Source organism: Anomaloglossus baeobatrachus, chromosome 2 (genome assembly GCF_048569485.1).
Source record: "Anomaloglossus baeobatrachus isolate aAnoBae1 chromosome 2, aAnoBae1.hap1, whole genome shotgun sequence".
Taxonomy (NCBI): domain Eukaryota; kingdom Metazoa; phylum Chordata; class Amphibia; order Anura; family Aromobatidae; genus Anomaloglossus; species Anomaloglossus baeobatrachus.
In genome coordinates, this window is record NC_134354.1 from 434,934,971 (window position 1) to 435,079,149 (window position 144,179).

The following is a 144,179-nucleotide window of genomic DNA, read 5'->3' on the forward strand; positions in this document are numbered from 1 at the left end:
AAACTCAAAAACATATAAAAACATTTAAAAAGCCTCCAACGCATACAGGCTAACACGCTAACTCCAAACAGATATCTTAGTGTGACGCCCTGGCCAGGCCAGGTAGTCACTAAATAGCGCCCTGCATTACACCCTTGCCTCACAGGTGACAGCAGCCAACCCTTATAACCCTAGTCACCCCCCTAGGTTTTGATAGACACACTAGGGGGTGGCACCAGGCGGTCGGAAGACCACCGAGGAGTTTAGACAGCCCGGGGCGGGGAAAAGTCAGACAAGTTGAGAGTTCAAGTTGGAGAGGAGTGTGGGCTGGAGCTGTGTCCAGCTCCAGCAGAGGCGAATATCCCAAATTGGACACGTACCAGGGTAGGAGCCCTGGTGCCTTTGGCTAGGAGGCAGACGGCGGTCTCCATCTGCAGGAGCTGGGAAGACGGCTCGGTGGAACCGAGGTGGACCGGGACAGGGTAGTGGCCCGCCGGTACCGACCCGGGGAACTGACTCGGAAACCGGATCACACAAGGGGGTACTCAGACCCTGAAGCTAGGTCCAGAAGCGACTGGAACTAGTTAATTAACTGATTGCTGCCAGTACTAGAGGTCCTGTCCCATCCAAAGTCCCGAATGAAGGCAACAGCCCACCGAGGGGGATAACAGGCCACCGCCAAGGCTCAGAGATCCCACGGGCCAGCGTCTGCGGGCAAGGGCTCCTTAGGCCACAACCAGCCAAGAGAGGACTCCTGAAGTTGCAAGCACAGGCAGTCCACCATTCCAAAACAGGTGCAGGAGAAAGACAGAGACCACCAGACAGGTGGGGGAACCCGAACGCAGCCGGCTGTCGGCACCGACCACCATCGCCTTGGTTTACCAGAGACTCGTGTGTTTTTCTAATAGTGAGTACATCAGCACTCTGCGGTCGCCCATCTCCCTGCACCACCAAACCCCAACGGGTCCCGGGGCCACCATTTCTGCCCACGGAGGGGTTAACAACTTGCTGCGCAACATCTCCCCCGGATGCCTCGTATTTGCAGCGGTGGTGTCCAATATCACCACATACCGTGGGTGGCGTCACGAACCCCGTACGGCTCAGCCCGTACATATACGTCCTACATCCACCATCCCATCGCTCCCCTTTTCATTTGAAGTGACCGCGAGACCCCCGGGTCCGGAGACCCTCAAGCCACCCACAGAAGGTCCGGATCCAAGCAGCTCGGCTGCCGAGAGCAGGGTGGTACATTAGCACAATCTATAATGCATTACAAAGCCACACTTTGTATCATGGTTATTAAATTATCCCATACTACAGGCACTGTATATAAATGTGTGGCATACCTCAATCAATTTATTCAAAAGTACTTGGTGCCGGGCCAAGGCTTGGAGTTCTCAGGGAATTCTGGGTAATGATCCGGATCTGGCAACTCGGGTAATAGGAAAAATAAAGAAAAAAAAAATAAAACAAGCACGCTATACTTATTGAGTCTATGGTGTGGCTGTAACATTGATCCAGGTCACTCATTCTACTTCAGGGCCACTTATTAACCTCATGCATATGCACTGCTTTCCCCACCCACCGTCAGTCCTGGCATCTGTTATTGGTTGCAGACAACCATTGCCCCCACCCTAAGTGGCATTGTGTCTGAATGCTTGCAATCACAGATCCTGTCTGCGGGTCACTGAAGATTGCTGTAAAAATAAATAAATAAAAAATTGGCATAGGCTCCCCCATATTATGATACCTAGCACAAATAAAGCATACTGCTACAGGCTGTAGCCCCCAGCCATGCGCCTCCTCTCTGAGTGGCAGTGTGTCTGACTGTTTTCAATCACAGATCTTGTGTGCGGGTCACTGTAGATTGGTGCAAAAGTAAATAAATAATTAAAAAACAAAATGTCAGCACCAGATTTAAGCACCTAATTTGCACCTCCTGGCAGAAAGCCGCATCAAAACAGTGACAAAAAAACGTTTTTGTGCTTTTTTTGCCAAGAGATGTAGATTTCGTGCTGAAATTTTTACACCATGTTCCTGCAACAAATCTACACCTCCTGGCAAAAAAAAAAAAGTATCACTATCGCATGCTGTATGATGGATGCATTTTATTTTATTTTTTTTGCCAGTAGGTATAGAGTGGGTGCAGGAATATACTGTAAAAATTTCAGCAGCAAATCTGCATCTTTTGGCAAAAAAAAGTGGTCTTCTGCTAGGCGATGAAGGTCTGTAAACCCAGTGACCTCACACTGAGTTTAATGAAGTCACCTGAGGTCATATTACCTGCGATCACAGGTGGAGGACCGTCGGAACCTCCAACTGTGACCGCAAATAACCTGAGTGATGTCACCGTTCATCGTGCGACTCAGTCTCTGACTGAAGCTCACAGCGGGCGGTCATGTTCTATGCCTGTATGCTGTCACTTCAGATGTAAGAGTGCTGGGATCGTCTTGGGACCTCTTGTCGATTACTTTGGACATGGATATTTTGGAGTTAAAAAAGCATGAAAGAGGGGTTTTTTGTATTTTATTTCAAATAAAGGATTGGTGTTTGTGTACTCCATTTTTTAAAAATTGTTTATTTATATAATTTTTTTAAAACAATTGCATGTGGTCCCTCTTATTTTGATACAGAGCCAAGATAAGCACATGACTGGGGGCTGCAGCCTGTAGGCATATGTTTTATCTGTGCTAGGTATTATAACATGGGGGACCTTATGCCAATTTTTTAAAATTATTTATTTTTACATCAATTTAAAGCCACAGACAGGGTCTGTGATTGAAAGCAGTCAGACATGCTGCCACTCAGGGTGGGGACGCTCTCTGACTGTAATCAATAACAGATGCCAAGACTGCCGATGGGCGGGGGAAGCACTGAATAAGTCTGAGCAATGAGTGGCCCTGCAAGTAGAGTTACAGCCTCACAGGAGACTTGGTAAGTATAATGCATCTGCTTCAATCCCCCTATCCCTTCCACCACTATTTTTAAGTGACAGATTTTTGTCCGCATAGACATATCTGGGCACAGGCATCAATTCCTGGCCTGAACTTTTTTTTTTTAAACCAGGTTAGAGCTGGCGATTCCTGGGTCTCTACAAGTCCGTCCTCACTACTAGAAAGGCAAATCAGAACTCCTGCCTGACTGCAAAAGACCTTCAGGAAGATTTAGAGACTCTGGAGTTGTGGTACATTGTTCTACTGTGCAGAGACACCTTCATGGAAAAGTCACCAGAAGAAACCCTTTTCTGCTTACTCACCATAAAATTCTGCGTAAGAAGTATACAAAATAACATCTACACAAGCTTGATGCATTATGGACTCAAGTCATGTGGACCAATGAGATCATAATAAAACTCTTTCATCACAATGATCAAAGGTGTATGTGGAGAAAAAAAGGGCACAAAATTTCAGGAAAAGAACAAGTCCCCAACCGTTAAGCATGGGGGTGGATCAGCCATGCTTTGAGGTTGTGTAGCAACCAATTACATGGGGACATATCATGGATAGAGAGAAGAAAGGATTCAATAAAATTGCAACAAATTCTTGATGCACACATAACACCATTTCTAAAAAAGCTGAACTTGACAAGAGGATGGCTTCTACAAATTGATAATGATCCCAAACACGTCAAAATTCACAATAGACTACCTCAAAAGGCGGAAGCTGAAAGTTTTACAGTTTTACAATGGCCCTCACAGTTCCCTGATCTGAACATCATTGAAAATCTGTGGCTAGACCTCAAAAAAGCAGTGCATGCAAGACGACCCAGGAATCCAACAGAACTGGAAGATTTTTCCAAGGAACAATGGAGGAAAATCCCTCAAACAAGAATTGAAAAACCCTTGGCTGGCTACAAAAAGTGTTTACAAGCCGTGATACTTGCCAAAAGGGCTGCTACTAGGAACTAATCAGGTAGGATGGCCACACTTTTGCATTGGCCTATTGTCCTTTTTGTTAATTTTAAAATCCAAAAGATAAAAATACATTGTTTTGTCTAAAATACAAAGGAAATGTGTAACCTTTAACTTTGTCTTTTAGAGATCGTTTCATCGTCAACTTGCTTAACTGGTTATTTTAAAATAGGAATTTTGCTTTGGGGTCGAATGAATTGTATGTTTGCACTTGATGTTTATGAAAACATATCTTATTGTTACACATAGGAAGAAAAGAACAGTTTGTGAACCCATTCACAATTGAAAGTTAATTTGAAAGAGGGTTTTTTTTCCAGTGTTTTTTTTAAGCCATTAGCAGGATTAAAGCCTACAGAGAGCAGAAAACAATAGCTGGATTGACAATCGTCCAGAGAAATTTCAGGACAGTTTTTAAAAACCATGTACAATATGCAACAGAAATGCATGCAAATACATGGTTTTAATTGATCCTTTAGCATTCTTAGGGCTAACCATATAATTGTCACTTGCTTCTAACCGTGTCCTTGTAATATCATGACAATCTAATATATAAAGCTGAGTGTATGTATGTGTGTATGTGTGTATGTGTATATGTGTCCGCTAAAGGAATCTGCACCGTTGCATTTACAATCACGAAATTTTGTACAGACACCCTATGTGACACAGGGAACGTCATAGACAATGTTTTGAGGGGAAAATTTAACCTCGCGCTTTACAGATACTCTCCAAAAAACCTGCCTCCATTAAGGTCAATGCAGCTGCGAGTTTAGGTTATTAATAGAAGCTGTAATTGGTTGTTATAGCAATAAATTGTTAGTATAAGAAGCTTATGTGTGAGATAATAAGATGTCAGTGGGGAGACGGATAGAGAGAGACAGAAAGAGACAGACAGACATAGGCACGGACAGAGTAAGAGGCAGACAGGGAAAGAGACAGACAGACAGAGACAGACAGGGAAAGAGAATGAGACAGACAGTCAAAGAGACAGAGGCAGACAGGGAACGAGACAGACAGAGACAGACAGGGAAAGAGACAAAAACAGGGAAAGAGACAAAGAAAGAGACAGGGAAAGAGACAGAGATAGGGAAAGAGACAGAGACAAGGAAAGAGACAGGGAAAGAGACAGAGACAGACGGGCAAAGAGACAGATGGGCAAAGAGACAGACGGGCAAAGAGACAGACGGGCAAAGAGACAGACGGGCAAAGTGACAGACGAGCAAAGTGACAGATCGGCAAAGTGACAGATGGGCAAAGAGACTGACAGACAGACACAGAGATAGAGAGAGTCAGACAGACACAGAGATAAAGAGAGTCAGACAGACACAGAGATAGAGAGAGACAGAGAGACTGATACAGAGACAGACAGAGAGATAGACACAGACAGAGAGAGATATACACAGACAGACAGACATGGATAGAGACCGAGACACAGAAAAACACAGACACACAGACAGACAGAGACAGACAGGGAAAGAGACAGACAAACAAATAGAGACAGACAGAAACAGACAGAGAGACAGGCAAAGATAGACAGAGACAGACAGACAGAGACTGGGAGAGAGACAGAGACAGTTACTATCCCGGGCAATGCCTGGGTACTACAGCTAGTATGCTATAAAATTAGAAGATTAAAATTGGACATAGCTGCAGTATAATACTACATTAAAGAAAAATAAGAAAAGTTGCATACGGTACATTGGTTGAGCATTCCTTTTCTTAAAGAAGACAAGAAATGTTCATGTTTTACAACTGTTTATAAATCAGTGGAATCATTTTTTACGAAAAAATACATTTTTCAGAGATTTTTAGTAGTAAAGGCTTTTGAATGCCTAATTAGTCCTTACACTTTTTATACGAAAAATGACAGAAATGACCGTATGCCTCCTATTTGTTGAGTGTGGATGTTATTAATATCAGAAGATACGCACCCCACAACAGGACTTTCATACTCTTCCACCCTTCCGCAGTTGTTTGGTTAAATATTAAACAATAAAAAGATAAATATACGATTTATAATTACCACCCAGCAGTATAATGCAAACACTGTATATCCAGGATGGATTGTGAGATACATTTGCAGGTCAGATAAACATTTCTTAGAGCAATTTAGTGTACATTTGTATCAATATAAATGTGATATTCTGACCCCTCATCTAACTTATGAAGTGCTAATGCAATTCTACATACCTGGGAGATTAGATGACTTCTGGTTCTCCTCTTCCTGGCAGCTTTAGCTTTTCAATATTTTCATCTGATCAACTGGAATACTGTAAATTCTTTAATAATAGCATATTTTAACCCATTAAGAATGCAGCATGTCATCGGCCAAAGCAACAACTTTTTGTTCATCCCTACATTTCAAAAGCCATAGCTTTTTTCAATATTCCTGTTGATGCAGCCTAGAGGGGGCTTGTTTTTGCTTGATGAGGCACCATTTGGGAGTACATACAATATAACTAATGAATAACTTTTCTAAATTGTATTGAGGGTCAAGGAGGGTAGAAAAAAATCACTCATTGTTTTTAGGGTACTCACCACTGATGCATTATTTTGTGCTTTTTTTTTTTCCTGAGGGCAAGATGAAGCGCAATTATGAGCAAAACAGCTGTAGCCCAGTTTGTGTGTCTTTACTCTGTATTCCTATGTGATCTTTTTCATAAAAAAGCACAAAATAATGCCAGTGGTGAGTGCCACTTAGTTTCTCCTCACAATTTTTGAAAATTGTATTGCTGTACAGTTGAGCACTACCACATATGGCGTTTCCTTTGAACCAGCATAGCACACCCCAGTGGTCTATACAGGTGCATCTCAATCAATTAGAATATCATTAAAAAGTTAATTTATTTCAGTTATTCAATACAAAAAAGAAAACGCATAGTTATGCGCTGCGGTTCTTCTTCACGCGGACCTGATCCCGGGTGCCCCTTGACTCCCGTTCAAGTTCGGCTGCTGTAGCTGATGCCCAGCCTAGACACCAATCTCAGCGCCTAGCCACGGCAATTGCATGGGCAGTATGTTCTCTGCCTGAGACTGTGTGGTGAATGCGCTAGTGCGCATGCGCGTGACGTGGCGGCGTCTCTTTGGTGGTCTGACGTCAACAGGTCCGATGACTTGGCATCAGCTCATTGGCGGTCTGACGTCAGCAGGTCTAATGATGTGGCATGAGCAGATTGGCCCACGGGCGATGCCCATGCCAACAGGGTGGGAATTGTTTGGGGTAGTGCTAAGCTTATTTAAACCTCCTGCCGGAGCACATGGGTGCGTGTAACGCCCTTGAACCCTTCGGGGCACTACTAGGTCCTGTAGCCTGTCACAGATGCAGGGCCTATACCCAGGAACCTGGAAGCTCAGTGCCGGTACCAATCAAAACATATAACACCCTTAGTTTCCTCACCCAGACATGGATGACTGACTAGTTGGGGACCCAATGGATGGCCACCTAGGAGTGGAGCCGATCCAGTCCACTAGCCAACAACCCGGGGAGAGGAGAGAGACACTAGTGAGTAGGAGAGTTGGTGGTGACAAGTTGAGGAGACGGACATGTCTCCAGACAGGGTCGTGTAACGGTGGCCTGACTGCTACAGGAGAGTGGTTGCCAGAGAGGGTACGATGAGGTACCCCTGGAACCAAAGCACCAACGGGGAACAGGGCCCTAGGTTAGGTGAATGCTTCAAGCTGCCTGACAAATACCTGCACAGTGAGGGGACCTTCACGGACCTCAAAGACCCAAGAATCAAGGGGCACCAGCAGTAACGATTGAGCCAGGGACCGGAAGAGAACACCGACCCTACAGGGTTCACACTGCCTGCCGTACGGACCAGAGCCTGACGACTAACAGGAGGGGACTCCCAGACGCTCCAAGCTACGGGGTTCCACAAAACGACAGAGAGGTGCGGGGAAAAGAAGCCATCAGGGTACCACACCGGCATTGGGAGTACAGGGACAGGAGGTCTGTACCAGCCGTCCAGCATCACCATCTGCTGTGAGTAAAACCAGAGTTGCACTGCATTCCCATTGTGTGGTCTCCGTTTTTTCCACGTCACACCCCACCATCTACACCCTGGGGCTCAGCCCTACTTGCAGAGGACCCAACATCCCAGCTGCTTTCACCACCAGCCCCAGTGGACATAAACTGTGCAGCGGTGGCTCCAACTACTTAGCCGCAACCCGCAAGTGGCGTCACGACATAAACTCTTTCATCCCCCCTGTATATATCCCCCTTTGAAAACCTACCCCAAAGGTCACGGAACTGGGCAACAGCCATAGCACACTCGTGACACAGCATCCCCGTACATATACGGCTCGGGACTGAGTACCACATAGCCCTGGGGTGCCACATGTGCACTTGTCATGTCACCTCAGGTCTGGTGGAGAGCCATTGCTATGACCTGGTTCTGTGAGATGATACTCCCCACCTTAGTCAGGTCACCTAGGCAGGTGCTGCTCATACCGTGATCTAGTTCTGTGAGAGGTTTACTCCACACCTTGGACAGGTTGCCTAGGCAGGTACTGCTCATACGTTGACCTGATTCTGTGAGAGCACTACTCCACGCCTTAGACAGGTTGCCTAGGCAGGTACTGCTCATACCGTGACCCGGTTCTGTGTGAGGGTTACTCCACACCTTAGGTGGGTCACCTAGGCCGGTATCCAAAGGACACAGTCTGTTATATGCACTACATGCATAAAATTGTTATTTGCTCCATGTCCACACGTTTCTACTTTTAGTTGTTAATTTGCATAACCTCTGTGAGGTCAATATGACGCCCTGGACTACCCAGGGGGTCACAGGTAGTCCCATGCACCACACCCCACCCTAATAAGGTACTAACAGCCACCCTTTAAAACCCTGAGTCACCCCTCCCAGTGGGGCGGAGTCAGGCAGTTGGCCACGCCCACCAAGGAGTTCAGATAGCCTGGGGCGGGAACACAAGACAGTAGAGAGTTGAGTTCGAGTAGTGGAAAGGAGAGGAGGTGTAGAGGAGGTGTAGAGAAGTGTGGAGAAGTAAAAGGCAGGGACCTGGGTAGGAGCCCAGGTAATCTTTTGGCCAGGAGGCAAGCGGTGGTGGCCGCCTGCAGGAGACCGGGAAGATGACTGGTGGAACCGTAAGGGTCTGGGACCAGGTTGTGGCCCGCCGGAACCGAACCAGGGAGCCAAACGGATACCGGAGCACCAGCCAGGGTACTCAGACGCCGAACTGGTCCAGAAGCCACTGGACCAAGTCAAATCAACTGATTTGAACGGACTCCCGATTGAAGGCAACCGCCCAAAGCTAGGGATAGAAAACCACCGCCCAGGCATCGAGATCCCACGGGCCAGCGTCTGCGGGATAATGGGCTCCTCCGGCATACACAAGTCGGGGAACGGACTACTGTTGCCTAGGCATAGGAGTCAAAACTACAACACTGAAGTGCAGGAGAGAGGCGGGCATCATCAACCTTATTGGGGCAACATGCAGCCGGCTGCGGGCACCAATCATCACCAAACTTGGTTTACCAGAGACTCCGGTGTAGTTCATAATAGTGAGTACAACAGTGCCCTCGGGCAGCACAGCATCCCACAATGCACCGCTCCGCCCGGCGCTCGCCCTGCGCCTCCAGCAGACCCCATATTCTCCCCCCACCGGGCCCTGGGACCAGCCATACCCCTACCCACGGAGGGGTCAACACCTAGCTGCACCCCGCCATCGCTCCCGGGAATCCCATCATCAGCAGCGATGGTGTCAACCATCACCACAACCCGTGGGTGGCGTCACGAACTTACCAACCAACAACACGGCCTCCCCCGGCCGTAACCCTGTCCACCAACCCCCTGCCACGTAGCGCCAGCAAATCCCCTTTTCAGAAGCGACGTGACCTCCGGGTCCGGGAGGAGCTCGAGCCACCACCCACCGACGAGCACGGATCCGAGCAGCTAGGCGGGCTGGTCGAGCCGCGGAGCGGTACATCAACACTGGTTACAACAATTACCTCCTATTCATTTGCATAATCTCTGTGAGGTCAACATAGGTTATTGCAACTCATTCTATACTCCTATGTGACATAAATACAGTCTATAGCAACTATCTCCAAATCATTTGCATAACCTTTGGGAGGTCAACATAGGCTATTGTGAATCGCTCTATACTTCTGTGTGACATAAACATGGTCTATTGGGTGATCATTTATATTTACCTATTGATGTTATGTCTGCCTTGTCCTCTGGACTTCTAGCTGCAGTATTCCATTTCTGCATGGTGGACCCCGGGGTGCGATTGAATTATTATTTCCTTTCAATCAGCTAACCCTGTAACACGCATATATTATATAGAGTCATTACAAACAGATTGATCTATTTCAAGTGTTTATTTCTGTTAATGTTGATGATTATAAAGCAAAATAATCACTAATCTCGGGGATACCAGCCAGAGAAAACACTGCCGGCAGCCAACGAGGGCGCTCAATACAGTGAAATCCTAGGTGCATTGCCCCCTGGGAAATATGCAACTCAAAAGAGTCCGTGGAGCCTCTGTTAGGAGTCTCGACACAGAAACTAGCTAGATATCCCTCCGGGAAGGACCTAGCCAAGGAGTGGCTCTTTTTAGGAGACCACCATATTAAGTGGCCCTTTTAGTCAATATCCAACTTTTTGACAAGTTTAAAGATATGACAAGGGAATTACCAAGGCCAGGTATCCATCCACAGACAGCTGTTTCGTGGTATTGCCCCTCATCAATGTGGAGTAGGATTCTGGCCAGGTGGGAGCAATGCCTAGTAGATCAACAAGACAAAAAAAATCACTGATCTCGGGGAGACCAGCCAGAGAAAACACTGCCGGCAGCTAACGAGGGCGCTCAATACAGTGAAATCCTAGGTGTACTGCCCCCTGGGAAATATGCAAATCAAAAGAGTCCATGGAGCCTCTGTTAGGAGTCTCGACACAGAAACTAGCCAGATATCCCTTCAGGAAGGACCTAGCCAAGGAGTTGCTCTTTTTAGGAGACTACCATAACCACCATATTAAGTGGCCCTTTTAGTCAATATCCAACTTTTTGACAAGTTTAAAGATATGACAAGGGAATTACCAAGGCCAGATATCCATCCACAGACAGGCCAGATGGCAATGCCTAGTAGACCAACAAGACAAAAAAATCACTGTGGAGATAGCACTAGTGATAGTGATTTTTTAACGTCCGAAAACAGCGACGGCGATACCGCACCAGGAGGGGTCAGAAGAAGCCCAAAAAGACCAGGAATGGGTTACAGGAATGCGGTCTGGAGGGATGCCAACAAGGGGCCATCTCGACGCAAATAAGTGTTTCCCCCTCACCAGATGCAACATTGGACTTGGCAACAACTACATCATCCAGTACAATGCGGACTCTACAGGTAATCAATCTTTCTGATCATGTCCTTACCATCGAACAACAGAGAGTTTTGGAAAGGGGACTTACTTTCTCTCCTACCAACACTGTGGATAAGTTTACACTCATTAAGGATGTATATTTATTTTGTAGGAGACTCCTCTTTCGTGCCATTCATAGGAGACCCGCTATGTTTGACTCCCTCAACGACACTGATCGACAGGTGTTCCAGGACCTCCTTGATTTATTAAATGAATCTGAATCTACTGCAGGTAGGCCTGTGTGTCCGCTCAGGAACAAGTCAGTTGCCGCACCCCCCCTCTCTATGATTCCATCTGTCAACCTCTTTTTTGAATTAACCAAGGCAGACATCATGCGACTCCCTGATAAACCTTGCTTTGGTGATAATCTAAGCGCAGGAGAAAAACGGGCTATCAGGGAGTTGAGAGATAATAAAACGTTTGTGATCAAAGAGGCTGACAAAGGGGGGAATGTCGTGCTTTGGCCCATTGATATGTACATTAGTGAGGCTAAACGACAACTCCTGAACCCACATTTCTACTCTAGGCTGTCTTCGGATCCTACATCCATCTTTTTGAGCAAATTGGACCGTCTACTTGGATCTGCCTTGGACTTGAACATTATAACCAAAAAGGAGAAGGATTTCATCTGGGTGCCTAAGCCTATTGTGGCAACGTTTTATCTATTGCCCAAAGTCCATAAGAACTTGCACCAGCCGCCGGGCCGCCCCATTGTCTCAGGTATGGGTAGTTTGTGTGAGAAGGCATGCTCCTATCTAGAATTCTTTTTACAACCCCTGGTACAGTCTCTTCCTTCCTATATAAGGGATTCCACTCACTTCATTACAAACATCAAGGAGATTGTTCTCCCTGAGGACACTCTGATTGTTACTTGTGATGTGGAATCCCTTTATTCTAATATTTCTCATCAAGACTGTCTTAAGGCGGTGGGTTACTTTCTACATCAAAAGGAATTCACAGATAGGTTCCATGATTCTTTTCTTATTGACCTCCTACAGTTTCTGCTCTCACACAACTACTTTACCTTTGATGGGGCCTTCTTTCGACAAGTGTCCGGCGTGGCAATGGGTGCTCGCTGTGCACCTTCAGTGGCTAATCTTTTTCTTGGGTGGTGGGAGGATACGATTGTATATCCGTCTGACTTCTTCACCACTCATGTCCTTGGATGGTTTAGATTCATTGATGACATTATGTTCCTTTGGAGGGGTTCTGAATTGGATTGCAGAAGCTTTATTGCATCTTTGAATAACAATTCCATGAATATTTTTTTGACCTCTTGTATTTCCATCACACGCTGTATTTTCCTGGATTTGTCTCTTTCTGTGGTGGACCAACATCTACATACCAACCTTTACCGTAAGCCCACTGCAACAAATGGGCTTCTGCAATTTTCCAGTTTTCATCCCCATCACCTTAAACTTGGAATACCTGTCGGTCAGTACCTGAGGGTCAGGAGGAATTGCACGAATGATGGTGATTTTCGGACACAGGCAGAAGACCTTACAACACGGTTTACACAAAGGGGATATCCTAAAAAACCTTTATCCAAAGCATTAAAGCGAGCTAGTCTACAGACCCAAGACTCTCTTTTGACACGCAGATTGCGATCTGAAGATCATCAAATTCGACTGACCACCAATTTCCACAACCAGTGGGAGGGATTTGGCAGGATAATATCAGGCCATTGGAGGATCTTAAAAATTGATCCAAGGATCTCCGATCTGATCGGAGATAAACCTCTAATCACAGCCAAAAGGGCGCCAAGTCTCAGCGATAAATTGGTGAGTAGCCATTTTGTTAGGCCTACTCACCGTTTGGGACACGGCTCTATTGGCACCGGCTCCTACCCCTGTGGGGATTGCAATATATGCCCTTTTATGCGGCCTGTACGGGATAGTTTTGTACACCCCACGGTGGGTAGCCAGCATAGATTGAAAGGGTTTATCAATTGCAAGACCTCCTATGTCATTTATGTAATCATTTGCACTTGTAATAGGCTTTATGTAGGAGAGACCACCCAGGAACTCAGAAAAAGAATACAGAAGCATGTGTCAACTATTAATCTGGCGGCTGGCGACCAACGGAAGGGTAAGAAACTCACTTCGGTGGCGTCCCATTTTTTGTCCAATCATGGGGGTAACCCCAGAGGCCTACGGGTAGTGGGCTTGGAACGTCTTAAACCCAATATTAGGGGTGGGGATCTCACCAAGCGGCTTCTACAAGTGGAATCCCGTTGGATTTGGTGCCTTAACTCAGTTTCCCCGGCAGGCCTCAATGAGGAGTTGCTTTTTACTGGGTTCCTTGGGTGAGCATGGGACCTCCTTCCTCCATCCCTTTGGCCATCTTTTTGCTGTTCGTATGTTGTTTATCTCATTTAAACCATCGTTTTTTTTCAGGTTCTTGGATTTTATCCTCACCTTTTCTGAGTTCCTTGGTTTCTCATGTGAGAAGAAGAAAGGAAGAATCCCGTGTCCACGGTCCCTTCTGGCCCCGTTTGAACACATGGAAGTATCGTTCACTGGTGGACCCCGTCTCTTCTGGATTATTTTATTGATCTTCCTTAGGATTTCTAATTGGACTTTTTTCTGTAATACAGAGATCTGTTTCAGCCCTCTTGACTATTGTGTCATGCAATAGACCTTGTATACTCATACATATTCCATGCTCTTTTGAGCCGTATTTTGTGCAACATTATCTGTTTATACATCAGATGTATGTCTGTAATATTCTATATTAACATCTATATTTCTATTGTTGGGCATTCTTAATTATTGGTGGGTCTCTGTGCTTCATTTTGGGTACCACCCTGTCTGTGCACCTTCCCAGGGGAGGGTAGTGACTTTTTGGTCATCATTTCATCCATACCTATTGCATTACCTTTTCCCCTCTGTATATAGATCATTGATGTTTTGATAAGCTGTCGCCTCTCCCTTGTCAATTAATGTTAATGTTCTTATTTACCATCTACCCTGTCGCCTAATGATAGCACTTTATATTGTTTTAACATCATCATAGTGTTTATAACACTTATGTTCCATTACTGATGCATGTCTATAAGTGTCCTATATGTACACCAGGGTATTAATGGGATATGGCTTTGTTATAGCCATCTAAATAAGTAATACTCTATACCTATGACAACAATAATTGCGCTCCGTTATATTGGTGTTTCCCCAGCATTATATTAATGTCCAGACGTTTTGTGTGAATGGTTGCGCTGTGAATACTTTGGACGTCTGCGCAGTATGATATTCCGTTTTTTGCATGGTGGCCTCCGCGCATGCGCATATGCGTCTGTTATCCCTGTATTGCTGGGGGAAACCTTTTGCAGTTGCGCCTTTACTTGCCGATATTCGCGCATGCGCAGCTGCGCCTAAGGTCTCTGCGTTCTGGGAAAGCCCTTTATGGGTGTACAACTGCCTACTTCCTGGTCTCCTTCATTTCCGCACGCTGAAAGCATACGGTCTGAACTACTGCCACACCGGTATTTAATTTATATTGATTTGACTTTGTATTTATATGTGTGCTGTTTTTCCACCTCACTACCCTCCCCTGATGAAGCTCCTTTGAGCGACACGCATCGGGTCGGTGTCTACTCCCTGACACTCACACATGGTTCCCTGACTTGGGTGTTATCTCCCTGGACCCTCTGGGTGACTATTTCCTTATTGGTATCGTGCCTGTATTTTATCTCTTCTCTAGGTTACCTAGATTAACCTCTCTGGGTTCCTTGCAGGCTTGTCTTGCTGTTATCAGTGCTCATTCTTTCCCTTGCACTGTTTTATCTGCATTGGTGTATTAGTACTTTATTATTGGGGCCATTACAATTGTTGGTTCTATTTAGACTGACAATTTTGGTTTTCATACTGACGTACATTGTCTTAGTCAGTTTCTATGTTTGGTTCCTGTATTGATATACCTGCATTGTGATATATACTGCATCATCACTTTATTTGTGGTCCATGGGACGAGTGTCTTGCTTCTTTTATGTGTTTTTATGGTGTTTGCACTGTATTTTCCTTCAATAAATTCTATGTTATATTTTGTATATTTATCTAGTGAGTTGAGTGCTTCTTGCCTACTTCTTTTCCTCTTCTATACATACAGTTTGGTAGGCCTTGCACCCTCACTTTTTGTATTTTTGATATATTTTCCCTATGATCACAGCTGTGCAGCTCTGTCTCTTGCTTAGTACCAAGTTTAAAGACAAGGGAATTACCAGGGCCAGGTATCCAGCCACAGACAGCTGTTTCGGGGTATTGCCCCTCATCAGTGTGAAGTAGGATTCTGGCTTCAGCCAAAGAAAATCCAAAAGTCATTATCTCAGAAAATTAGAATAAGTACCATAAAACACCTGCAAAGGTTTCCTAAGTGTTTAAAATGGTCCCTTAGTTTGGTTCAGTAGGCTGCACAATCATGGGGAAGACTGTGCTGACTTGACAGATGTCCAGAAGGTAGTCATTGACACACTCCACAAGGAGGGTAAGCCACTAAAGGTCATTGCTAAAGAAACTGGCAGTTCACAGAGAGCTGTATCCAAGCATATTAATGGTAAGTTGAGTGGCGGGAAAAAATGTGGTAGAAAAATGGGCACAAGCAATCGGGATAACTGTAGCTTTGATAGGATTGTTAAGAAAAGGACATTCAAAAATTTGGGGAAGCTCACAAGGAATGGACTGCTGCTGGAGTCAGTGCTTCAAGAGCCACCACACACAGATGTATCCAGGACATGGGCTACAAGTGTCGCATTCCTTGTGTCAAGCCACTCATGACCTATAGACAACGCCAGAAGCGTCTTACCTGGGTCAAGGAGAAAATGAACTGGACTGTTGCTCAGTGTTCCAAAATGTTGTTTTCAGATGAAAGTAAATTTTGCATTTAATTTGGAAATTAAAGTCCCAGAGTCTGGAGGAAGAGTGGAGAGGCCACAATCCAAGCTGCTTGAGGTCTAGTGTGAAGTTTCAATCAGTGATGGTTTGGGGAGCCATGTCATCTGCTGGTATAGGTCCACTGTGTTTTATCAAGACCAAAGTCAGCACAGCCACTACCAGGAAATTTTCGAGCACTTCATGCTTCCTTCTGCCAGCAAGCTTTTTGGAAATGGAAATTTTATTTTCCAGCAGGAGTTGGCACCTGTCCACACTGCCAAAAGTACCAATACCTGGTTTAATAACCGCAGTATCACTGTGCTTGATTGGCCAGCAAACTCAACTGACCTAAACCCCATAGAGAAACTATGGGTTATTGTCAAGAGGAAGATGAGAGACACCAAACCCAACAATGCAGATCAGCTGAAGCAACCTGAGCTTCCTTAACACCTCAGCAGTGCCACAAGCTGTTCTCCTCCATGCCACGCCGCATTGATGCAGTCAATCATGCAAACGTAGCCACAACCAAATATTGAGTGCATTTACTGTACATACTTTTCAGTAGGCCAACATTTCTGAGTTTAAAATCATTATTTCAGTTGGTCTTATATAACATTCTAATATTCTGAGATAATGAATAATGACTTTTTGGTTTTCATTCGCTGTAAGCCATAATCATCAACATTAACAGAAATAAACACTTCAAATAAATCACTCTATTTCTAATGATTCTATATAATATATGTGTTTCCCTTTTTGTATTGAATTACTGAAATAAATTCACTTTTTGATGATATTCTAATTTATTGAGGTGCACCTGTACTTGCAGCAGTGCCAGGCTTCTGATCTTTTAAAATTAATGCAAAATAAAGATGTTCTTTTCAAACGGTTTTATTTTTTCATTGTTCCAATTTTTTTAGAGGTTTTTTATTGTTTCCATTTCTGTGTACATAAGTTGTTTTGATTTGCTTTTTTAATTCCTGTTATTTTCTGAACAAAAATAGCCATTTTGACATGGTTTTTATATTTTTATAGCGTTCATGGTGCAGGATAAAAAACATGTTTTATTTTAAGTGTCAGTTGCATCAATAGTATTTTATTTTTTTTATGATACAGCAGACAAAAGCTTCTTTTTATATTTTTACATAGGATTTGTCTTTCACTTTTCCTGTAAACTTTTTATTTTTAATCCCAAAAGGGGACTTGAACCTGAGATTGTTTAATTAGTGATATATTACACAGAAAAGGTGGAAATGTTTGTTAATCTTTAGGCCTTGGTTCCACTTGTGCAGAGTAGAGATGAGCGATGCTCGAATCGAACCATTTGCCAATTTCAAATTAGAGTTGTTTTGGGCAATGTTCAAGTCGTTCCACGAACTCTAACAATTTTCTTCACGTTCGACAGTTTGAGTTAACGTTCGATAACGGTTTGATCACCAAAAGCGTGGCTTTTCACAGTAAAGGGTGCTTTACGCTCTGCGATATCGCTAATGATTTATCGTTGGGGTTATGGTATTTGTGACGCACATCCGGCATCGTTAGCAACATCGCAGCGTGTGACAGGCACGAGCATCCTTAAATGATCGCAAAAGTGGCAACAATCGTTGGTTTTGGAGAGGTTGTCCAAACACCAAATATCGTTGTCTGCTTAGTAGCGATGTTGTTCCTCGTTCCTGCGGCATCACACACCGCTATGTGTGACACCGCAGGAGCGACGAACATCTCCTTTCCCGGAAATGCTGAAGGAAGGTGGTGGGCGGGATGTTATGTCCCGCTCATCTCCGCCCCTCCGTTTCTATTGGGCGGCCGCTTAGTGACGCCACAGTGACATCGCTATGACGCCGAATGGACCTCCCCCTTGAAGGAAGGATTGTTCGACGGTCACAGCGACGTCGCTGCACAGGTATGTGCGAGTGACGCTGCCGTAGTGATAATGTTCGCTACGGCAGCGATTACACAATATCGCATGTACGACGGGGGCGGGTGCTATCGCGCTCGACATCGCTAACAATCACTAGCGATGTCGCAGCATGTAAAGCACTAAAGGCTATGTGCGCACGTTGTGTATTTGCATGCGTCCAGCTTCCCCAGCACAATCCCTCTCTCTTTCCTACTCACCGATCAGCTGCACGGCTGTCATAAAGCTTCGGCGGCTTTTCCTCTTTTGAAAATGGCTGCTGCTCATTATTTAATCTCGTATTTCCTGCTTTCCTCGCCCACCAGCGCCCATGATTGGTTGCAGTCAGACACGCCCCCACGCTGCGTGACAGCTGTCTCACTGCAACCAATCACAGCCGCCGGTGGGCGGGCCTATATCGTGCAGTAAAATAAATAAATAAATAATTTAAAAAAAAAAAAAAACTGCGGTCCCCCTCAATTTTGATACCAGCCAAGATAAATCCACATGGCTTGAGGCTGGTATTGTCAGGATGGGGAGCGCCACATTATGGGGAGCCCACCACCCTTACAATATCAGCCAGCAGCCGCCCGGAATTGCCGCATCCAGTAGATGTGACAGTCCCGGGACTCTACCCGGCTCATCCCGAATTGCCCTGGTGCGGTGGCAATCGGGGTAATAAGGAGTTAAATGGCAGCTTATAGCTGCCACTAAGTCCTAGGTTAATCATGGTAGGCGTCTCCCCGAGATACCTTCCATGATTAACCTGTAAGTGAAAGTAAATAAACACACACAATGAAAAATCCTTTATTTGGAATAAAAGACAAAAACCAGCCCTCATTTTCCACTTTATTAATCCCCAAACACCCATCCATGTCCGAAGTAATCCACACAACGCTTTCAGCTCTGCTACATGAAGCTGACAGGGAGCGCCGTAGAACACGACCGCTCTGTGTCAGCTCCATGCAGCAACTGAAGTGAGCCACGCTGTCACCGGCGACTTCACTCAGGTAGTGCATGCGTGTGTGCGGGGATGATGATAGGGCGGTAGTGCTTGCATGTGTGCGGTGATGATGGGGGCGGTAGGGTCGGGGGTGTGTGTAGTGATGATGATGGGGGTGGTAGTGCCGGGGTGTGTGCGGGGATGATGATGGGGCGATAGTGCTGGGGTGTGTGCGGTGATGATGATGGGGGCGGTAGTGCCGGGTATGTGTGGGGATGATAATGCGGGCAGTAGTGCCTGCATGTGTGCGGGGATGATGATGGGGGTGGTAATGCTTGCGTGTGAGCGGTGATGATGAGTGCGGTAGTGCCGGTTGTGTGGTGATTATGGGGGCTTGCTCTCTCTCTCTCGGCTTAACGCAATGCGTTATTTCACCAGAATCCGTTGCCTTTATATCACAGTATTTACAACGCATCAGTCACATGCGTCACACAACGCATTGTGATGGATGCCGTTCAATGCAAGTGTGAAAGTACCTTCTGCTGTCAGTGGGCATGGATCCGAGCTGAATGGCAGAGCAAGCATTCAGCGCGCATACATTCTGCATCAATTCTGCAGTCACAATACATTCACATGTGCTGCTAAATCACTGCAGAATTATACTCATGGACACTACGTAATGTGCGCAATGTTAATAATAATAATATCCAAATTCAGTGTATAGTGTGCAGGGAGGGGGGTTCCTGACGTAATGGCGATCTCCATTTTTTTTTCTCCTAACCGCGCGTACAGTGGGGCAGTGCAGGCTGTCAGCCAATCACACACACACACACACACACACAGCAAAGTGCTTTTTTTTCACACAAGCAAAGGCATGTGTCATTGGCTGTGTATGTCACATGTCCTTGCCCAATAAGGACTTCAGAGTAGTTTCACTTTTGGACACCATAGAAGGAGTTTACTCTGTGTATACGTACTTCATACCAGGACTGGATTTTCTATGTGTTTATATGTGTTTGCCTGCCATTGTTTTCAATGGGGTTCGAAGATCAATGCTATGCTTGGAGGCAGCGTGGGGACCGCTTCTTGTCAGGAACATCACATACAACATCTCCTACTCCAGGCCAGCAGGGGGAGCTCATAACCTGTTTTGAAGGGAGTCTCTCTGTACATGCTGACCTGAGGGAAGGGTTAGAGTGAACAGGAAGGAAGTGAGGCAGAACAGTGTTGGCGAGGAGAAAGAGCGATTGCTGTTTGAGAGCTTCTGTGTGAGGTCTCTAGGACCGAGCGCTAGGACAGGACACCGGGGTCCTCGGTTACTGGGTGCTAACGGCCAAGTAGTAAAACCCGGAGGGCAAGAGATTCTACATTCCTGCCCACCTTAGTTCCAAAATGCAGCTTCAATATAGAACCCGGGATCGTAGTAATACAAGCGGGTCCCATAACCGGTTCACGTTGCCTGTCACAGGGGAAAGTCATCTTCAAGTAAAGAGGGAGCGAAGGTAATGCTGTGCAGCTCCAGGCCGCATCAGCTCCCACCAAGAGCGCATTAAGTAAGGCCTCCAACCTGCCAGGCAAGGAGAGATCCACGCTGCTTCTGGGCTGACCGGACCACTGTAAACCTGGACCATAACACATGACCAGTGAAGATAAAGAGGAAACTACCAACTTGTGTCGTCCAGTTACTATTGGTGTCCCAGCCCAGCACCCCACTGCACCACTACAACCCTCACCATCCTCCTGGGGCCCGCTCCGCCTGTGGGGAGTGATCATACCCAAGCTGCACTACTACCCGCCCCAGCAATGAACCCTGCAGCGGTGTCTACTCTCTGGTCGCATACCACAGGTGGCATCATGATAATCTTTCCCAATATTCCCCTGTGACAGGTAATTTTCCCCTGTGACAGGCAACGTGAACCGGTTATGGGACCCGCTTGTATTACTACGATCCTTTCTGTTGACTGTGATCTTGCAAAAAAAGACGATCAAGATCACGGTCAACAGAAAGGCGCAGACATTCCCCCATTGGATTGTCTCATTCTGGCTCTCGATCTGCGAGTTACAAAAAGAAATAGATATTTAGGAATTCCCACATGATGAGAATAAAAAAAAAAAAAAAAACACAAAAAATGGAGCAGTTACAAGGCTTCATGACAGCAGGCACGCTCCCTGCTACAAGCAAACAACCTAACCCAACTTTAGCATTTTAAGACATAAGCCCCAAAGCGCACTCCCTCTACCTCTCATCATAGGAAGTGGGACTCTCTAGATGGCAATAATATCGCTTAGACTTTCTGTAACGCATCCTTTTGGCCGTGTACCTGTATTTTGTACTACTACAAACCCCCCCAACTTGATGATGAGTGCGGTAGTGCTTGTGTGTGCGGTGATGATGATGAGTGCAGTACTGCCGGGGTGTGTGCGAGAATGATGATGGGGGCGGTAGTGCCTGCGAGTGTGCGAGGATGATGATGAGTGCGGTAGTGCTTGTGTGTGCGGTGATGATGATGAGTGCGATAGTGCTGGGGTGTGTGCTGGGATAATGATGAGTGCAGTACTGCAGGGGTGTGTGCGGGGATGATGATGAGTGCGGTAATGTCGGGGTGTGTGCTGGGATGATGATGTGTGCGGTAGTGTTGAGGTGTGTGCGGGGATGATGATGGGGGCGGTACTGATGATGATGAGTGCGAGGATGCCGGGGTGTGTCCGGGGATGATGATGGGGGTGGTAGTGCCTGCGTGTCTCTCTCTCTCTCCTCTCTCTTCTTTCCCCTCTCTCCCCTCTCTCTTCTCTCTCTCCTCTCTCTCTCCTCTCTCTCTCTTCTCTCTCTCTGCTCTCCCTCTCCTCTCTCTCTCCTCTCTCTCCTCTCTGCTCTCTCTTCTCTCTCTGCTCTCTCTTCTCTCTTTTCTCTCTCTCTCCTCTCTCTTCTCTCTCTCCTCTCTCTCTTCTCTCTCCTCTCTCTCTCTTTTCTCTCTCTTCGCTCTCTTCTATCTCTCTCTTCCCTCTCCCTTCTCTCTCTTCCTCTCTCTTTCTCTCTCTTTCTCTCTTTCTTTCTCTCTTCTCTCTCTCCTTTCTGCCCTCCCTCTTCTCTCTCTCCTCTCTCTCTTCTCTCTCCTCTCTCTCCCCTCTCTCTCTCCTCTGTCTCTCTCTCTTCTCTCTCTCCTCTCTCTCCTATCTCTCTCTCCTCTCTCTCTCTTCTCTCTCTCCTCTCCCTCCCCTCTCTCTTCTCTCTCTCTCCTCTCTCTTCTCCTCTCTCTTTCCTCTCTCTCTCCTCTCTCTTCTCTCCCTCTTCTCTCTCTTCTCTCTCTCCTCTCTCTCTCTTTTCTCTCTCTCCTCTTTCTCCTCTCTCCTCTCTCTCTTCTTTTCTCTTCTCTCTCTTCTCTCTATCTCCTCGCTTCTTCTCTCTCTTCTCTCTCTTCTCTCTCTCCTCTCTCTTCTCTCTCCTCTCTCTCCTCGCTCTCCTCTCTCTTCTCTCTCTTCTCTTTCTCTTCTCTCTTCTCTCTCTCCTCTCTCTCTCTCCTCTATCTCCACTCTCTCCTCTCTCCTTCTCTCCTCTCTTCTCCCTCTCTTCTCTCTCTCCTCTCTCTCTCTCAGACCTAGCAATGATCAGCTGATCCGGTCACCTGACGGAATCATCTGACAGTATAAGTCGAGCGGTGAGGCCGGCTTTTTACCGCCCGGCCGACTAAACTATTAGCTGATACTGTCGGACAGGAGTCTGCACTGAAGTGTGTAGTTTTTTTTGCACTGATGCATCAGCTGATTGTATAAGAGCCGTTTATACAATCAGCTGCTGTGTAATGTGATTCAGGCCCTTGAACCTGACACATCATCTGATCGCTTTGCCTTCCAGCAAACCAATCAGATGATATCGAATCCGGATTGGACGGTGCGGGACCCTTGACTCAGGATTACTGCGGAGGGGGGTTCTTTATTTCAATAAAGATGGAGTCACTAATTGTGTTGTGTTTTATTTATAATAAAAATAATTTTTTTGTGTGTTGTGTTTTTTTTTATCTGTAATAGAAATTCATGGTAGCCATGTCTAATATTGGCATGACATCATGAATTTCGGGCTTAGGGCAAGATGATAATATACAGCTAGCCCTAACCCTGTTATTACCCAGCGAGTCACCCGTCACCAGGGCAGCTGGAAGAGTTGGATACAGCGCCAGAAGATGGCGCTTCTATGAAAGCGCCATTTTCTGCGGCGGCTGCAGATTGCAATTCGCAGCAGGGGTGCCCAGAAAGCTTGGGCACCCTGCGCTGCGGATTCCAATCACCAGCTGCCTAGTTGTACCTGGCTGGACACAAAAATTGGGCGACGCCCACATCATTTTTTTTTAATTATTTCATGAAATTCGTGAAATAATTAAAAGAAAAAGGGCTTCCCTATATTTTTGGTTCCCAGCCGCGTACAAATAGGCAGCTAGGGGTTGGCGGCAACCCGTTTCTGCCTGCTGTACCTGGCTAGCATACAAAAATATGGCGAAGCCCCTGTAATTTTTTGGGGGGGGCAAAAAACTCCTGCATACAGTCCTGGATGGAGTATGCTGAGCCTTGTAGTTCTGCAGCTGCTGTCTGTCTGTATGGAGGAGAGCAGACAGCAGCTGCAGAACTACAAGGTTCAGCATCCTCCATCCAGGACTGTATGCTGGAGGGAGAGACAGGGGGAGCAGATCTACAAGGCTTAGCATGCTCCATTCACTAGTGTATGCAGGAGAGCAGACAGTAGCTGCAGAACTATAAGGCTCAGTATACTCCATCCAGGACTGTATGCAGGAGCTTTTTGCCCACCAAAAGAATGACGTGGGCTTCGCCATATTTTTGTATGCTAGCCAGGTACAGCAGGCAGGTACGGCTGCCCCCAACCCCCAGCTGCCTATTTGTACCCGGCTGGGAACTAAAAATATAGGCAAACCCCTTTTTTTAATTATTTCATGAATTTCATGAAATAATTAAAAAAAAAATGACATGAGCTTCGCCCCATTTTTGTGTCCAGCCAGGTACAACTAGGCATCTGGGGATTGGAATCCGCAGCACAGGTTGGCCCGAGTTTTCTGGGCCCCTCTGCTGTGAATTGCAGTCCGCAGCCACCCCAGAAAATGGCATTTTCATAGAAGCGCCATCATCTGGCGCTGTATCCAACTCTTCCAGCTGCCCTGGTGACGAATGGCTCGCTGGGTAATAAAGTTTTAATACTAGCTTTGTTTTACTAGCTAGTATTAAGCCAGAGATTCTTAATGTCAGGCAAGTTTGACCTGGCCATTAAGACTCTCCAATAAAGGGTTAAAAAAAAGACACCACAAAGAGAAAAAATACTTTAATAAAAATAAATACACAGACACACTTAGAGACTCCATGTTTATTACTCTCTCTCACCCCTCCACGATCCTGGTCTTCTGTCTTCTTTCTCCTTCAACCCATGCAGCTCTGCTACATCAGAGAGCACTGCATGGGAAATAAACTGTGGAAAAAGAAGTGCAATAGGGTCTTACCCCGGTAGACAAGGGGGGATGAAGAGGGGTGGTATTACTCACCTACAGGGGTTGTGAAAGTCACAACTCCTATAACAGCATGTAAGTTACTCCGAGCCACGGCAGCAGTCCCCAAAATGGCAGATAACAGAGAGTGGTAGAATAGGGTGTCCAAGCCGCACCAATGACTAGCCGATCATGAAGAATGTAGATTAATGTTGCTTTATTCATTGAATAAAGCAACATTAATCTACATGATCGGCTAGTCATTGGCGCAGCTTGGACACCCTATTCTACCACTCTCTAGCACTGCATGTGAGGAAGATGCTGCTGCTCCCATGAAGTCTAATCACTCAGTGAGTGAGCAGAGGCTGCGGGTTGTAAGCAGTGACATCACCGCTGCCACCGTTGCAATAGTAATCTGACAGGTGGGTTACTATAGCAACGGTGATCTCCAATCACCTGATTCCCGGCGTCGCTATTCACCGGCTGTGGCATCCAGTCCCTGCATGTGGGCTGACTCTGTAAAGAGCGCCGACATACAGGAACGGGGAGCCGACCATGTGCCAGAGCATCTCGCCGGTACACAGAGATGCTCAAACGAGCACCGCGTACCGGAGTGATGCACTGACAGGACCTAGCATGACGTCTAGCCATATGACCAGCCTGTAGCCAATGAGATAATACACACGTGACTGGTCACATGCTATGACGACGTCACAGAAGGTCCTATCATCAGTGCTGATTACCGGGAGGGCACAGTGATGATCGGAAGGAGAGCGGCGGGAGACAGCGTCTGCAGGATGCGTCGCAGGGACCTGTAAGTATAATGGCAATGTTTATTAACTGTATGTGTATATGTATAATGTGTTTGTATGTGTTTGTGTTTGCCTGCCTTTGTTTTCAATGGGGTTTGAAGGTGTTCATCAAACGTTCGTCGAACGTCGCCGAACACACCTGCCGTTCGACTAACTGAACCGAACTCGAACACTAGGGGGGTGGCTCATCTCTAGTCAAGAACCCGGGACCTCCATTTGATTAGTAGGCCAACCAACATGAAGAGGCCTTTATCCAGTTGAAGCGGGCTCTTACCGGAGAAGAGATCGTGGCCTACCCGGACTATGGGCAGCCTTTCATCCTCTATACCAATGCCAGTAATGTGGGACTGGGAGCCGTGCTGTCCCAGGTTCAACAGGGCAAGGAGAAGATGATAGCCTATGCTAGCAGGAAGCTGCGGCCTACTGAAGGAAATACAGAGAACTACAGCTCCTTCAAGCTAGAGTTCCTTGCCGTGGTCACATAAAAACACATTATAAATGTACACATACAGTTAATAAACATTGCCATAACACTTACCTGTCCCCGCGATGCGTCCTGCACTGTCTCCCGCCGCATTTCCTTTCGATAATCGCTGCATCCTGCCGGTAACCAGCAGTGATGATAGGACCTATCATGACGTCAAAATAGCATGTGACCAGTCACGTGTCTATTATCTCATTGGCCACACACTAGTCACACGGCTTTGACGTCATGCTAGGTCCTGTCATTCCATCTCTCCGGTACACGGTGCACGTTTGTGTATCTCTGTGTACCGGCGACATGCTCTGGCACATGGTCGACTCCCCGTTCTGCTTCCCGTTCCGTTATTCACCGGCTGCCACAGCCGGTCAATAACGGAGCTCACCGTTGCTATAGCAACGCGCCTGTCAGTGGTGACGTCACCAGTTACAGCACGCAGCGGCACCGGGAATCACGTGATCGGAGCACCGTTGCTATGGTAACCTGTCTGTGAGCGGTGACGTCACCGCTAACAGCCAGCAGCACTGATCACTCACGGAGTGAAAAACCTGCACGAGGAGCAGCGTCTTTCTCCCATGAAGTGCTGCTGATGTAGCAGAGCTGCATGGGTTGAATGAAAAAGAAGACAGAAGACCATGGATCGTTGAGGGATAAGAGGGAGTAATAAACATGGAGTCTCTAAGTGTCTCTGTGTATTTATTTCTATTAAAGTATTTTTTCTCTGTGTGGTGTCTTTTTTTTTAACCCTTTATTGAAGATTCTTAATGGCCGGGTCAAACTTGCCTGACATTAAGAATCTCTGACTTAATTCTAGCTAGTAAAACAAAGCTAGTATTAACTCATTATTACCCAGCGAGCCACCGGCATCAGGGCAGCTGGAAGAGTTGGATACAGCGCCAGATGATGGCACTTCTATGAAAGCGCCATTTTCTGGGGCGTCTGCGGATTGCAATTTGCAGCAGAGGGGCCCAAAAAGCTCGGGCTAACCTGTGCTGCGGATCCAATCCCCAGCTGCCTAGTTGTACCTGGCTGGACACAAAAATGGGGCGAAGCCCACGTCATTTGTTTTTTAATTATTTCATGAAATTTGTGAAATAATTAAAAAAATGGGCTTCCCTATATTTTTGGTTCCCAGCTGGGTACAAATAGGCAGCTGGGGGTTGGGGGCAGCCTGTAGGTGCCTGCTGTACCTGGCTAGCATACAAAAATATGGCGAAGCCCACGTCATTTTTTTGGTGGGAAAAAAACTCCTGCATACAGTCCTGGATGGAGTATGCTGAGCAGCTGAGTAGTTCTGCAGCTGCTGTCTGCTCTCCTGCATACACTAGTGAATGGAGCATGCTGAGCCTTGTCGTTCTGCAGCTGCTGTCTGCTCTTCTCCATACAGACAGACAACAGCTACAGAACTACAAGGCTCAGCATACTCTATCCAGGACTGTATGCAGGAGTTTTTTGCCCAACAGAAAAATTATGTGGGCTTCGCCATATTTTTGTATGCTAGCCAGGTACAGCAGGCAGCTACAGGCTGCCCCCAACCCCCAGCTGCCTATTTGTACCCGGCTGGGAACCAAAAATATAGGGAAGCCCTTTTTTATTATTATTTCATGAATTTCAAAAAAAACAATGACGTGGGCTTCACACAATTTTTGTGTACAGCTGGGTACAACTAGGCAGCTAGGGATTGGAATCTGCAACTCAGGGTGCCCAAGCTTTCTGGGCACTTATGCTGTGAATTGCAGTCCGCAGCTACCCCAGAATATGGCGCTTTCATAGAAGCGCCATCTTCTGGCGCTGTATCCAACTCTTCTAGCTGCCCTGAAGGCGGGTGGCTCGCTGGGTAATAATGGGGTTAGGGATAGCTGTATATTGTCAGCTGGCCCTAAGCCCGAAATTCATGGTGTCATGCCAATATTAGACATGGCCACCATGAATTTCTAGTAACGATAAAAAGAACCACAACACACAGAAAAATATTTTTATTATAAATAAAACACAACACAATTAGTGACTCCATCTTTATTGAAATAAAGAACCCCCCTCCGCAGTAATCCTGGGTCAAGGGTCTCGTGCCGTCCAATCCGGATCCAATATCATCTGATCGGTTTGCTGGAAGGCAAAGCGATTAGATGATGTGTCAGGTTCAAGGGCCTGAATCACACGACACAGCAGCTGATTGTATAAATGTCTTTTATACAATCAGCTGAGGCATCAGTGCAAAAAAAAACTACACACTTCAGTGCAGACTCCTGTCCAACAGCATCAACTGATAGTTTAGCCGACCGGGCGGTAAAAAGCCGGCCTCACCGCCTGACTTATAGTGTCAGCTGATTCCGTCAAGTGACCGCATCAGCTGACCATCCCCAGTTCTGAGAAAGAGAGAGCGAAAGAAGAGAGAGAGAGAAAGAGAGAGAGAAAGAAGAGATAGAGAAAGAAGAGAGAGAACGAGAGAGAAAAAAGAGAGAGAGAGAAAGAGAGAAAGAAGACAGAGAGAAAAAGAAGACAGAGAGAGAAAGAGAGAAAGAAGAGAGAGAAAGAGAGAGAGAGAAAGAAGAGAAAGAGAGAAAGAAGAGAGAAAGAGAGAAAAAAGAGAGAAAGAGAGAGAGAGAAAGAAGAGAAAGAGAGAAAGAAGAAAGAGAGAAAGAAGAGAGAGAGAAAGAGAAAAAGAGAGAAAGAAGAGAAAGAGAGAAGGAAGACAAAGAGAAAGAGAGAAAGAAGAGACATAGAAAGCAGATAGAAAGAAGAGAGAGAAGAGAAAGATGAGAAAGAAGAGAAAGAAAGGAGAGAGAGAAAGGAGAGAAAGAAAGGAGAGAAAGGAGAGAGAGGAGAGAAATAGAAAGAGAGAAAGAAAGGAGAGAGAGAAAAGAGAGAGCGGGGATAGAGAGAGAGAGAGCTCATAGCTGATGTCCTGCTCCTCCCCTCAGTGCAAAATTAAATTATAATTATAAATATATTATAAATATATTATAAATATAATTACAATTAAAAAAAAAAATTAAATTCTTTACTGGGACCGGGAATAGAACTCGCAATCTCATGCTTCATATGTGAGCACCCAATCCACTGAGCTATTACCTCTAGTGATAAACATAGGCAGATTTTGTAATCTTGACTTCTGCAGTGCTGACTGAAGTCTATGCTGACAGCGCGATTCACTTCATTGCTACGTGGACCTGATCCAGCGCGATGGTGTTCTACGGTGCTGCTACATCTTCAGGGACAGAGCTGACAGTGTCGTGTGGATTACGTCGGACCTGGAGGGGTATTTGGGGTTTAATAAAGGGGTGAAAGAGGGTGATTTTTTTGTCTTTTATTCCAAATAAAGGATTTTTCGCTGTGTGTGTTTCTTTACTTTCATTTTAAGTCTAATCATGGATGGGATCTCGGGGAGACGCCTGGCATGATTAAACTGGATTGTTGTTTGGGGATTAATAAAGAGGTAAATGAGGGGTTTTTTTTGTTTTTTATTCCAAATAAAGGATTTTTTGCTGTGTGTGTTTATTTACTTTCACTTACAGGTTAATCATGGAAGGTGTCTCGGGGAGACGCTTGTCATGATTAACCCCATTATTACCTCGATTGCCACCGCACCAGGGCAATTCGGGATGAGCTGGGTAGAGTCCCCTGGTACAGTCGCATCTAATGGATGCAGCTATTCCGGGCGGCTGCTGGGTGATATTGTTAGGGTGGTGGGCTCCCGATAACGTGGTGCTCTCCATCCTGACAATACCAGCCTCCAGCCATGTGGCTTTATCCTGGCTGGTATCAAATATGGGGAGAACCGCATTTTTTTTTTTTTATTATTATTATTATTATTTATTTATTTACTGCACGATATAGACCCGCCCGCCGATGCGGCTGGGATTGATTGCACTGACAAAGCTGTCACTCAGTTTGGGGGCGTGTCTGACTGCAACCAATCATAGGCGCCGGTGGGCAGGGAAAGCACGGAATAACTAATTGAATAGTGAAGCAGCAGCCATTTTCTAAAGAGGAAAAGACAATGGAGGTTTGTGACAGACGTGGAGCGAGACGCCCGTGATCGGTGAGTAGGAAAGGGAGAGGGATTGTGCTGGGGATGCAGGACGCATGCAGAGTTCGAGTTCGATCTCGAGCACCCCCCAAAATCACTCGAACATGAAATTGGCGAACCTCGAACATCGCTCATCTCTACTGGGCAGTCACCGAATGCTTCAAACACTACCTGGCTTCGGCAAAATTTACCATATACACTCAGGGTCGGACTGGGGTGCCAGGGGGCCTACCAGGGAAATTGCCTCTAGGGGCCCACACTATAGCTACCATAAACGAAACGTTTTTATTACTTGATCATTTTCGGCTTCTCTCAGTATGACATGCGCCTTTTAGAAAACTCTACAGTGCGCAGAAGACAACAGTACTGTGCCTGCATATATCACAGGATTTCTCGTAGCCTCTTATTTATTGTAGTTAATAATGGAATCTGTTATTTTCAACCAGTCGCAGTTTTTCTTACACACAGACATTCCTTGTCCTAGGAAAGCCACCGAGTCCATCAGCCAAACAATAATCAAACAGAAGCAAAATGTTATCCAGCATCTTCACATGGAAAAGTTTACTAAAATTAATCCACCTCTGCCCCGATCTATTCCCCCCATATAGGGAAATCCCCTATAGAGTCAGTATGTGGAGGTGTGCAGCATTACCACCCAACACTCTTCCATTTGGAGACTAGTGAATTCTCTTCTCTTTCCACCTTCACACATTACATAATTATCAGGTAATGATCGGCCCCCAGTGTCTGTACTGGATGTGATCAGTCATTCTGTGGGGACAGAGGCCTAGAAAAGCCGCACTATGGTTTCCACATTAGTGTTACATGTTGGATAAACCCTTTACTAGTCCTGTGTATTCTGACAACACTGCTCAATAGGCAGATCATGTATTTTTTTTTTTTTACATACACAGTATTTATACTGAGGCCCCCCTGTACTATCATCACATATAGCGGCCCCCTGAAGAGTAATTACATATAAATAGCCTAATATACTGACACTGACACTGGGGTGCAGAATAATGGCACTGACACTGGGGATACAGGATAATGACACTGACACTGGAGGTAGAGGATAATGACACTGACACTGGGGGTACAGGATAATGACAATGACACTGGGGGTACAAAATAATGACACTGACACTGGGGTTACAGGATAATGACACTGACACTGGGGTACAGGATAATGACACTGACACTGGGGGTACAGGATAATGACAATGACACTGGAGGTACAGGATAATGACACTGACACTCTGGGTACAGGATAATGACTCTGACACTGGGAGTACAGGATAATGACACTGAGGGTAAGGGGATAATGACACTGGGAGTACAGGATTATGATGCTTAATACTTGGTACAGGATAAGACACTTGGGATACAGGATAATTACTCTGTTCTTTTACTCCTCACCCAGCTTTTCTATGTTCTGATCGCCATCTTGTGTTCAGCACCCAGCTTTCCCATGATATCAGAGAATGGGAAAGCTGGGAACTGTAGAGCTGAGGACAAGATGGATATCAAAACATGGGAAAGCTGAGTGATGAGAAAAAGAGCTTCTTTCTCTCAGCTCAGCACCCAGCTTTCCCAATCCCATCCCATGCTCTGACTGCTGTCCCTCTTTCCCTAATCCCTACTGATATATGGTTACTGTGTGGACTTCACCCACGTCATGCAGCAGGGACTGGTGCACACACCCTGCACCCCCAAATCACACACACCCAGCACCCCCAAATCACACACACCCTGCATCGCCAAATCCCACACACCCAGCACCCCCCAAATCACACATACCCTGCACCCCCAAATCACACACACCCTGCACCCCCAAATCACACACACCCAGCACCCTCAAATCACACACACCCAGCACCCCCAAATCACACACATCCAGCAACCCCCAAATCACACACCATGCATCCCCCAAATCACACACCCAACACCCTCAAATCACACACACCCAGCACCCCCAAATCACACACACACTCAGCACCCCAAAATCACACAGGCATGTTCCAGCTGGAATTGGGATACTGCCTTCTGCTGCTCATGGATCGTGGCCAACATATGATAGGTTGAATTCCATCTCGTAGGGAGGTTACATATTAGTCTGTGACGAGGCAAGTGTAAGCGCTCCTGCAGCTCTGCCAGGCCATCAAAAGAAGGAGATGACTTGGGGCAATATGCGCTAATACATTGTACCTTGGTAAATAGGTCTGGTATCCCAGGGTATTTCTTCAGAAAGTGCTGAACTACTAAATTTACAATGTGGGCCATACAAGCAACGTGTACAAGCTTTCCAAGCTTTAAAGCCGGCACCAGATTACGACCATTATCGCACACGACCATCCCTGGACGTAGGTCCAACGGCTCAAGCCACTCATCTGTCTGCTCAGCTACTGCTTTCAAAAGAGCTCAGGTGCCGTGTGCGATTTGTCCCCGATACAGATGAGCTTCAGTACAGCCTGTTGCCGCTTAGCCGAGACAGTGATGCAGAGATCCCAGCTGGGGAATGATGTTGACGGTTGACACTGGCGGATGTTGAGGAGGATGCACAGGAGCCAGATGAAGAGTAGGAGGAGGGAGTTGTTGCTGTGTAGGAGGCTACTAAAACTGTGATTCAAGTGGGCCCCGCTATTCTGGGTGTGGACATTATATGGTATGTTGCTGGCTCAGACTCTTTACCAGCCACCAGGTTCACCAAATGTGCCGTCAGTGAGATGTAGCGTCCCTGTACACTTCCGCTTGTCCACGTGTCTGTGGTTAAGTGGACCTTCCCTGTTAAGGCGTTGCTGAGAGCCCGTTTGATGTTTGTTGTTTGTCCATTTTAATGAATACCTATTAAAAATTGATTATTTTATCAAGTCTGGAAGTGCTGCAGCAACGCTTGCAAGTGACAGCTCACCGACCAGTGTTCTATGTGACCACGCACTGGAACACCACATTACATGTGTTTGCAAGGCTTTGTGAGCAGCAGAAGGCAGTAGTTGAATACCAGCTACAACATGCCCATTGGTATTTGGGAAATCTGTGAGGTTCAACAAAACTTTAAGGAATCAACCAAGAAGGTGAGCGGCAATGACACCATAATCAGCATTACCAACCCGCTTCTGTATCTACTCAAACGCTCGCTGCTCACAATTAAAGAGGAAGCTTTGCATGTGGACCAGGTGGAGATGAAGAACGTACATAGGGTGCTACATGTTTCTATATCCTGACAGCTTGCCCCGGAAATGTTGCCAGTTAGGGTTGTGGATTCTGAGGCTGTCAACAACCTTATGGCGGCAGCCATCCCACAATTCTCGATCCCCAGCCAGCACTGTATTTCCTAACTAACACAGTTAGGTTGCAGTAGCAGTATACCTATAGAAGGATTGTAAAGTAATATACCCTGCCTATATGCCCCTAATCCAAAACTATCCCTCTACTGGCAGCTGTCCGTACACTGAATGCAGCAAACAATGATATTAATAGGGAATAGAATCGATGTAGACCTGAAAAGGACTTTTGGTTTTAGGTTGCCACAGCAAAAGACTGTAAAGCTTTAATCCCTGCATACATGACTCTAATATCTTTTCCCTTCTCTAACAGATAGCCCTACACTAATTGCAGCTAAGAGCGTTATTATTATAGAATAAAATAGATTTGAATTAGCCCTGAAAATGACTTTCTGTTTTAAAGTAGCAGCAGCAAGGTCTATAAGACTAGAATCCCTGCTTATATGCCTCTAATTCATTATCTTCTCTAGCAGATAGTCCTACACTAATTGCAGCTAAGAGCGATATTATTATAGAATAAAATAGATTTGAATTAGCCCTGAAAAGGACTTTCAGTTTTAAAGTAGCAGCCGCAAGGTCAATAAGACTAGAATCCCTGCTTACATGCCTCTAATACATTATCTCTTCTCCAGCAGTTAGCCCTACACTAATTGCAGCTAAGAGCAGTATTATTAGAGAATAGAATATATTTTTTACATAGCAGTAGCAAAGTCTGTAAGGCTAGAATCCCTTTCTTTATGCCTTTAATACAGTATCCCTTCTCAGCAGTTTGCCCTACACTAAATGCCGATATGAGAAGCATTATTATAGAATAGAATAGATTTTTAACATAGCAGCAGCAACGTCTGTAAGGCTAGAATACCTGCCTACATGCCTTTACTACAGTATCCCTTCTCCAGCAGCTTACCCCACACTAAATGCAGATAAGAGCAGTATTATTATAGAATAGAATCTACTTGAATTAGTGATGAAAAGGACTGTTGGTTTAATGTTGCAACAGCAGGTTATGTAATATTATAACACAGTCCCTTCTCCAGCAGAAACTCTCCCTACACTATTTCTGGGTACAGTGGGCCGAGCATGGTGTCACCAGGTCTTATATAGACCCGATGACGTGATACGGTTGGCCAATCATAGTAATACCAGTAGCCAACATGGCTACGGCAATACCATGATTAGCAAGCAATCCTCTCATGTTTAGTGGCTAAAAATCAGCCACGAAACATGCAGGGCAGGAACTCAAGCATGGCACCAGAGTACCAAGTTACTTGATCAAGTAGTGAGCATCTCGAGCACCCCAATGGTTGATTGAGTGACGAGAATGCTCTCCCTTCATTAGATGTCTTCCATAAATATTAAGCTGAAGATACCATCAAAGGTGGGTCCTAAATTTATTAACATATATGAGATTCTGGAGGTTGTCAATCTGGTTGCCCTTAGATACAAACTTCCTTAGTCTTTTCGGATCTTTAACCTTCTCCACAAGTTTCTGTTAAAGGAATTTGTTCCTCCAGTGTTATTGCCCTTGTCTCCGTACCCTCATGTTTCCATTGATGGAGGTTTAGAGTACAAGGTTCAAATGATCATGGATTTTCGGAAGGTCCTGAATTTCCTTGAATATCTGGTTTATTGGAGGGGATATATGGACCCAAGGAGAGATCCTGAGTTCTGTATCATTCTGTACACGCCGATCATTTGATTAGTGCCATCCAATAGCGGTGTATTAGGAAGCCCGGGGTCCAGGGGCCCCCCTTAGAAGATGGGATACTGTCACGGTTCCTTTCTTCAGTGCTCAGGGCGTGCTGAGCTTTCTGTTGCGTGAGTGACAGCACGGTGATCCAACCTGGAGCTGGAGCATGCTGAGCTGTCATTGTTTTGAGTGACAGCTCAGTCATCCAATCTAATACTGGGAAGTGCTGGGTTTCTGCAGGTGTTCCCTGTTCCTGATAAATGCCTAGCTAGATAGCTGAGCAGTTTATCCCAGACCACTGAAAGTCTTAGCCTTATGTTTAGTGATGCTTGTTGGCCTCAGTAATCTATGCTCTGTGGACTGATCTTTTGCTGCCAGACTTCTGACTTTGTTTGACCGTCCCTTTGCTTTGTCCCTTTGCACTGATCCACTACCCGCCTGGTATTCCTGACTTTGGACTGTGACCTGACTATGCCTCTGTTACCTGACTATGCCTTTTTCTAATATTTACGTGCTCTACTGGAATCTGACCCCTGAACATTCGACTATCCTGCCTCTCGACTTGTCTTTGTTGTGACTAGTATAAAAATATGCCAGGTCACACAAGTCTTATTGCCAGAGCCTACTGTATTATTTCAAGTGAAGGGGGGAAGCTGTACTGTGTGTCATCACATACACCACTCTGCATCTATCCCAAGCATCAGGGAAGAATACCCCCTTACCTGAGCTAGATGCATAATGGTGCTGTCATATCACTATAAGTTGAGAGCTGCGGCATATGTCATACATCACTCTACATCTATCCCAGGTACAGAAATATTTTTTCATAATGCCTGGGATAGATGCAGAGTGGTATATGTGATGACACACAGTGCAGCTTTCCTCCCCCTGTATGTGTTATCAAAATACTGTAGGTATCGGCAGTGAGATCTGTGTGACCATGTTATACACATCAGCCTTACCACATCACACTCAGAGATCTGACTTCTCTGGAGGCATTTTCATTTTTATACTCATCAAGGTGCTGTCTGCTTTTAATTTTTTTCTGCTTATAATTGGGCAATGTCATGCAAAGGAAACAGTAAATACCCTCAAAGAAGAATTTCTGCTAGTGCTCCCTTGGTGGAAAGGGAACTTAGCAGATAAGCCTTTCAAGCTAATATATCAGAAACAAAGATGAGAAAAATAAAAAATTAAAAAAAACAGATTTTAAACCTTTTCATCGTGATGTGGCCATTTTAACATATAAAAAAAAATATAAAATATCATCTTTAATGTAGCCTAAACTGGTGTACACTTTTAGGATAATTCTGTAGCTACTTCCAAATTCACAATAACGTATATAAAATCTGACCGGAGCAAATCTAGCAAATTATGTTACAGGTGGCCTTTCAATACCATCATAAAAGTAACTGAGCTCCTTAATATGACCCATTACATGGTCAGGTATAGACTTGATATAATAGAAAATACCCCAAAAAAACTTTGATTTCTTCAAGAAAATGTTTTTGTTTATTGCAATAGTTTTAGATACAGCATTTTATTTTACAAAATAATGACAGAATTTCTCAGTAAAGTTCATATGAAAAAAAGAAAAAGAACACAGGAGTGAGATGAGTTTCTGACTGCATCCAATTCAATATTAATTTCTTTTAGTTAGACAGTGCATGTCTTGTTTATCGCAACTAGAAATGCAGATGATGTAACTAGACATAGGTATAACGTTTATTAATATCAGACCTTATATAGTGCATACAAATAATTTAGTTTTGCTTAGTCACAGTTTTCTCGCTCATCTGAGTTTACAATCTTAACTTTAGTGGGATACAAAGTAATTTTTTCAAATGATATATTGAAATGGTATCATTAATATTAAGGTACTCTATGAAAAAATGTACGATATATTAACCTGAGATTTTATTTGTATTTGTTTTTAAAACTACTTAATAACCTTAAAAAGAGACATTTCATAATTTTATTACGGACTGTTTTTTTCCCAATGTATTTTATTTATACTATTAAATAATTTACAGCCATAGTATTGAAATGTAAAAATAACTTACAAGATATTCATATATTCTACACACTTTAATATATAATTATTGCTTTATGGTTATTTTAGGTAACTTTAATTATTACATTGTGATTGTCTATATAGTTATAATACAACGTTGAAGTTGATGAGGGTCTTTTGAAAGGCTAATCCTGCTCCAGTTGGTTCTGTATCAGGAGGTGAATTGGACAGGTGATATCATGCCTACTGATATGCATCCATGATTGATATCCCGGTAGGTATCAGTAAATGGGAAATCCTCTACCCACGCACCTCCCAATGTGAAAGTGACCCAAACAGGACTAACTCTCCAATGGTATGATGTCTAAGGTGTGTTCTGCAATAAATTTAGTGCAAAGATAGGAAGAAGCCAAATGGTATATGCAGTGGGCAAGGCTCAGGATATATTTTTTTCTAATGCCCATGTGTACATCCAATCTGTTCATCAGTATTTCTAGACAACTCAACATGAGTTTAAGGTGGAGTCTTAACCCCTTTAGAATACTAATGTAAAGTAAAACACGAACAATGAGATCAGAAAATATCTAGTTTGAGGCAATATAACATCTATGCCTGAAGTAGTAATTTTTCTTTCATTCAAGTCTTGAACAGGCCTGAAATTCTCACCCATGTTTTTACCATCACTGTATTTTAAGTTTCCATAGAAAGCCGCAATCTGTAAAGCAAAAATAATGAAACCATAAGTTTGTCTTATATATACATATTCATGCTAGGGTATTTAATATTCTTATTTACGGAAAATATATAATATATTAATTAGAGTAGGAGTTTCCATTGCTGTTAAGATGGGAAGAGAGCCCTAATTAAAGTCATTAATGATGAACGAGTTTCGAAATACTCGGATTCACAATACTCAGATCGAGTACTATCTAATACTCGCGTATGCATTCCGAATAGTGTGTGCAATGCAAGTCAATGGGGAATACTCGCAATGTAATGAGTAACCTGAATGCCGCACTATTCGTGCGAGCAGCAATTAGTACAGCATTCGGATTACTCATTACCTTCCAAGTATTCCCCATTGACTTGCATTGCACACACTATTCGGAAGGCATACGCGAGTATTAGACAGTACTCGTTACGAGTATCGCAAATCCGAGTATTTTGAAACTCGCTCATCATTAAGGTATCCAAACCAGACCTTTCATTGTTAATGATCATCTGCATAGTTCCCCAAAGCTACATATGTTAGGTTTTCAAATAATTCATATTTATGTGGAAATTGATTTGCAATAATTTTAAAACATTTTACCTGACTTTTATCCAGCTTAATTGGTTTAGAAAACAATGTCCAAGTTACAGTCTCAGCACATGAAGGAGTAGTAAGCGAGCCTTGATATCTGTAAAAAACTTCCAGATCTTTTGAAACCGGAATCAAGTCTTGTAGCGTGACTTTAGAAACAGTAGTAGTGGTGCCTGAAATGCAAGCAAAAAATGAGGTTATTTTGTTTTCTACATAAATAAATATTTGTTGTAAAAAAATTAGAATTAGCTTTTATTAAAGAGGAACTGTCACAGCAGAAGCCATGCAACCAGGGCCTTTGTAGTTCACTATATAAGGTCTGCTCTTGCTAAGCAGATGGGTGATGGTAAGTATTTACGACTATCACCTTTATAAACAGTAAACATATTGATGGTTGCCCTGCTCCATTCACACAGAAGACTTTAGGACCCAACTTATCGTAATTGGTTAAGGTCCCAAAGGAAGGACCCTCCAGTAATCTCCTGTATTTTGTTAATGAAAATTCCCCTTTAAGCGCTAGACCCTAGGTAAATCTCATACCTATAGTGGTAAAGTATATATTTGTACCGTGTTAGCCATTAGATAGAAAAAAAATTGTTTAAAAGAACTGAGAGTCCTCAGTGGTTGATACCTTTTAATAGTTAACTGATAAGATGGTAATAGCAAGCTTTCCAGACTACTCAGGTCTCGTCATCTCTTAGGGGTACTTTGCATGCTGTGACATCGCTAGCCGATGCTAACGATGCCGAGCGCGATAGTACCCGCCCCCGTCGCAGATGCGATATCTTGTGATAGCTGTCATAGCGAACATTATCACTACGGCAGCTTCACATGCACTTACCTGCCCTGCGGCGTCGCTATAGCCGGCGACCCGCTTCCTTCCTAAGGGGGCGAGTCATGCGGCGTCATAGCGACGTCACACGGCAGGCGGCCAATAGAAGCGGAGGGGCAGAGATGAGCGGGACGTAAACATCCCACCCACCTCCTTCCTTCCGCATAGCCGGTGGAGGCAGGTAAGGAAATGTTCCTCGCTCCTGCGGCTTCACACACAGCGATGTGTGCTGCCGCAGGAAAGAGGAACAACATCGTATCTCCTATTGGTGTGACATTATGAAAATGTCCGACGCTACACAGAAAGCCAATTTACGACAGTTTTGCGATCGTTTATCGGCACATCTAGGCTTTACATGTTGCGACGTCGTTACCGGTGCCGGATGTGCGTCACTTTCGATTTGACCACGACGATATCACAGTAGCGATGTCACAACATGTAAAGTACCCCTAACTCGGCCTGATGAAGAGACCTGAGTACACTGTGTGCAGAATTATTAGGCAAGTTGTATATTAGAGGATTTTGTTTTATTATTGATCAACAACTATGTTCTCAATCAACCCAAAAGACCCAAAAGCTTAATATTTTTGGAAATTGGAGTAGCTATTTTTTAGATTTGGCTATCTTAGGAGGATATCTGTTTCTGCAGGTAACTATTACTGTGCAGAATTATTAGGCAACTTAATAAAAACCAAATATATTCCCATCTCACTTGTTTATTTTTACCAGGTAAAACAATATAACGCACAAAATTTAGAAATAAACATTTATGACATGCAAAAACAAACCCCCCAAAAATTAGTGACCAATATAGCCACCTTTCTTTATGATGACACTCAACAGCCTACCATCCATAGATTCTGTCAGTTGCTTGATCTGTTTACGATCAACATTGCATGCAGCAGCCACCACAGCCTCCCAGACACTGTTCCAAGAGGTGTACTGTTTTTCCTCCCTGTATATCTTACATTTTATGAAGGACCATAGGTTCTCTATGGGGTTCAGATCAGGTGAACAAGGGGGCCATGTCATTATTTTTCCATCTTTTAGACCTTTACTGGCCAGCCACGCTGTGGAGTAGTTAAATGCATGTGATGGAGCATTGTCCTGCATGAAAATCATGTTTTTCTTGAACGATACCGACTTCTTCCTGTACCACTGCTTGAAGAAGTTGTCTTCCAGAAACTGGCAGTAGGTCTGGGAGTTGAGCTTCACTCCATCCTCAACCCAAAAAGGTCCCATAAGTTCATCCTTGATGATACCAGCACATACCAGTACCCCACCTTCACCTTGCTGGCAACTGAGTCGGAGTGGAGCTCTCTGCCCCTCACTGATCAAGCCTCTGGCCCATCCATCTGGCCCATCAAGAGGCACTCTTATTTTATCAGTCCATAAAACCGAAAAGTCTTAAGATATTTCTTGGCCCAGTCTTGATGTTTTATGTTATGTTTCTTGTTCAAAGGTGGTCGTTTTTCAGCCTTCCATACCTTGGCCATGTCCCTGAGTATGGCACATCTTGTGCTTTTTGATACTCCAGTAATGTTGCAGCTCTGAAATATGGCCAAACCGGTGGCAAATGGCATCTTGGCAGCTTCACGCTTGATTTTCCTCAATTCATGGGCAGTTATTTTGCGCCTTTTTTGCCCAAGATGCTTCTTGTGACCCTGTTGGCTATATGCAATGAAACGCTTGATTGTTTGGTGATCACGCTTCAAAAGTTTGGCAATTTCAAGACTGCTGCATCCCTCTGCAAGACATCTCACAATTTTGGACTTTTCAGAGCCCATCAAATCTCTCTTCTGACCCATTTGCCAAAGGAAAGGAAGTTGCCTAATAATTAAGCACACCTTATATAGGGTGTTGATGTCATTACACCACACCTCTCCTCATTACAGAGATGCACATCACCTGATTTACTTAATTGGTAGTTGGCTCACAAGCCTATATAGCTTGGAGTAGGACAACATGTATAAAAAGTATGTGATCAAAATACTCATTTGCCTAATAATTCTGCACACAGTGTAGCCTTGAAAGCTTGCTATGTTTTTTTAAACATTTATTTTCTTATACCTCTAGAGGGAACTCACTTTCCTCATGCAGTGCCTTTGAAATGTGCAATACGTTGTATAATCAAAGCTTTAGGAACACTTTCATTGAACTGATATCTGTGGGCCCTTATGAGCATTGAGAAACTGTTCTTGACATTTTCACTTTATTTAAGTGGCTGGATCATTGTAGAGGTGATATTATATTGTTGCTGCAAAGCAATATTGTTACTTCTGCGCACAAACACACATACATATCATGGCACCTTTACGTGCAAAAATAGTTAAAGGTAACCTGTCACCAGATTTTTTAGGTATGTGGATGACACAGCACATGTTATCCACATTCCTGGGCAAAATCTCGCACCTGCGCAAAGACCTTGCCGGTTCACATATGCCTGCAGTAGGATAGAGCGAAGTGCGCCTGTGAAAGACATCAATGACTCTGCACAGGGGCAAGTTTATGGCTTCTGACGTGAATGGCACAAGAGGCGTCGTCCATGTCAATAACCACAAGAGCACAGTGATCAGCATGGAGAGGAGGGACAGAAGCCGCAATCAAGAGCACCCATCAGACTTGACCTAATGATTTACACAGAGCGTGGAAGTATATAAAAAGGTATTTGTGGCTTGTACAGGGGGAGTCAGGGGATAATATGCACCTTTATGGAATGCAGCAGAGGCGCTGTATAAGGTGAAAGTTTTGGTTTATACCTCAAAAATCTGATGACAGGATCCCTTTAAAGCCTAAAGCCCCGATCACTTACTTATTAATGAACATTGCAGTGTGAACCATCTTAACAAATTCTCTGTAACCCTTATTCAAATACTATTTTATTACAAGTATTGTGCGGGTGGGGAGGGATTTAAACCCAAATATATAGCAACAATGTATTATGCACCATAAGGAAAATCACTAAGTTTAATTAGAAAGCTACATTCCAATTTTGGGTCATTAATTTTTTCACTATATCTTGTGAATGTAAGGTGGAAGAGGTCACAAAACACAATTTCCGGTGACAGTGATTTCTTGGATTCTTGGATGGTTAATAAATATGAGAAAAGGCATGCTTCAAATTTCAGAGGTCTATTAAGTGAATGTACTGAACACTTGGCTTGCACAAGTTATAGAACATATGTGTCTTCCGATATCTTCCCACGCATAATTTCCGGTTCTCCCAAGACTTCCTGCTCTCCTCTACACTTGTACATTCCTTATCCAATTGCCTCCAAGACTTCTCCCAAGAATCCCCCATCCTCTAGAATTCTGAGACCCAACACGTCCGATAATTCACCAAATTCTGAACTTTCAGGCAGAAATTGAAAACCCATCACCTCAAGAAAGCTCACAGCCTGCAATGACCCCGCTGACACCTCAGGACCACCGAAGGTGCCACAACCCCCCAACCTATGGTCTCTATCCCCATTATCCTATAAACTGTAAGTCAGTATATAGGATAATATACCAGTCTGTCATTGTTAGTTTGTTCATTGTAATTTGTATTTTGTATGTAACTCCTTATCATGAACCCCCCCTCTAATCAATGGTGTCCTATAAAAGGAATTGACGAGTAATCCTATTATTTGAACAGGAGAAACAAAAGTAAAGAAAATTTCTCCAATAGATAATAATATCTTGTAACAGGTTGTAGAATAATTATGCAATCATAGAAATTACGTCTTCTCATTTAAATGGATTTCAATGCTGCATTTAAACAAATAACTTCATACAATCACATTAAATATAATTTTGACTGGTTTCTTATTGAACATATAATGTAAATATATCCCTGAAAATATGTATAGTAATACATTTTGCAATACCTGGGCTGCCGATTTTGCTTAAGCCACTAATTAAATTAGCGTAATGACTATTGGTTGCACCTTCCTGCAAAGAGAATAGAAAATAACAAACACATATGCGTTATATTGCAGTACAATATACTGAAAACATATTTGAATTGATATTTTATTCCCTAACACTCAACTTAATTTACTATCTATGAGGTGCAGAGGTAGTATCTGCCACAAAAGAACCCACCTATATATTAAAAATGGCTCATGACAGTTGTCCTGTTAAAACATTTTTCCATCGGGGCCAATGAGCTTCAAATGTATCTAATGAAGCTAATGTATTCAAAAGTAATAAATTAGCTTCAAAAGCTAATGTATTACTTTTCATCTTACAATGGCACTACACAAGCTGGGATTTAATCCTAGGTCACACGTAGCGACGCAGCAGCGATCACGACGACGATCTGACCTTATCAGGATAGCTGTTGTGTCGTTACATGTTCACCGGTGAGCTGTCAAATAGGCAGATCTCACCAGCGACCAGTGACCAGCCCCCAGCCAGCAGCGACGCGTGGAAGCGATGCTGCGCTTGGTAACTAAGGTAAATATCGGGTAACCAAGCAAAGTGCTTCGCTTGGTTACCCGATATTTACCTTGGTTACCAGTGCACACCGCTTAGCGCTGGCTCCCTGCACTCGTAGCCAGATTACACCTCAGGTTAATAAGCAAACGGCTTTGCTTATAGTTACCCGATGTGTACCTTGGCTACGTGTGCAGGGAGCAGGGAGCCGGCTTCAAGAAGCTGTGGACGCTGGTAATGAAGGTAAATATCGGGTAACCAAGCAAAGCCTTTGCTTGGTTACCCGATATTTACCTTGGTTACCAGCGTCCGCAGAAGCCGGCTCCCTGCTCCCTGCACATTCAGTTCGTTGTTCTCTCGCTGTCACACGCAGCGATGTGTGCTTCACAGCGGGAGAGCAACGACGAAAAAATGGTCCAGGACATTCAGCAACAACCGGCGACCTCACAGCAGGGGCCAGGTTGTTGCTGGATGTCACACACAGCCACATCGCTAGCAAGGTCGCTGCTACGTCACAGAAAATGGTGACTTAGCAGCGACGTCGTCGTCGCTGTCGTTGTGTGTGACATGAGCATTACTACCAGATGTAAAGCAAGTATTTTCCTCTTTAGGATATTAAATCATGATTCTCTTGAATTAAAGGCTTATTCCCCCCAAAACATTCCCTATTCATTGAATGAGGTATAACCTGCTAATCTCTGGGACCTCATCATTCCCGTGAATGGGGCTTCAAAGGGACTCTGTCAGCAGGTTTTTGCTATGTAAGCTGAAGCCAGCATGCTGCAAGAGTTAACACAGAGAATTCAAGCATGCCTGTCTTGTTACAGTCCAATATGTTGTTTATATTATCTGTTTGTTTAAGCAACAGGACCCTTCTCATTGCTTGGACTACAAAGCCAGGCACAGGACAGTACGGCATGCCACCTCCAGTGATTGACACCTCACTGTCAATGTGCAATCTCTATTGAGAGGCTGGTGTGGGCGGGACAGCACTGTCAGCTCTGCTACAAGACAACAGCTAAAAATTCTGATTGTATAAGAATGGCTGCATGCAGTAATCTAAGTGATATATTGTTGGATTCAGAATTTCCTTGCCTGCATCATGCTGCTTTCAGATGAGATGGCAAAAATGTGCTGACAGATTCCCTGTAAAGGCTCATAGATAAGGCACTGCAGCGTCATCTTAATTGGAGTAGAGGTGATTAAGTTCAGTTTCCACTCTATAAATTGTTTTTAAGATTTCCAGAAATAGCAAGAGCTGCATTCAGCAGTCTCCCAGACATTGACTGGAATAGATTGCATACCTTTTACTAAATTCAGTACAAGACTGCGGAGCCTTCTTCACAGGCTTCCAAAGTGCCAATGATGGGTTTTATTGGGGGTTTCAGCAGTTGAACCCCCTAAACCCCCCTGTAATCATCAAAATATACCCTATCCTGATTGTTTATTTTTTTGGGGGTAATAACTCTTTAAAGGTTTTCCCCATAATAAACACTGTCACCTATTCACAGGATTTTTGACAAATGTCTACTCTGCTAGGAACCTCATAATCAGGAGAATGGGAATTAAATGTCCCCAATATAAAAGAAGCTGTGGTAATCCATGCTTCTCAGAATAATCTCCAACAGTCCTTTGAGGAGGTGTACTGCACCCGTGCCAGCAGCCAGGCTGCTCGGATCCGGATCCGCGGTGGCTCGAGGGGTCTCCGGACCCGGGGGTCATGCGGCCACTCGAATTAAAGGGGGGAATATTTACAGGAGACAGTGTCTATAGTTCGTGATGCTACCCGTGGTGTGTGGTAAGGTGAAATACCACTGCTGCAGCTGGGAGTACCCGGTGGCGATGAAGTGGGCAGCCAGGTGTTTAACCCCTCCATGGGTAGGGGGAATGCCCCGGGACTCGGTAAAGGTGACAGGGAAGTGTCGTTGGGGAGGTAAGGGTCACTTGCGTTCTCACTCAGTCCAATAACTCTGACACCGACAACCTTAGTAAACCAAAGTTCTGGACACCGCTGCCGCTAAGGGGGAGCACGCCTGGGTCCCGTTGCCGTTGGTGTTGCCTGTTGATCTGTGACCTTTCCCTTGGCACTCTGTTTATTACTGGCTGGTCCCTGTAGCCTGAAACTAGTTGGGTCCTGCTCCCCAGTAAGGCTAACTGAGGGAGCTTGCTCTCAGGGTTCACGCTTGGGATTTCTTTGACCGTATTTGTGGAAAGTCCTATCCCTCTTGTTGCGCTAGTACCCCGATTTTGGAGCGGGTGGGGAGCGGATCTTGAAGACTCCGTTCTCGTCAAGTACATTGTCAGGTTGCCTGAAGCTACTCCCTGACCTAGGGTCCATGTACCCCGTCGTGCCCTGGTCCCAGCCCGGTGATGGTACAAGGCCGCCGGCTGTCCTCCACGACAATGCCGTGCCCCTTGTCACAATCCCCTGCGACTGGGGGTCCAGCTCCTACCAGGCCCAGACCAACATCTGCTACCTAGTAACTTCAAGGAGCCCAGCTCCTGACCTCCTTTCACTTTCACCTCCAACTTCAACTGAACTGCTCCTGATACTTCTGACCTCCCCTTTACCAACCCCCCAAGTGGGCGACCCTATTCCACTCAGGCCGTCCACTGGTGTGTCTGGTGGGTGTGGTGCAGAGTGTTCTTAGGATTTCGATTAGCTGGTCTTGGCAACACCATTTGGTTAGGGACCCGTAACCAAGGAAGAGGTGGATATTGCGCAGAAGGGCAGATTGCATAATACCCTGTGACTACCTGATAGGCCAGGGCATCACATAGACATCAGAGTAGAGGAACCAGGTGTATGCCGCGCTGTCACCAGAAAGTTCAGATGTTGATTATTTAAATTTTTTTTTTATTCAGGTTGACGAATTATAGAGAACTCAGTCTCCTTCACCAGGACATTAAAGAAAATATTTAATGTCCTGACGAAGGAGACTGAATTCTCTGAAATATGTCAACCTGAATAAAAGAAATTTGAAATAATCAACATCTGGACTTTCTGGTGACAGCGTGGCATACACTCCGTTCCTCTACTCTGACGTTTTCTCACATTCCCGGGGCTGTGGCGGTCGCCATCTCTGATGCGTATTTAGGAGTTGGGAGTGGCACAATCCTAATAGGTGAGTGCATTCGCCTTGCTTTATCTGCTACCTTACTTGGTAAGACTCTATTCTGTGCTTTCATCCGCAGTTGTTGTAAGTCCTTTGAGTAGCGTGAATGAATCTTGACAGAGCATTTGCTCGACTGCCACTCGGAGGACTCAGTACACCTGTTCCTAAGATTGGTGGCGACCTTCAGTGATCATTCATCACCTAGACATAGGATATGCTGTAATTGTGGGATAACCTTTTTCACTTTTACTAAAATGTATAGTTACTCCTGTTTATTAGATGCACTACTAAATATTCAGGAATTCTAATATCATCTTCTGAGACAGCTTGTTCTCCTTACTGAGTTAATGATTGAAGTAAATCCCTTAAATGAAGATCACACAGTTTATTTAATGATCAATAGTCTATTATTCATGTGTAATATCAGCTATATCCCATAGTTCAAATATTAGGAGATTACGGTTTAAATCTCCACTGTTATATTTGCGCATGAGCATTTCTTTCGTATTTGCCAATATTCATGCACTTGATGAATTTTAGCTTTATCTGTCTAAAGCCAGAATATATAACAAAGTCATCAAATTAATTTAGTTTATGATGAATCATAGTTTATTGATTATTTCCAAAAACATTAAGAACCAATGGAAAACTGGAAATGGCTGCACAGAAAAAGAGAGGGGTGGCCACTTTCCCCAATCCCAAACACAGGTGGTGTTAGAAACACTATCAGTTGAGTACTGATAGCCTTATAATTTAATGATATTAACTTACTTCAAAGAAGAATCCAAGAACTGCATTACTTCCACTTGTGGTGCTCCCGCCACTAGGCTCTGATCGTGTTGTCTTTTTCGCGTGTACTATATGAAGCTATATGAGAGACATGAGTTACTGAAAGTGACATCATATACAGTGCCTACAAGTAGTATTCAACCCCCTGCAGATTTAGCAGGTTTACACATTCGGAATTAACTTGGCATTGTGACATTTGGACTGTAGATCAGCCTGGAAGTGTAAAATGCACTGCAGCAAAAAAGAATGTTATTTCTTTTTTCTTTTTTTTTTTAAATTGGGAAAAGTTTATTCAGAGGGTCATTTATTATTCAACCCCTCAAACCACCAGAATTCTGTTTGGTTCCCCTAAAGTATTAAGAAGTATTTCAGGCACAAAGAACAATAAGCTTCACATGTTTGGATTAATTATCTCTTTTTCCAGTCTTTTCTGACTAATTAAGACCCTCCCCAAACTTGTGAACAGCACTCATACATGGTCAACATGGGAAAGACAAAGGAGCATTCCAAGGCCATCAGAGACAAGATCGTGGAGGGTCACAAGGCTGGCAAGGGGTACAAAACCCTTTCCAAGGAGTTGGGCCTACCTGTCTCCCCTGTTGGGAGCATCATCCGGAAGTGGAAGGCTTATGGAACTACTGTTAGTCTTCCACGGCCTGGACAGCCTTTGAAAGTTTCCTCCCGTGCCGAGGCCAGGCTTGTCCGAAGAGTCAAGGCTAACCCAAGGACAACAAGGAAGGAGCTCCGGGAAGATCTCATGGCAGTGGGGACATTGGTTTCAGTCAATACCATAAGTAACGTACTCCACCGCAATGGTCTCCGTTCCAGACGAGCCCGTAAGGTACCTTTACTTTCAAAGCGTCATGTCAAGGCTCGTCTACAGTTTGCTCATGATCACTTGGAGGACTCTGAGACAGACTGGTTCAAGGGTCTCTGGTCTGATGAGACCAAGATCGAGATCTTTGGTGCCAACCACACACGTGACGTTTGGAGACTGGATGGCACTGCATACGACCCCAAGAATACCATCCCTACAGTCAAGCATGGTGGTGGCAGCATCATGCTGTGGGGCTGCTTCTCAGCCAAGGGGCCAGCCATCTGGTCCGCATCCATGGGAAGATGGATAGCACGGCCTACCTGGAGATTTTGGCCAAGAACCTCCGCTCTTCCATCAAGGATCTTAAGATGGGTCATCATTTCATCTTCCAACAAGACAACGACCCAAAGCACACAGCCAAGAAAACCAAGGCCTAGTCAAGAGGGAAAAAATCAAGGTGTTGCAGTGGCCTAGTCAGTCTCCTGACCTTAACCCAATTGAAAACTTGTGGAAGGAGCTCAAGATTAAAGTCCACATGAGACACCCAAAGAACCTAGATAACTTGGAGAAGATCTGCATGGAGGAGTGGGCCAAGATAACTCCAGAGACCTGTGCAGGCCTGATCAGGTCTTATAAAAGACGATTATTAGCTGTAATTGCAAACAAGGGTTATTCTACAAAATATTAAACCTAGGGGTTGAATAATAATTGACCCACACTTTTATGTTGAAAATTTATTAAAATTTAACTGAGCAACATAACTTGTTGGTTTGTAAGATTTATGCATCTGTTAACAAATCCTGCTCTTGTTTGAAGTTTGCAGGCTCTAACTTATTTGCATCTTATCAAACCTGCTAAATCTGCAGGGGGTTGAATACTACTTGTAGGCACTGTAACTGAAAGAACAACAGTCTATCCTTACTGATTACAGGGCCTAAAGGGGCCAAAATATCAGTTCCCATAAGGATGCAGAAATAATGATAAACAGGGGAGTAAGCTCATTTGCGTAATACTGATGACATCCAAGAGCTACAGGTAAAATATATCTTTGTACCGTGTTAGCCAGTAGAGATAAAAAAATGTTTAAAAGAACTGAAGTCCTCAGTGATTGATACCTTTTAATGGCTAACTGAAAAGATGGTAATAATAGCAAGCTTTCGAGACTACTCAGGTCTCTACTTCAGGCTCAATATAACACAAAATCTGAAGAGTCACATATTTATACACAACAGGACATAGAATGGGGCAGTAAATAAAACAAGTTATGTGAAGCAGAACTATCACTATGGCAAGAGGACAAACTGTTGTGGCCACCATAAGGTTGTTTGACAACCATGATTAAGGCATCAGCTGAGACACGTAGTTTTCTAGGGGTATCTTTTTTTATACCACATTTTTAAAGTCTTTGACTGTTTTTTTATATTTTGGAGTCATTAAAAGCTTTTTCACGTCAATAATACAAGCTTCCTCCATATAGTCGGATTTTTCTCTTTTTTGTTATTGGATTTCCAGTACAGACCGGGGCCTGTCCATGCTGATTGGGGAGCGATCTTAAGAGGGTATCCGGTGAGCTGACTTTTTCCTTTATCCTACCTTACATGAAGGCTTATGACTTTTATTGAAAAGAAGGGGGCTATATCAGTCATTAATATTTTTGTGAAATGTCAGAATGTATTTTTGTACATTCTGAGTTGTTTAGTTATTATTCTCACTTTAATAGATGAAAATAAACAATAAAAATGAGAAAATTTAAATGTTTTCATTTACTTGCATAATAATTCTGCACACTAATAGTTGCCCAATAATTATACATACAGAGATATTCTCCTAAGAAAGACAAAACCTCACTTTTAAGGCGGCGTCACACGCTACGATATATCTAACGATATATCGTCGGGTCACGGAATTCGTGACACACATCCGGCATCGTTAGAGATATCGTAGCATGTGACAGCTACGAACGACTGTTAACGAGCAAAAATATTCACCTTATCGTTGCTCGTTGACACGTCGTTCATTTTCATAATGTCGTTCCTCCTTCTGCACGCCAGTTGTTCATCGTTCCTGAGGCAGCACACATCGCTACGTGTGATATCCCGGGAACGACGAACACAGCTTACCTGCGTCCCGCCGGCAATGAGGAAGGAAGGAGGTGGGCGGGATGTTTTGGCTGATCATCTCCGCCCCTCTGCTTCTATTTGGCGGGCGCTGTGTGACATCGCTGTGACGCCAAACATCCCTCCCCCTTCAGGAAGAGTATGTTCGCCGCCCACAGCGACGTGGTTATGGAGGTAAATACGTGTGACGGGGGTTACCGACTTTGTGCGACACGGGCAACGATTTGTCCGTGACGCACAAACGAGGAAGGCGGGTGCGATCGCTTATGCGATCGCACGATATGTCGCCCTGTGTAACACCGCCTTTACTCTTAAATATTCAGATATATTATCGTGTGGTTTGATTGACAACAATGTAGTTGTTCAGTAATAAAATTGATCTAAAATACAAATTGCCTAATAATACTAAGCACTGTGTATTAGAACATCTTACCTCCATTGGATATCTTACTCCATTTAGAGTATGCTCTGATCCTTTGATTCCTTCATTGCCCCAGTGAAAGTGAAGCTGTGCAATGCTGTATGTACCTGAGAGGCCTCCTGCAGAAATTTCTATTGTTTCTGTTCCAACTGGAGTCAGCACAGCTAAGAATAAAATATGGACAAAACTGATCAGCGTGAACATGAATAATAGTATAGTTTTCATTGCATACCAAAATTATATACAGAACATGTTGCAGTTTCATACATTCTTATTATTAATGCAATATAACTAGAGGTTGCCTAGATTATTTTACAAATCAAACAGTTAAATGTTAGAAATGTTTCACAAATTAAAAAAAAGGAAAAAAAAAACCAAAAGAAAATAGTAAATTAAAGATAGATATGACAGTCTGATTAACAAATACATAACAGAAATTATACCCTTGCAGTGAGTATAGAAAGGTGTCAGTTTTGAACATTTCTATACATGTAATGCAACATTTTTTTTTTGCAATTTTTTTGCATTTATGCATGCAGATCACATTTGGTTACAGCACTTACATAGGACTTAAAGGGAATTTGTCACCAGCTTTTTGCCATTTAATCTGAGAGCAGCATAATGTAGGTAAAGAGAACCTGATTCCAACGATTTTTCATTTACTGGGGTGTTTAGTGTAGATTTTATATAATCACTGTTTAGTCAGCAGGAGATTATCTTTAGTGGACTACTTGGCCTACTGCCAGTTAGTCAAGCATGAGCTCTTTATAACCCCTCCCCACCACTGCTTGGCAGTTTTCTGTGTACAGTGTACATGGGTAGAAAGCTGCCAATCAGTGGTGTGGGTGGGGTTATAGAGGACCACATTCAAATACCTTTCAAATATACTGGAGATCAAATTTAGAGAGCAACACACAATTTCCTAAATGTTAAGGTCATTGTGTTGTTCTTTGTGTATATACTAACATGATTAAACCTGCAGTATTTTAAGTTTATTTCATAAATTTAATTTATTGTAAAGCACATAATAAAAATGTAAATGATTTAAATGTAAAAAAAATAAATAAATAAAATTAGAGAACACTTTCAGATATTGCTGTTAATCTGGCACCAGATGCTAATTTCTTTAATTATCTGACAAGCCCTATTTAACAGGTAGCCTAACTTTCCATTTAGCACTAATTTTTAAAAAAATGGTGTGCTATGCCAAAGTGGCTGAAACCCTCCGGCAGCAGGTTATCCAAATGAAGGCCAAAGGGGGGACCCTATCAGCCATAACAAGAGAAGTTGGTCGTTCCAAGTCTGTGATTTTGAGAATATTGCATCTTTAAAACATCACAAACCCTTTCCAGATCCCCCAAAAAGGCTGGTCACCCTCGAAAGACAAATGCAAAAGAGGACAGGATAATGCAGAGAATCTCCATGGGTAATTGTTTCAACACTGCAGCTGGAATTGATCGCCAGTTCAGAACTTAACAGGGTACGGATCTGTCTCGTCATACAGTGTCACAACGTTTAAGAGCATTTGGACTGAAAGCCCACTCTGCAGTGACCACACCTCTCATTAGCAGAAAGACTCAAAAGGCTAGACTCACCTTTGGTGAGGAGCGTGTTGTATGGACAGAGGAGAAGCGGTCGACAGTTCATTTTAGTGATGAAAGCAAGTTTAATTTATTTGAGTCTGATGGGAAACATTATGTTCATCTACAAACTGGTGAAAGACTGAACCCAAAGTATGTTAAGAAGTCAGTGAAAGGTGGTGGAGAAAGTGTCATGGCTTAGGGAAAGTTTTCTGCAGCATGATTTGGACCTCTCATACAGGTACATGGCAGAAAGAATTCAAGGGTATATCAGAACCTTATTCAACAACATGTGGTTCTTTACTTGTGTTCATCACTCAATCAGCCAGCAATTCTCATGCAGGACAATGTCCCCTGTCACACAGAAAAATGGGTAAAACAGTTCCTTGAAACAGGAAATATTGACAAAATGAAATGGCAGCCCAGAGTCCTGATCTAAACCCAATAGAAAACCTCTAGAACATCCTTGGTGACAAAATCACAATAGAAACTCACAATAGTTAAAGAACTTTGGAAGAGACTAGAAGAAGAGTGGACAAAAATCACACCAGAGCAGTGTGAGAGACTAGAGATGTCCTGTGGCCACAGATATGCTGAAGTCATTCAAAGCAAAGGCCTGTACACTTCCTACTGATTGGTGAGAAAATAAAGGTTTTATGTTGATAAACTTTGGATCTTTTGTACAACACTGTTCTAGTGGCATGGTATACCCCTTACAAAAAGCCCTTCAAATGTTGATCAATGTAGATACCATTATTTCTGAAAAAAGCAAGTGAGTGATCCATTGTTCTCTAATTTTCTCAAATAGAAAAAAAGTGATTACCGTATTTTTCAGATTATAAAACGCACTTTTCCTCCCAAAAATTTGGGATGAAAATGAGAGGTGTGTCTTAAATACGAATGCAGTTTACCGGGAGGTTGTGAATGGGCTCTGTGCTGGCTGTGTCGCGGGCGGAGGAGGGGACGCCGCACTCTCCCTCTGCTCGGGTCCGGCTGCCGCGGCTGCTGCGGCCTGCTGCTGCTGCTCGGTGGCTCGAGTGATGGGCCGGATCCCGGGGACTCGAGCGGCGCTCCTCGCCCGTGAGTGAAAGGGGGTTTTTGGGTGTGGGGATTGTTTATTGTCCGTGACGCCACCCACGGTTGTGGTGATTTGTTGACACCACCGCTGCTCTGTATGGGGATCCCGGGAAGGATGGTATGGAGCAGCCAGTTGTTGTGTTGCCCCTACGTGGGTTGGTGATCCCAGGGCCCAGTGATGAGGTGGGTGATGCAGGGCTTGGTGGGCGCAGGGACTCGGGGGCAGCGCTGTGCCTTGCGGCACTGTGGTACTCACTCAGCCTGAGACGATGACACAGTTCTCGGTAAAACACACGGCTGGAAGGACGGTTCCCACAGACGGCTGCACTTGCTTTCCCCAGTAGGTGACGGTGACGGTCCCTCTGTCCTGCACCTATGATGATAATGGTTGCGATGGGTTCCCACCGGTAACCCGCTCCCCGGCTTGGATATGGGCCGGAGGAGCCCTACTTTGCCCGCAGGCACTGGCCCTGAGAAACTGGTGCCCTGGCGGTGGCGGTGTCTCTCCGTTGCGGTTGGACTGTTGATTTCAATCGGGACTTGGTTGTTAGGAGACAGACGTCCCCTTCACTGACGGATTTAGCAAATTATGGCAACTCCTAGCCTTGCCGGGATCCGAAAGGCCCCTGCCCTGGTGCTGACTGTTCTTCGTATACTGCTCCAGACCGCCGGGTCACCACCCGTCCGCGGTCCTTCCAGCAACCTCCGAACAGTCCCTCTGCAGACTATCACCGCCGTCTGCTGACCTTGCTGTCACTGTCCGGGGCACACACCCGGACCAACTTCAGGCTTTCTTAACTGTTGCTTTTTTACTTCTTCACTCAAGCTCCTCTACTACTTCACTGTTTACTCCTTCACTTCCCTAGCTTGACTTGCCTGGTTCTCCCGCCTCCAGGGCTGTGTACTCCTCGGTGGGCGGAGCCAACCGCCTGGCCCACCCCCTGGTGTGAACATCAGCCCCTGGAGGAAGGCAACAAGGATTTTGGTTTAGCTTTGGTGTTCCTAACTGGGGTGTAGGGTGTGGTGGTGGTGTGACCTGTGACCCCTGGCTTGCCCAGGGCGTCACATTCCCCCTTAGCAAAATGCAGACCGTCCGCGGGCTGCCCGTCCAACACCGGTTTTATTTTCTGAAAAATATATGAAAAGGTAAATGGTAAACATTACAACTTATGACGTCATCCCACATCGGGAGGTTCAGTTCTTAAACGTTGCAAACGGTTTACAGTTACGGTCTCCGCTCTCTCCCACCCAAGCAACCTGGCCCTGATGCTGCCCCTTAAACCCAGGCAGCACCCCTTGACCCCAGTCCAGCACAAGTTACCCGAGCGGGATCTGTCCTTCCCCTCCAGAGGGTAGCCACCGGTTCCTGTGGTGGCTGGGCCCCAGCCTGCTCTGCTGAGGGCCCTCCCTCCAACCTGCCTCTCCGGAGGCGGTAACTGCGGAAACGGTAACGGTAAAACAACTTATTTACATGCCACTAATGTTTGTGGTTGCCCTGCAAGTTCACGGGCTTGTCCATGGAAAGTTCTCCATGCTAAACTTTTTAAACGGTCCCCACGGGGACAACGGTGCCGGCAACGGCCGTTTTTCTCACAATCTCGGTGAATCAGGTGACTCCATCAGTTGATCACTTTCATTGCAACTTTTTTCAAACTTTCAAACACAAAACTCAGTGGGGGTCCCAACGGGTACTGGACAATGGTGCTCCGCTGCCTTTACTCAGGTTCTTCTGTCGAGGCGGCCCCATCCTCCGCCACCAGCATATCAAACATGCACTGACATGCTTGCTGTGGCAGGGGTACCCGGTACCCATTTCCACCGGTACGCGGGGTATGGACAACCACGGGGTCTCCTACATAGCGGGAACGCTCACTTGCCTCTTCAAACTCAACAGCGGACCCGAGGCTGGGGCAGGAGTCGTCATCTCTTGTTCCTGCGTCAGGCGGATTGCCGCCAGCTGTCGCAGCTTCCTGGCCTCCAGCATCCAGCACTTCAGACCCTTCCGCGGTAGCACGGAGCAGCATATTAGGCGAGCTTACACTGAGGCGCCCCATAAGTAACGGCAAGGGAGATGCATAGGCCAAGACTAGGCCGGGCCCTTCAGCCGCAGCGGCCAGTCCGGGTAGGACATAGGGACGTGGGTCACCAGTCGACTCTGCTACATCCATTTCCCCTCCGTACATCGGGACAGTTGTAATCAGCTCCTCCACCTCGTTGGTCCACTGCTCCATCATCCGGAAGATCTGATCCTGCTGACGCTGGTGGAATTGCATCACCCGAGCCTTCATCCAGGCCACGGTTCCAGGCTCAGGGTCTGGCACGGTCACTGCCGGGACTTCTGGCACCATGCTGTTAAGGGGCCGCGGTCCTAGCGGTTCCCCCTGGTGCACTTCAGGGACGTCCTGGACATCTGCAGCCGGCTCGCCCGCCAAGGCGGCTTGGCAGGGTATCGCTACCGGGTGGACAGGTAGCGGGCCTAATGGCGGGGCGGCAGCAGCTATCACGGGTAGCGGGGAGAGAGGCAGGATGAGCGGAAGCCGGCCGGGCCCCTCAGCTCCAATGGCCGATCCCTCCGGAATACAGGGGCGTGGGTCGCTTACCCGCTCCTCCAAATCCTCTTCTGCTTCGCGTCTCCACATAGCAGCCACCACGTCCGCCATGTCGGTCTCCCACTCCTCCAAGAGGAGTTGCATATGGGCCTGCAGACGATTACTCAGCGGGACGGTCCGGTCCCTCAACCACGTCGCCGTGCCGGGCGTGGGGGTCTTGCTGTTATTGATTGGAGCGGACATCTCGGCAGTCATGCTTTCCAGGAACAGGGTGACTGCAGAGTCCTGGCGTCCCTGCTTTTATAGCTGCGCTCACATGCAGCCAGCCACCATCGCGTCCCCCTTAGCTTCTTTTCCGGCCCCTCCTCTATTGGGGCGGGGTTTTGGCCTTCGCGCCTCTGCTACTCGAGAAGACGCTCGAGCGGGAACTTTTCGCGCCAAAGATGGCGACTTCCGAAATTTTTCAGCCGGATACCTCCGGCGGTTACAAGTCGCACCTCTACCCAACGGCAGAGCGGTAAGATCCTGTTCGTGACGCCAAGTTGTCGCGGGCGGAGGAGGGGACGCCGCGCTCTCCCTCTGCTCGGGTCCGGCTGCCGCGGCTGCTGCGGCCTGCTGCTGTTCGGTGGCTCGAGCGATGGACCGGATCCCGGGGACTCGAGCGGCGCTCCTCGCCCGTGAGTGAAAGGGGGTTTTTGGGTGTGGGGATTGTTTATTGTCCGTGACGCCACCCACGGTTGTGGTGATTTGTTGACACCACCGCTGCTCTGTATGGGGATCCCGGGAAGGATGGTATGGAGCAGCCAGTTGTTGTGTTGCCCCTACGTGGGTAGGGGTTGGTGATCCCGGGGCCCAGTGATGAGGTGGGTGATGCAGGGCTTGGTGGGCGCAGGGACGCGGGGGCAGCGCTGTGCCTTGCGGCACTGTGATACTCACTCAGCCTGAGACGATGACACAGTTCTCGGTAAAACACACGGCTGGAAGGACGGTTCCCACAGACGGCTGCACTTGCTTTCCCCAGTAGGTGACGGTGACGGTCCCTCTGTCCTGCACCTATGATGATAATGGTTGCGATGGGTTCCCACCGGTAACCCGCTCCCCGGCTTGGATATGGGCCGGAGGAGCCCTACTTTGCCCGCAGGCACTGGCCCTGAGAAACTGGTGCCCTGGCGGTGGCGGTGTCTCTCCGTTGCGGTTGGACTGTTGCCTTCAATTGGGACTTGGTTGTTAGGAGACAGACGTCCCCTTCACTGACGGATTTGGCAAATTATGGCGACTCCTAGCCTTGCCGGGATCCGAAAGGCCCCTGCCCTGGTGCTGACTGTTCTTCGTATACTGCTCCAGACCGCCGGGTCACCACCCATCCGCGGTCCTTCCAGCAACCTCCGAACAGTCCCTCTGCAGACTATCACCGCCGTCTGCTGACCTTGCTGTCACTGTCCGGGGCACACACCCGGACCAACTTCAGGCTTTCTTAACTGTTGCTTTTTTACTTCTTCACTCAAGCTCCTCTACTACTTCACTGTTTACTCCTTCACTTCCCTAGCTTGACTTGCCTGGTTCTCCCGCCTCCAGGGCTGTGTACTCCTTGGTGGGCAGAGCCAACCGCCTGGCCCACCCCCTGGTGTGAACATCAGCCCCTGGAGGAAGGCAACAAGGATTTTGGTTTAGCTTTGGTGTTCCTAACTGGGGTGTAGGGTGTGGTGGTGGTGTGACCTGTGACCCCTGGCTTGCCCAGGGCATCACAGCTGCAGTGGTGTCTGTGCTGGCGGCTGTGCTGGCTGTAGTGGGGGCTGTGCTGGCTGTGGTGGGGACTGTGCCGAAGGCTGTGCTGTCTGCTGTGCAGGCTGTGTTGGCGGCTGTGAGGGGCAGCTGTGCAGGCTGCTGTGGAGCAGGGCGGTATGGCAGGTGTCCCAGATGCTCTGTCGGTGGTGTGGGTTTCATATAATGGTGCTTGAGTCTGCGCACGTGCCGCCTCTGGCACATTGATCTTCCAGCAGCGGACTTAAGGAAAATGGTGCCCGGAGGTGGCACGTGCGCAGATGTGATCTCAGCTTGTCATTGAGCCGAGAGCTCAATCTGCGCATGTGCAGACTTCGGGCGCCATTTCTTTGAAGCCCGCACTACTGACAGAGCATCTGGGATGCCCAGCACACCACCCTGCTCCACCCAGCCAGCACAGCCCTCACCGCTGCCAGCACAGCCCCCACCGATGCCAGCATAGCCCCCACCGCAGCGCCTGCAGCATCGCCCTACTCCAGTACCGTCCCTGCCTCCTGTGACCCCGCTCCATCACCACTGCTGCCCCCCCTCCAGTAAGACACCACCGGAGTATAAGATGGACCCTGTTTTTTTTTTTTTTTACCTTTTATCTTATAAAACGAAAAATATGGTATATCAAAATGACAACAGCTCAGTAAGTGACACATTGCGGGAATCAGGGTCTCTGTCTCTACATTATGCTGCTCTCAGATGGGGGAGCATAAACCCTGAGACAGATTCCCTATAAATATCTGTAGATGTGTACAAGTCTAGGGTCAGAGTTAACAAAAAGCAAAATTCCTAAAATATCAATTTATTAAATATGCATTAAAATTGTCATTGGACAAATAACAAAAAAACAAAAAACTCCCCATAAAAAGTTTCACACAGTAAGGACGGATTTGGAAAAAACAAGGTGGGTATACAGGGCTGCCGGACCGGATCAATCTAAAGCGGGATTTACACGCTGCGACATCGGCAACGAGATATTGTCGGGGTCACGTCGTTAGTGACGCACATCCGGAGCCGTTACCGACATTACAGCGTGTAACGCAAATGAGCGACGATCAACGAGCCCAAAAACGTCAAAAATCGTTGCCCGTTGTCACGTCGCTCATTTCCATAATATCGTTGCTGCTGCGACAGGTACGATGTTGTTTGTCGTTCCTGCAGCAGCACACATGGCTATGTGTGACGCCGCAGGACCGACAAACATCTCCTACCTGCGTCCACCGGAAAAGGAGGAAGAAAGGAGGTGGGCGGCATGTTCCGGCCGCTTATCTCCGCCTCTCCTTTTCTATTGGGCGGCGGTTCAGTGATGCTGCTGTGACGTCGCTGTGACACTGAACGAACCGCCCCGTTAGAAAGGAGGCGGATCGCTGGTCACAGCGACGTCGCAGAGCAGGTATGTATGTGTAACGCTGCCGTAGCGATAATGTTCGCTACGGCAGCGATCACCACTTATCGCATGTGCGACAGGGGCGGGTGTTATCACGCTCGGCAGCGTGTCGCAGCATGTAAAGCCCACTTAATACTTAAGTTGCCCTGCTAATACCCCTAATGAACCACCCTACCTGCCTGTGGAGGTCGGCACCCTAATCAACGCAAATGGCGCTCCCGCTCACCATGGTCAATCCCTAAAGGTCCCTAAGCTGTCCCTCTCTCACCATATGAGTACCAAAACACCACTAATCACATACATCAAAAAACATCTCTCTATGTCTGGTCCCTACTGTACAACCAGGCTCCTGACCTCAACGTGATATCCTTAATCAGCTGATAACCACTTCACATTGAATCTCTGCGTCCATCAAACATTGAGTGAGTAACTGCAGTAATAGTGTTAATGCACCAACCAGTTATTCACATCAATGAATGTTAATGTGCATACAAATCTAATTCACATGCAGTATATGGTAACACAGATGTTTGGATAAATTATTTCCCTTTAGACGTTTGATGTCATATCGTAGACTTGACGTATCTATAGGGATAAGCGGGTCTACAATGACAAACTTCCCCTTACCACTATACTTAAAATAACGACACAGACTACGACTTTATTGCCGAATGGCCACAGCTTTATTAAACAGTATATAAGTACCAAACTCGTGTGTCAACATGTCACCCCATTAACACCTGAACCTGTACATATATACTTATTCTCCACAAAATGACACCTGATAGGTCCATCTGAGAGGCCAACCATCATTTCTATCCCCCGGCCGTAACCTCCAACCGGCCCAGGGGACCACCTCGGCCGTGACCAACCGACCCGAGATGTGGGGTAATTAACGTTCAATCGTTAATTACCCCTCCCCAGAACCTGCAGGACCTCCGCCCATTAGTTCCCATCCAAATCAAAGCCACTCCCCCTGAGTGGCTTCATACAAACAAACCGACTGTCGGTACACCAAACCTCTCTGAACGGACCTATCACCCCGCCACAGTGACCTCTTACTTGGCCCGGGCCCTCCACACCCCCAATGCTTGTTCCAATCCATCCCTCAAACCCAACATCCACAAATCCAAACCTATGTCTGTGAGATGGACCCCATCACGCCTCAAATACTGCTCGGTGGACTCCTCTAACTCCCTATGTCGGACCACCAAACCTCCGTTCCGCGCTACGAACCTGCCAATCGCCCGATTCAATTTCACCCGGGCCCTGTTAATCCGATCCACCGACCTTGCGAAATGCCACTGCGTCCGGGCTATGATATCGGACCACACAATCAAGATGCCAGGGAACGCCCTCCACAAATGGAGCAAGTCCAACTTGATATCCCTTTTTAACTCTCTCGCTGCCCTCACTCCAAGGTCATTCCCCCCCACATGCAGAATTAGAACATCAGGTTCCCAGTCAATACGGCTATAATACGCCACTTCAGGGCGAACTCTACCCCAGGTCATGCCCCGAATTCCGAGCCATTTCACACGGGCTTCCGACATCGCCGCTCCGAACTGCCGACCGTCCCGACGAACATTCGCCCGCAAAGCTCCCCAAAACACAAAGGAGTGCCCGAGAATCCACACGAGGCATGGACCTACAAAATATAAAGACCATGAATACAACAACAATTGCACAAGAAAAACTGCCCACCAGAACATAACTCAATCTAGTAACCCATGTCACCAACCATCACCTAATCAGATGTGGTCTAATATACAAACGAAACCTGGAAGATTCCCATCTCCCAATCCGCCGGATCCAATCCTCACTCAGCCCCCACCTAGCAGCTTCGGTCGCTGCCCCAATCCGGAAGGAGTGGGACCCGTAATCCCTTGGCTCCTCCCCCGCCCGTATTAAAGCCGTCTTCAGGATGCGATAAACTGGAATCGTGATAAAGCGGATCCATCCACATGCCTAAGGAAAACACCGGGGTAGCCACCCCGCACCTTCAAAAACTCTGTCACCTGAACCACTGGGCATAGGTGGTGCCCTGGCAATTCAAACAACACCACCAGACGTCCCCGACCTATTTGATCCGTCTTTGAAAACCGTAGCTGGCATTCGACTCTATCCCTCCCAAGCATAACATCCCCCAACAACAGCCCGCCTACTGCATGCCTGGCAGGGCTAACCAATTCTCCGATGCGGAAAGCCCCAAAGAATGCCAATACGAAGACAACCGTAAACAAGGCTCGTTCATAAGCGGACGAGCATATATCCCCCAAACACCCCACCAAACGAGCCAACAACAGGAACGCTATCGGCCGTCTCCTGTCCCGCGACCGCGCCCCCTTTCGAAAACCCTTCATCGCCTGCCGCACCAGGAAATCCTTTGTCGCGTCCCGAACCCCTTGCATTTTAAACAAGAAGGCTAACGCCGCCAACTTGTAACCTATCACCCAAACAGACCGACCTGCTGAAAAATCCCCGCTAATCAACAACAAAACCCCCAGCACTCGGCCCGTGTAACCAGGCTCCATAAAATCTGCCTTCTCCAATTCCTCCCATTCCTGCCACACAGCCCGGTATCGGCACCAAGTAGCCTCAGCCACCGATCTCCTGATTCCCTCAAATACTACACCGACGCCAGGTCCCACAGCCATGCCGGGCATAGTTGTCCATCCTCGTCCGCTCCTGGCACCAGTCTCCTGAACCTGTGGAACTGAAACCGAGATAGCGCATCAGCCACTTCATTTTGCACTTCGGGCACATGCCGCGCCACTACACAAATGTTTAGCTCTAAGCAACGCAACACCAAATGTCTCAAGTACCCCACTACCGGGGGCGATTTTGCCGACAATGAATTGATAGAATGCACCACTGCCATGTTATCACAATGCAAGCAAAGCTTCTTGCCCGCAAATTTGGGGCCCCACAACTCCACCGCCACTATGATGGGGAACAGTTTCAGCAGCGCCAAATTCTTCACCAACCCCTTTTCCACCCAAAGCCGTGGCCATTTGCCAACACATCAATGTGTCCGAAAAATTGCCCCAAAACCCGATGCCCCCGCCACATCCGTAAACAATTCCAGCTGGCTATTTGACAATGCCTTGCTCATCCATAACGTCCGTTCGTTGTATCGGTCGAGAAACGCATCCCACACCAGCAAATCTCCTTTCATCACCTTTGTCACTCTGACAAAATGATTCGGAGCTATCACCCCTGCCGTCTCGCTCGCCAGTCGCCTATTAAATATTCGCCCCATCGGCATAATGCGACAGGCAAAATTCAACTTCCCAAGCACTGACTGCAAATCCCGTAACCGCACCTTCTTAGCCCGGCACAACAACTGCACTGACGCCTTCAAATCACGCAGCTTGCCCTCCGGCAATCGGCATTCCATAGCCACCGTGTCAATTTCAATGCCCAGGAAATACAGGAACGTCACTGGTCCTTCCATTTTCTCCTGTGCCAACGAAATGCCCAGGCTTCCTGCTATGCGTTCTAACGTAAATTACAAGAAGGAACAAACCGAGGAGCCCGCTGGGCCAACGCAAAAGAAATCATCCAAATAGTGTATCACTGAGTGGACACCTGCCACATTCCTGACTACCCATTCCACAAACGAACTAAACGCTTCAAAATAAGGGCACAAAATGGAACAACCCATGGGCAGGCACCGATCCACATAGTATTCACCATCCCACATGCACCCCAAAAGGTGAAAACTCTCCGGGTGCACCGGAAGTAACCGAAAAGCTGCTTCCATGTCCGCCTTAGCCATCAGGGCCCCTTGCCCGGCTACCCGCACTAACTCCAACGCCTTGTCAAACGATACATAACAGACCGCCGAGAACTCAGGTGAAATCCCGTCGTTCACCGACAACCCAGCCGGGTAAGAGAGATGATGAATGAGCCGAAACTTGTTCGGCTCCTTCTTGGGTACCACTCCAAGCGGCGAAATCCTCAAGTTGGAGAGTGGCAGGTCCTTGAACGGACCCGCCATCCTCCCCAACTCCACCTTCTTCTGCAGTTTTTCCATCACCACCTCCGGATGTTCTTTTGCGGACCTCAAATTACCCGGGCGAAACACCGGCGCCCCAGATTCAAACGGAATCCGGAAACCCTCCTTAAAACCCGTCGCCAACAGCTCCGCCGCCCGAACATCCGGATATCTATTTAAATAGGGAAGCATCGCATCGACCTTCACTGGCGTCCTCCCTTTTTCCAGAACCTTCCCCCGACTTTCCTTTTCCTTTTTTGAAACACCTGGCCAAAGAGTGGGAACCTCCACAACCGGAACACTCGTGTTTGAACCGACATGACGCCCCAAACTTACATTGCCCCTCATTAAATTGCCAACAAGCCCCTTTCTTTTGTCCAGTCGAGGACCCGCCACTCGCACCCGGGCTCCCGGCACCCCCTCAAAAGGGCTGCGCCGGAGCCGTCATTAAACGCATCCACAGAAAAATATATTTGTGGTCCCACCGGATGCCATGCCGCAGAGCCTTCCATTGCCGGAACTGCTCGTCATATCGCAGCCAGCCTAAACCACCGTACACCCTGTATGCCTCGCCGATCGAGTCCATATAGCCGAAAAGGGCAGAACAATGCTCTGGCTCCTTTTCCCCAACCACGCTGGCTAATATCGCAAAGGCCTGTAGCCAGTTAGTAAACGTTCTCGGGATCAACCTATACCTCCTTTTTTCCTCATCCTCCTTTTCTTTTTTAGAGTCACTTGGCTTCACTTTATCCAAGTTAAACTTTTCCAAGGGAAGCAGGGAAAAAATTTCCACATACTCCCCTTTCCATATCTTCTCTCTCACCTCCTTTTTCAAATGCACCCCTAACGGACTCTCAAAGCACACGTAAACTTTGCTCCGTGCCCTATCGTCCAAACGCACAACCTCATCCTCCTTTTCTTTATCCTTCTCCGCGTCCTTGCTAACCATCGCCTCGGCCGCCGCGCCGTCTGCCTGACCCGCAACAACCGTCGGCACAACCTCCTGAGCCTCTACCTCGCGCATCGGTACCACCGGCAGCACACCGACCGTGGGGCCCACCCATGCCCCCACTGGGGACCCAGGTCCGCTTCGACCTGACCGATCAGCCGATAACCCCTGCAACACCCCCAACAGCTGCCCCCAAAACTCCACCCCAGGTAACCCCGACTGACCGACCGCACTAACCCCCGGCAAACTAGCCCCCGCAGTGGAACCCCCGCCCCCGCTAACACTTCCCACAACATAAAACATATTGGTTGTCCTCTCACCGAGCTGCCTCTGAACTGAATCCGGAGCAGCCGTAACACGAACATCCTGCTGCCGCTCCATCCGTCCTGCCGCCTCCTCCGGTCCTTCTTCCTCGCCAGAATAAGAAGAGCTGCTGGAGTCCGCTGGGGGGACCAGCGAGGGGACAGCCCGCACCTGGCGGCCGTCAACCCCCACGGACACCGCACCCTGCTCCTCCGTGCGCCTCCTGCTTGGCCTCTTTCTCCTGCCGCGACGCGGCGTCCTGCCGCCATCTTTCTTTGCTGCCCCTGCCTGCTGCACCGCTGAAACCTCTGTAGCTCTCGGTGGTCTCCCTCCCTGACTGCAGGAAGGCCATGTCTCTCCCTCCGGATGTTGGGATCTCCCCCCAGCCTGATCCCCGCTGGGAGGTACCGTGACAACGGACCGCAGCAAGGGGCCCTGCGGACTGCAGGACCCTACCACCAGCCCTCTCCGACTACCGCTCCCGTCTGCGCCGCCCCTCCGTCCATGATCTCTCCGCTGCCGACTGCAGGGAGTCTCCACCTCCGCTCCATGGCGCCAGGCACCACCCCCAGCCAGCACTTCACTGGGGGCTGCCGTTGCTCTGGTCAATGGCCGTGCAGGCCGCAAACTGGAAGTAGGCCTCGCCGAAGCTCCGCCCACCTCCGGCCCGCGGGATCTCCGGCGAGGATTCCTCCCGGCGGCCGGTGATGCTCCTGAAAGGTGAGGAGGGCTCCGCTGCCCCGGAGGGTCCCCAAGGAGGCTCCTAGGTCTATTGCCTCTCCCCCTGCCGGGGGAGTAGCGCTCCGGCGGTCGCGCCTGCCGAGCGCGCAGCGCAGGTCCGGGCGCAGGAGCAGAGATAGCCGCTCCAGCCCCGCAGACCGCCTCCGGCTTTTCCCGCAGCGCGTCCACACCGATGGCCTCAGAGGCCTCACGCACAAGCTCCAGCAGCGCCGCGAGGTCCGCCATTGTTCGGTCAGGGATGCAGCAGCACAGGAGGGACACGCTGTCTGTAGGTCAAAAGGGGCAGTGGCCTCTGCGCAGCCCTCTTTATACCCACCACAACACCCCACCCATATCTTGTCCCTCACCCAATCCCTTTCGCCGACTCTCCCACCAATCAGGCAGCCCCATGTACACCTCTAACCTTATAACTTAACTCTTTCCTACCCTAACCCTCCCGATCGTCATGGGGCCTATTCGCCCCTATGGGGCTCACTGCCCATCTCGACGTGTTTCTCCTGCCTCACAGGTTCATCAGGAGGCTTTGAAAAAGGGAAACATTTCCCAGGATGTGGCAGATACTGAATGTGCTCCTGCAGATAACTTAGCAGATAACACGTGTTACGTCCATCAATGGCGCCCTGATGGATGAATGGATGGATGGATGGATGTAACACATGTTATCTGGTAATTTCTGCACCAAGTCTGTATCTCTTGGCAGGAAAAAAGTGTGTTTTTTACGCAAGTTTTTGATGCTTTTTTTATGTGTTTTTTGCATGCATTTTCTATGCATTCTGGAGTGGAATAACGCTGCAAAAACAATGAAAGAATTGACATGCTGCAGATTCATTTCTGCATCAAATCTGGAAGGAAAAAAGCAACATGTGCACAAAACTTCCGGATTTTCATTGACTTTGCTGGAATAAGGATAGACATGCAGATTTGAGACAAAACTGCACTAAAAAACAAAGAAGATTAAAATGCACTGTGTGCACATGGACGGTTCACTTAACAGAAAACGGTACTTAATTATGTACATTTCAAACTGTTGATGTGTAAATACTATGTCACATGGATGTAGTAAATGGACACACAGATGAATAAAAATACAGACCAAAATCAAAAAATTTTCATAAGCTCGTCTGAACTGAGCCTAAAATGGATCACAGCTGGATTGCGCTTTAAGGGGATCTGTCATCAGATTATTTTTATATACACCGCGTGCAGAATTATTAGGCAAGTTGTATTTTAGAGGATTTTTTTATTATTGATCACAACTATGTTCTCAATCAACCCAAAAGACTCATAAATATCAAAGCTTAATATTTCTGGAAGTTGGAGTGTTTTTTTTTTGTAGATTTGGCTATCTTAGGAGGATATCTGTTGGTGCAGGTAACTATTACTGAGCAGAATTATTAGGCAACTTAATAAAAACCAAATATGTTCCCATCTCACTTCTTTATTTTCACCAGGTAAACCAATATAACTGCACAAAATTTAGAAATAAACATTTCCGACATGCAAAACAAAACCCAAAAAAAGTAGTGACCAATATAGCCACCTTTCTTTATGATGACACTCAACAGCCTACCATCCATAGATTTTGTCAGTTGTTTGATCTGTTTACGATCAACATTGCGTGCAGCAGCCACCACAGCCTCCCAGACACTGTTCCGAGAGGTGTACTGTTTTCCCTCCCTGTAGATCTTACATTTTATGAAGGACCACAGGTCCTCTATGGGGTTCAGATCAGGTGAACAAGGGGACCATGTCATTATTTTTTCATCTATTAGACCGTTGCTGGCCAGCCACGCTGTGGAGTAGTTGGATGTATGTGATGAAGCATTGTCCTGCATGAAAATCATGTTTTTCTTGAATGATACTGACTTCTTCCTGTACCACTGCTTGAAGAAGTTGTCTTCCAGAAACTGGCAGTAGGTCTGGTAGTTGAGCTTCACTCCATTCTCAACCCCAAAAGGTCCCACAAGTTCATCTTTGATGATACCAGCCCATACCAGTACCCCACCTCCACCTTACTGGCGTCTGAGTTGGAGTGGAGCTTTCTGCCCTTTACTGATCCAGCCTCTGGCCCACCCATCTGGTCCATCAAGAGTCACTCTCATTTCATCAGTCCATAAAACCTTTGAAAAATCAGTCTTGAGATATTTCTTGGCCCAGTCTTGACGTTTTATCTTATGTTTCTTGTTCAAAGGTGGTCGTTTTTCAGCCTTCTTTACCTTGGCCATGTCCCTGAGTATGGCACACCTTGTTAGCTTTTTGATACTCCTGTAACATTGCAGCTCTGAAATATGGGCAAACTGGTGGAAAATGGCATCTTGGCAGCTTGACACTTGATTTTCCTCAATTCATGGGCAGTTATTTTGTGCCTTTTTTGCCCAACACGCTTCTTGCGACCCTGTTGGCTATTTGCCATTAAACGCTTGATTGTTTGGTGATCACGCTTCAAAAGATTAGCAATTGCAAGACTGCTGCATCCCTCTGCAAGACATCTCACAATTTTAGACTTTTCAGAGCCCGTCAAATCTCTCTTCTGACCCATTTTGCCAAAGGAAAGGAAGTTAGCTTATATTTAAGCACACCTTATATAGGGTGTTGATGTCAATACACCACACCCCTCCTCATTACAGAGATGCACATCACCTAATTTACTTAATTGGTAGTTAGCTCTCAAGCCTATACAGCTTGGAGTAGGACAACATGTATAAAAAGTATCATGTAATCAAAATACTAATTTTCCTAATAATTCTACACACAGTGTATTTTCTGAGAGTAGCATGATGTAGGGGCTGAGAAACTGATTCCAGGAATGTGTCACTTACTGGGAGGCGTGTTTTTGTTTTAATAAATTCAGGGTTTAAAAAGCAGACGATTATCACTATCTGAATAGCTGTCCTGAGCTTGCTAGTCCAACCATGCCCCACCACTGATTTACAGCTCTTTCTCAACATACATTGTACACAGAAAGCTGCTAATCAGTGGTGTCGGTGGGGTTACACAGGGCTCAACATTTTGAGTTCTGCTAAATCTGTAGTTGAAAAAATGGATTTTGTCACAACTCCTGCACTCAGTAAACGAAGTGATACATTGCTGGAATCAGGGTCTCAGCCCCTAACCCATGCTGCTGTTAGATTACATAGCAAAAAACTGCTGACAGATTCCCTTTAGGCTGGGTCACATGAAAGTATAAAAAAAAATCAGTCCCATTTACATCCAGAAAAGTAAGGCTATGTGCGCACAGTGCATTTTTCGCGGCATTATTGCGTGTTTTTTGGGTGCGTTTTTGTGCATTTTTGGGCTCCAAACTACATGACTTTGCTTCCCCAGCAAAGTGTATAACTTTTCATTTTTGTTGTCCGCACACAGCTTTTTTTTTTAGCTGAGTTTTTGAGCTGAAACAAAAATGGTCATGGCAATTCTTTTCTGCGTTTTACTGCGTTTTCCACACATGCAATTGGAAAAACGCAGCAAAACGTAGTGATCAAAAACGAAGCAAAACGCAGCCAAAAATACACCGAAATGCGGTAAAAACGCATGCATTTTTACTGCTGCGTTTTTGCCGCAGGTATGTTTTTGTGCGTTTTTAGCGGCAAAAAATGTACAAAAACGCAGCGTCTAAAAAAAGCAATGTGCGCATATAGCCTAAAGGCCGCTTTACACGCAGCGACATCGCTAATCGAGATGTCGTTGGGGTCACGGAATTTGTGACGCACATCCGGCCTCGTTAACAACGTCGTTGCGTGTGAAACGTACGAACGACCGCTGACGATCAAAAATACTCACTTTATTGTTGATCGTTGTCCGGTCATTCTAATCCTGATTATTGTTGCTGTTGCAGGACGCAGGTTGTTGGTCATTCCTGCAGCAGCACACATCGCTATGTGTGACACCGCAGGAACGATGAACATCACCGTACCTGCGACCGCCCGCAATAACGAAGGAAGGAGGTGGGCGGGATGTTCCACCCGCTCATCTCCGCCCCTATGCTTCTATTGGGTGGCCGCTTAGTGACGCCGCTGTGACACCGAATGAACCGCCCCCTTAGAAAGGAGGCGGTTCGCCGGCCACAGCGACGTCACTAGGCAGGTAAGTAGTGTGACGGGTGTTAGCGATGTTGTGTGCCACGGGCAGCAATTTGCCCGTGACGCACAACCGACGGGGGCAGGTGCGATCGACAGCGACATCACTAGCGATGTCGCTGCGTGTAAAGCGCCCTTAAGACATTTTCTCGCTAGTTATCTGTGTACTGTCCACATGCAATTCGTTGTTTTACTCAGCAGCTATTAATCTTTTACAATTTAGTTTCCCATCTTATAGAATTGCAATGTATCCATAAAAATCAGATGCCATACTGATGATCTGGGTTTTTTTTAACTGTATCATATTTGTAATTTTTTTGTCATGCCTAATATAGCTGAGAAAAAAAAACCCCCGCAGTTCTGCATGACTAATTGAATAATATTCGTCCCAGGGCAATTCTCTTTTTTTGACCGGATTGCACTTGTGTGAGTGAGCCCCTAAACAGAAGACTTTAGGACAATCAATAGCCTATTGAAATGAATGCATCCTGGAATGGATTACACCGTGCTCAGAATTATTAGGCAAGTTGTATTTTAGAGGAATTTTTTTTATTATCAACAACTATGTTCTCAATCAACCCAAAAGACTCATACATTATCAAAGCTTAATATTTTTGGAAGTTGGAGTGGTTTTTTTTTAGATTTGGCTATCTTAGGAGGATAACTGTTTGTGCAGGTAACTATTACTGTGCAGAATTATTAGTCAACTTAATAAAAACCAAATATATTCCCATCTCACTTGTTTATTTTCACCATGTAAACCAATATAATTGCACAAAGTTTAGAAATAAACATTTCTGACATGCAAAAACGAAACACCAAAAAATTAGTGACCAATATAGCCACCTTTCTTTATGATGATACTCAACAGCCTACCAGGCATAGATTCTGTCAGTTGCTTGATCTGTTTACGATCAACATTGCGTGCAGCAGCCACCACAGCCTCCCAGACACTGTTCTGAGAGGTATACTGTTTTCCCTCCCTGTAGATCTCACATTTTATGAGGGATCACAGGTTCTCTATGGGGTTCAGATCAGGCGAACAAGGGCACCATGTCATTATTTTTTCATCTTTTAGACCTTTACTGGCCAGCCACGCTGTGGAGTAGTTGGATGTGTGCCGCCCCCAGGCCAGCAGCCACCGCTGCTCAGATCCGGATCTACAGTATGGCTCGAGGGGTTCTCCGGACCCGGTGGTCGCGCGGTCACTCCGAATAAAATGGGGATGTTTTTGTACAGTGTTGGTTGTAGGTTGTCTGTGACGCCACCCACGGTGTGTGGTGAAGTATGGCACCACCTCTGAGGTTATGGGAGACCTGGGGAGGTGTGATGGACGCTGGATGTTAACTCCTAATCCCACACCCGGGTATGGTAGTCAAAGTCTCTCTTCTCTGCACTGTTTTGTACATAGGACTGCCTGGTGTAAAACACAGGAGTCCGCTCACGGTCCTTTGGTTGGGAGCCGTGCCCATCAGACGCTGACCCTTGGGATCTATGGGCCCTGGCGGTTGCCCTATCCGTCTCTGTGGGTGGTTGTCTACTTTTCGGGACTTAGGTTGGGACAGGACCTATAATCTTGCCCTCAATTGGTTAATTAGCTAGGCCGTAGGTGCCGGTCCTGGCTTCAGGGTCCAAGTACCCCCTCTGTGCGTACGGTTTCTGGTCGGTTCTCCGGTGGCTGCGTCGGCGGGCTACAACCCTGTCCCGGCCCACTCTGGGTCCCCGAAGCCATCTTCCCACCTCCTGCAGACTCTGGCTGCCATCTGCCACCTAGCCAAGGTGTCAGCGCTCCGACCCTGGCACCTGTCAGTTTCAAGCTTCAGACCCCGACACTGGTCTGAGCTCCACACTTAAACTCCAACTCAGTCTCCTCTCAACTTCAATCTGACTGTTTTCTCGCCCCGGGCTGTCTAGACCCCTAGGTGGGCATTTCCTAACTGCCTGGTCCCGCCCACTGGTGTGTTTGTCTTGCCCCGGGGAAGGTGACTAGGGTTTTAGGTTGGCTGCTGTAACCCTTTGGGGGCTGGTGTTATGTGGGGGCTTAAATGTACCTATAACTGGTTTTCCAGGGAGCTATATATGCATGTGATGGAGCATTGTCCTGCATGAAAATCATGTTTTTCTTGAACGATACCGACTTCTTCCTGTACCACTGCTTGAAGAAGTTGTCTTCCAGAAACTGGCAGTAGGTCTGGGAGTTGAGCTTCACTCCATCCTCAACCCAAAAAGGTCCCACAAGTTAATCTTTGATGATACCAGCCCATACCAGTACCCCACCTCCACCTTGCTAGCATCTCAGTCGGAGTAGAGCTCTTTGCCCTTTACTGATCCAGCCTCTGACCCATCCATCTGGCCATCAAGAGTCACTTTTATTTCATCAGTCCATAAAACCTTTGAAAAATAAGTCTTAAGATATTTCTTGGCACAGTCTTGACGTTTTATCTTATGTTTCTAGTTCAAAGGTGGTCGTTTTTCAGCCTTCCTTACCTTGGCCATGTCTCTGGGTATGGCACACCTTGTGCTTTTTGATACTCCAGTAACGTTGCAGCTCTGAATTATATGACCAAACTGGTGGCAAATGGCATCTTGGCAGCTTCCAGCTTGATTTTCCTCAATTCATGGGCAGTTATTTTGTGCCTTTTTTGCCCAACACACTTCTTGTGACCCTGTTGGCTATTTGCCATGAAACACTTGATTGTTTGGTGATCACGCTTCAAAAGTTTAACAATTTCAAGACTGCTGCATCCCTCTGCAAGACATCTCACAATTTTGGACTTTTCAAAGCCTGTAAAATCTCTCTTCTGACCCATTTTGCCAAAGGAAAGGAAGTTACCTAATAATTAAGCACACCTTATATAGGGTGTTGATGTCATTACACCACACCCCTCCTCATTACAGAGATGCACATCACCTGATTTACTTCATTGGTAGTTGGCTCTCAGGCCTATACAGCTTGGAGTAGGACAACATGTATAAAAAGTATCATGTGATCAAAATACTCATTTGCCTAATAATTCTGCACACAGTGTATGTTATTTCAGTTTTTGTCATGCCAAAACTAATCCAAAAATGGACATAGCTACAAAACATTTGTTCATGGCCTTTATGAGTCTTTGGCCTCAGTTCTACTTGCGCATGGCTTCTCATGCAAGAGCATTGGAAGTGATATGCTAATGACTCTCTGTTGTGAGCGTCAGCCAAGGGTCATGTGACCGAGATCTGATTTTACGATCATATCACAGATGCGGACAAGAGGAGGGAGCACTTTCTCCCCATCTGCTCCCACCCTGTCTCTGCGTACATCGCACTGCAGTTGGATTACATGGAAATGTAGTGCAATGTTTCACAGACTCCCATAGACTTGTATGGGTCCGTGTGAGCCGAGACTGCTGCGATTCATTCCACATGCATACATAGTTTTGCACTAGATGGAGAGCAATCTGATGTTTTATCGGATTGCACTCGTCTGTGCAAAACGCAAGTGGAACCGAGTCCTTTTGCTGAGGCTCTGTTCACATGTCCACTTGTTATCTGTTTGTATCGGATCCAAGATTACAAAAAAAAATTGGTGCTATTACAAATAGTTCAAAATCGGAAAGAACTACTGGTTATGTGAACATAGCCTAACAATGAAAACAAAATGCATAATAAAAAGTGATTGATATTTATCTATATGACCAAACTTACCTGTATGACCATTATTTGATAACGTACATTCCAATTCCTTATCGTATCCTACAAATTTAAATGGTATTAGCGCTGAGTCAAACTTGGCATTCTTGATGTCAATTGGAGACTGGTTTTTCCCTCCACAAGTGGCATTCACAAGCTCAGTCCATTTAGTTGGCCCTTATGATAAGAAATAAAAAGCTATATTAATAATTCAATAATTTCTGGTCAACTATCAAACTCAGACAGTATATGTGTGAAGGTAACACAGCAACTGCATACAGCGCACGTAACCAATATATAATAATAATAAATAATTAAAATGGACGTTCTCCAGGAAGAGAAGCAGCACTTCATGCAAAATTAAAAAAAACTGAATTTTTCTTGGAATTTTTTACGAAAATTATTTTGGCTAAAAACAAATCCCTCCCCTCCCTTCTGTTTTTCATTTTTTTTTCCTCCTTTTCTTCCAAGAGCCATAACTGTTTATTTTATTTGACTGACAGCATTCTTTTTACCAAATAGTGTACTGGATAACGGGAAAAAAAAGCTGAAAAGTGTGGTGAAATTACACCGTCATAACCCCTCCCCCCGTAATTCTGACATTGATTTTTGGAAATCATTTTTACGACGTACATTGTGTAATAAAAACAAACTGTCAATATGATTCTCCTTATCAGTACAATTGGTAATACCAAATTGTCCAGTTTTTTAAATTATTTCAGGGGTTAAAAAAAATCAGAAATTTAAAAAACAAATTATCAATTGTGTTGCCATTTTTGAAGTCCTTAATCTTTTAGTCGATGGAGCTGTATGATGGCTTATTTTTTTGCCGGGTGAGACAATATTTTTATTGATACCATTTTGGGATAGATATGACATTTTTGACGTTATTGCCTTTGATCAATAAAACTAAATGTTGGCGGTTTTAATTTTTTCTGTTTATGGTGTTTACCAATTGGATTAGATATTTTTATATTTTGATAGATCAGACTTTTCTTGACTCAGCAATACCACATATGAGTATTTTAAAAATATATATTATTTTTTAACAGGGGAAAAGAGGGTGATTTGAACTTTAATGATTTTTTTCATATTTTTAAAACATTTTTATTTACTTTTTACTGTATTTATTAGTCCCCTTGGGGACTTGAAACTGCAATTGTCTGATCGCTTGTCCTATACACACCATTACTACAGTATTGCTGCATATAGTACAAATTACAGTCTCCCATGAAATCCGGTTACAGTCAGAGTATCAAAGGAACTGAGTATTGACAGGCATGGCGCCGATGTCCGCATAGAATGACGCACCCCCATGTCAGAGCTATTAATGTATTTAACAATTTAACCGCCTCTGGCACCACTCTGCTCCATCCACAGCTGTTAGAGGCAGTTCCTGGCTGTAACGCACAACCATACCTCCCAACTGTCCCGGGTACAGCGGGACTCTCAAGCTTTTGAGCCTTTGATCCCGAGTCCCGCCCGTGAGCTATGATCCCGTGGCTCCGCCCACCCACTGTAGCCCCGCTTCGCTGTTTCTCCCTTCTATTCATTACAGAGTCGAGCGCGCACCTTGAAACTCCTGTGACTGCCGCTGAGGTATGAATCACCCCCTGCAGCAGAGCCGACCCCCCACCCAGCACCAGATCAGACATCCCCAGCCCCAGAGCCTGTGCGCTTCTCTGCAGCTGTTTTCTCTGTCTCTCTGATTCCCCATGTGCGGCTTCTCACTGCTGGAGACACATGGGGATCAGGAAGCTGAGAAGACTGTGCAATCAGCACTTATCTCTCCTGCAGATAGCACTGGCCAGTAATAACCTATGCAGAGTTACATCTGCCAGACTTCTATTAGCTTACCGATCACATGGTCTCCTGCCTGTGGAGCTGCTGGGTCCTAGTTACCCAACAGGTTCAGCTCTGCTTTATCCTGGCTGCTTTACCAGTTAAAGGGAACCTGTCAGCAGAAATTTCGCAATAAACCTAAAAGATTCCCCTTCTGCAGCTCCTGGGCTGCATTCTAGAAAGGTTCCTGTTGCTATTGTGCCCCCTTTGAGACCTAAAAAAATACTTTATAAAGTCTTACCTTTTTCTATGCAAATTTTTTTATGGTCACGGGGGCGGGCTGTCTGGTGTCCTTTATTTGCACCCCTGCCGCTGTACGCCGTCCCCCATTGCTCATTTCCATACATGAGGATGCCCTCCTCATGTAACTGTCCTCCTGAGGTCTCGCACATGCCAAGTGGCACTCGCGGGACTGAGCACTGTGCAGTGTGAACGCTTTTGAGGTGATTGCGCAGGCGCAAGATTATGGGCGGCGCTGTGATTGTCATCAGCAGCGTCATCCAAGTACCCCCCCATAATCTCGTGCCTGCGCTTTTCCCTCTGCCTCCACTGTTATGCGCAAGCGCTGGCCATATGAACCACGTTACCTATTATCACGGGCACGAGACTATGGGCGGGTACTTAGATGACGCTGCTGATGACAATCACAGCACCGCCCATAATCTCGCGCCTGCAGTAATAGGTGACGTGAGTTCATATGGCCCGCGCTTGCGCATAACAGTGGAGGCAGAGGGAAAAGCGCGGGCACCAGATTATGGGCGGGTACTTGGATGATGCTGCTGATGACAATCACAGCACCGCCCATAATCTCGCGCCTGCGCAACACGTCACCAGCAGTCACACTGTGCACAGTGCTCAGTCCCGCGAGAGTGGCACTGGGCATGCACGAGACTTCGGGAGGACAGTTACATGAGGGCGTCCTCATGTATGGAAATGAGCAATGGGGGATGGCGTACAGCGGCAGGAGGGGGAATAATGGACGCCGGACAGGCCGCCCCTGTGACCATAAAACACATTTGCATACAAAAAGGTAAGACTTTATAAAGTATTTTTTTAGGTCTCAAAGGGGGCACAATAGCAACAGGAACCTTTCTAAAATGCAGCCCAGGAGCTGCAGAATGGGAATCTTTTAATTTTATTGTGAAATTTCTGCTGACAGGTTCCCTTTAAAGCGGACCTGACAGGTGCAATATGCACTCAGAGCCAGGAGCAGTTCTGGGTGCATATTGCTAATCCCTCCCTAACTGTCCCTGTATACACTAGCATAAATAAAGGGATCTATAGAAAAAGTATTTTTAAAGATCTTATATCTTATGCTAATGAACGAGGGGATTAGTCCCAAGGGCGTTACTTCACTTGGCTAGTCGGCTTACATAGCGTGTTAGTACTCACACAGAGGCGTAATAACATGCTAACATGCTATGTGAGCCGACTAGCCAAGTGAAGTAACTGCCTTATTTGATTTTATATTTTGATCGGGCATTTCTGAACACGGCGATACCAAATATGTGTATTGTTACGGTTGCTGCGAGCACTGGAGACTATGTCCAGATTTCTTGCTACTGCACATGTGCGAGCGCTGGAGACTAAGTCCAGATTTCTTGCTACTGCACATGTGCGAGCGCTGGAGACTAAGTCCAGATTTCTTGCTACTGCACATGTGCGAGCGCCGGAGACTAAGTCCAATCTTGGAGCCATTGCACATGTGCGGGTGACATCATCGCTGACACGAGGTCACATGTCTCTGACACCTTCTATGCCGATTGGTCGCTGGTCATGTGCTTGTGACGTCTTGCTCGGTGATAGGCCAGCATGACGTCACTCCTGTCGTTCTGGCAGCGGATTGGCTCTGGTGTTCTCCATCTTGGATGAGGCACAGAGTCTATATAAGACCCTGACACACGCCGCATGGTGCTCCGTCCTCTTGGTTCATGCATATGAGTAGACGCTCTGTGCGCATTCCTCTAGGCATTCCTCTGTCTATGCTAGGTGAGCGCTACCGGCAGGGTAGCGTTCTTATACCTTACAGCTTTGGCTGCTGTCCGTATCCTTACCTCTTAGGGGAGCGGACATAGGCAGGTGCCTGAGGCACATGGTCTGGCTGGGCCTTGTGATTCTACTCGTAGGTGGACGTTGCCGCTAGGGTAACGTTCCTTATACTGCGTCTGGCAGTTGTTCGTATCCTCGCACACTAGGGGAGCGAACAGAGGTAGGAGCTTTGTGCGGCTTACGCTGCTGTTCGTCTCTTTTGCACCACTAGAAGAGCGGACCTAGGCAGGTGCCATATCTAGTGGTTCGTGTCCTCGCACACTAGTGGAGCGAACGCAGGTAGGAGCTTTGTGCGGCTTACGCTGCTGTTTGTCTCTTTTGCACCACTAGAAGAGCGGACCTAGGTAGGTGCTGTGAGGTAAATCCGGAGAGATGACGATAAATCATGATATTCAAGTATGTCAGGAAGCCCTCTCCTGGTGTCAACCCCCCTTTCCCCCACACAACTGGTTTAGCAACAAACTCCATGGCCATGTCCTGTGATATGGAAATTAGGTGGCTTTGGGACAATGGACACAGGATGGCTCCCTGCCGTCACCCTGTAGTAGGAGCTGCTATCTAATTAGCAAGGCTCTGGAAATAGCCAGACAGAACGACTCCAGTAAAAAATGGTTCATATCTCGCAAGCCATATTTCCGATAAATATGGCAACCATAAAAATGGTGTCTCCGCATGTGGACGATGCCGGCACCCCCTTTTTATGGGAACAGGACATTGGGAAATGCCCCAGGCGTGATATCAGCCAATGGGGAACTGGCAGACAGGTCATGAGTCCCCTCGTTCTGTAGCTAAATTCATAACTGTCACAATGAGAGCATTGGCGTCTGCCTACGACGCTCCCAGGCAAAGTTATAGCCAAAATCCCCTTTGCTGGATAATTCTGATCCATGCAGGGGGAGTGGCAGTGCTTCCCTGTGAGGTCACTAAGGTAGGAGGGGACCTGGATCTGCCCAGGTTGATAACCCTACTTCGGCCATTTTCCAGCGTTCTTCTGCTCGGGGGCCTGGTTGGGAAAGACCTGTGAGGGGGTTCCTGGAAACCTGGCCTACAGCGCCCCCCTGTGGCCAGACGCACAAGGTAACTGATTGAATTGCATACCTGTTGTAAACCATGCTTTATCTGTAACTGTACTCTGACATATGTATATTCTGTAGATTCCCTATTGTATATATTGTAGTTCTAGTGTGCTTTAGGCGATTAAATTATATAATTAATCTTGGGCTGTTCTGTTATCTCGATCTTGAATCCCACGTCTGTGTGTTCGGCTAATAGTTACCGTGAAGCGGTTGGTGGCAGCGAGTTGTGCCAAGGATTATTGTGGGGAGGCCAGTGAGATTCGGGAAGATATTATATATTCCGCCCGCGGAGGTCGGGGGAATATATACCTTACTCTCACCGGGGACCCTTCAATAATCGGCATAAGTAGTATAGCGGCCTCCTTGCTTATGGTCGGGCAATTCCATAATTGGCCTGACTATAAGAGGGGCGCTAGAGAGCGCGTCACGTGCTCTGTCTGTCGGTCGGGAGGTATAAAGGAGGGGTGACCCCACTTGTTACCCCCCGATTGTGACGTACTGGTAGCCAGCGCGGGGGATTTCTGAGTGACCCCCCCGGTGGTTTGTGACATATTGGTGGCATAGCGGTGGGATCGAGATAATAGTGTGTGTGAGTGTGAGACCCATACTCCCAGACACTAAAGACTGCCTGCAGCAGCTGTGGCTGCTGGGGTCTTCAGACTAGCTCAACACTAGAGTGTCAGAGTGCAGATACTGTAAGGTGTGTGGAGGCATCAGGTGTCAGTTCTGTGTCAGTGACCAAAAGTCTGCAAGAATGGCTGAGAGCACCAGGAGCAAAGCCAAAGGAATGGCCGATGCTCAGGCCAGAGACGATGAGGAGGTTGTCCACGAGCCCTCCAGGAGCCCGACGCCAGAGAACAGCTCTGCAGAGGACATCGCACAACCTGGGACTGCTGGACAAGATGAGGAGGAGCTCGCCCAAGGTTCCTCAACGAGCCAGATGCCAGCCCTCCGCTCTGCAATGGACAGTGAAGCACCAGGCTCCGCAGCGGGCCGCAGATCACCACGTGCCATTCCACCGAGCCTGGGAGGCTCGGATAGCCTTCTTCAAATGGCTATGGCCCTTCTCCAGGCTGGAGACCGGGATACCTACGAGATACTCATGGCAGAGCGCAGGGCAGAGCGGCAGGCAGCGCGTGAAGAGCGCCAGGCTGAGCGTGACTACCAGCTGCAGCTAGCTCAGCTCCGGCCCTCATCAGCCACACGTGACCTTCAAGACACCAAACTTCCAAAGGTCCGTGTTGAGGACTTCCCAGTGCTGGAGAAGGATGGAGACTTGGACTCTTTCTTGACTGCTTTTGAGCGGACTTGCTTGCAGCACCATCTGAACAAGGACCAGTGGGCCAAATACCTGACCCCCCGTTTAAGGGGTAAGGCCCTGGATATCCTTGGGGACTTGCCTGCTGAGGCGGATCAGGGCTACGACACCATCAAGCGGGCCCTGATCCAACAGTACAACCTCACCCCGGAGTCCTACCGCAAGAAGTTCCGGACGCTGCAGAAGGGACCAAAGGACTCCTGGGCTGACCACCGGCGGGCACTTGCCCGAGCTGCCGACCACTGGACCCAAGGCCTGCAGCTTTCCACCGGACCGGAGATCCTGGACTTGTTCATCACGGAGCAACTCTTGTGGAACTGCCCTGAGGATCTCCGCCAGTTCATCCGAGACCAGAAGCCAAAGGGATCCACGGCTACAGCTGCCCTTGCCGATGACTACACCAACAACCGGGCCCCTGAGGCCAGGAGAGCGGCCACCAGCAGCACCTGGAGAGGGGGTAAGATGAATTCTGCGACTGCCCCACCTGCCCCTAGACTGCAGGGGGTGTCCCCCTCAACTCCCCTCTCCAGGCCCGTGGCGGAACCAAGACGGTGCCACCAGTGCCACCTACCTGGACACTTCAAGGCCATGTGCCCTCAGCGTCCCAAGGCCCCGGCTCCGTCCCCGTCCCAAGGGCCGCCCAAGGTGTATTGTGTGGGTGGGGGTGGTGGTAGGTCCCTGGACAGCTTCCAACCTGTCACCGTCGGCCAGTCTGTGACCATAGGACTGCGAGACAGCGCCTCGGAAGTGACTCTGGTGCGGCCTGAGATGGTGTCCCCCCAAGACTTGATCCCTGGAAAAACCCTCGCTGTCTCCGGGATTGGAGGCATTGACCCGGCGCTGCCTGTTGCTGACATTTATGTGGACTGGGGCGCAGGGCGAGGGGTGAGGGAGGTGGGGGTAACTGATCGGATCCCTGCAAACGTGCTACTTGGGACAGATTTGGGGCAAATAACCTCCCAGTTTGGCCCCGCCCCAAAGGCTGAACCTTCAGCCAGTGCTGACATGACTCCTGACAATGTTAATGTGTTATCTATGAATGATGTAAGGGAGGAGGGAGTGAACTCTGATATTTCTGCTTGCACAGACACCATAGACACACACACAGCTGCAGCTGTGACAGGGGAGGGGGTCAGAGAAAGGTGTGACAATGCCTCTACAAGTAACCAGCCTGTGAGCTGGGATCTGCTGCCCTCTGCAGGGATAAGCAGAGAGCAGGGTGCTGCAGGGGGAGGACCAGTGTGTGGGGTGGGGGCTACCACAGCAAATGTGGGGTCCCCAGAGATTTCACAGCGGGGTTCTGTTGCTGCAGGAGGGGAACAGGCAGGTGAGATTGGGGCCAGTCCAGGAGCGGAAGTGCTCCCAGGTAAGATCTCGGTGCATGGTTCCCCCACAACCGGGGTGTCAGGAAGCCAGGTAGGTCTGCCTGAACCGGCGACTTGGTCAGGAACGGAGGAGGAGCAGGCACGACCCACGGTCGCAGCGGCTGTGGCCGCTGTCACCCGCAGTGGGAGTGCTGGGAGCCAAGGGGCCTCCCGGAGGTCCGATAGCTCTTCCCCTTCTGACCAAGTGGCAGCCGAGTCAGGTGGAGGCCAGGACACAGGTCCCGGGGTACTGACTGAAGATGTGACAGTCTCGTCGATTCTGGCCACATCTAGTCAGGGGTTTCAGGCAGCGTTAGAAGCTGACGACAGCCTGAAAGCTCTTAAGGAGCAGGCGGCACAGCCTCCCTCGGACTCGGACCCGGAGCGAGTGGTCTGGGACCAAGGACGGCTGTACCGGGCCACGGTCCAGCAGGGTTCACCGGAGGCGTGGCCCAGGGACCGACAGTTGGTGGTACCCTATCCGTTCCGGACGGAGTTGTTGCGGATCGCACATGAGATTCCGATGGCCGGACACCTAGGGATCGCTAAGACCAAGGCCAGGTTAAACCAGCATTTCTACTGGCCAAAAATGGGGGCCGATGTGGCTGCCTACTGCCGTTCGTGTGAAACCTGTCAGAGAGTGGGGAAGGCGGGGCCACGCCCCAAAGCCCCACTGGTATCTCTGCCAATCATCGATGAGCCTTTCAGGAGGGTGGCTGTGGATCTGGTCGGCCCGCTGGCCATCCCCAGCAGCTCCGGGAAACGCTTCATACTGACGGTAGTGGACTATGCCACCCGGTACCCAGAAGCCGTGGCCTTGTCGTCCATTCGGGCTGACAAGGTGGCCACCGCATTGCTGGAGATTTTCTCCCGAGTGGGTTTTCCCCAGGAAATGCTCACTGACCGGGGGACCCAATTCATGTCCCAGCTGATGGAGACCCTCTGTAAGCAAGTCCAGGTGCGACATCTGGTGGCCAGCCCGTACCATCCACAGACTAATGGCCTGTGCGAGCGGTTCAATGGCACCTTAAAGCAGATGCTTAAGATGTTGGTCGACTCCCATGGGCGTGACTGGGAGCGGTATCTCCCACACCTGTTATTTGCTTACCGGGAGGTTCCACAGGCCTCAACAGGATTCTCACCGTTTGAGCTCCTGTACGGGCGACGTGTGCGGGGCCCCCTGGCTCTGGTGAAAGAGGCTTGGGAAGGGGATTTGGCCACCCCTGGAGTGTCGGTTATCGAGTATGTCATGCGCTTCCGGGACAAAATGCAGGCCTTGACGCAACTGGTACACGACAATATGGCTCAAGCCCAGGCCGATCAGAAGCGTTGGTACGACCAGAACGCTTGTGAGAGGACCTACCAAGTGGGTCAAGAGGTGTGGGTACTGGTCCCCGTACCACAGGACAAGCTTCAGGCAGCCTGGGAAGGCCCATACCTCGTGTACCAGCAGCTCAACCCTGTGACGTACCTGGTCACCCTGGACCCTGCCCGTGGAAGGCGGAAGCCCTTCCATGTGAACATGATGAAGGCACATCATGAGCGGGAGGCATGTGCACTCCCTGTGTGCAACCTGCCCGAGGAGGGAGAAGCGGAAACCCTCTTGGATATGCTAGCCCAGGTCCGGGCAGGCGGATCCATTGAGGATGTGGAGGTTGGCCACCAGCTCTTGGAGGACCAACGGTCCCAGCTGTGGGCCACCCTACACCCCTTCCGGGGGTTGTTTACCAACCAGCCCGGAAGGACTGACTTGGCTGTCCATCACGTGGACACTGGGGATCATCCCCCGATCCGGCGTTCAGCATATCGGGTCTCCCTGGAGGTGCAGCAACACATGCGCCAGGAGATTGACGAGATGCTGGAGCTGGGGGTGATCCAGGCATCCAACAGCGCTTGGGCCTCGCCTGTAGTCCTCGTCCCTAAGAAGGACCGAACCACTCGGTTCTGCGTGGACTACAGGGGGCTCAATGCTGTCACGGTCGCCGATGCGTACCCAATGCCACGCATCGATGACCTGCTCGATCAGTTGGCCGGGGCTCAGTACCTGACCATCATGGATCTGAGCCGGGGATATTGGCAGATCCCCCTGACTCGCAAGGCCAGGGAACGCTCTGCCTTTATTACCCCATTTGGACTGTACGAGTCCACGGTGATGCCATTCGGGATGAGGAATGCCCCTGCCACTTTCCAGCGGATGGTCAACACCCTGCTCAAGGGACTTGAAGGGTACGCGGCCGCGTACCTGGATGACATTGCCGTCTTCAGTCCCACCTGGGAGGACCACCTAGAGCATCTAGCACAGGTGCTCAGGCGGATCCACCGGGCAGGTTTGACCATCAAGCCGGGAAAGTGTCAGCTGGCCATGAGCGAGGTCCAGTACCTCGGTCACCGGGTAGGCGGGGGAACACTGAAGCCCGAGCCTGAGAAAGTGGAAGCCATCGCATCCTGGCCCACCCCCAGGACCAAGAAGCAGGTGATGTCCTTCTTGGGGACCGCTGGGTACTATAGGAGGTTTGTTCCATGCTATAGTAGCCTGGCAAAACCCTTGACGGACCTCACCAAGAAGAAGCTGCCCTCTGCAGTCGATTGGACAATGGACTGCGAGACAGCCTTCCGGGCCCTAAAGGACGCCCTGTCCAGCCCGCCCGTGCTACAGGCAGCCGACTTCACGCGGCCGTTTGTAGTACAGACCGACGCCAGTGACTTCGGCCTCGGTGCGGTGCTCAGCCAGGTGGACTCTGCGAGCCAAGAGCACCCGGTCTTGTACCTGAGCAGGAAGCTGTTACCAAGGGAAGTTGCCTATTCCACGATGGAGAAGGAGTGCCTGGCCATAGTGTGGGCCCTGCAGCGTCTGCAACCCTATCTATACGGGCGCCACTTCATCGTGGAGACGGACCACAATCCCCTCAGCTGGTTGCACACCGTCTCTGGGACGAATGGGCGATTGTTGCGATGGAGCCTTGCGCTCCAGCAATACAACTTCACCATTCGCCACAAAAGGGGCCGTGACCACGGTAACGCAGACGGGCTGTCCCGACAAGGAGAGGTCGCGGACGGGCGCACGGGGGAACACCGGAGTGTGCTGCCCCCTAGCGCCCTCAAAAGGGGGGAGGTGTGAGGTAAATCCGGAGAGATGACGATAAATCATGATATTCAAGTATGTCAGGAAGCCCTCTCCTGGTGTCAACCCCCCTTTCCCCCACACAACTGGTTTAGCAACAAACTCCATGGCCATGTCCTGTGATATGGAAATTAGGTGGCTTTGGGACAATGGACACAGGATGGCTCCCTGCCGTCACCCTGTAGTAGGAGCTGCTATCTAATTAGCAAGGCTCTGGAAATAGCCAGACAGAACGACTCCAGTAAAAAATGGTTCATATCTCGCAAGCCATATTTCCGATAAATATGGCAACCATAAAAATGGTGTCTCCGCATGTGGACGATGCCGGCACCCCCTTTTTATGGGAACAGGACATTGGGAAATGCCCCAGGCGTGATATCAGCCAATGGGGAACTGGCAGACAGGTCATGAGTCCCCTCGTTCTGTAGCTAAATTCATAACTGTCACAATGAGAGCATTGGCGTCTGCCTACGACGCTCCCAGGCAAAGTTATAGCCAAAATCCCCTTTGCTGGATAATTCTGATCCATGCAGGGGGAGTGGCAGTGCTTCCCTGTGAGGTCACTAAGGTAGGAGGGGACCTGGATCTGCCCAGGTTGATAACCCTACTTCGGCCATTTTCCAGCGTTCTTCTGCTCGGGGGCCTGGTTGGGAAAGACCTGTGAGGGGGTTCCTGGAAACCTGGCCTACAGCGCCCCCCTGTGGCCAGACGCACAAGGTAACTGATTGAATTGCATACCTGTTGTAAACCATGCTTTATCTGTAACTGTACTCTGACATATGTATATTCTGTAGATTCCCTATTGTATATATTGTAGTTCTAGTGTGCTTTAGGCGATTAAATTATATAATTAATCTTGGGCTGTTCTGTTATCTCGATCTTGAATCCCACGTCTGTGTGTTCGGCTAATAGTTACCGTGAAGCGGTTGGTGGCAGCGAGTTGTGCCAAGGATTATTGTGGGGAGGCCAGTGAGATTCGGGAAGATATTATATATTCCGCCCGCGGAGGTCGGGGGAATATATACCTTACTCTCACCGGGGACCCTTCAATAATCGGCATAAGTAGTATAGCGGCCTCCTTGCTTATGGTCGGGCAATTCCATAATTGGCCTGACTATAAGAGGGGCGCTAGAGAGCGCGTCACGTGCTCTGTCTGTCGGTCGGGAGGTATAAAGGAGGGGTGACCCCACTTGTTACCCCCCGATTGTGACGTACTGGTAGCCAGCGCGGGGGATTTCTGAGTGACCCCCCCGGTGGTTTGTGACAGGTGCCATTTCGCACACATTGCCTTTGTCTCTGTGATTATTAACAGAGATCATTCCACACACCCTCCAAGTAAGGGAGGAATTGCTTTACTTACTTATTATATCCTTCTGTGAGTTAACAGAGGTATTGCACTCTGCCATAGTCTGCAGCAAAGTCTTTGCACGGTGGACCCTGACTGTCTGATACTCCTTTCGGTTATTATCAGACAGCCCCCCGTAACATTAGGACTGAGCCAAGGGTCTGGCAGTTATGGCAGAATATCAGCAGTTACACCGTTACATACAAGTACTTGAGTCACGGCTCAAGAGTATAGAGGATAAACCTCAGACCATGGTGACATCTGCACATGATCCTCGACTTGCTCTGCCAAACAGATATTCTGGCGATGCCAGATCATGTCGTGGTTTCATTAGTCAGTGTCAGATACACCTAGAGGTCAACTCTTCTCGCTTCTCTACGGAGAGGTCCAGAGTAGGCTTTATCATCTCCTTACTTCAGGACAAAGCCTTAGAATGGGCGACTCCCCTATGGGAGCGCTCTGATGTGGTTACTCTGAGACATCAAGACTTTCTTGATGCTCTTAAGGCGGTATTCATGGGTCCGCAGGTTACCCATGATGCGGCCCTGAGACTGTTAGATCTATCTCAGGGTTCGTTATCCACTAGTTCTTATGCAATTGCTTTTAGAACTCTGGTGGCAGAACTAGATTGGCCAGAGAAGGTGTTTATTCCTATCTTCTGGAGAGGGTTGGCAGGCTATGTCAAGGATGCCCTTGCTACTCGTGAGGTCCCTGCTTCTCTGGAGGACTTGATCACAGTATCAACGAGGATCGACGTACGCCATAGGGAACGTAGACTCGAGGTCTCTTCCTCACGCCCTAAGCATCGGGCTATTCCAGTTGTTGAGGGTCAACTACCATCTTCCTCAGCATCTGAAACATCTCCCACTCCTATGGAGTTAGGTCATACGTCTTCCAGACTACGCAAGTCTGGTCCTCCTATATGTTACGTATGTCGTCAGGCTGGGCACTATGCCAACAAGTGTCCTAGTCGTCAGGGAAACTCCCTGGCCTAGTAACCATTAGAGGGGGGTTACTAGAGACATCTTCTTCACCCTCTAAGTGTTGTATCCCAGGTCAGCTCTCGTTATCTGAGAATACATGGCCTATTATGGCTTTTGTGGATTCCGGAGCTGACGGGATTTTTGTGTCCTCAGGATTTGTAAAGGGACACAATATTCCCTCTATCATGTTAGAGGCGCCTATTCCTGTCCGTGTTGTTAATGGAACTATGTTGTCTGACTCCATTACATTGAGGACAGTTCCCTTGCGCCTTTCCCTGTCTCAGGGTCACATAGAGGAGATTTCTTTTCTTGTTTTGCCTGAGGGTATAGACGACGTCCTTCTGGGTCTTCCATGGCTTCGGACTCATGCTCCTCACATTGACTGGGAGTCTGACAGCATTATTAGTTGGGGTTCGAAATGTCAGTCCCGATGTCTTCCCTTACCACCTAAGGTCGTTGCGGTTGCATCAACTGATCTCTCTCCCATACCTACACCCTATTTGGATTTCGCTGACGTGTTCTCCAAACAGGGTGCTGAGGTTCTTCCACCCCATAGGCCGTATGACTGTGCCATAGACCTTATCCCAGGTTCGGTTCCACCTAAAGGCAGGGTTTACCCCCTGTCGATACCTGAGTCGGAGGCCATGTCGACCTATATAAGAGAGAGCTTAGAGAAGGGGTTCATTCGTAAGTCTGTCTCTCCCGCGGGAGCTGGGTTTTTCTTTGTTCGGAAGAAAGAGGGTGATTTGCGTCCCTGCATAGATTACAGGGGTCTCAACGCAATCACAATAAAGAACAAATACCCATTACCTTTAATTTCGGAGCTCTTTGACAGACTGAGAGGAGCTCAAGTTTTTACAAAGTTGGATCTGCGGGGTGCGTATAACTTGGTACGAATTCGAAAGGGTGACGAATGGAAGACCGCTTTTAACACCCGAGACGGTCACTATGAATACCTCGTCATGCCTTTTGGGTTATGTAATGCACCCGCAGTATTTCAGGACTTCGTAAACGATGTGTTCAGGGATTTACTGTTATCCTCAGTAGTGGTGTATCTGGACGACATCCTGATTTTTTCTCCTGATCTGGAGACTCATCGTCAGGATGTCGTTCGTGTCCTTTCCCGTTTAAGGGAGCACTCATTGTTTGCTAAACTCGAGAAATGTGTATTCGAGCAGTCCTCATTGCCTTTTTTGGGTTACATTATCTCACAAGAGGGTCTGGCTATGGATCCTGCGAAGCTCTCTGCTGTCCTGCAATGGTCCGAACCTCATTCCTTGAAGGCGGTGCAACGCTTCTTAGGATTCATAAATTATTACAGGCAGTTCATACCCCATTTTTCTACTTTGGTGGCCCCTTTGGTGGCCTTGACTAAGAAAGGTGCTAATCCCAAAGCCTGGTCTACTGAGACATCTCAGGCTTTTGAGGCAGTAAAAAGACACTTTTCAACTGCTCCCGTTCTTCAAAGACCCGATGAGAGTAAGCCCTTCCTCTTAGAGGTTGATGCCTCTTCAGTGGGTGCTGGTGCGGTCTTGTATCAAAAGAACGGTGCAGGTAGAAAAAGGCCGTGTCTCTTCTTTGCTAAAACCTTTTTCCTCGGCAGAGAGAAACTATACCATTGGGGATAGGGAACTGCTCGCCTTGAGATTAGCCTTGGAGGAGTGGCGTCACTTGCTGGAAGGAGCGAAACATCCTTTCCAGGTCTATACAGACCATAAGAATCTGACGTACTTACAAACCGCTCAGCGTCTGAATCCTCGCCAAGCCCGCTGGTCCTTGTTTTTCTCCCGCTTTCACTTCTCCATCAACTATTTGTCTGGGAGTAAGAATAACAAGGCAGACGCCCTGTCTCGCTCTATGCTTTCTACCCAGGAAGAGATTGACGAACCTCGTCTTATCCTTCCCTCCAGGGTTTTTCATACGCTCTCCCCTGTGACGTTAGACCAAATCCCACCAGGCAAGACCTTTGTTCCGCCTGATCGACAGAATGATATACTGTCATGGGCCCACACCTCAAAGGTGGGTGGGCATTTTGGTATTAGGCGAACACGAGAGTTACTGGAGAGGTGGTATTGGTGGCCACACTTAGCCAGCCACGTCAAGAGATATGTCGGTTCCTGCTACTCGTGTGCTCGCAACCGTCCATTACGGCAGAGACCGGCTGGGCTCTTGCATCCTTTACCAGTGCCAGATAGACCATGGGAGGTGGTAGGCATGGACTTTGTGGGTGATCTTCCATGTTCACAGGGACATAGATTTGTGTGGGTCATTACGGACCATTTCTCCCGGATGGTTCATCTCGTACCGTTATCGAGAATCCCATCTTCCAGGGTACTAGCCAAACTATTCCTCAAGCATGTCTTTAGGCTTCACGGGATGCCGGATCGTATCATTTGTGATAGAGGCCCGCAATTTACTTCCCGTTTCTGGCGAGATCTTTGTAGCCTTCTGCAAATTGAGTTGAATCTCTCTTCGGCATACCATCCGGAGACTAATGGTTTGGTTGAACGTACCAATCAATATATGATTATATACCTTCGACACTTTGTTGCTGAGAACCACGATAACTGGTCCTCCCTCCTACCCTGGGCAGAATTTGCCCTTAACAATTCGCTGGCTGAGGCCACTGGGCAGACACCGTTCGTACTCAATAATGGGCAACACCCTAGGGTACCGGTACCGTTTCCCGCTGCTGCACCTCCTCCTCTTGTGGCCGACTGGGCAACTAATGCCAGAGAGGTTTGGGATCGGACTCAAGAGTCGATCCAAGCAGCTAAGGACCGTATGAAGACGGTGTCCGATCGGTTTCGTCGCCCGGCTCCTGTCTTTTCTCCAGGGAACTTTGTGTGGCTCTCTGCAAAACACGTGAGACTTAGAGTGAGCTCTGTCAAATTTGCTCCTCGCTTCCTGGGTCCTTATGAGGTTCTTCGACAGGTAAATCCTGTAGTCTATCAATTGAAGTTACCTGTCCATCTTAGGATTCATGACAAATTCCATGTCTCACTGCTAAAGCCGGCTATTTTACCTCACGCTCGTGAAGTGCACTCTCCTGCCTCTGATTCCTCTCGCTCTAGCTATGAGGTACGAGCCATAGTTGGTTCTAAGATGGTTAGAGGGCGCAGGTTCTTCTTGATAGATTGGGAGGGCTATGGCCCGGAACATCGCTCTTGGGAGCCTGAGGAGGCGGTCCATGCTCCCGACTTAGTTGCCGATTACCTGCGTCGCCGGGAGGGGGGCTCTTGAGGGGGAGGTACTGTTACGGTTGCTGCGAGCACTGGAGACTATGTCCAGATTTCTTGCTACTGCACATGTGCGAGCGCTGGAGACTAAGTCCAGATTTCTTGCTACTGCACATGTGCGAGCGCTGGAGACTAAGTCCAGATTTCTTGCCACTGCACATGTGCGAGCGCCGGAGACTAAGTCCAATCTTGGAGCCATTGCACATGTGCGGGTGACATCATCGCTGACACGAGGTCACATGTCTCTGACACCTTCTATGCCGATTGGTCGCTGGTCATGTGCTTGTGACGTCTTGCTCAGTGATAGGCCAGCATGACGTCACTCCTGTCGTTCTGGCAGCGGATTGGCTCTGGTGTTCTCCATCTTGGATGAGGCACAGAGTCTATATAAGACCCTGACACACGCCGCATGGTGATCAGTCCTCTTGGTTCATGCATATGAGTAGACGCTCTGTGCGCGTTCCTCTAGGCATTCCTCTGTCTATGCTAGGTGAGCGCTACCGGCAGGGTAGCGTTCTTATACCTTACAGCTTCGGCTGCTGTCCGTATCCTTACCTCTTAGGGGAGCGGACATAGGCAGGTGCCTGAGGCACATGGTCTGGCTGGGCCTTGTGATTCTACTCGTAGGTGGACGTTGCCGCTAGGGTAACGTTCCTTATACTGCGTCTGGCAGTTGTTCGTATCCTCGCACACTAGGGGAGCGAACAGAGGTAGGAGCTTTGTGCGGCTTACGCTGCTGTTCGTCTCTTTTGCACCACTAGAAGAGCGGACCTAGGCAGGTGCCATATCTAGTGGTTCGTGTCCTCGCACACTAGTGGAGCGAACGCAGGTAGGAGCTTTGTGCGGCTTACGCTGCTGTTCGTCTCTTTTGCACCACTAGAAGAGCGGACCTAGGTAGGTGCCATTTCGCACACATTGCCTTTGTCTCTGTGATTATTAACAGAGATCATTCCACACACCCTCCAACTAAGGGAGGAATTGCTTTACTTACTTATTATATCCTTCTGTGAGTTAACAGAGGTATTGCACTCTGCCATAGTCTGCAGCAAAGTCTTTGCACGGTGGACCCTGACTGTCTGATACTCCTTTCGGTTATTATCAGACAGCCCCCCGTAACATGTATTTTTTAAACAGTTTTATTTTCAGTGGGGCGAATGGGTGTGATTTGAACTTTTAGTTTTTTTTTATTCTATCATATTTTTAAAACTTTTTTTTTACTTTTTTTATTTATTTTACTAGTCCCCCTAGGGAACTATAAGGATCAGAAGTCTAATCCACCTGCACCTGTTAGCCCCACATTTCTGTTGTTCAAATCAGAAGATGTGTGGGGGGTCACCACCGATTTACCGCAGCAGCTGGCAGTAATTACCCCAACATTACCAAGGACAAACTGGGGTCGTAAAGGGGTTAACCAAAAGCACAACATGATTAAAGATAATTTATCTAATAGAGTAGACCTTATATGTGATGTGCAGCTTTTACATAGTGTAGATTAAGGTGTCAGATCTGCTTTAGAATAGAATTTTGTAGTTTTAAAATATTCAAATTTAAAATAAATACTACAAAGTTTGCATTAAGAATATTTTATATTTTTTCTGTTTATAATTATTGTTTATAAAACAATGTGATCGGCAGTGCTGAATGGGTGTGGATGGGGAGTGGTTATGGGCGGGACTAGTTGTGAAATGGGTGTGGTTAGGGGTGTGGCCTAAAAATCGCCGCGGTGCGCCACACGGTTTGTCCCTCTTACCTTTCTTTGAAAGTTCGGAGGTATGCCCAGAACCATTTTCTGTTGGGTATATAAAATCTCACTCTGTGAGCCTGTTCTTTACGGCCGCTACCTATTTGTGCCATACATGCATGGTGGATATCGGCACAGGGTTAAAAAAGTCCCCCCATGTTGCAGTAAACTCTCTGCTGTGGTTTTATTTTTTGGACACTGAAGTCTATTGCAGTCATACACAGAAGTATTGGTAAAGGTACATATTTCTCAACTGTACACCCCAAACATTAGACAGGGCCAGCTTTACATGGGATGACTTTCTGTTGCTAACATTCCCTTCCCATAATGTGCACTTATTGATGTATTTTGTACAAATAACTTTATCAGCCATTATCTAATTATAAGCAGCATAAGGTAAGGTGCCCAAATATTAGTGCCATACATTGGCATAAAAAAAACTTCTATGCAGTGCTGCTATCCCCATAGCCTGCAAAACAAAGATTTATAATACACATTGTCGAAGTACTAGCTCCAGAAAATGACAAGTAAATTCCACCTTATTATTCTCAAATGCCAACATACAGCGATCAAATAAAAACTAAAAATGTAAAATAATCTAGTAACTACCGTATGCTTTATAACATCTAAATAAAACTGTTACATAATTAATAATAATATCTCTTGTGGTCACAAACCATGTCCTTAGCTGTTCCCCTTTTAGATGCAGCCTATAAATTGTACATGTCTAATACTAGCGTTGGGAATAGCGTCTCTCTAAAGACTGTGATGAACATATCAGAAGCAGCCATGACATGAACATTGGCTTACTAATAATATTGTAAAGTTTTTAAAGGAAAACAGTCAGTACTATCAATACCATATGGGCATACAGGTCATAGAAAGCAGAATAAAATGGTACTTGCATCCGATAACTTATTCTTATTCTTTGTTTTTCTTAATATGTAATTGAGCTGTTAAGATCTATGGGCCTGACACACATCTGCCTTCCGAGATTATTTTAAATGAAAGGGGCCATTACCAAGATGATATGTAATGGCTGCTTTCTGCATTCCTGATCTCATTGCAGAGCTGTGTGGGATTATACCTAACACAGTACAGCTGAAGTGAACTTTGTCTCATTACAAACACATTTACAGATGTACATCTCCACTTCTGCTGCCAACTCTGTTGCAGAGCTGTGCCTGACTACAATTAACTCTTCTTTAGTAGTGAGGATCAAGCATTACCATGCTTAAGATAGTCTGAAAAAATTGTTGACTTCCATTATACCATTGTACTCGGGTCGAGCCTGCCCAAGTATCCGAACTGTTTTGAGTACCGAGCACCCAAGCATTAGCATTCTCGCTAATCACTATTAACGATTAATTGTAGTCAGTCATCACTATTCTTATACTTTTATCTCACAGGCTGCCAATGTGGGTTGATGGGCAGTACAGCTGAGCTGACAGCAGTGTGAGATGAGAGCTACAACTGCAGATGAGTTTGTATAAGAAGTTCTGCTATTTTCCCCCCTCACTGATTGTCTGTGAGATGAAAGCTGAAGAAGTGTTAGCTGTTATGAGGCAGAGCTGACAGCACTATGATAAAACAACTGCAGATTTTTTGTAAGGAGACAAAAATCAGTTCAGCTGAGTGAAAATATAACTGTTTGTCATTACATGTCTCACACTTGTAACACCCCATTTCATTTAAAATAAGCTCCTGGAGGAAGATTCTCAGGGAGATCAGTGTCTGGCCTATAGCTCTTAACAACTTATTTACATATTAAGAAAAACAGATTTCTCTGAAATAAAATTTTCAATCGCAGATATCAAGGTATCATTTTTTTCAATTTTCTATAGCCTGCATGACTATATAGACGGCTTAGGATTGTTGATCCTACTGACAAATTCCTTTTAAGGGTATAATATTTTATTTTTGTATAGGATTTATGTTAGCATATATATATAGTCTTATGTGGATATGACCAAACAAAAGTAGATTTTGTTAACATTAGTATTAACTTTTATTTCTCAAATACTTGGCCAATTGGTCATAATTTGCTTTGTTTATGAGCTCTACCTGGCAAGCTAATCATTAGTGACCTCTACTTGGCAATCTAATCATTAGTGACCTCTATCTGGCAATTTAATCATTAGTGATGGGTTCTTACCTTTACAAGTAGCAGTGGACTTTGTCTGAATTTCATAGCACCAATCTGTAAGAGAGTTGAAATACAAAGCCAGGTTATCTACAATATAAATGTACTAACAACCAACTTTTCTTTTTGTTACATACAACACATGTAAAACTTAGGACAGGACAAAGAGGTTTTCAATTTTTAATGGATAATTAATAGATACTTAGATTCTACGGCAACAAATTCTCTACTCAAGCTGGAGAGTAGTTACCTAGAACCTCTAAGAAAAGGAATCCCCAAGAGTCAGTACTTGAGGAACTATTTTGACCACAACACATTTAAGGCCATGTGCGCACGTTGCGTACTGTCACTGCAGAAATTTCTGCAGCGATCTGAACAGCACACGTGCGCTTCAAATCGCTGCAGAAACAGTCCGTAGTGAAAAAAAAAAGCTGATTCCATGCGCTCTGACTGCAGCTCCTCCCATAGACAGAGCAGGGGCTGCAGGCAAAGCGCACGGAAGAAGTGACATGTCACTTCTTAGAACGCGCGCTTCGGGCAGCAGCCGAAGCGCTGCGCTCTAAGACGACACGTGCGCACAGCTCCTGCACAATCTCCATAGATTGTGCAGGGGACGCAGGACGCATGCAGTTACGCTGCGCTGCAGAGCGCATCGTAGCTGCATGAATTATGCACACGTGTTCACATAGCCTAAGAGATAAGCTAGAGAGTTGAGAGAGGTTTCAAAAGGGAGGATATATGCTAAAGGGATTCTGAAGAAGGGTTGCGAAAATGCTAAAAGTACAGTCATGGCCAAAAGCTTTGAAAATGACACCAAAATTATTTTTTCACATGATCTGTTGCCCTCTGGTTTTTAATTGTGTTTGTCTGATGTTTACATCACATACAGAAATATAATTGCAATCATATTATGAGTACCAAAAGGTTATATTGACAGTTAGAATGAGTTAATGCAGCAAGTCAATATTTGCAGTGTTGACCCTTCTTCTTCAGGACCTCTGCAATTCTCCCTGGCATGCTCTCAATCAACTTCTGGACCAAATCCTGACTGATAGCTGTCCATTCTTGCATAAGCAATGCTTGCATTTTGCCAGAATTTGTTGGTTTTTGTTTGTCCACCCGTCTCTTGATGATTGCCCACAAGTTCTCAATGGGATTAAGATCTGGGGAGTTTCCAGGCCATGGACCCAAAATCTCTATGTTTTGTTCCATGAGCCATTTAGTGATCACCTTTGCTTTATGGCAAGATGCTCCATCATGCTGGAAAAGGCATTGCTGGGCGCCAAACTGCTCTTGGACGGTTGGGAAAAGTTGCTCTTGGAGGACATTCTGGTACCATTCTTTATTCATGGCTGTGTTTTTAGGCAAGACTGTGAGTGAGCCGATTCCCTTGGCTGAGAAGCAACCCCACACATGAATCGTTTCAGGATGCTTAACAGTTAGCATGAGACAAGACTGGTGGTAGCGCTCACCTCTTCTTCTCCTAATAAGCTGTTTTCCAGATGTTCCAAACAATCGAAAAGGGGATTCATCTGAGAAAATGACTTTACCCCAGTCCTCAGCAGTCCACTCCCTGTACCTTTTGCAGAATATCAGTCGGTCCCTGATGTTTTTTCTGGAGAGAAGTGGCTTCTTTGCTGCCCTCCTTGAAACCAGGCCTTGCTCAAAGAGTCTCCGCCTCACAGTGCATGCAGAAGCACTCACACCAGCCTGCTGCCATTGCTGAGCTAGCTCTGCACTGCTGGTAGTCCGATCCCGCAGCTGAAACAGTTTTAAGATACGGCCCTGGCGTTTGCTGGTCCTTCTCGGGCGCCCTGGAGCCTTTTTGGCAACAATGAAAGCTCTCTCCTTGAAGTTCTTGATGATGCGATAGATTGTTGACTGAGGTGCAATCTTTGTAGCTGCGACACTCTTCCCTGTTAGGCCATTTTTGTGCAGAGCAATGATGACTGCACGTGTTTCTTTAGAGACAACCATGGTTAACTGAAGAGAAACAATGATACCAAGCACCAGCCTTCTTTTAAAGTGTCCAGTGGTGTCATTCTTAATTAATCATGACTGATTGATCGCCAGCCCTGTCCTCATCAACACCCACACCTGTGTTAATGGAACAATCACTAAAACAATGTTAGCTGCTCCTTTTAAGGCAGGAATGCAATGATGTTGAAATGTGTTTTGGAGGTTAAAGTTCATTTTCTTAGCCAATATTGACTTTTCAAGTAATTGCTGTTAAGCTGATCACTCTTTATGACATTCTGGAGTATATGCAAATTGCTATTAGAAAAACTTAAGCAGTAGACTTTGTAAAAATTAATATTTGTAGCATTCTCAAAACTTTTGGCCATGACTGTAGGACCAGGTTAGATATGCTCAACCTCAATCCTGAACCTTGAAAAGATAAAGTTACTACGTTTATTACAATTTTAATAATGGGGCTTGAGATGTTTGAGCGACCTTTGAGAAACACTGGTCTATCCTCATGATGGTTGAAAAACAGCCAAAAACTAGTTGAAAACCTCCAGATTACATACAGGAGGTTCAGATCATTAATGAATTGAATGGTACATAGCTACTTTAGTTCACCTAAAGCAAATACATGGCTAACATAGAATACTAAGCTGTGCTATACAATGGCATGCAAAGGTTTGAGCACTCATGATCAAAATTACTGTTATTGTGAACAGTTAAGCAAGTTGAAGATGAAATGATCTAAAGTTAAAGGCATAAAGTTAAAGACGACACATTTCCTTTGTATTTTAGGCAAAATAGAAAAATAAAAATGTTCATCTTATACATTTTTAAATAAACAAAATAGGAAAATGGGCCAATGCAAAGTTTTGGGCACCTTGCATGGTTAGTACCAAGTAGCTCCCCTTTGGCAAGTATAACAGCCTGAAAATGCTTTTTGTAGAAAGCTAAGAGTCTTTTAATGAGGGATTTTTATCCATTTTTCCTTGGAAAAGTCTTCTAGTCCTGTGAGAATCCTGGGTCGTCTTGCATGCACTACTCTTTTTTGAGGTCTAGAGACAGATTTTCAATGATGTTCTGGTCAGGGACTGTGAGGGCCATTGTAAAACCTTCAGATTGCACTTTTTCAGGTAGTCTATTGTGCATTTTGATGTGAGTTTAGGATCATTATCTGTTTGTAGAGGCCATATCCCTGATCTAAACATCATTGATAATCTGTGGCAAGACCTCAAAGTAGCAGTGCATGCAAGACGACCCAGGAATCTCACAAAACCAAAAGACTTTTCCAAGGAAGGATGGATGAAAATATTTCAAACAAAAATTGAACGACTCTTGGCTGGCTACAAAAACCATTTACTCCTGGTAAACAGAATTAAGGGGTTAATTAGAGGATTCTGTTTACAAATAGTCTTCTCTGTAGTCAAGTTCTTTAGAAGGACCACTGTGTCTCCCTTGCACAGATTTTTCCTGCTGCTGAATTGTCACTTAAATAAGCACTTCAGTGTTTTTTTTATTCCACTCTTTGTAGGGATGAGCAAATCTGAACTGTAAAGTTCGGGGTCTTTACTGGACACCTAGTGTCCGTGCATAGTCCCCGAACACAGACTTCTCAGGGAAGTCAAAGCCGTGTTTTTGTGGGGTTTTCTGCAAGGAGATGCAGATCTCAGGCAAGGTGAGGTCACTGAGTGCAATGAGTTCACCTGAGGTGAGTTTATATACGGTCAAAGGTGGGGTACCGTGGGAACCTTCAGTTGTGACCATAGGTAAACTAAGTGTCTGCTTGAAGCCGCAATAGGCAGTCATGTTCTCTAATGAGCCTGCGCTCTTCGACTTCAGTATGTAGCAGATCATCTTGGGATGTCGTAGTGTGGATTACGTTGACATTTTTGAAAGAGTGTTTTTGTTTGTTTTTTAATAAAGGATTTTTCTCTGCATTTTGTGTTTATTTCTTTTGACTTAAAAGGTTTTCATAGACCCTTCCGCATTACTAATTCAGAGCTTAGTGGCACCTGTGATTTTTGACAAATCACAGCTGTCATTAACACATTATATTACCCCGATTGCCTCCGCACCAGGGCAATCAGGATGTACTGGGTAAAGCGCCGGAATTAACGCATCTAATGGATGTTATTTTTAGCCTGGGGGGTCCAATAAGCAGGGGATTCCCCAATCTGAGAATACCAGCCTCCAGCTGCCGGCTTTATCTTGGCTGGATTTCAAAACTGGGAGAGGGGGGAGCCACACGTCATTTTTGAAAATTATTTAAATAATTTTAAAAAATGTCACATGAGATTCCTCATATTTTGATACACAGACAAGATAAGGTACATGGATAGGGGCTAAAGCCTGTAGCCATTTTCTTTATCTGTGCTGGGTATTAATATATGGGGAACCCTACATCATTTTTTTATTTATTTATTATTACATAAAATAAAAAAGTTATGTAACTTACATGTTCCCTATGTAAATAGGAGAGGGTCTAGTCCCCTGGGTGTTGCATCGCTACGTGGGCTTTTGCATGCTTTCCGTGGTATCATGCCCCTGTGGGCGTGATACCATGGATTTACATGAGCGACGTGCACTTGTGAAGCCGGCAAGTAAACACCCGGATATGAAGGCTGCGCGAATGGCAAGCGCTGATGCGCGGGATCTCCAGGAGTTTTCCGTGGTATCATGCCCCTGTGGGCATGATACCATGGATTTACAGGAGCGACGTCACCATTAGCACCGGGAGATCCCGCACGTGCGCGTTTGCGGTTCGCGCAGCCTTCATAACCGAGTGTTTACTTCCCGACTTCACAAGCGTACTGCACATGATTAAAAGACTCCTGTGGCTGTGACCATGGGCAGAGCGCGTCGAAAGCCTACAAGTAAACACCCAGATATGAAGGTTGCGCGAATGGCAAGCGCACTCGAGTGGGATCTCCAGGAGCTGACGTAAATGACGTCACTCAAGTAAATCAATAGTATCACGAACCACAGGGGCGAAATACCATGGAAAGCATGCAAACGCGCATGGGGCGATGCAACACCCAGGGGACTAGAACCTCTCCTATTTACATAGAGAACATGTAAGTAATAAAACTTTTTGTTTTATAAAATCATATTACACAATTTTGCAACAAAGGGATGGATAGGAAGGGGTTTCTACGCCACACAACACCCTTCTTGTAGGTTAGAACGCATATGGGACCTGACAGGTTCCCTTTACAAGTGCAGGAGGAAAACCTGTATTACTTTTATATTAGAAAGAGCCACAAAATCATGCCCTTTATACATAAGATAAAGTGAACAACCACTTTAAGCTAGCTCTGATTATGGCAGATCAGAATCAGCTCTTCATCCTGTCCCATACAACCCCTTTAGAATTCTGCCACACATACACAGATGATATTAGTAAAGCGTTATTATTCGTATCTCCACTTATCTGATTTATTTGCTATGTGCTTTCCTTTGCTCTGTATTGTGGAGCTATGTGATCTTTGTCAATGTGTTATAAATCTTTGAAAAAACTAATGAATCATAGAGAGGTTTTTTTCTACAGTGGTGAATCGTGGAACTGCATGTGTTCATTTTTCTCACTTTAGAATCTAAGGGAAAAGTTTCCCATTTAAATAAAAAAGGAAGAACTTCATAACGTTATATAAAGAAGAACGTTCCTTAAAAGGTACTGCATGCACCTTAAACTTCTCATTGATTAGTGCACGGGTTATTCTGAAGATCACTTTCTAACTTTCGAATACAAAACTTTTTTGGCTTTAATACTTGATTTACATGCCAATCTCTCATGATCAGTGTGTGGATGTTATTTGTTTTAGCTTACTGCAAGCAGCAGGAAAATGCTTATCTATTTCCAGCTTCTCGCAGTCTAAAATAGACTATTTACAAAATGTTAAGCTTGAAACGTTATATCCTGGCATATTTTCAAGCACGTTGTTACAGAAAAAGAGCTCACTTTCTGTTTCCAAAAGTAGCAGAAACCTTTATCATGAAAACAGATATTGTTCTTGAGCCTGATTTACGCTGACGTATTAAGTATTCAGTAACAGAATACAATGTAAAACAGAGGCTTGTTCCACTTGGCTTGCATATAAGATCAGTGGTGAGCTCATGGTGACTAGCTGGGATTCCTCCTCTAGCTTATGTACAGGGCCGGCGCCAGCACCCGGCAAACCCGGTCAAATGCCGGGGCCCTGAGCTGCCGGGGGGGCCCACTCGCGGTGGCAGGAGTGGCGCATCGCTATTCAGGGGGGCCCGCTGTCACCGCCCCCCGCCGAGGATCGAGCTTTCAAGTGCATCGGCATCGCAGGTGCCGATACAAGTGAGAGCAATGATTGAGCGGCGCGCTCTCTCTCTTATCATTCTCCCCGCTGTGACTATCAGCGTTCTTCTGACAGCTCTGCAGCAGAGCGCGGTGACGTTATCACTGCGCGCCTGCTGAGAGGTCAGAGCGAGCGACACCAATGGACGCGCCGAGGAGACGGATCAGCGGGGGAACGAGGAGAAGTGAGCCGCCCCTCTAATGACACTGGGCTCCCCTGACTCACAGGCCGGCCACTACACAGCGGCAATACACATAGGGGCCCGGCAGCCGCTCTGCAGAGCCGGCTGCCGGGCCCCTATGTGTAGTGCCGCTGTGTAGTGGCCGACCTGTGAGTCAGGGGAGCCCAGTGTCAGTAGAGGGGCCCCTGACCTGGAGAGGCCACCAGCCGTTTCTGAGCTGCAGGAGTGCTAGTCCTGACCTGCACAGCAGACGGAATCTCCATCCTGCAGGACCTGCAATGATGTCACGCCCATGTGACTGTGTGGGAGGAGACACAGGAGGCCGGCAGAAAGCAAGAGATACTGAATCCTGAAGGAGACATGGACACATGACTGGTAATAAGAAAAGAGGGGACATGAGGGGAAAGGGGGCTGCAGGGTGAGTGGCATATGAGGGCTGCAGACTGTGACAGAAGGATGTGAAGGGGCGCAGAGTGTTTGAGAGGAGTAAGTTGGGGTACAGGCAGGGTGAGATATGTGGGCAGGGTGTGTGTGATATGGGGGTGTATTGTGTGTGATATGGGGGTGCAGGCTGTATGGGGAGCAGGGTATGTGACATATGGGGGTGTAGTGTGTGAGATCTGGGGGGTGCAGGCTGTATGGGAAGCAGGGTGTGAGAGATATGGGGGTGTAGTGTGTATGTGATATGGGGGTGCAGGCTGTATGGGAAGCAGGGTGTGTGAGATATGGGGGTGTAGTGTGTGTGATATGGGGGTGCAGGGTGTGTGACATATGGGGACAGGGGCGTAACTACCGCAGTCGCAGGGGTCGGAAGGAGAAGAGAGGTACTTGTTTTTTATTTTGCTGGCTGCATGACACATGGAGGCCTGGAGGGGCCTGGCTCCATGATACATGGAGGTCTATGGGACTGCATAATAAACATGAAGGACACCTTATACATGGACTAGGGGTGCATTATACATGGAGGAGTATGGGGCTGCATAATACAATATGATGATTTATGGCGCTACATTATAATACATATAGCACTATGGGGGCTACATTATAATATATGGAGGAATATGGAGGCTACCTTACACATGGACTATGGGTGTGCGTTATAAAACATGGAGGACTGTGGTGCAGTATAATATATGGAGTACTATGGGGTGAATTATAATACATGGAGAACTATGGGGGTGCATTATAATATATGAAGGGTTATGTGGGACCCTTTATACTATATGGAAGGCTATGTGGGGGCCATTATAGTATTTGGGATCTATATACAAGGAGGACAAAGATACAAGTATGGGATGGGAATGTTTTGTGCTGAGGGAAAAAGGCTCTTTCCCTCAGCACCCAGCTTTCCCATGCTCTGCTATACATCTCTCAGCACCCAGCTTTCCCATGCTCTGCTATACATCTCTCAGCACCCAGCTTTCCCATGCTCTGCTATACATCTCTCAGCACCCAGCTTTACTCTGTTATGGGAAAGCTGGGTGCTGAGGGAAAGATGTATAGCAGAGCATGGGGAAGCTGGGTGCTGAGGACAAGATGGATATCAGAACATGGGAAAGCTGGGTACTGATAGAGGGATTTCAGATCATGGGAAACCTGGGTGCTGAGGGTAAGAGCCAAGTGTCAGCATCATTATCCTGTACCCCGAGTGTCAGTGTCATTATCCCGCACCCTAAGTGTCGGTGTACGTGGAGGGGGGCACCGGTCCAAATTTTGCACCAGGGCCCATCAAACTCTAGTTACGCCACTGCGTATTAATCACTGTATTATACATGAGGGTGCCTGCTATCTGGCTCTGCACTGTGCTATATACAGGCTATGCTATATACAAGCTGTATGCTACATGAGGGTGCCTAATGCTATCTGGCACTGCACTGTGCTGTCTGGGTCTGCACTGTACTATATAGGTCTGTGTACTACTTGAGGGTGCCTAATGCTATCTGGCTCTGCACTGTGGTATTTAGGGGCTGTGTACTACATGAGGGTGCCTATTGCTATCTGGGTCTGCATTGTGCTATATGTGGGCTGTATACTACATGAAGGTGCGTAAGGCTATCTGGGTCTGCATTGTGCTATATGGGGGCTGCATAGTGCATATGGGGGCTACATAATACTATATGGAGGACAATGGGGGCTTCATAACACAATATGGGGGCTGCATACTACTTTACCCCCAGAGTTGTATGTCCCCTCCACCCAGGTGTTGTATTCCCCCTCAGAGCTGTATGTTCCCTCCACCCAGGTGCTGTATGCACTGTGGTATTTAGGGGCTGTGTACTACATGAGGGTGCCTATTGCTATCTGGGTCTGCATTGTGCTATATGTGGGCTGTATACTACATGAAGGTGCGTAAGGCTATCTGGGTCTGCATTGTGCTATATGGGGGCTGCATAGTGCATATGGGGGCTACATAATACTATATGGAGGACAATGGGGGCTTCATAACACAATATGGGGGCTGCATACTACTTTACCCCCAGAGTTGTATGTCCCCTCCACCCAGGTGTTGTATTCCCCCTCAGAGCTGTATGTTCCCTCCACCCAGGTGCTGTATGTCCCCCCCCACCCCAGAGCTATATACACCCAGAGCTGCATGTCACCCCCCCACCTCACAGCTGCCCCCCCCAACCTCAGTCACTGCCCTCCTCTAGAGCTCTATACCCCTTTCCTCAGTAATATGTATTCCCCCCAGTATTGTGTTTGTCCCCAGCCTCTCTTGTGATGTATATACAGCAGTGTTAGTGTGCCCTATGTGTGGCCATGTCTGTTAGACAAGCCGGGAGGTGAATGAGGCGGTTGCCGGCTTCCCAATATTAGAAATATATATACAGGATAAATATATAAAAATAATGTGTGTGTGTGCGCATGTATGATGTGTATCTATGTATGTCAGTGTATATGACTGTGTCTAGATTTATGTCTATTTATGTGTTTTTGTGAATTTCTCTTTAAATATATATGTATACGTATGCCTGTATGTTTATGTATCTGTGCATGTCTATGTGTGGTTGGGGCCCACTGAGACTCTTTCACCCAGGGCCCACAAAAACCTGGAGCCGGCCCTGCTTATGTACATTCAATGTCATTATCTTATACTATAGACAGCTCACATTTCAATTTTAATTGCAGTTATCTGTAAATGTGCTTAATACATCTATACTTTTTTTCAACAAAGTTGTGTCGGTCTTTAGAAATCTGCACTGGTCTCGGGAGTGCTCCTTGCAGCTTGTACTGAGTGCTGCTTGCACCTTGTATGGAGTGCTCCTTGCAGCTTGTACTGAGTGCTGCTTGCACCTTGTATGGAGTGCTCCTTTCAGCTTGTACAGAGTGCTGCTTGCAACTTGTATGGAGTGCTGCTTGCAGCTTGTACGGAGTGCTGCTTGCACCTTGTATGGAGTGCTGGTTGCACCTTGTATGGAGTGCTGCTTGCAGCTTGTACGGAGTGCTCCTTGAAGCTTGTATGGAGTGCTGCTTGCACCTTGTATGTAGTGCTGCTTACAGCTTGTACGGAGTGCTCCTTGCAGCTTGTATGGAGTGCTGCTTGCACCTTGTATGGAGTGCTGCTTGCACCTTGTATGGAGTGCTGCTTTCACCTTGTATGGAGTGCTGCTTGCACCTTGTATGGAGTGCTGCTTTCACCTTGTATGGAGTGCTGCTTGCACCTTGTACGGAGTGCTGCTTGCACCTTGTACGAAGTGCTGCTTGCACCTTGTACGAAGTGCTGCTTGCACCCTTCAACTGACCCTACCTTGCCGCGGAGGTTGGCACCCTAAAATAGCGTAAGGGCGCACCCGCACTGTGACGGCTATTCCTCAGTGACCTTGCACTAAACTAGAGTGCAGCTGGTCTGGGGATAGAGGAAGTGCAGGGAAAGCCTCAGTCAAATAATAGTAGGTAACTGTTGAAAATGTATTCCTACTAAGGCGTGCTGATGAAAAACACTCAGTCCTGACCAAGAGTCAATTAGAGCTTGTGTTCAGTGCAAAAATATTGAAACCAACAGAGTACAGGTGCACACTTATATACAGCAGCAGAGGTGAGAAATTATTCCACCACCAAGTACCTGTTATCTTTGATCTTAATATATATCAGTAAACACCTGGACTCCCAGGGATAACTTGGCCCAAAACACAATCCTGTATGTCGGAACGCACAATAAGACATTAGGAGGCTCAAACAGTCGGCCCTAACAACATCAATATATCCTCAAATGAGGTAAAATATGTGCAAAAAATGACCTATCTATATTAGTGGCCTCATCAGACAACAATGGTACTTAGCTCGTTGCTGATATATCTTTCATATCCATGCCCAACGTGTTTCCCCCCAGGGACATATCTGTGGGCGGGGTTAGCTTTCTGAGCTCTGGTACATGTTTTATCTAATTGTGTCACAACTGATGCACCCAATAAACTAAGTGATACATCATTGGAATCAGGGTCCCTTTTCCTACATTATCTTGATCTCAGATGACGTAGCTAAAAGCTGATGACAGATTTCCTTTAATTAAAGTGTATTAGTGAGTTGTATATCTTGCTATTGTAAACACATTCACTCATAATTGATAGAGCTGGACCACTAGGCAACCGCATTGACCTGCAAGTAAATTTCTGTATCACTGGGTCTATAAATATTTTTTAGTTATTGATAAAACATAACTGTACTTTAGCTTTAGAAGGGATGTCTAAAATATGATATGAAATGTAGACACAGTCTATTACGCACATTCCAGCATCTGGAATTCCAATCACTACTCAACTTAGAAATCTTTCGAAGGAATTTTTGAATTTACATTTAATTTAGATCAACGGACAATTTAAAGTCAGGCAACAACCTAACGTGTATAGAGGTCTTATCACAGATTATATCAAGGGGAGAAGGATCGGTTAATTTGCATTTATACACCAAATCATTTTGTTGTTCCTGGACATAATGTGCCACCAGGTTGTCTGCTAATGGCATACTCTCAATGAAAAACCCATGTGTATGGGGGAAGGGTAGAATTTAAATAATCCGGCCAAGAACTATCCAATGTGTATGGCCGCCTTTAGCAGTGAATGTCAAAGGGAATAGCTGACAAACACAAGTCCTTTCACTTATGTATTTGTATATATATTAGAAAACTAGCTGTACTACCCAGCTTCGCCCGGGTTAATAACTGCTGTTAACAAAATACAATGTATTAACAAAAATGTATTCTGCACACAAAAACCACAAAACAAATAGATATAAATGTAATTATTAAAAGGCAAAAACTAAGCTAATAGAAGCATTTCACAACATATATTTCAACACCACAGATATTCCACACAGATTTAACTAAATTGGCCAAGTAATGTGCTCTGTCTGTCTCTTTCCAGATCTGTCTCTTTCCTCGTCTGCCTCTTTCCTCGTCTGCCTCTTTCCTCGTCTGCTTCTTTTCTCGTCTGCCTCTCTCCTCGTCTGCCTCTCTCCTCGTCTGCCTCTCTCCCCGTCTGCCTCTCTCCCCGTCTGCCTCTTTCCCCGTCTGCCTCTTTCCCTGTCTGCCTCTTTCCCCGTCTGCCTCTTTCCCCGTCTGTCTCTTTCCACATCTGTCTCTTTCCCCATCTGTCTCTTTCCCCGCCTGTCTCTTTCCCCATATGTCTCTTTCCCCATCTGTCTCTTTCCCCATCTGTCTCTTTCTCCATCTATCTCTTGCCCCATCTGCCTGTCTCTGTCTGTCTCTTTCTTTGTCTGTCTCTATCTCTCTGTTTCTTTCCCCATCTGTCTCTTTCCAGGTCTGTCTCTTTCCAGGTCTGTCTCTTTCCCAGGTCTGTCTCTTTCCCAGGTCTGTCTCTTTCCCATTCTGTCTCCCCATCTCTTTGTCTGTGTCTTTTCTTGTCTGTCTCTTTCCCTGCCTGCCTGTCTTTGTCTGTCTCTATTTCTCTGTCTCTTTCCTCGTCTGTCTCTATCAAGGTCTGTGTCTTTCCCCATCTATCTTTGTCTGTCTCTCTGGCTGTCTCCTCCTTCCCTGTCTGCCTGTCTCTGTCCCTGTCTGCATGTCTGTCTGTCTCTTTCCCCATCTGTCTCTTTCCAGGTCTGTCTCTTTCCAGGTCTGTCTCTGTCTGTCTCTTTCCCCGTCTGTCTCTGTCTGTCTTTTTCACCATCTGTCTCTGTCTGTCTCTTTCACCATTTGTCTCTGTCTGTCTCTTTCCCTGTCTGTCTCTATCTCTCTGTCTCTTTCCCTGTCTGTCTCTGTCTGTCTGTCTCTCTGTCTCTCTCTGTCTCTCTCTATCCGTCTCCCCACCGACACCTTATTACCTCACATATAAGCTTCTTATACTATGAATGTCTTTTGTTCCTATAGCAACCACTCACAGCTCCTACTAATAACCTGTAGTTCCAGGCTCCATTTAGTTTAATGAAGACATGTTTTTTGGAGAGTAACTGTAAAGCACAGGGTTAAATTTTCCTGTCAAAACATAGTCTACGACGTTCCCTGGGTCACATGAGGTGTCTGTGCAAAATTTTGTGATTGTAAATGCGACGGTGCGGATACACTTTTCGTTTCACTTTTTCCCCATTATGTAGATAGGGGCAAAATCGATTGGTAAATTGGAACACGCAGGGTTAAAATTTCGCCTCACAACATAGCCTATGACACTCTCGGGGTCCAGACGTGTGAGTGTGCAGAATTTTGTGGCTGTAGCTGCAACGGTGCAGATGCCAATCTCGGACATACACACACACACACACACACACACACACACACGCACACACACACATAAACACACACATACACACTCACACACATACATTCATACATACACACATTCAGCTTTATATACAGTTAGGTCCAGAAATATTTGGACAGTGACACAAGTTTTATTTTAGCTGTTTACAAAAACATGTTCAGAAATACAATTATATATATAATATGGGCTGAAAGTGCACACTCCCAGCTGCAATATGAGAGTTTTCACATCCAAATCAGAGAAAGGGTTTAGGAATCATAGCTCTGTAATGCATAGCCTCCTCTTTTTAAAGGGACCAAAAGTAATTGGACAAGGGACTCTAAGGGCTGCAATTAACTCTGAAGACGTCTCCCTCGTTAACCTGTAATCAATGAAGTAGTTAAAAGGTCTGGGGTTGATTACAGGTGTGTGGATTTGTATTTGGAAGCTGTTGCTGTGACCAGACAACATGCGGTCTAAGGAACTCTCAATTGAGGTGAAGCAGAACATCCTGAGGCTGAAAAAAAAGAAAAAATCCATCAGAGAGATAGCAGACATGCTTGGAGTAGCAAAATCAACAGTCGGGTACATTCTGAGAAAAAAGGAATTGACTGGTGAGCTTGGGAACTCAAAAAGGCCTGGGCGTCCACGGATGACAACAGTGGTGGATGATCGCCGCATACTTTCTTTGGTGAAGAAGAACCCGTTCACAACATCAACTGAAGTCCAGAACACTCTCAGTGAAGTAGGTGTATCTGTCTCTAAGTCAACAGTAAAGAGAAGACTCCATGAAAGTAAATACAAAGGGTTCACATCTAGATGCAAACCATTCATCAATTCCAAAAATAGACAGGCCAGAGTTAAATTTGCTGAAAAACACCTCATGAAGCCAGCTCAGTTCTGGAAAAGTATTCTATGGACAGATGAGACAAAGATCAACCTGTACCAGAATGATGGGAAGAAAAAAGTTTGGAGAAGAAAGGGAACGGCACATGATCCAAGGCACACCACATCCTCTGTAAAACATGGTGGAGGCAACGTGATGGCATGGGCATGCATGGCTTTCAATGGCACTGGGTCACTTGTGTTTATTGATGACATAACAGCAGACAAGAGTAGCCGGATGAATTCTGAAGTGTACCGGGATATACTTTCAGCCCAGATTCAGCCAAATGCCGCAAAGTTGATCGGACGGCGCTTCATAGTACAGATGGACAATGACCCCAAGCATACAGCCAAAGCTACCCAGGAGTTCATGAGTGCAAAAAAGTGGAACATTCTGCAATGGCCAAGTCAATCACCAGATCTAAACCCAATTGAGCATGCATTTCACTTGCTCAAATCAAGACTTAAGACGGAAAGACCCACAAACAAGCAAGACCTGAAGGCTGCGGCTGTAAAGGCCTGGCAAAGCATTAAGAAGGAGGAAATCCAGCGTTTGGTGATGTCCATGGGTTCCAGACTTAAGGCAGTGATTGCCTCCAAAGGATTCGCAACAAAATATTGAAAATAAAAATATTTTGTTTGGGTTTGGTTTATTTGTCCAATTACTTTTGACCTCCTAAAATGTGGAGTGTTTGTAAAGAAATGTGTACAATTCCTACAATTTCTATCAGATATTTTTGATCAAACCTTCAAATTAAACGTTACAATCTCCACTTGAATTCTGTTGTAGAGGTTTCATTTCAAATCCAATGTGGTGGCATGCAGAGCCCAACTCGCGAAAATTGTGTCACTGTCCAAATATTTCTGGACCTAACTGTATTAGATGGCTGGTGGTCTCCATTCATATGGTCTTCAAGTTCTATATCAGATCACTAATAATGGAACATGTCTTTCAGTTTTCCAACCATGAAGCATAGGTTCATTGGTAGGCCAAAGGCTGGTAGTGAATTTAATTTATTCTTCCTAAAGAATCAATCCCAATGTTTAATAATTAGAAAGTGTAATTCCTCTAATGTTTATAATACTAAGAAGTTCAAAGTGGGTAGGACTGAGGAGTGATTGACAATTCTGCTCTGTGACTACATGCATTACATAAGTATAAAATGTATATAATATTATTATTATTTATTATTATTTATTATTATAGCGCCATTTATTCCATGGCGCTTTACAAGTGAAAGAGGGTATACGTACAACAATCATTAACAGTATAAAACAGACTGGTATAGGAGGAGAGGACCCTGCCCGTGAGGGCTCACAGTCTACAGGGAATGGGTGATCGTACAATAGGTGAGGACAGAGCTGGTTGCGCAGTGGTGTACTGGACTGAAGGCTATTGTAGGTTGTAGGCTTGTTGGAAGAGGTGGGTCTTGAGGTTCCTCTTGAAGCATTCCATGGTAGGGGAGAGTCTGATATGCTGAGGTAGAGCTTTCCAGAGTATGGGGGAGGCATGGGAGAAATCTTGTACGCGATTGTGGGAAGAGGAGATAAGAGAGGAGTAGAGAAGGAGATCTTGTGAGGATCTGAGGTTGCGTGCAGGTAGGTACCGGGAAACTAGGTCTCAGATGTAAGGAGGAGACAGGTTGTGGATGGCTTTGTGTGTCATGGTTAATGTTTTGAACTGGAGTCGTTGGGCGATGGGAAGCCAGTGAAGGGATTAGCAGTGTGGCGAGGCTGGGAAATAGCAAAGGGAGAGGTAGATTAAGCAGGCCGCAGAGTTTAGGATAGATTGGAGGGGTGCAAGAGTGTTGGAAGGGAGGACAGAGAGCAGGAGGTTGCAGTAGTCGAGGCGGGAGATGATGAGGGCATGCACTAATGTTTTTGCTGATTCTTGGTTAAGGAAAGCACGGATCCGGGAGATATTTTTGAGTTGTAGTCTGCATGAGGTGAAGAGGGCTTGGATGTGTGGCTTGAAGGATAGAGCAGAGTCGAGGGTTACACCAAGACAACAAGCTTATGAGACTGGGGAGAGTGAGCAACCATGAAGTTTGATGTAAAGGCTTGTTGGAGAAGATGAGTGAGGAGGAGGAAAGACAATGAACTCTGTTTTGTCCCTGCTAAGTTTTAGGAATTGCGCAGAGAAGAAGGATGAAATAGCAGACAGACATTGTGGAATTTTGGTTAGTAGAGAGGTAATGTCAGGTCCAGAGAGGTAGATAATATGTATTATATTATTGTACTGTATATGTATGAAAAATATATTTATTTATTCATACATACCTTTTTGTGTTTGTTGGACCTTTTATTTTGGGACTGTTATTAGTTTAGTTATAAGTACTCTGAGCTGCTGTTTATTTTTTGTAAAAATGTAATTTAGAAAAAGTATTACAGATGTTAAAAAGTTATTAAAAAGGGAAATCATAATAGTTAAATTCTGACAGATATATACATTTTGATGATAGATAATAGATAGATCTTTTCTTAACATCTGTTTTTTATATAAGAATTGATCATGGCTATTGACCTAACTTTGAAGGCCAACAAGAGATTTACACTCCTTCATCTTTATAAAGTTTTAATTGGCATCATATAACACAGCTTCCAAGTGTACAAAAGATCAATTCAGAAAAGATTTCTACTCTCTTCAGTTTACAACCTATTTTCTTCCGTAGTTAGTAGCATTAATCCAATACAACCTTGTGCTGTATTTATTAATAGTGATTTGATGTCCAGAGATGAGATATGACAGCTTTGCTCCAGATAAGCCTTTCATATATTTTTCTGTAGTTCTCTTACCTTGGGGGAAATTTACTAATTTACCACAGAAAACATATCTCATTGTATAAAACACACCCAAAGCTGACATTGTTATTTATAAGAGAATATACACAACATACATGCTTATTATGTAGAAAATTAATGTAACCAAAGTTACCCATTTAAAGGTTCTTTTAATCCTTTTATTGTCTTGTTGTATAATTCTCTATAGGATATTATTTATCGTATGTATTCATTCCTATGATTCTCAAATTGAAATTCATCAGTGTCTGTTAGTGATGAGTGAGCACTACCATGCTCGGGTGCTTGGTACTCATTAAGAGCAGTTGAACGCTTGGATGGGTGCGACTTGTGTACCAAGTATAATGGACGTCAGTGGGGAACTCCAAGCATTTTCTGAGAAATCTTCCAGAAAAATGCTTGAATCCACCATTGACTTCCATTATACTTGGGTGCTCGAGTCGCACCCATTCGAGTATTTAACTATACGAGTACCAAGCGAGCACCCAAGTATAATAGAAGTCAATGGGTAGCCCATGCATTTTCTTGAAAATCTTCCAGAAAAATGCTGGAGTTCCCCATTGACTTCCATTATACTGAGATGCTCAAGTCATACCCATCTGAGCTTTCAACTGTGCGAGTACCGACCAAGTTCCCAAGTATAATGGAAGTCAATGGGGGACTCAAGCATTTTCTGGGAAATTTTCCAGAAAAATTCTGCAGTTCCCCATTGACTTCTATTATACTCAGGAGCTCAAGTCGCACACATCCGAGTGTTCAATTGTACGAGTACCAACCGAGCACCTGAGCATAGTAGTGCTCGCTCATCACTAGTGTCTATATGTTTGCTCACATTCTCTATAGCTATTAACAATGCTTCTAACTATTATCATTCCAAAAAATAGCACAAGACTAATGATATGGGCTCATGACATCTATTGCAAAATGTCACCTTATTCTCTACAGATAGACACACAGTATGTTACATAGGGGTAAGAAATGGTGTTATGGCTTACATGAATGATTCACAATCATCACATTCTTCTTCATTATATACACAGAAGATATTTCTTAACACAGAATAATTTCCATGGGCTTATATCTCCCCCAATGCTTACTGTGAGTAACTCATCGTACTGGATGCTGACCTTAGAGATATTTATTACTGGTATTGTGACTAAGTAATTTTAATTAAACTAATAAAATATCATTTTTTTTTACATTTTATTCCACTACCATCAAGCATATATTTACATGGCATAAGTGTTGAACGGCTGTCATATAGGAATACAGTATGTATAATTATACTTTAGCTTGTATTTTTTTTAACATTATGGGGCCTTATAACCCCCTGTAATCTAATCAGTGTTTTTTTCCTCATATAAAATGACACTCTAGGTCTGGGATAATATCATTTTATGTATATTGTGGTAACCCCCCCCACAATATCAGTAATTTTTCTAATTATGAATACAGTCTCTGAAGCAAAGAAAGTTGCCTTTTCTCTCCTTAGTCGTCCATATGCTTTGTTATCCTGGGAATTTATAGCATTTGATCTAATTTGACTTATTTTGTTAGTCGCCCGTCTCCATATATGTAGATCGAGATAGTGATCCATGTATTTAACACTGTAATGTAAGGGTACACTTACTTTTTTTATTTAAGCTTTCCTAGATGCTCCTTTCCAATCATTCCAGTTTCTAAACTGGCTGTCAATCACCTGATAAAGTGTTAAACATTTGGTTCATTGCGTGAATTGATTTAAAAACTTGCTAAAAAGTCAACGTTCTCGGAAGCACATCATCGTAAACAGGACATGTGCTGCTGAGAACATAGATGGTCTACGTGCACAGAACGATTGTTCACATCGTCTGTTCTGTGCAGAGGAGTGTCTTCGACCTGTCTAAACAATCTATTAAATGATCACTGATTGACTTCTGTGTACCTAATCATTGATCATTTAATGGCTGTGGGGTAGCCAGTGTAAATGCACCCTAAATCTGAAACATCAGGAATATGCATATTTACCACACTGCCAAGAGCAGTGGTCCTCAACTTTTATGACCTTGAGTGCCACCTTCAGTTGTGAGAGAGGGTCATGAGCCAAAACCAGCTCCCTCCCAGTAGTGACAAACAGTGCCCCATAACCAGTATAATGACAGCAAAAGCTTCTCCACAGAAATTATACAGAGGCAGTATACCAAGATCCAGGAGATCCTAGCCTAACTCCATCCAGCTCCCACCCCCTCACAGTAGTGACACCTAGCACCCCCATTACTGGTATAATGACAGCAAAAGCTTCTTCACAGAAATCACACTGAGGCTATACCAAGATCCAGGAGATCCTAGCCTACCTCCATCCAGATATGCTCTTCTGTGTGGGGCTACTCACATAATTCATCATCTGGAGACCTGCTCTTCATAACTTTTGCTAGACCTGGTGCTAATGCACCAAGCTGGCAGACAGCCGTAAGCCACACATCATGGGCTTGCGGGCCACATGTGGTTCCCGAGCTGCAGGTTGGGGACCCCTGGCAAGAAGATTTGAAACAAACATACCATTAATTTATCATGACCTTGACATTTTTTCATTCCTACAAATGCCAAAGACTGCTTACTAGAAGGCAATTTTCTTACTTTTGGAAGATATTTGGGAATAAATATTGGATTCGATAAAAAAAATAAGTATGTGGAGGTGATATCCAGTGTTTCCAGGCTGTCATGATATTATTTGTATGGTACTCTATGATTTGCGGCATGTGGCAATAACAGCTGCTGAATGTAAGTGAATTGATATATTTGTATGAAAGTTAGACGGACAGGAGAGAGATTAAGAGTTATGTAAAAAAGACCAGGTGTTAAAAGTTACACAAGTTACAGAAATGAGACGTTTGTAAGATAACTTTCCACATTCAAGATTATGCCGGGCTCATGTTAATGTATGCAAGAGAATGGGATGCTATTTGCCTGAGGTCCCCAACCTTTCTGACCATGAGAGCCACATTCAGCACTGAGAGAGGTGCACAAGCCACTCACAGTAGTAACACCCAGAGCCCCCATTACTGGAATAATAGCCAAAGTACTCCACAGAACTAACATAAAGACAGCATACCAAAATCCAGGGGTTCCTACCGTACCACCAAAGTCACCATCTGCAGACCTGCTGTTCATGGATGTTTGCTAGACCTAGTGATACAGCACCACACTGTAAGACATCCACGATCTACAAATCACATGTGGCTCCTAAGCAACAGGTTTGAGACCCCTGCTATATTCTAATGACACTGAGCTGAAGCTCTGCTGTGAGCGTGAGCCGAGTGTCATTCTACTCTACAGATTCTACAGATTCTCTTACATGTGCGAATCGGAGCACAGGTGAGGAGGAGGAGAGATTAATCTCTCCGTATTCTCCATTATCTGTCTCGGCCTATATAAGACTGCACTCGGATGTCATCAGTGCAGTCTGATGTTTCACTTGCACCCATAGACTTGTATGGGTGTGCTATCCGATATAGGCTGTCAAACACTGCATGCTGTGATTTTCTTTTGTCATGTCAATTTGGCATTAGAAAAAGAATTGCAGATCTGCTTTGCCTCATAGACTAACATTGGTGAGAATCCAATGCAAGATTTTCTCACATTGCACTCCTCCATATTATACGCCAATGTGAGCGAGCCCTTATAATGCAGCTGTATGGTTAGAAAGTTCAGGAACAATGAGTTCAGTTTGATAAGACCCCCTACCTAAAAAGAATAAAATAGTAAGGCAAAAATGTGCATATTGATAGTTTAGCTTATTTTGGGTCCTTTCAGAAGGTACTATACTTGTGTCTTCATTTTAAGCCCAGCATACTCATGTATATCGTAGTTTATATCTTTATGATACTAGAAGGAATCTGGAAATATTATTGCCTGGACATTTTTGGGGTCAAAAATAAATTCCAATCTGAACAAAAACACAGGAATCCACAACATAAGAAAGTCCTGGTGGCATAGTTGGCTGAAAAAAGACTGATATTGGCCAATATGGTGTAACTGCCCGCCACTCTGATGAAGCAGATCAGGAGCAAAGTAGATGTGGAACTGTTACTGCACTGCTGAAGATATTTATGCCATATGTTCAGCAGCACAGTAACAGTTCCACTTCTACTTTGTTTCTGATCTGCTGCGGCTTTTTGAGCACGTGGACTCTGCTGCAGCAGACTACATGCTTTAATTCTGGTTGAGTGACACACAACCCCATAAGGTGAGCACATTCCTTTACTACTCATATGTAATGTATTGCGTTTTTCCCTTCAACTCTTATCGCCATTCTGATGATGTATACGGTCAGACCAAAGAAAAAGCTGGACTACTGGTCTATGGCATGTCCATATTATCAATATACTAAATAGATATTTGTAACCCCACAGGCATTAATATTAATTGTTGACATGTATTATTATAAATTTAAATAATAGTAAATGGCGATTTTCTATATCTTACATGTCTTTAGAAATGATAGATTTGATTCTAAGACAGCAAACTGAAATATTCAATGACTTGAATAATTGTGACATTGACAGAAACTGATCTATATGTAAAAGCAAAGACAAGCCTTAAGGACGTGACCGTCAGCATGCCATAGTTACTATCTATCTATCTATTATCTATCATCTACTGTATCTAACTATCCATCCATTATCACCTACTATCATCTACTTATCTATTATCTATCATCTATCTAATATATATCATCCATCTATGATATATTACCTAGCTATCTATCATATGTATATATATATATATATATATATATATATATATATATATATATATATATATATATATATATATATATAAAATATCTATATGGAAAACACTACAACTCAGGTCATGTTCAGTATACAATGTGAAAAATACACTTCTATATCAATGTTTCTTGACACCAAGGTAAACTTTGGGTTCATCAAATGGGCAATATTGGTTTGCACTGACAATAATCTATTGAGCAGGGTTTATGTCAGTATTCCTTGTCTCTAGTATTAAATATTCTACTCATTTATAGGACATATATTTCAATTGTATTAAAGATATACTAGTTAATAAAAATAAATTAATGTAAACTCTGGTCAGTGATTATTACAAAGAGTAATATAATAATTAAACACTTTAGATATAATTTTGAGTGACAAGCTTAAGTGATGTGATGATATCCAGTCTCCCCTAACTTCTTCCAGTAGATCATCTTTATATATTAGATAAAATAACAGAAAAATAGTACTATCCACTGGTATTTGTGTCAGTTGTCATATAAATTCAGTAGCACAAAACCAGTAATTTTTCATTCTCACTGCAGCCTTCCTGGGAAATGGATGACTGATAAAGCACCGATATGCGAGTTCTGTAATAAGCTCGGTTTTGCAATCTTCTTATTTTTGTACAATGAACAGGATACAAAGTAATTTGTCAGTGAAATTTTAGGCAGCAGAATAAAAAGATGAGACCTGACTTACCTTCTGATGCAGAAGATATGGTACTATGCAGTATGAGGGAGAGGAACAAGCAGAAGAATTTCATTTCTGCATAAACTGATGGCTTCAGTCAGGATCAATCAGCACCTTTACACTGTAATCACATCTCTGCCAGACTTTATACAGGAGAGGGTATATTGCAGGGAAGGTGAACTCCTTCTTTTAACTCCTCCTTTTGCTGATTATTCCTTGCATCCACCAATAAGTACCACTGCTTCTTCATTGCAAAATTACAATGGCTATAAATACTTTTATAACTAGCAGTAACAAGGAACTTGTGAGCATGTTTTGTGAAATGCTTGAATTCATAGAAATGCTTAAAGAGGACCTGTCATGAGGATTCTGCATGTTAAAGTAAGGGAATGGGCATAATGACATTGTTATACAGGTTAAATAGACCCCTTTATTGAAGAACTCCGCATCCTGGCTGTTCTTTAATTCTTATTTGAAGTTTGGGTGTAATTGCTGGTGCTGTCCTTGCCTTAGGTGGTGGCGGTGCACTGGGGAAGGACTGTGGGTAAGGTCTTCACTCTTCAGCTTCTGCCCCAGCCTCTCCACCTGCCCCTCGTGTCTGTACCAGATCTCTTTTTTAAAGTTTGTACCACCGCGCAGGGCACTTGTGCAAATTTATCTCTCGATAGTTTACAGTAAAATGGCGCTAGGGGAGGTGCATGGGCAGATTGACTTCCGTGAGGTCTTTAGTAAAATGGCACCATTTACAGCACATGCAGAGATTTAGATCTTTGCACATTGAAGAGCTAAGATCTACAGTTGGACATGTGACGCCACCAGCGCACTTTTACTGAAGATGACCAGAGGTCAATATAGGTGGCTGAAAGCACACAGCAGGCTCTAATTCATACTGCCCATGAATTGGACAGCAAAATATGAATGACAGGTTCCCTTTTACACTGGTGAGCAAAAGGGTAACGATCATTTGAACTTTTCAATTTCAGGCTCCATATCTCACCATACACTACAGATTCAAATACGAGATAACCTACATGTTATACACAATCTTGGCTATCCCATACATAAATTTGACTTGTAACTATTTAGCATTTCATTAGTTACGCAGACACTTGTCATGTCACTGCATTGTTACTGTTTTGCTCCTGGTGTGGAAAAATCTTATTCTTCCTGTGTACTACAAATTACAACTTGTTCTCACATTCCCTAATAGCTAAGTGTGTTATTAGGTTGATTCCCTGGTCACTGGTTCAAACTGAGAAGCAGCCATGAAGAAGATTTCCTAAGAAAAGAGAAACAGCATCATTCAGCTCATTGATAGCCGTCTCTTTTGGCCAAGAAAATTGCCAAACTGCATTATGTGAGTGTCATGACAATTGCAAGAATATGAAATGAAGTCTGTCCATCCATTCAAAAGCCAAGAGGTGGACGTTCAGGCAAAATATCGGAGTCAACAAGATGGCTTATCACAAGGTCTATCAGTTCTGGCATGACAAATACAGCAATAGAGGTGGCTCATATCCTTCATAATAGTGAGATCACAGACGTCCATGCAAGCACTGTGCGACGCACATTACACAAGTCTGGAATGGTGGCCTAAAAAATGGTGAAGAAGCCGCGACTTCAATATTGTCATAAGAAGTGTGGGCTGGAGTTTGGAAAAAAGTTTGAAAAGTGTAAAGCAGAATATTGAAAAAGGGTGATTTGCGGTAATGAGATGAAAGTCAATAGATGGGGCTCTGATAGGTGCAAATGGTTTGGTTTCACAGCCAAAGGCATTGGATACTTGACCAAAGTCGATGGTGGTCTCAATGCTGAGCTACAGTAAATCACAAAAGTGAGTACATCGCTCACATTTTTGTAAATATTTTATTATATCTTTTCATGGAACAACCCTGAAGATATGACACTTTAATACCATGTTAAGTAGTAAATGTCCAACTTGTATAACAACGTAAATTTGGTGTGCCCTCTAAATAACTCAGCACACAGACATTAATGTCAAACCCACAGGCAAAAAAGTGAGCACACCCCTAATTGAAAATGGACAAATTGTGCCCAATTAGCCATTTTCGCTCTCCGGTGTCATGTAACTCGTTTGTGTTACAAGGTCTCAGGTGTGTTAAATTTGGTGTTATCACTCACTCTCTCATACTGTTCATTGGAAGTTCAACATGGCACCTCATGGCAAAGAATTCTCTGAGAATCTGAAAAAAGAATTGCTGCTCTACATTAAGATGGGCTAGTCTATAAGAAGATCACCAACACACTGAAACTGAGCTGCAGTATTGTGGCCAAGACCATACAGTGTTATAACAGGCTCCATTCAGAACAGATCTCACCATGGTCGACCAAAGAAGTTGAGTGCACGTGCTCAGCATCATATCCAGAGGTTGTCTCTTCAAAATAGACGTATGAGTCCTGCCAGCATTGCTGCAGAGGTTAAAGAGGTGTGGGGAGGTCAGCTTGTCAGTGCTCAGACCATATGCCGCACAAACACTGCATCACATTAGTCTGCAAGGCTGTCATCCCAAAAGGAAGCCTCTTCTAAAAATGATGTACAATGTCTGCAAACAGTTTGCTGAAGACAAGAAGATGCTAATTAGACCTGTGACTAGTCGCAGGGGCGTTAATTTCCTGAATCGTTGGCATACTAATCATGTCATCATGCCCCTGTGGGTGTGATAACATGCTTTACAACAGCCAGCCTCATCAGAAGAGCGATATAAAGCCGCGAGTGCACAGAAAAGCTCAATGCTGAAGGGTACAAAGCCATGCGCATGCGCTACTTTGTATTTCACTGTTGATGACACTGGCTGCTTTAAAGCATGTTATCATGCCTTCAGAGGCGTGATAAGATGCTTAGTAGGCTGACTATTCGGGAAACGAATGCCCCTGCAACTAGTCACAGGCCTAATTAGCATTTCAGAAACATTTTTTAGAAATACTTTTTCTAAAGATCTGTTCGTATATGCTACTATATGAAGGGCCTGTTAGGCAGGGATTATAGATATGTGCATAGAACTGTTTTTGGTTCTGGATGAACAGGGGACCTGACAGATTTCCTTTAAAAGCATAACATAGGTGCTAAAAGTGAGTGCAGTATTAATAACTGTTCTCGTCATAAACTGATTAGATCTTACCCAATTCAGATAATAAGTAGTTGTATTTCCTAGAGACCTTTGGGGGGTGACAACATAGATCCTGAAGTAACCCTATTTCTCCCTGTCTTGCCCCATGCAGTGGCTCCTGCCCTAACAAGGGCAGTACCCAAGTATATTGCTAAACTTATGTCTCCATATAATCCATACTGATTACTGACACGTTTCTACCACAATATTGAGGTGTTATCATGGGAGTGTATATAATGGGGAAAAAAGAGAGGAGTGGTGTAACTAGATGCCAACCTCATATAAAACTCTCATCTAGGTACAAAAAATAAGGTCCTGCAATGACTAGACTCAAACAATGGGCTGAGGAGAACATAATGGTTTTTCACAGGGAAAAATGCAGAGTCCAACATCTGGGTAAAAGAAATGTAAAAAGCAGATATAGTATGAGAGGAATAGAACTAGGTGATAGCACTGGGGAAAAGGACTTGGCCATAATAGTGGATTTCAGATTCAACATGAGCCAACAGTGAGAGTTTCAGCCAAAAAGGTGATCAAAATTCTGGGATTACAAGCACTGAATCTAAATCAAGAGAGGTAATTATTCCCCTATACTCTGCCCTTGTCAGACCCCACCTTGAATACTGTGTACAGTTCTGGGCGCCCAATTCAAGAAAAACATCGATAAATTGGAGCAAGTCCAGAGAAGAGCAACCAAGATGGTAGAAGGTCTGCAAACCAAGTCATATGAAGAACGGCTAAAAGAACTAGGGATGTTTAGTTTGAAAAAGAGAAAGCTGAGAAGAGACTTAATAGCGGTCTACAAATATCTGAAAGGTAGTCACAGTGCAGAGGGAACTACCCTATTCACATTAGCACAAACAAGTACAAGAAGCAATGGGATGAAACTTAAAGGAAGGCGATTCAGATTAGACATTAGGAAAAACTTTGACAGTGAGGGCAGTCAGGGAGTGGAACTGGCTACCACAGGAGGTGGTGAGCTCTCCATCAATGGAAATCTTCAAGTGGAAACTGGATAAACATATAGCTGAGATGAGTTAGGAAAACCTGCACTCGCAGGGGGTTGGACCCGATGGCCCTTGAGGTCCCTTCCAACTATACCATTCTGTGATTCTATAGTTCTATGACAGCTTAATGCTAACTGGTATGCAGAGTGATGAAGTGATGAATTACCAGTAAAATGGGGAGAAACCAATAATGCCCATGTGCACTGTTTATATATCTCCTGATCATGGCTTCTGTTAGTGGGCGGCCGACCTCACATACGGGGAGGAGCAATCTGCTCTCTTCCCTGTATACTTGACAGATAAATGACCACTCAGGCAGATTCATGGTAGTGGGGACGTACGTGACATAACTGCCGGGGACGATGTCTATGCACAACTCTAGTAAGCGATCCAGAGCTGTAACCGCAGCATTAATTACAGAGTGCTCGCCATGGCAATGAATATCCTGCTGATTCAACTTCCGGGGGCTGCTTAGGCGGTTGCATGGTAACGGAGACAACCATGATATATAAGTTATTGTAATGCCTGCACATGAGGTGACATAACAATCAGGAGAACTACACTACATTTCTAATTGAAGGTACTTGTTAATATTATTACACCTAATACATACAGTATTAGCATAGGCTCTTGGAGATTGAATACCCACTTTAAGGATTTGCACCTTTTTGCATAGAAGCTTAAGTGACTAACATTTTTGCACAACAGGGTAAACACTTTTGTATTAATCTACACATCCCCTGGATTTATTTCCAAATGTAAGGGAGTTAATGTCATGGCTCAAATCCAGGGGTCGATCTGGTGAACTCTGGTTGTGCGGTTGGTTTATCTCACTGTTGGCCCACAGCCTGTTTTGTCTCAGTCCAAATGCTGTTAGTTCTTTTGTCTCTCCTTTGTCTTGCCTTTCAATTTTATTTCTATTCAGGTGTGTTCACTTGCTCGCTTTGTTTGCCCTATCACATTCGTGGCGGGGCTATTTATACTCGCCATGCACATGCCTTCAGTGCTGGCTATATTCCAAGATTGATTGATATTTGGAATCCCAGCTCAGCTCCTCAGTTTAGGATAATATTGCTGAGTAATCGCTTTTGCTTTTCCCTACATTTTGTTTGTGGGTTTCCCTTTCAGTTTTTTCTCATTCTGTTACATTTAGGATTTGGAGGGGTTCCACTTATTCTGTAAGTCTTTTGGGGTTTCTTTCAATTTCCTCCATCTCGCCTATATTTAGCCCTGTGTCTCACTCTCAGACTGTGTACACTTCTTTTATGTTTATTGGTATTTTGTGTTATACTTGGTTTATAGTTTAGGGCGCAGATAAGGATGCTCAGGGTCAGCCAATGTTGAGTGTGAAACAGGAACTAAGGAGCAGAAAATGCAATAGGGTCTTATCTGGGAAAGTGGAAGGTGTGTTGATTGCTTGCTCACTTTGTGTGGGTGTGTACATACAACAATGATAAGGGTATTGCATAAACACTATATTTTTTTCTTTTATTTTGTCCAAACGTATACAAAAATTAAGAGAATTTACAAAAAGGAGTAAAATATATACACAGGCAGCTATTTAGAAGGAAAATATCAAAGGGGAATCAAACCCATGTGGGATGAAAGTATCTTTATGATTGTGAAGGATAAATTAGGATTTAGGGGTACTTCACACACAGCGAGATCGCTACTGAGATCGCTGCTGAGTCACGTTTTTTGTGACCTCATTAGCGATCTCGCTGTGTGTGACACTGAGCAGCGATCTGGCCCCTGCTGTGAGATCCCTGCTCGTTACACACAGCCCTGGTTCGTTTTTCTTATTGTTGCTCTCCCGCTGATAAGCACACATCGCTGTGTGTGACAGCGAGAGAGCAACAATCCTGAATGTGCAGGGAGCAGGAGCCGGCATCTGACAGCCTGCGGTAAGCTGTAACCAAGGTAAACATCGGGTAACCAAGGTGGTTACCCGATATTTACTTTCGTTACCAGCCTCCGCAGCTCTCACGCTGCCAGTGCCGGCTCCTGCTCCCTGCACACGCTAAGCTAAGAGGTGTGCGCTGGTAACTAAGGTAAACATCGGGTAACCATACCCGATGTTTACCTTAGTTACCAGTGTCCACAGCTTCCAGACGCCGGCTCCGTGCAAGCGCAGCGTCGCTTGCACGTCGCTGCTGGCTGGGGGCTGGTCACTGGTCGCTGGTGAGATCTGCCTGTTTGACAGCTCACCAGCGACCATCTAGCAATGCAGCAGCGATCCTGACCAGGTCAGATCGCTGGTGGGATCGCTGCTGCGTCGCTAAAGTGTGACGGTACCCTTATTCTTGACCCTAAAGTGAGGGAGGGAGTGGAGAGTGGGTGATAGAGGAGAACACAAAAAGTTACTGTAGATCGCAACTTGAAGAGAAGAACACAAAGGAAAAACACTGATATAGGGGAAAAAAATGAATAAAAAAAAACATTCACTAAAACATCAACACTAGAGGTGAACGGACCCACTGAAGTTCAATTTGGCGGAGTTAGCCGAACTTTAAATTTAGTTTGGTTTGGGACCAGAACTTGACCTGAACTTTATTGGAAGTCACTAATTGGGTAGTTCAGGTCTCCATCTACATGCAGCCAGCAATAAACAGCTCACTTCTGTGGGTGTGTGGACTGGTCTTTTTCCATTTTATTTGGGAGGGGGGAACATTACATCAGATCATGCTGTTGTTACCCCTAGTGCAAGCCATTCAAACACTGCAAGCGGCTTGCACTGGGCTGAGCACCGAGTGTACTCAAGCACAGCGTTGTGCGAGAAAGGGAAGTTCATACTAAAGCTCCCAAACTCAGTTTTTTCATTACAGTCCGAACACCGTGCCTCGGGTTCACTCATCTCTAATCAACACATTTAACTCTCCTAAGTATAAACCTAAACTTTGTGTTATTTCCCCTCCCCTTACTTTTTTTTTCCATTTTTCTAACCCACCCACAGCCCCTGTGGCTATATATCTTAAAGGGTTTGTCCACTACTAGGAATACTTCCACATGTTTCCCCATGTAAATTAATAAAGCGTATACCCTCCTCTTGTTTCGGCGCTGTTTCAGTGGTGCCTCAAATCATGTTGCCGCTGGGGCTCCCTGTTGATTGCTTGTTTGGTCCGAAGGTGGGGAGACAGAAACCGGCGCTGACTGGATGCGGGGTTCGCATGACGTCACATTTCCTTTTCAAAGCCATCTGTTGGTATAGTGTTGTTACTCGGTTTTATCCTGATGAAGAAGTAGGAGTTCTTTGAAATGCGTCAATTAAACCGCATCCTATTCAGATCCATGTGTCCTGACCTCTACAGAAGCGCAGAGATTTTAAATTTCTTCTTTCTTCATCTACTCATGTTGAGTGGGGGCGCCATTGTTTAACCTAAGGCTGACAACCTCTGCTGTCAGGCAGGGACAAAGCAGGGTCAGGTTTAGCGTTCTCTTAGTCTGTATATAGCTTGTGGATAACATCATCCCTGGTTTGTTCGCCCTCATGTGAGTGGAAGGGCTCAGTCACAACAGTTAGTGTCTCTTAATGAATCTCCTCCAGAAATGATGGGAATGGAACCCTTCACAAACCTCAAAATAAGTAACAAAATACTTCCTGCAATTGGTAACTTGTCATCAATAGATGTTTTTCTAAATTTGGTTAGTTTTGAGCTAGTGGTGAACCCAGAAACATATAAACCTAATCTAGCTAGAGAACAAATGTGGGCATTTAGGGATTTGGAAAAGGATCCCACTATTGTTATCAAACGATTTGACAAATGCATGAACATTATGATCATGAGTACTAAACAATATAGAGACATGTGTCAGTCACTCTTGGGGGACAAGAAAGGGTATGTCATCTTACTCACCAATCCCACTCCCGCCTTAGATGAGTAACTAGCCTCTTTCCTAAGAGGGCAAAACAGAATAATCTCATTAGAAAAGATGAACTCACTTTTTACCTTCCAGCACACTCCAAGACAGCAACTTTTTATGCATTATCAAAAATTCATTCGGGTGTTAATCTGGACAATGGCAGACCCATTGTGTCCGATATTGGAAACATAGAAAAAAACATTAGACAAAGTTTTGAGAAATTTTGTCGTGGTTCTACCCTCATATACAGGGACACAGTGGACTTGTTACAAAAGCTTGAAGAAATTTCAACAGGCAAACAAAACATGGTCGGGCAGCAAAAATGTGGAAGCATTATATTTCTCCATACATTATAATTAGAGATGAGCGATGTTCGAGGCTCGAGGTTCGCCAATTTCATGTTTGAGTGATTTTGGGGGGTGTTCGAGACGTTTGACGAACTTGAGCCTTTTGCTAAAAGCTCGACAGTTCGAGTAGCGTTCGAGAACGGTTCGATCAACAAAAAGCCTAGCTATATGTAGCTGGCTTTTCACTGTAATAGTGTGAGTCACTGTGAATCACTCTATTATCAAAATTCAGCATATAGTGTGAGGGGGGACGGGTTTAGATCAGTGCTGCTGCTGAGTGCTGAGAGAATGCCGATCGCCATTTTTTTTTATTTTTTTTTTCCTAACCGCGAGTACAGTTGGGCGGGCCAGGCTGTCAGCAAATCACAGAGACACACACTGCAAAGTGGATTTTTGCCAGACAAGCAAGGGCATGTGTCATAGGCTGTGCATGTCACATGTCCTTGCCTTATAAGACACGGCCATTTTCCCCGTCGCCGCCATTATCTCTCTGCTGCTTGTGGGTGACAGTCACCGCTCCCGCTGCTGCTGTTGCTGCTGTGTGCGCTATAGAGATACAGTGCAATCTACACAGCGCTTTAGGGATTAGGGACTACTGGTTATTTCTCCCTTTTCAGGGCTAATTTACAGGCGTTCATAGCCATAGCTGCTAGGCAGGTCCGTGCAAATGCTGTGTAGGGCTTTAGATAACATCGTCTGGCTACCTCAGCTCAGGCAATTCCTTGCTGCATTTTTTCATTAGCAGGGATAGAAAGTGAGGCTTGCTTTGCTTTCCTGCTACCTACAGCACCCGTGGATTCTACCCACCTGCCCATTTTTGCCACTCTATTTTATTTCCCCAAAGAGCTAACACTTTTTCTGGCATCCTAAAAGTGTCTGGAATACTAAGTTAGTGTTCCTTTGCTGTCCACTGACCCACAGCACCCGTGCATTCTACCCACCTGCCCATTTTTGCCACGCTATTTTATTTCCCCAAAGAGCTGACACTATTTGTGGCATCCTAAAAGTGTCTGGAATACTAAGTTAGTGTTCCTTTGCTGTCCACTGACCCACAGCACCCGTGCATTCTACCCACCTGCCCATTTTTGCCACGCTAGTTTATTTCCCCAAAGAGCTGACACTTTTTGGGGCATACTACAATTGTCTGGGATACTACCTTAGTGTTCCTTTGCTGCCAAGCAAGGTACACCACATGTGCATTCTACACTCCTCTCCATTTCCGCTACACAATTATTAACTGCAGGTAGTCCAGCCAATCTGTGACGAAGGTGCAGAGGCAGAGTTGTGGCAGAGGATTCAGTTGTTGACGTGCTTCCAGTACTTTGTCTCTGTTCAGGAAGACGCAACCTAACCTCGTCGTCAGTAGCATCCTCCTCCACCTCCTCTACTGACCTCATCGACTGGGTGACTTTGGTTTGACGGTAAGTGGGGTCTCCAACCTCATCATCACCCTGTGTGTTTTTACTCCCCTCGTCCTGAGTCCTCCGAGCCAACCTCTTCCTGCCCTGACCGAATAGTAAAGTTGTCGTTCCAATCAGGTATCTGAGTCTCCTCAGCATGTTCCCCATTGTTTCCACCAGGAGGATTTACAGTTTGGGAATGAGGGTGTACATTGTGCTCAGCACCTTCTTCATCGGGGCCTGGATCTGACTCACAAAGCTTCTGGGCATCAGTGCAGATCATTTCCTTGTCTGGACTCACAGCAGCTTTGGAGCAGACCTCTGATTCCCAGGCTATAGTGTGACTGAACAGCTCTGCAGACCCAACCATCTCTGTTACCCCATACTCAGCAGGGCTGGTGGAAACTTGAGAGCTGTTAGGAAGCAAGTGCGATTGGGTTGACACCACAGAGGATTGGAGTATTTGGGATATTGAAGTTGAGGTGGAGGAGAGGCCACTTTATGGAGCACTTGAGATCCATTGAAGCACCTGCTGTTTTGGTGTTTCATCTACATTTGGTAGCGATGGTCGTGTCCATGAAAAGAGGGATCATATCAGATTATCCACGGGAAGAAGTACACATCTTATTTTGGCTGGTAGATGGTGTTACGAATTAGTGCCACCGTAGACGCTTGCAGCCTTCTGCAGTTCTAGTTGCATCCAGGCATCAGCTGCCATTTTTGGCTGTGTCTCGGGTCGTCCAGCTGGCTGCTTTCTCCTCGACATCTAAGTGTGGAGAGGCGGCTAGTGCGCATGCGTGTGCCGATTTACCCCAGCCACAGCCTAAGTCCAGTGTTTCGCCCAGTGAGTATGCTCAGCCTGACTGTACCATTCCTGAGGCTAAGTCCTCAGTTCGGGCTACAGCGCATGCTCCCACACTTAGTGCGAAAAGCCTCTTTGCACAGGTACTTGGACTGCGTGCCGTGTCTAAGTCCGGTGTTGTGCCTAGAGAGCATGCTGAAGCTGATAGTCTTTTTTCTGAGACTGTTGTTCAGGCTACTGAGAATGCTCAGGCACTTACTGCATCAGAGGCTAGGTCCGGTAATGAACTCTTTGGCCCTGTCCGTGACGTGGCAGGCCCAGATAGGCCACAGGGCATCAGGTGTCCTGATGATGTGGCCATGCCACTCCGGACTGGCTTGCAGAGGCCTGCCCCAATTACTTCTTACCTCATTATTATTGGTCAGACGATGACTGGTGAGGTGTTTGGGTCGTGGCTGCCATGAGGTCATCATTGAAGTGGCGCTTCCGCATAGGCCGCCGGTTATGCCACTGATGACGTGGCACTCTGCTTTTGGCTCCTGGAGGTGCATTGTGGTCCACCCTGGGTTGGGGCGGACCCAGGTTATATAAGGGGCTGGAGACAACAAGGAGGTGCGCAGTCTTCTATTATGCTCAGAAAGAGCACACCTCCATGTGTTGAACCCATTGCGGCTTTAGGCCAGAGGTAGGCAGGGATAGGGCGTCGGTGCAGGCCACCACCACACTTGGTAACGCAGAACAGTTAAGACCAGCTCCTGTCCTACCAGTCATGCTAGCAGCCCAGTGGCATTAACTGGGCTGCTGCTGCTGCGCCTGCTGTCCACAAGTGTGCCCCTGTGTTGTTAACAGGGAGTTCCTGGGCTGGGTGTGTGGACCCTGTGACGCTAACAGGGTTCACAGACTCCAGATCCGTGTGTCGTCTAACTCGGTTCAGGCTACTATTAGTTTCAGAGCCACCCAGCTCTGTATCCTCCACCTAACCTTCGTGTTGCCAGCATCTCCTTTTCCATCTGGGAGCACGGTGGACCCCATCTGGCGATTGGGATATATACCACCTTATCCTAATCTGACAGTCCCCCCGTAACAGATGGTGTTTCTTCAGCAGGTGTTACTGTTGCTTAACCACCAAACCAACGGACACAAACTTTTTTCTCCTTTACAACACACCTGTTCCCCTTTCCACCAGCATATGGCCTTTTGCCACTCATTTTGTATATTTACAAATTTGCAACTCTGCAGGGACACCATACTCAACACCGTCTCAACACAGCAGCCAGCCCTCGGTCCCTCAGATGTGGACACGTAAAAGACCATTTCCTCATAGCTATGACAAAGCGTTGAGATTCACTCTGTGCAGCACTGGTGTTTAGTGGAAAAGCCGAGCTAAGATTGCGTACCTGCTTCTGCTTATACTCCTGCATACGTGCGTCCCTTTCTATGGCAGGATTTATTTCGCTAAATTTTGTCTTGTACCGGGGATCTAACAGTGTGGCAACCCACTAGTCAGCATTACTTCGAATTCGGACAATTTCGAGGGTCATATTGTAGGTAGTGCAGCAAGAAGGCGCTCATGTGTCTTGCGCATCCAGGAGGACGAAGTCCTTGCTGTGTTGGTGGCGGAGAGGTGAGAATCATGCCTCCTTCCTCTGCCCTCTCCCCCCAACCTCGCACAACCGAAAGGTGAGCAAGCTCTCCCTCATCTGCTCAATCTTCCATGCCCATCGCCAGTTCGTCCTCCATTTCTTACTGGGCTCCTGCACCTTCCTCAACAGTTAGGCTGATACTATGCGCCCTTGTTAATCCCTCTCCCCCACCGTCCCATGCCTGCCGCCTTGGTGCTGCTGACCATCTGGACCTTGTAGATCTTGTTATCCCTTCAGCATATGACTCCTCCTCTACTTCCTCCCATTCCTCTTGTCCCACCACCTAACTATGAATGCTGTTTAGCGTGTGCTCCAGCATGTAGATGACCGGAATTGTCATGTCGATAATGGCAACGTCAGCGCTAAACATCTTCGTCGCCATTTGTAAACTTCGAAGTAGGGTGCATAGGTCCTTGATCTGAGACCTGTCCAGCAGCGTGGTCTTCCCCACCTCTGGATCTCTTTAGCCCAGGCTACACATCATAACAAAATTGCAGCAGGGCTCGCTGGTGCTGCCACAGACATTGCAACATGTGCAGATTCAAATTCCTGCATGTCGGCACAGCGCATTTCAGGTGGTGAACCGCCAGACCGAAAGACTTCTGGAGCGATGCAAGTTGTTGAGCTGCTGCGTGTGGAAGTGAGCACATAGTGAGCGTGGCCACCGCAGAAGACCATGTAGGCCGGGATGGTGGTTTAAATATTGCTGGACAACCAGGTTCAACACGTGAGCCATACAAGGCACGTGTATCACATTGCCCTGACGAAGGGCCACACCCAGGTTTGCATCATTGTACATAGATGTTAAGTCACCACCGGAGTATGCTCCAGCACCTTGTACTCCGATCGCCAGGTGACACCATGTTCCTTTCGTATATAGTGCTGATGATGGGAGAGGAGTCGATGCCAGCGGCATCGGTGGCCGCAGGTTCCGCTCAGCCACTGGGCTGGGTTGCCTTGAGATATGCAGAACCACTGTTTGACTGTAGGTGGTGGTTGTCTCACTGCGTAAGTACCATTATTCAGCTACAAACAATGGGAAGACACCACACCCTTTTTAGGCTCCTCCTGTTTGCTGACCACTGCCAGACATAGTTCTGAACTTCTGGTTCCTGTTCCACCCAGTTCTGTTTTGTGATTTTGTGTGCTGACTACCGCTTGTTTCCTGACTACGTCTCCTGCATGCTGTTTATGTACCTCATTGCCCGATCCGCATTTGACCTCTGCTTGTTTTCTGATTAAGTCCTGGCCGTCCGATTCTGTTCATGTTCATCAATTCATGGTTTGACCCTGCCTGACTACTACTCTTTCGGACTGCAGCCTTCCATAGGTATTGATCACCTTGGGCCCTGTGTAATTCCAAATCCCTGTATAGGGGTTAAAGGGTTTCAGGGTTCTGCGGGTCCTGCTTGGTGAGTGGCTTCCCTCTAGCCTATCCTTTACAGCCCATCTGAGTGTGTGGATCCAGGCAGGCATTACACTGTGCCCTCTGCAGAAGGCCATGTAGGCCGTGATAGTGGTTTAAAAATTGCTGGATAACCAGGTTCAACACGTGAGCCATACAAGGCACGTGTGTCACATTGTCACGGCGAAGGGCCGCACCCAGGTTTGCATCATTGTCGCACCCGGGCTTCCCTGGCTGCTGGTTGAGTGGAGACAACATTGATGAAACTCGGTCTCACTCTCCAGAGCTTACCGTCCACAACTCCTCAGCGGTGTGACTCACATTTCCCAGACATTTCAAAGTAAAGAGTCGACCGCCTAATGCCATTGAGCTCTGCTGCCAGCATAGTAAGGAGGTGTGCGGGATACCTTGTGCACAGTTACAACGCCAGTGGCCTTACAATACAGGTTTTGAGCGGAGGTTGAGGACCTAGACGAGGTTGAGGAGGCAGAAGCAGTGGAGGAACTTCTACATACAGAGGAAGGATTGACACACAACTCGTGGGGACGGAAAGACTTGTACAGCAGACCCTTCTCCATCTCTCACCATAGTTACCCAGTGCCCAGTCAGCGACATGTGTTAAGGGAGGAGAAAAGACATTGCATATAATGCACAACCCATAATAGAATATACAAAGAACCTTTATTGACAGAACACTAGTACAAATTTAAAAACAATTAAAACATGAACTGAAGACAAGATCTTAAACCCACATCAATACAGTAATTATAATAATGCAACACGGTGATAATAATTATGCCCCGCCACAAGGGGAAAGGAAATTGCAAAAGAATAGAGCACCTGGAGAAAACCAGGGATATGACAAGCAATAAAATTGTATAAGAGAGATCGACACCTAGAAAACAATAGCAAAATACCATACAATGTAAATAGCTATTTATTAATTTAAAAATGCCGAAATGCCTAGAAACTCACAATAGAGGCCCATGTGTAACCATAGAGGCAGCAAAGTTCTGCAGGGAGGAATCCACAATTTACACAGGGTTCCACACAGCCCAGAAGTATAGCCTGTGCCGAAAGGGAGGGAGAAGGGCTCACAGGAATCAAGCACACAGCAACCGGTAATGAAGTAACCTGTATGCGCCCAGTGGGGTAGCAGGAAATGTGGAATAGAGGCAGGACGGCTAAGTCCGGTGGAGCAAGGCGTCCACAGTGTGGCAGGAGCACAAGGGTGGGTACAAAGATCACCCCACGCGTATCGCCGCTGCTGCGGCTTCGTCAGGGGAAACAGCGACATGTAACACCCCTGTCCATGCTTAGTGGTCCAAGTATCTGTGGTGAAATGCACCCTGTCACACGCAGAGTTTCTCAAGGAAGCGGTGATGTTGTGTGCGACATGCTGGTGTAGCGCGGGCACGCCTTTCTTGGAGGAGTGGCAACTAGGCATCGGCTCTTGGGGCACTGCGATGGGCATAAGGTCTCGAAAATCCTCTGTTCAAAAGGTTGGAAAGGCAGCACTTCTGTAGCCAACAGTTTTCAGATGCTGAAAGTCAACCTCAAAGCCATGTCATGCCCTTCTAAAATCATGTAAAACACAGCAAGGGGAATCCAACCACAGTGTCACTCGTTTCCAAAAATTGGGCCACACACACACCATTTCACTGGCATCAGTTGTCCCCCAGTTGCAATCTTAAAAAGATGCTTTGCATGAAGCACTCTCAAAAATACACCAGACTTTCACCTCCCCTGGATGACACAGGGGTAGAAAATTCCTCTGTGATCCATGACTTCCTCATCTTGATGAACGTGTCCACATTGTCAGTGGACAGATGCGTGCTTTTATCTGTCAGCACACACCCAGCAGCACTGAAGACACATTTCAAAAGAACGCTGGCTGCGGGACACGACAAGATCCCCAAGGCGAAAGTGGCAAGCTCAGGCAATTTATCCAGATTGGAAGCCTAAAATGAGCAAGCCTCAAGTTGCACAGTAATGGCATCGATGTTCACTTGCATATACTCATATATCTGTGTCTCCTCCTCTTTTTCCTCGTCCAGCTGTTTTGTTTTTGCATGAGTATATGTCCTTGTCACTTTCCCATGTGTTTGTGGTGTTTTGGGAGTTGTTTGTCGCCTTTTGGACACCTTTGAAGGTGTTTTCTATGTGTTTGTGTCTGCCTCCCATTGTTTTCAATGGGGTTCGAGAGGTTCGTCGAACGGTTTGTCGAACCGAATTCAAACGGGGCCTCCGTTCGATGAACCGAACCGAACTCGAGCCTTCAGAGGCTCGCTCATCTCTACTTATAATATGGATATAAGGGATATTGAATACTTTCTTGCGTTTAGGAGCATACAATTATGGGTACATAACAGTCTTTTGAAATACACACTTTGATGGCGCAACAATCAAACGGTATGTCCACTGCTGTTACGTTTACAATTTGGTTTACAATATTCTTCCTCCTTTTGCTTCCTCCTTAGTTACAACCAGCCCTGGTTGCCTCACTGCTGGGCCAAAATACTATGGGTACTGTGGGACAATTGATGCAGCTGTCCTGGTGTGCCTCCCCCATGGAAGCAGCCGAGCTGCTCGGATCCGGGTTCGCTGTGACTCGAGGGTCTCCGGACCCAGGGGTCGTGCGGCCACTCAAATATAAGGAGGATATTTACAATGGAGTCGGTATGTAGTTCGTGACGCCACCCGTGGTGTACGGTAATTTGGGGAGTACCGCCACTGCTGTTGGGAGTATCCGGGGTGATGAAGTGGGGCAGCAAGGTGTTGTAACCCTCCATGGGTAGGGGGGATGCCCCGGGTCTCGGTGAGGGGTGCCGTGGGGTGCAGGGGTCACTCTCGTACTCACTCAGTTCATAAGCAGACACTGACAACCGGGTAAACCAAGTCTCTGGGTACCGCTGCCGCTGAAGGGAGCTCATCCGGGTACCGTCCCCAATGGTGCTGCCTTGTGATCCATGACCTGCCTCATGGAAATTAGTTTAACTTCAACTTGATGGCCCGGTAGCATGGAACTAGCTGGGCCTTGCTCCCTACTATGGCTAAGTATGGGAGCTTGCTCTCAGGGCTCACGCTTGGGATTTTCTGGACTGTTTTGGATTTGGAAAGTCCTACCCCCCTCGTTGCGCTAATGCCCCGATTCTGGAGCGGGTGGGAAGAGATCATAAAGCCTCTGTTCTCCTCAGGTGAATTGTCGGGTTGCCTGAAGCTACTCCCCGAACTAGGGTCTGTGTACCCCGTCGTGCCTTCGGTCCCAGTCTGGTGATAGTGCTAGAATGCCGGCTGTCCTGCTCGACAGGTCCGAGCACCTCATCACCATCCCATGCGACCGGGGGTCCGACTCCTTTAGGCCCAGACCACTGTCTGTAACCTAGACAGTTCCTTCAGGAGTCACCACTCCCGCCTTCCTCTGAGCTCTTCACAGCTCGAGGGCTACTTCCCAACCAGCCTCCTTCTACTCTCTAGCTCTACTCCACATGTACTGACTAAATTCCTCACCTCCCCTCCCTGACCTCCAGCTGGGCGACTCTATTCCACTCAAGCCGTCCACTGGTGTGTCTGGTGGGTGTGGTACAGGGTGTATCTAGGATTTGATTTGCTGTTGGAGGCAGCACCATTTAGTTAGGGACGCAGAACCAAAAGGGAGGCGGAATACTGCACGGAAGGGCAGCTTGTGCAGTACCCTGTGACGACCTGATAGTCCAGGGGCGTCACACTGGCGTCTGCCCCTAATTTTTGGAAATGTGGAGACTCCAAGTAGGGTGTCCAAGTGTTGTCTTGTCTGTAGTAGCTGGAGTCTCAGAGGAAAAGGCCAACTCCTGTCACTCATTCACCTTTTCCGTTAAGAGCTGTAAATTCTGGGCCAGACCCTGTCTGGCGCATGTCCCATGCCTCACTGATGAGCCAAAACACTATGGGTACTGTGGGGCCATTGATGCCACTGTCCTGGTGTCTGCTCCTAATTTTGGAAAATGGGGATGGGGACACCTGGTTGGGTGTCCTTGTCCTTGTTATGTGTTGTCTGTAGCAATAGGGCCCCCAGACTGGCAGGCATGCAGGCACCTTTGACTCATCTACCTCTCTTACAATCCTTAAATGTGTCTATGAAGCTAATATTGCAGCCACTTGAGTGCAGCTGAGCAGAAAATCAGATTGAGCTGTTGCATGAGGTATGAGGGCTCCCAGGACCCACCAGGCCTACACCTGTCACCCACTTCAATATTTCTTATGTTAATAGTCTATGAAGCTAATGGCTGTGCCACAACAGTGTGGCTGCACTGTAAAACAGTTTGAGGTTTTTTTGGCAGCTTGTGGGCCCCCCATGGGACTTGGCACTTTATTCCAAGATGACCATAAATTATCCAAACAATGACCACAAAAAGGCTAACAGTACTTACATCATTTAATTTGCTGACATATTACCATATATACACACATAAGCCGAGTTATCGAAACTTTCTAAAAGACAAATTGTCATGTTTCTCTATAGCAACAAAGCAAACTTCAGATTGTATTTTTTAAAATGCCCTGAAAACTAGAATGATGGATAAATGGTTGTTATATGTGACATGGCTAATTTTGAGAATTAGCAGCCGATCCTTTTAAATAGCATTTTGCTTCCTGGTATCAGCTATGTTGGCTGAGGTTCCACTCCTTCTGGTTACATGGGTATACACACAGGCACAAATACACATGCTACTTATGCACAGAGATACATATACTATATACACACACACACACACACACACACACACACACACTATATATATACAGGCACATATACACACAAGCACATATATTATATATACACATGGGCTCATATACACATACTATTTATGCACAGAGATTCATATACTATATACACACATAAACATACTATATATACACAGACACATATACACATAAGCACATACAGTGCTGGGCAAAAGTATTGGCACCCCTGCAATTCTGTCAGATAATACTCAGTTTCTTCTTTAAAATGATTGTAATCACAAATTCTTTGATATTATTATCTTCATTTAATTTGTCTTCAATGAAAAAACACAAAAGAGAATGAAACAAAAATCAAATCATTGATCATTTCACACAAAACTCCAAAAATGGGCCAGACAAAAGTATTGGCACCCTTAGCCTAATACTTGGTTGCACAACCTTTAGCCAAAATAACTGCGAACAACCGCTTCCGGTAACCATTAATGAGTTTCTTACAATGCACTGCTGGAATTTTAGACCATTCTTCTTTGGCAAACTGCTCCAGGTCCCTGAGATTTGAAGGGTGCCTTCTCCAAACTGCCATTTTGAGATCTCTCCACAGGTGTTCTATCAGTTCAAAAAGTATAGGAAAGCAGGTTGATATACCGCACCACACCACAGAAGTAAAAAATGTTAAAAGTAAATCCCTTTTTCTTTATTTTCACAGGTCTACACGTTTCAGGGACATATCCGTCCCCTTCCTCAGGACAATGTACAGAAAATACTATAACAAGAGGCAGGTAGTGAGCTCTTATAAATACATCTGAAAAAAAGAGCCACGTAATCATTCAGTGCGTCATGATACTATGACTCATAGGTGAACGAGGTGGAGGATAAAGCTGTGAGCATTGACAAAGGGAAAAAAAAGGGAAGAAAAAAAGGGGAAAAAAAAAAGGGGGGAAGAGAAAAAAAAGGAGAGAAAAAAAGGGAGAGAAAAAAAGAAGAAAAAAAAGAAGAAAAAAAAAGAAAAAGAAAAAAAGAAGACGGAGCTATAAAAAGAAGGAGAATGAAGAGAAGAAAAAGAGAAGAAAAAACGCAGTGAACAAATGTTTTTTAATATTAAAAATGGAAGGATTTCAAGGCTGTTAAATAAATGCAAAAACCATGAAAATATATATTTGAAAAAAAGTGTATATGAAAAATATGTATATGTATAACTATTGAAAAAATACAAATAATAAATAAAAATTTGAGGAAAAACATAAATAAAAAATAAAAAATGAAAAAATATATCATTCTGAACTGTAAGGTTGTTATTTTAGCCTACAAGTGAAAAGGGAAAAAAATATATATATATAAAAGGAAGGAAATGACACCAAATGTGGATAGATTCGCTATATAGATGCAGGGAACTAAACAATTAAGTGCAACTGTGGGAATAATCATGCCAGCGATGGGATTATAATCAAAAACTAAGCAGGAGCAAGAAGAACCCGTAAAGAAGATAATTGCAGGGTGACAGCGTGGGAAAAAAACTGAACACGCTTGCGCGGAAGGTGAGCTGAGGTGAAGGAACAGTAAAAAGGCGCCTGCGCAAGGGGTAACCTAAGGTTAATACCGTGAAACGATGTTAATGTGCATTGAAGTGCAGGGATGATACTATATCCAAGCTGCACGAATGATAACCGTATCAACGGCTATGTGATCATATCAAGATAGTGTAAGGAAAAAGATAAGTTAAATGTTCGGAGTAGGGAGAAAATTCTATGTGTGCCTGCGTGTAAGAATAAATACTAAAACCGGGCAGTAAGGAAGTTAACATTATCAGCAGCTGGATAGTGAATAACAAGAAGAGGTGGTATCCCTCGAAAAGTGAAAGGCTAGGTGTGGAGGTGGATAAATGGAGGCGTACTTAGCAAACCCTCAAAGAATAGGAGGAAAGGGAAATTTGGAAAAATGCAAAAATAAGGGGGGCAAATATATGGAAATGAAGCTCCCAATGGAGCTAAAAATGTTTTCTGGGGTCCAGAGCGATATAAGACCCAAGAAGCTGAAAATGCAAAAAAAAAGGGGGGGAGAGGGGAGGAATACGAAATAGTTTAAAAATAAAAATAAAGATAAAAATAAAGGACATATTTATTATCAAAATCTCTATAAAAAGGGGGGGGGGCTTGATGATTCCTATTTAAAAGGTATAAAAATCTACAGGATAAAATTGAATAAACTGGCAAAATATACCATATTATGCATAATCCATTAACGAAACTACCCTATAGAGTTAGATGTTCATAATCCCGAAAGAGAAATACAAGAAATTATAGAAGAAAAGGTAGTGGGAGGTGTGTCATAAAACATATAGAGAAATTATAAATATATCTACAACATGTATATATGCATGAAATAAATATACGGACCTAAATGATACTACTATAAAATAGATATAATAGAAAAATATTAAGAGCCAAAAACTATATATAAAAAATCAATAAATATATATCATATACGACCTCATTGGATGTATAAAAAATCCCAAAAATGCAAAAAAAATATATATATATATAAATAATTATTAATTAAAAAGATGAAGAATAAAAAGATTTTATAATTAATTATTAAAAGGACAAATCAGTTACTAAATTCAGTCCCATGGGTTTCAGAGTGCCCAATTTATGTATCCAATATGATTCTTTTTTATTTAGACTGTCCATTCTATTGGGGCAATTCAGAGGTATTTGTTCAATAGGAGTGATAGTAAAGGCCATAGTCCTATTATGGAATAGTGTACAATGCTTGGACAATCCATGTAGCATATAACCGATCTTTATGTTATGCCTGTGTGCATTTAGTCGGTTATGCAGGGCTTGACAAGTCCTGCCAATATACTGTTTGCCACAATTACAATCTATAAGATAAATAATAATAATAATAATTAATAATTATTTATATATATATATATATTTTTTTTTTCGCATTTTTGGGATTTTTTTATACATCCAATGAGGTCGTATATGATATATATTTATTGATTTTTTATATATAGTTTTTGGCTCTTAATATTTTTCTATTATATCTATTTTATAGTAGTATCATTTAGGTCCGTATATTTATTTCATGCATATATACATGTTGTAGATATATTTATAATTTCTCTATATGTTTTATGACACACCTCCCACTACCTTTTCTTCTATAATTTCTTGTATTTCTCTTTCGGGATTATAAACATCTAACTCTATAGGGTAGTTTCGTTAATGGATTATGCATAATATGGTATATTTTGCCAGTTTATTCAATTTTATCCTGTAGATTTTTATACCTTTTAAATAGGAATCATCAAGCCCCCCCCCTTTTTATAGAGATTTTGATAATAAATATGTCCTTTATTTTTATCTTTATTTTTATTTTTAAACTATTTCGTATTCCTCCACTCTCCCCCCCTTTTTTTTGCATTTTCAGCTTCTTGGGTCTTATATCGCTCTGGACCCCAGAAAACATTTTTAGCTCCATTGGGAGCTTCATTTCCATATATTTGCCCCCCTCATTTCCCATTTTATTTTTGCATTTTTCCAAATTTCCCTTTCCTCCTATTCTTTGAGGGTTTGCTAAGTACGCCTCCATTTATCCACCTCCACACCTAGCCTTTCACTTTTCGAGGGATACCACCTCTTCTTGTTATTCACTATCCAGCTGCTGATAATGTTAACTTCCTTACTGCCCGGTTTTAGTATTTATTCTTACACGCAGGCACACATAGAATTTTTTCCCTACTCCGAACATTTAACTTATCTTTTTCCTTACACTATCTTGATATGATCACATAGCCGTTGATACGGTTATCATTCGTGCAGCTTGGATATAGTATCATCCCTGTATATATATATATACAGGGATAATATATACATATTTTTCATATACACTTTTTTTCAAATATATATTTTCATGGTTTTTGCATTTATTTAACAGCCTTGAAATCCTTCCATTTTTAATATTAAAAAACATTTGTTCACTGCGTTTTTTCTTCTCTTTTTCTTCTCTTCATTCTCCTTCTTTTTATAGCTCCTTCTTCTTTTTTTCTTTTTCTTTTTTTTCTTCTTTTTTTTTCATCTTTTTTTCTCTCCCTTTTTTTCTCTCTCTTTTTTTTCTCTTCCCCCCTTTTTTTTTCCCTTTTTTTCTTCCCTTTTTTTCCCTTTATCAATGTTCACAGCTTTATCCTCCACCTCGTGCACCTATGAGTCATAGTATCATGACGCACTGAATGATTACATGGCTCTTTTTTTCAGATGTCTTTATAAGAGCTCACTACCTGCCTCTTGTTATAGTATTTTCTGTACATTGTCCTGAGGAAGGGGACGGATATGTCCCTGAAACGCGTAGACCTGTGAAAATAAAGAAAAAGGGATTTACTTTTAACATTTTTGACTTCTGTGGTGTGGCGCGGTATATCAACCTGCTTTCCTATACTTTTTGAACTGTCTCTTCACCGCGGGACCGCTGCCTCCCACACCATCATATCGTGATTCACATGCTTTGAAAGGGGTTGTGACTGGCACAACCAAACCAGGTGAGTGTACCTGCCAGTATTCACTTCCACGTGTATACCGGGTAAGACCCTATTTGCGCCTTATCTTTCCACAGTAATCTTATCCACAGGTGTTCTATGGGATTCAGGTCTGGACTCATTGCTGGCCACTTTAGTAATCTCCAGTGCTTTCTCTCAAACCATTGTCTAGTGCTTTTTGAAGTGTGTTTTGGGTCATTGTCCTGCTGGAAGACCCATGACCTCTGAGGGAGACCCAGCTTTCTCACACTGGGCCCTACATTATGCTGCAAAATTTGTTGGTAGTCTTCAGACTTCATAATGCCATGCACACGGTCAACAGTCCAGTGCCAGAGGCAGCAAAGCAACCCCAAAACATCAGGGAAACCTCCACCATGTTTGACTGTAGGGACCGTGTTCTTTTCTTTGAATGCCTCTTTTTTTTTCCTGTAAACTCTATGTTAATGGCTTATCCCAAAAAGCTCTACTTTTGTCTCATCTGACCAGAGAACATTCTTCCAAAACGTTTTAGGCTTTCTCAGGTAAGTTTTGTCAAACTCCAGCCTGGCTTTTTTATGTCTTGGGGTAAGAAGTGCGGTCTTCTTGGGTATCCTACCATACAGACCCTTTCCATTCAGACGCCGACGGATAGTACGGGTTGACACTGTTGTACCCTCGAACTGCAGGGCAGCTTGAACTTGTTTGGATGTTAGTCGAGGTTCTTTATCTACCATCTGCACAATCTTGCGTTGAAATCTCTCGTCAATTTTTCTTTTCCTTCCACATCTAGGGAGGTTAACCACAGTGCCATGGGCTTTAAACTTCTTGATGACACTGCGCACCGTAGACACAGGAACTTTCAGGTCTTTGGAGATGGACTTGTAGCCTTGAGATTGCTCATGCTTCCTCCCAATTTGGATTCTCAAGTCCTCAGACAGTTCTTTAGTCTTCTTTCTTTTCTACATGCTCAATGTGGTACACACAAGGACAGAGGACAGAGGTTGAGTCAACTTTAATCCATGTCAACTGGCTGCAAGTGTGATTTAGTTATTGCCAAAACCTGTTAGGTGCCACAGGTAAGTTACAGGTGCTGTTAATTACACAAATTAGAGAAGCATCACATGATTTTTCAACAGTGCCAATACTTTTGTCCACCTCCTTTTTTATGTTTGGTGTGGAATTATATCCAATTTGGCTTTATGACAATTTTTTTTATTTTTTTTCATTGAAGACAAATTAAATGAAGATAATAATACCAAAGAATTTGTAATTGCAATCATTTTCAGGAAGAAACTGAGTATTCTCTGACAGAATTGCAGGGGTGCCAATACTTTTGGCCAGCACTGTATACTATATATATACATAGGCACATTTACTATTTATGCACAGAGATACATATACTATATAAATGTGACGCCCTGGCCTATCAGGTCGTCACAGGGTATTATGCAATCTGCCATTCTGCACAGTATCCAATCCTCCTTGGTTACGGATCCTGGTCCTTTGGTGTTGCTAAGAGCTTAGCCAGTCAAAATCCTATAAACACTTTACACCACACCCAGCAGACACACCATTGGGGGCCTGAAGGGAATAGGACCGCCCACTTGGGGGGTTGGTAGGGGAAAGTGAAAAAGTGAAAGGAGAACTGAAAAAGGAGTGGCAGGAGTAGGAGGTTGAGTGGTGACTCTCTGAGGGAGAGGTCACAGGTTGGAGCAGGGCTCCTTGAGTACTAGGTGGCAGACGTTGGTCTGGGCCTGGTTGGAGCTGGTACCCCGGTCACAGGGGATTGTGTCAAGGGGCACGGATTGCTGAGGAGGGCAGCCGGCAGCCTTGAGCCATCTCCGGGCAGGGGCCAGGGCACGACGGGGTACGCGGACCCTAGGCCAGGAATTAGCTTCAAGCGTCCTGGTAATTTACCAGACGGGGGTGAAGCCTTCAATATTCATCCCTCACCCGCTCCAAAATCGGGGTACTAACGCACCGATGGGATAGGACTTTCCCAGGCACAGTCCACCAAATCCCAAGCGTGAACCCTGAGAGCAAGCTCACTCCGTTAGCCATACGGGTGAGCGGGACCCGACTAGTTCTACACTATAGGGTCCAAACAGTGAACAAGGTGCCATGGAAAAGGTCACAGGGTAACAAGCAACATCAAGGGCACGGATCCAAGCATGCTCCCTCCTTGCTGCAGCGGTGCTCAGAATTCTGATTTACAAGCTGTCGGTGTCAGTATTCTTGGACTGAGTGAGTACGCAGAAACCCTTCCTTTTCTCAACGGCACCCCACTCCTGCACCACCAACACCGGGCCCCGGGGCACAAACCCCCTAACCACGGAGTGGTTAAACACCTTGCTGTCGTACCATCATCACCGGGCTCCCCCTTCCCCCAACAGCAGCGGTGGCACTCCACCTTACCATGCACCGTGGGTGGCGTCACGAACTTCTAACTCCCCCTGTACATAATCCCTGGGTCCGGAGACCCCTCGAGCCACCGCGGCTCCGGATCCGAGCGGCTCGGCCGCTGCCACAGGGGAGGTACATAAACATAAGCACATACACACATCATGTATACATTCACATACAAGCATATACTATATATACACAGACACATGAAAAGTTATATACAGTACAAGCAACATAGGTATGTAAAAACAAAGACAGATCCAAGAAGTATACTCTCACCTCTCTGTTTCTTCATAAGTTGCTGATGACATTTGGAGTTTTTCCTGCTCTTCCTCTCCTGCTGTGAATGGGGAGCTATGCGGCCTCCATCTTCCTGCTGCCCCCTCAGCTCTGCCCTCCACTCCTGCAGAAATCAGCTCCACACACACAACTTTAGGAATCAGCTCCTCTTTAGCTGCGGCCTCCATCCTCTCCTGAGTGGTGAGTCCCGGCATCTTCTCGTCTGCGCTCTTAGCCAGGGGAGGTGAAGAGTCTACTGCAGAGCTGCAGGGGTGCATGGGAAGGGCCTCTTACTGGTTCCGGGACTCATCGGCATTCACCAGACCCTGGTGAGTCAGTCGGACCCCAAAAATATACAATATTTATTGCAGTACCTGGCCCTTCTTTAGTTGTGAGGGGCTCCCCTCCCCTTTTGGCCCAGGTGCAGTTGCAGTGGCTGCACCAGTTATATGTCTACCACACTGCATTGGATGTGAAACACTGCTTATTTAGTCATACATTGCCATACTTTGTCACCATAGTCATATTTTGTCAATATACTGCTATAGATTGCCCGAATATTGCCGTAGGAAACGAACTTCACCCCCAGCAGAGAGCAATTCCCACTTACTCTTCAATTTTTCTAGAATTGAAAAACATATTTTTCCTTTATGAGGTTTTAGCAAGTAAATAGTTGATAGTAATACATCATTCAAGTTACAAAGATAAGATTTCCTTTCCAAAAGGTATATCATACCATTTTCAATGTATTCAGTGGCAGGGTGGATTGAATCCAAATATTTGGATTTGTGATCTGTCTGGTTTGATGTATGTTGTCAAACGAGAAACACGTGTCTATTTGGCAGCAGTGCCTAAATAAAATTACACATAAATATATTAAAGGGAACCTGTCATCAGAAATTTCGCCCAAAAGCTAAAAGATTCCCCCTCTGCAGCTCCTGGGCTGCATTCTAGGAAGGTCCCTGTTATTATTGTGCCCCATGTGAGACCAAAATAAAGCCTTTATAAAGTTCTACCTTTTTGTATGCAGCTTCTGTAAATGTGTCACGGGGGCGGGCTCTCTGCCGTCCGTTATTCTGCCTCCTGGTCCTGTATGCCGCCCCCATCGCTCCTTTCCATATCTGATGCACCGCCCACTGCTCCAGCCATCCCCGCGCATGCCCAGTGCCAGTCTCACAGGACCGAGCAGTGTGACCGCTGGTGACGTGTGCGCAGGCAAGTGATTATGGGCGGGACTGTGACTGTTATCAGCAAGTACCCGCCCATAATCTCGTGAGCGCGCAAACCTCTCCAGCATTCACACTGAGCTCAGTGTAGATGCTAGACTGTATGGGCTGCTTCCAGGGATGACGTCCCTTTGTCATGTGATAGGGGCGTGTTCAAAATACTATCACATGACAAAGGGACGTCATCCCTGGAAGCAGCCCATACAGTCTAGCATCTACACTGAGCTCAGTGTGAATGCTGGAGAGGTTTGCGCGCTCACGAGATTATGGGCGGGTACTTGCTGATAACAGTCACAGTCCCGCCCATAATCACTTGCCTGCGCACACGTCACCAGCGGTCACACTGCTCAGTCCTGTGAGACTGGCACTGGGCATGCGCGGGGATGGCTGGAGCAGTGGGCGGTGCATCAGATATGGAAAGGAGCGATGGGGGCGGCATACAGGACCAGGAGGCAGAATAACGGACGGCAGAGAGCCCGCCCCCGTGACACATTTACAGAAGCTGCATACAAAAAGGTAGAACTTTATAAAGGCTTTATTTTGGTCTCACATGGGGCACAATAATAACAGGGACCTTCCTAGAATGCAGCCCAGGAGCTGCAGAGGGGGAAGCTTTTAGCTTTTGGGCGAAATTTCTGATGACAGGTTCCCTTTAAATGAAAAAAAGTGGGTACAAATACATTGAGAAACAAACTGAAATCATTTTTAGAGGGAAAATAAACATAATAAACCAAAATAATGCAGTTGCATAAGTGGGATGTTGTGTTCAGAATTAGCTAATCATTTTTAGGGTATGTTTACACCAGTGTATAAAAAAAATCGATCCGATCTACACCCAAATGGGACAATTTTTTTCTCACTTGTCATCCGTCTGCTGTCCTAGTGCAGTACGCTTTTTAACTCAGCAGCTATTAATCATTTTCAGGACTATGTACAGTTTCCTATGCTACAGAATTGTAATGTATCCGTAAACATCAGGTGCGATACTGTGCCATTTGATTTTTTTCTCACACTTATAGACTTGAATAGGTGAATCTTACCCAATTTCAGAGTAAAATCACAGCAAGTTAAAAAAAAAAGTAATCTGCTTTGCCTTATGGAATAACATGGGGCAGTGTGCTATCCAATAAAAATCGGATAGCACACAAAATTTATATGGTTCTGAGGATAAGCCCTTAAATGCATGTTAAATAGTAGTCAGTACACAGTTATTATCATTTAAAGTGATTCTGATTAACTCCATATACATTTTATCTGTTCTAGTAGGATTCTCTTGACATTTTCTTATTTACATTTTACAGCAAAAGCCATAGTCTGCAAACAGCTTACAACACAGCAAAAGTATCTTATTATTACAATGGTACAAAAACATTTCTAAGGCATTAGATATACCATAGAGCACTATGAAAATAGTGATCAAGCAGTAGGTTAAATTTGGAACAATAGTGACGTTACCTAGAACTAGACGTCATTCAAAAATTGATGAGAATATAAGAAGAAAATTGATCCAGGAATCTGCCAAGAGGTCTATAGCAACATTAAAGGACCTGCAAGTATTGGTTGTGTATGACAACAATCTCCCATATTCTTCCAATTTACAGTCATATGAAAAAGTTTAAGCACCCCTATTAATGTTAACCTTTTTTCTTTATAACAATATGGGTTTTTGCAACAGCTATTTCAGTTTCATATATCTAATAACTGATGGACTCAGTAATATTTCTGGATTGAAATGAGGTTTATTGTACTAACAGAAAATGTGCAATCCGCATTTAAACAAAATTTGACCGGTGCAAAAGTATGGGCACCCTTATCAATTTCTTGATTTGAACACTCCTAACTACTTTTTACTGACTTACTAAAGCACTAAATTGGTTTTGTAACCTCATTGACCTTTGAACTTCATAGGCAGGTGTATCCAATCATGAGAAAAGGTATTTAAGGTGGCCACTTGCAAGTTGTTCTCCTATTTGAATCTAATATGAAGACTGGCATCATGGGCTCCTCAAAACAACTCTCAAATGATCTGAAAACAGATTATTCAACATAGTTGTTCAGGGGAAGGATACAAAAAGTTGTCTCAGAGATTTAAACTGTGAGTTTCCACTGTGAGGAACATAGTAAAGAAATGGAAGAACACAGGTACAGTTCTTCTTAAGCCCAGCAGGCCAAGAAAAATATCAGAAAGGCAGAGAAGAATAGTGGTGAGA

At 45.6% G+C, this 144,179-nt stretch overlaps 1 protein-coding gene across 1 annotated transcript; it reads right to left on the bottom strand.

Annotated features, from left to right (window-relative positions):
* Positions 1-36,254: 36,254 nt before the first annotated feature.
* CA4 (carbonic anhydrase 4) lies at positions 36,255-115,370 on the bottom strand. Its single transcript, XM_075334176.1, has 8 exons — positions 115,237-115,370; positions 92,928-92,972; positions 72,710-72,871; positions 50,600-50,751; positions 47,215-47,310; positions 42,778-42,841; positions 38,086-38,249; positions 36,255-37,488 (listed from the first exon to the last, which is right to left on the bottom strand). The coding sequence occupies exons 1-8, from the start codon at positions 115,298-115,300 to the stop codon at positions 37,309-37,311; spliced, it is 927 nt and encodes a 308-aa protein (XP_075190291.1). The 5' UTR covers positions 115,301-115,370; the 3' UTR covers positions 36,255-37,308.
* Positions 115,371-144,179: the final 28,809 nt, after the last annotated feature.

Bases quoted from the DNA above. Each gene is read 5' to 3' on its own strand.
- CA4 (XM_075334176.1), bottom strand. From the start codon at position 115,300: ATGAAATTCTTCTGCTTGTTCCTCTCCCTCATACTGCATAGTACCATA. The intron at 72,872-92,927 runs GTAAGAACCCAT...TCTTATCATAAG, and splicing joins GTCCACTGCTACTTGTAAAG to GGCCAACTAAATGGACTGAG. The intron at 50,752-72,709 runs GTAAGTTTGGTC...TTTTATTCTTAG, and splicing joins ATCAAATAATGGTCATACAG to CTGTGCTGACTCCAGTTGGA.